This window comes from Notechis scutatus, chromosome 1 (assembly GCF_049901735.1).
Source record: "Notechis scutatus isolate UNSWTSFEM ecotype Mainland chromosome 1, rNotScu1.2, whole genome shotgun sequence".
NCBI lineage: Eukaryota > Metazoa > Chordata > Lepidosauria > Squamata > Elapidae > Notechis > Notechis scutatus.
This window is the reverse complement of record NC_142009.1, coordinates 77,489,517-77,633,695: the sequence shown is the minus strand read 5'-3', so window position 1 is coordinate 77,633,695 and position 144,179 is coordinate 77,489,517. Positions and strand designations below refer to the sequence as shown.

At 37.6% G+C, this 144,179-nt stretch overlaps 1 protein-coding gene and 1 long non-coding RNA gene across 40 annotated transcripts; one reads left to right on the top strand and one right to left on the bottom strand.

The window, feature by feature from the left end:
* Nucleotides 1-33,532: 33,532 nt before the first annotated feature.
* On the bottom strand, nucleotides 33,533-38,187 carry LOC148132870 (uncharacterized). The gene is made up of 3 exons (XR_015750174.1): nucleotides 38,051-38,187; nucleotides 34,988-35,133; nucleotides 33,533-34,813 (listed from the first exon to the last, which is right to left on the bottom strand). It is a non-coding gene; the product is annotated as an uncharacterized LOC148132870 (long non-coding RNA).
* On the top strand, nucleotides 37,828-137,104 carry AFDN (afadin, adherens junction formation factor). Of its 39 annotated transcripts, none has more exons than XM_087968566.1 (35): nucleotides 37,828-38,250; nucleotides 52,563-52,758; nucleotides 66,369-66,481; nucleotides 72,539-72,696; nucleotides 73,954-74,114; nucleotides 74,459-74,616; nucleotides 75,515-75,626; nucleotides 76,087-76,254; nucleotides 81,981-82,025; nucleotides 91,350-91,444; nucleotides 93,106-93,365; nucleotides 94,977-95,046; nucleotides 95,478-95,590; nucleotides 97,073-97,128; nucleotides 97,915-98,120; nucleotides 100,743-100,763; nucleotides 101,479-101,624; nucleotides 102,482-102,576; nucleotides 103,585-103,850; nucleotides 108,622-108,765; nucleotides 110,216-110,414; nucleotides 111,195-111,298; nucleotides 111,567-111,653; nucleotides 117,933-117,998; nucleotides 118,129-118,202; nucleotides 120,865-120,983; nucleotides 122,028-122,222; nucleotides 122,766-122,857; nucleotides 122,954-123,142; nucleotides 124,423-125,439; nucleotides 126,744-126,779; nucleotides 128,644-128,778; nucleotides 130,433-130,946; nucleotides 134,233-134,314; nucleotides 134,939-137,104. In XM_087968566.1, the coding sequence occupies exons 1-35, from the start codon at nucleotides 38,131-38,133 to the stop codon at nucleotides 135,081-135,083; spliced, it is 5,757 nt and encodes a 1,918-aa protein (XP_087824692.1). In that variant the 5' UTR covers nucleotides 37,828-38,130; the 3' UTR covers nucleotides 135,084-137,104. The 39 variants fall into 39 exon arrangements, with proteins under 39 accessions (XP_087824692.1, XP_087824807.1, XP_087824950.1 ...); XM_087968550.1 differs by having other exon boundaries at nucleotides 37,846-38,250; nucleotides 72,536-72,696; XM_087968535.1 differs by having other exon boundaries at nucleotides 37,846-38,250; nucleotides 72,536-72,696; nucleotides 73,951-74,114.
* The last annotated feature ends 7,075 nt before the right edge of the window (nucleotides 137,105-144,179 follow it).

The following is a 144,179-nucleotide window of genomic DNA, read 5'->3' as shown; positions in this document are numbered from 1 at the left end:
TAAAATGGGGGCAAAACTCATTTAACAACTGTCTTGCTTAGTAACAAAAATGTTGGGCTCAATTATGGTCATAAGTCAAGAACCACCTGAATATCATTTTCCAGGAGGCTCACAGTCCTAAAGTATTATTAGAAATATTTCTCAGTATTATTTGGGCAAGGACTTTAATTAAAGAAAATCTTCCCAAAGTAAATTTCAGGTAAAATTCAGACCCCTTTCCCAATGTTTGTAACAATGTATGTATACAGATAGAAGAAGATTGACAACACGTAAATTCCTGTAATAGATAATTCATTTGAAAGTTAAAACTAAAAATATCTCAAAATGTTTTCTTCCCCCCCCTCCCCCATTAACTATTGGAAAGAATAGCAAATAATTAATGTAGAATTTGGTCCCCAGGAAATGCAGTAATTTGGAAGAGGATACTGAAGCTTTATTGATTTCTGAAATAGTGTAAGACTAAAAACAACCAATAACCCACAGATAACTTTCCGATGGATAAAAAAAAAAGGGTGGAATAGCCTTTAACAAAAATATTAGGGAGTGTTGTGGTTTGTAACATATCTCAAGGTATTGGCATAAGGGGGAATATGTACTGAACAAATAAAGTATGAATTCCAAATATTGAGAGTCCTTTTGTTTGCATAATAACTGCTAAAATATCCTTAGAAAGTTATCAAGAAATTCCAGAAAAACACCTCTACTGGCATTGTACTGAAAGGCTTCACTCAGTCTTCAGTAGCTTGAAAAGAGTCAGACAAGATCAAGGGTTAGCAAGGAGACATGGATTAGTACAAAAGTTTCCACAACCCTGTTAGGTAATGTAATGGAAATGTTGTGAAGTCCTTAAATCTGCAGAAAATCTCAGAGAGAGAAAACTACAGATTTCAGACAAGCAAGTGAAATGAAGGCATTTTTATGTGAAGTGATCTGATCTCCTGGGATATGATTGCTGAATCTTGAAAGAATATTTCTCTCTGTGTTTGTGTATTACACACACACACATACATACACAAACATTGTTTTTGTGGCTGAAAAGATTGCTGACCTGTGAACTAGAATAAGAATATGCATAACAAAATATAAATTTTCTGCTTGCTAGGGTTATTCTTGTTCTCAATCTGCAAAGCACAGGTGTTACACACAATTTTTATCTTCTTTACAAATGATTAAAACATCAGGGCAGTCAGTGCTAGAGCTCGATATTGCTTGCTAGATTTCTTTATAAGCATCAAAATAGAATTTGGATGCTACTCCTTTTTCTGCATTTTGGAAGCCTGAAACCCCTGTGCATTGGCCATTAACAATGCCTGGATTTGCTGTCATTATCTTGAGATATCCTTCTTTTGTGTCAGTGAGAGATGTGCCTGTGCATTGTGAGATAGTTAGCTTACCATCATGAGTCACAACCTGTTGTCAAACAACTATTCACATTTGGCAGGCAGTGCCTGAATTCTGATTAGTAGCTCTGTATACAGAGAGATATAAAAGGAGAACAGGTTCAACTTGATTTTTGTACAACTCTCACTCTCTAAAACACAATTTGATATTTCCCCCCAGGAATATAATGTGCATTTGAATAAATGGATTGGTACTACAGGATCTTTTCCCATAACTATTTAGTTAGTTTCACACCTTGAAAGAATTTGGATTGCAGATTCACTTTCATGTTACCGCATGTATCCCATATCTTCACACTCCCTAATCGATCAGACTTTGGTGTACATGGATCCTACTGAATGTGCTTAAAACAGCAGTCATGGAAGTGATTTAAATGGTTTTTTTTTAATTTTATGGACTTAAGATATACAGGAAATTGAAGCATGGAGACCTTGGTGCTCTCTGAATTTGTTTGTTTGCTTGCAGACAGTTTTATTTTTACCCAACTAGGTATAGGGTTGCTGAATCCGATTTGTCAACAAATAACAATTCAGGTCAGTAACACACCACTATCCCAACCATCCTTCAGTCCCTCAAAAGTTATAGACCGTCTTCAAACTGCACCCCCAAAAGTGTTCAGAATAACAAACAATGATCACTGCCTCTCCCAAACTGCAGGACTTACACACACAAAAAACACCCTATGCCTATTCCATTTAAAAGACAAATAAAATTCCTCATGTTCCTCTTTCACTTTGTGTTCATTTGTCCCATTATATGCAAAAAGTCCTACTCGTTCTTATGAACGGGACCTGAAAAGCCACCGACCCCTTGAAAAAATATCTGAAGCCCAGAAGCTGGGAGGCAAAATGGAGAAATGGTTCATCCAGAACGTCCACAAAGCAGCATTAAAGAAAGAAGTGGGACTGGCTTTACAACAGTTTTAAATATAGTGCAGTTGGCTCAGAAATAAGTTTGTTCAGCTCTTAAGCAAAGTCAAAGATGCATGTTAGAAACAACAACAACTGTGTGTTCTGCCTGGTGCAGTGTCTTTATGTGTACTGCAGTGCTGTTGTGGTTCACCGGCATCCGGTGCAGCCGGCAGAGGTATCGGACAGTGAGGACGAAAGGGAACCAGTCAGGGAGTCTGGAGAAAACTTGGATGAGGGCCCTGGGTCTGATTCAGGGATGGGGCCAGGACCATCTGGGAGTGGGGTGCTGCCTTCAGAGCCTTTGGAGTCTGGCAGCAGCGAAGCAGAGGACCCAAGGGAGCCTGTTCCCAATGTACATGTGCACAGAGCTGCTAGAAGGTGAGAGCAGCTGAAGTAGAAGGGGTGACTCAGGAGTAAGGCTGGGAGGTGATTGCTTCTCCCATAAGGAATAAAAGCCAGACCTCAATGAGGAAAAGCTTTGCAGAAAGCAAAGCAGTTCAGTAATCTCCGAAGCTCTGTACTCTGGTTGGTTTTTTTTTCTGGGTTTTTGGGTTGGTTTATGTTAGCCTGAATTGGACTTCTGTTTCTTGGCAGCATTCTACAGCACTGAAAAGCATGTTCTTATCTGGAGGAACTATGTATAATGAGTTTTGGCTGGGAATGCAAGTAATTCCCAGGTCGCATTAAAAAAGGTTTTATTTTTAAATTCAGTTTGTGTTTTATTAAGTTGGATGAAGCCTGGCTCAGAACAAATGCCATTATATTTGGCTTATTCTAAAATATCCTCAGTATATAGATTTTCCTATGAAGTTAAACAACCATTTTCACTCAAGGTGGAGCATCTGCATACACATTCATACTTTTCTTTTAAGGTTATAATTATTTGCTCGTTACCAATACCTGCTTTGAGCAAGAAACACAAACTTTGCTCCAGGACATCACTGATTGGACAACTTTAGACTCTAGTTGTGGATGCCATTTAAGCATTTATGTTGTATCCCTGAACATAGTGTAGGACTAGAATTAAAGGCCTGGCCATAAAGCAGGTTGAACAGTCCAAGCACCATCCTAATATCTGTATTTGATGTACTGTACCATATGCATAACTCTCTGTGGAAATATATGAGAAGACAAACATTAAATGTGTTTCTATGTACTTTAAAAAAAAATAGAGCATTCATAATTGGCAAATGGTACTTCGATTCCATTTGCAATGTATTTTTCAGGATTTTTCTAGTGAATCACTTTCTAGTGAATGGCTAAGCCAGACTAAGATCCAGGAGATGAATAAGTACAGCTCTTGTTCAGAGGACCATGTACACAGACCACAGCTAAGCAGAAAACTGCGTGTTTAGATTGATTGTCATATCAATCAACCTTGAGCCTATTTTCATTAAGATCCATTCATAATCAGGAAAGCAAAGCTACCACAGCAGCTGTCTTTGGTGAAAGCACCATCAGCCTCATTTATATGTGAGAAGCTTTGCTGGGGGAAGTTTTATAATACGTAAATGAAAGTTGCACTGAGCTACTGACACTTTTTGTTTTCCTGTGCTCATTTTTAAAAATCATGTATTATAATTATTTTTATTTAGAGTTTTATGCACAGTGTAAGCTTCTTTCATAATTTTCAGGCCAAATGTGTGACTCCCCCTGACATTGCTGAAAAAGAGTTCTTATTCCAGAAAAGTATTTGGAAAATACTGATGTTGAGAACTGATGTTGTTTAAACTCTTCTCCATTCGTATTTTATTTATTTATTTATTTATTTATTTATTTATTTATTTTGTCAATCGCTTACAAGATAATAGGAATAAGTATAAATATGAGTAAGTATACAGGAAATAGGTACGAATAAATGGGGACAATAGGACAGGGACAGTAGGCACAATTGTGCACTTATACACACCCCTTACAGACCTCTTAAGAATGGGGTGAGGTCAATAGTAGATAATTTATAAGGTTAAAAGAGTGGGGGTTTGAGGATGTAACAGCAGGGGTGGGATGCTACCGGTTCTACCCGGTTCTATAGAGTTGATAGCTCTGAAGAGCAGCAGACACCAAATTGTTTCTGTTTGCTGCTGTCCTTTACTTCCTGCTTTTTCAACCTCAACCGCTTTGCATGGCACAGCTGAGGTTGAGAAAGCAGGGAAAAAGAGGCTTTTCGAACGTTGTGCACCTGCGCTCAGCACTTTTCAGCTGTCCGGATGGCACAGCCTAAGGTTATTTTACATGCGCGCACATGCACATGCAAAATGTAATCACCGAACTGGCAGTAACTCCGGTTGAATCCCACCCCTGTGTAACAACAGAATCAGATTCCAGGCATTGATCACTCTGTTGCTGAAGTTATACTTTCTGCAATCAAGTTTGGAGCGGTTTACATTGAGTTTGTATCTGTTTTATGCTCTTGGATTGTTGCGGTTGAAGCTGAAGTTGTCCTTGACTGGTAAGACATTGTAGCAGACAATTTTGCATACTACGCTTAAGTCCAACTGCAGGCAGCGTAGTTCAAGGTTGTCTAAGCCCCAAATCTCAAGCCTGGTGATATAGGGTATTCTGTTGCGAGCAGAGGAGTGTAGTACTCTTCTCGTGAAATACTTCTGGATTCGCCCAATTGTATTAATGTCTGATATACAGTGCGGATTCCAGGCTGATGAGCTGTATTGGTCTAGCAAAGGTTTTGTATGCCCTAGTTAGCAATTCAATATTACCGGAGGAGAAGCTTCATAAGATTAGATTTACAACTCTTAAAGCCTTTTTGGCAATGCTGTTACAGTGAGCTCTGGCATTTAGGTCGCTTGATAAGAGTACTCCAAGGTCCTTGACAGAGTGAAGGTTGTCAACAAGGTCATATCTGCCTACCTTGTATTTGTTGTACTATTTTTTTTTTTACCAATGTGTAGGACAGAGCATTTGTTGGTCGAGATTTGGAGTTGCGAATTGTTTGACCATTCAGACACATAATTAAGGTCGAAAACTCTTTGAAAATGACACTGTGTTTTTATTGTCATCCTCCCTATGTCTTAGGCCATGGTCTCAAGTTATTTGGACAATAGAAGGCAGAAGCATTAGGTATGCTTGCTGTCTTGAGGTGTGTGTGTGTGTGTGTGTGTGTGTGTGTGTGTGTGTGTATCTTAAGTTTTTGCGGGTACTTACATGTATGGTATTCAGCTTTCTTCAGGTATTTTCCCACGTCATTATAGTTGTGCTTTTAAAGTTGTAGCAACGTTTCGGCAGAATCTCATCTGCCATCATCAGGCTTCTGTATTGTGTTCGTCTGTGAGTCAGACTTTCACAGCCATTTCAGTTTTAAATTTGGGGCTAGCCTACTGCTGTGCCAGAATGGTTTTTTCTTCATCCTGATTGGTTGGGAGTCTTGGTCGGTGTTTATTGGTCTTGGAGTTTGCTGTGTTGTACTTGATTGGTGTTTCTAATATCTTCTGTCTGTTTTGTGGCTTTTTTTGTCTTGATTGGCTGGCAATGTTCCTGTATTGGAGGCTTTTAGTGCAGCTTGGCTCTGAGTAAATGGACGGCTATCATTTATTAGGAAGCTAGGTTTCATCTGACACATGCCAAGAACACAGACCCAGACCCCAAACTCAAAGCCAGATTAAAACCCAGAATGATACATCACGGCCACCCGCTCAGGATATCACATCAGAAAACTCAGGAAATTACACCACAAGAACTCAAGAAGTTGCAACACAGCAAATGACCCAGGATATCACAGCACAAGATCAAGGATACCACAGCAATAAATCTCACAAGGTCATCACACAACCCATTACCCAAGCCGTTATAACACAGGAGGCTAATGGAAAAGAGATCAAAACACAAACAACCCAGGAGATTACAACACAGGACCCAGGATACCACAACAAAAGAATTTGCAAGCCCATCACCCAACCCATTACCCAAGCCATTAAAACACGAGAGGCTAATGGAAAAAAGATCACTACAAAACAAACGACCCAGGAGATTACAGCACAAGATGCAGGATATCTCCACAGCAAAACTCACAAGGCCATCACACAGCCCATTATACCAACATCAACTCCATCAACCAATCAAGAGGCAGCAGCGCAGCCAACCAGCCCAGCACATCAGCCCCCACCACCAGTATTTATAGAGAGACGGCAGCTCCGACCACACACTGCTTGCACTGGCACGAAGCCAAAAGCACCGGCCTGAGGATGGCGAGTGAGACCTCACCGAAACGTCGCCAAGATACTCTTAATCTTACATGGGAAAAGACCCGAACATACCTAGACCTACATACCTGTACCTGTGAAAATCTACGAATATATATATATGTATGTGTGTGTGTGTAGCTTTAGGTTCTTGGGAAAGATTCAATAGGTGGACAAAAATTCCAAATCCAGTCTAAATATCTGGCTGATTGTGTGAATGTCAAATGTGGTCTGAATATCTGGCTGGCTGTGTGATGAACCACTAATAACTGTTATTGGAAAGACAAAAAAATGTCTTGATTGTAGACATTGCAATATCTGGAGACAGCAGAATAGGGTATCTATTTCTGTTATAGGAGTGCTCAATACTGTCGTTATGAGGAGAAGCATGCTATATCCTATTTCTAAGTTGTCTGACAAGGAATTATGAAACTTAAGAGAACAAAATTTCAAGGATTCAGAGTATTGTAGAAACTGCTAAATTGTTCAATGTTCAGAACAGTAGAGAAAAAAAGAATGAATGTTTAGAAAAGCTACTAAACGACATGAATCCCCTCCCACCTGCCAAATACCACTGGGCCTTTTAGATTGCTTGTAAAGTTTGGAAACAATCATCGTTGTTTTTTGATTAACAAAACTACAAGTAGAAATAACCAACTTCAAGATTTCAGACATTTATGTGCATTTGTAACCGCTGTATTATTCTTTGAATGTGCTTCCTCATACATTTACAATATTTATCTTCATTAACATTTCTTATTTTATATTTTTCTGAATTTATTGGTATATGAGCTATAACCAATATTTTAAAATATATAATAGTATATTCAGAATGAATTAGACTTACTTATTAGAAACCAGCTATAACTCAAATTCAGTAGCTATTGCTATACTCATAAGCAGCTATGGAAGAGTCATTGGGAAAGAACCGCTATACTAATTTATGTATTAGAATTAAATTAAATTACATTACCTTCCATTCAGAGACTAATTTTTTAGAAGCCATGGAAAGGACATGACATACTGTAGCTGCATGTTCATTATGAACTTGTTTTTCTTTCAGAAAGACACTACAGAGAAAAACACTTGGTCAATCAGGAAACTTTGCAAACTAGTGAACATGAAATGCTAATGTTCAATAAATTAAAAATGAAGAGCTAAGCCGCAATCAGGATATGGAGCATGTAAACTCCACTGTATAAAAGGAATAAATAAATCACAAAGTGTCCAGCAATCCCTTGAATTGTGCTCATTTAACACTTAGGCCTTATATCTCATACTGTGTTTGTCCTCTAAAATTTTACATCATAATAAAATTTGCCACTGGCTTCTTTTTCTGCCAAAGCACTAACATGGCTTCTAATCTCAGTTGTATCTGAGTGAAATTTTAAGCATGCCTGAAAATTATTGTCACCATTTCTTGGAGTTAATCATGATTGAACTTAAAGAAATATATTTATTGCACTGAGTTTAAACACACCTATTTTTATTAAATTATAGCCAGGATGGGTAATCTGTGGGCACAAGACTACAAGGGCCACTTTTTTTGGTCCTTGAAATATTTACTGATGGTACGGTTTTCTGCCATTTTGAGATGGAAATGTATTAAAACAGTAATGTAGGTCTTACTATAAACCTAACACAAGAAGAGAGGGAGGGTGAAGAAGGAGAAGAGGAAGGATCCCCAAAGCCTTGAATATGCCCTCCCCTCCCAGTGTAGGATATGGTCCCAACCACTCAGTTTTCCATAAAAGCATTAATAGCAATAGCATTTAGACTTATAATTGGTGACAGGAAGGGCATCTGACCATTAAAACACTCTGCTAGATCCATTCAGTTGTCCAGACTCCACTCTGCAAGGGCTTATGGGGTCATTAAAAGATGAAGAAGAAGAAGAAGAAGAAGAAGAAGAAGAAGAAGAAGAAGAAGAAGAAGAAGAAGAAGAAGAAGAAGAAGAAGAAGAAGAAGAAGAAGAAGAAGAAGAAGAAGAAGAAGAAGAAGAAGAAGAAGAAGAAGAAGAAGAGCATTTAGATGTATATATCACTTCATAGTGCTTATTATAGTATAACTGAGGACTCTCTAAGTGGTTTGCAGAGTCAGCACATTGCTCCCAACAATCTGGGTCCTCATTTTACCCACCTGGGAAGGATGGAAGGCTGAGTTAGCCTTGAGCCTGGTGAGATTTGAACTGCCAAATTGCAGGCAGCTGGCATCCAGCAGAAGTAGCCTGTAGTATTGCATTCTAACCACTGCGCCACCATGGCTTCGGTTAAATACAAATCTTGGCTATAATAAACCATAGTTTAAACACTAGCCTTAGTGTTTAAAGAGGAATGTAGTCATGCAAGCACCAATATTGCTGCTAGAGGCCTTTATTCAGTGAGTAACACATGCTTCCCATAGGGTTCTTGAACCCTAAACAACCAAGGAGAGAGTAGGCTAAAGTAGAGACTGAATTCTAGTCCTACCTTAGGCATGAAAGCTGGCTGGATAACCCTGGAGCAGTCACTCTCTTTCAGCCTATCTCACCTCTCAGGTTTGTTGTTGTAGGGAAAATTGGAAGAGTTGAGGCTGATAGATCTCAAATCACCGAGGTCATTTTATAGTATTATATTTTAACACTGTAATATAGTAGTGTGAATTCAAGATACTTTCTTTAAAAATGTTCTTTCGTCATACAGGGAGTCCTCAACCTACAACCTCAGTGAAGCCCTAAATTTCCACCGTTAAGTAAGATAGTTGTAAAGTGAGTTGTGCCCCCATTTCACAACCTTTTGCCAAAGTTGTTAAGCAAATTGCTGCAGTCGTTAAGTGAATCTGCAGTCTTTAAGTGAATCTGGCTCCCCCACATTGACTTCGCTTGTCAGAAGCCAAATGGGCAGGTTACAATTGGAGATCAGATGGCCCCAGGATACTGCAACTGTCATAAATACAGGCCAGTTGTCATGCAACAGTGGTAAGTGTGAAAGCAGGACAAAAGTCACTTTTTTCAGTGTTGTTGTAATGGTTACTAAGCAAATGGTTGCAATTTGAGGGCTACCTGTAATTACCTGTGATTAACTAAAAGGGTCAGTTTTCAGTTTCAGTTTCTAAAATGTAACTCTATGACGACTGGAGACATGTTCTAGAAAGCATTCATCCAAATGAATAACATTGACTAACATTCCTCTTATATCTACACTTCCCTTTCAGATGGCAATTTGGGAATAGGAGGCTCCCATTTCCAACAATCTAATTGTTTGCTGGATTCTCATGTTTGAATTTAGTTCAGGCATTCTTTCTGTCACTTAAGGGATCCATGAATAAGTGGCGGTAAGTGTTCTGGATGAAATACACCTTGCAAATTATGCTTCAAGCGCTGTCGTGCTGACAGCTATGCTATTGTTGAAGGTTTCCGGGATTTGCAACAAAAACAAACTGTGGTGTAAGCAGGAGTCACTGCATTCCAATCCCCTACTTTGAAGAGTCATATCACATGAAAATACACAGTGTTTGGGGATCAGTGTTGTAGCTCTCAGATATACAAAGCTGTATATTGGCTAGTACATGAGCAACTCATATAGAAGAGAAAAGAACAGTACATCTTAGAGCAGGAGTGTCCAACCTTGGCAACTTTAAGACCTGTAGATTTCAACTCCCAAAATTCAATTCAATTCCATTCAATCCCCAACTTGGCTGGCTGGGGAATTCTGGGAGCTGAAGTCCACAGGTCTTAAAGTTGCCATGGTTGGACACCCCTATTTTAGAAGTTTAGTAGACAGAGAACAGGATCGGGACTGTAAAATCTCTTGATGCCTTCCAATGCAAGAACATCTTTTCCAATATACAAGGTCCACAGTCTTGACAGCACTTTTTTTTAAAGTAATTGTGAATCTGCAAGGCTCAGAAAAAAAAAATCAGACAGAGGGTTTACAATGATCAACCTACATGACATTTGCAGGGAAAATCATTTTTTTCACTCTGAAGTCTATTGTTTTGACAGAAAGGGAGGCAGTCATGGAGGTGTCTAAGTCATGTTATTTTAGAGAAATATTGTTTGGGCAGCTTGATGACCAGGACAGTGAAAACAAACACCTTTTATTTGAATTTACTGCATGTCCTTCCCAGAGATGAACATATCCAGGAAAGGCTAACCATAAAGAGTTAAGAACTTTGTTAATGTTTGCAGAAGAGGGTGTAATTCCCACTATATTTTAACAATATAGTAAAATCCTGAGTAAACCTTCATATAAACAAACAAAAATATATTTCCTTTAGATATTGATCATCCAATATCTAATGTATCATTCTTCAACTGCTTCCTTGACTAAGTAATGAGTTCTCAACTCTTGATGACTTTTTGCTGTAATGATAAGTTGAGTCCATTTCTCATTTGTCCTTTGGACAAAGACAGTCTTTATTACGCTGGTGGATGATTTCTTCAAAGGAATAGGGAAGCTGAATGCAACCTGTTACATCGCCAAGCCCTTGGTGAGTTTTATTTCACTTTCTGGCATGCCCTTCTCCTCTTGCAGAAATGCATGTAATCTACATCCTAATATACAAAGTCCCCAACTTCCTTCCTGTCCATGAGCGGCTGCAGGGTGATGCAAATAGGAGCAAATGACAACATATGCCTGATGATGTAATCACACAACTACTGCAATGCATGAATTTTCATCAGAAGTTCTGACGCAAGTATGTCATTGCAGAATTTGTGTGATGGATATCAAAGCAGACATGCCATCATTTGGCATCATCATGGATGTGGATGTTGCTGTTTCTGCCCTATTTGTCATGTGGATTTCCTCATCCCTCCCTAATCCCTCTCTATTAAGTGGCATAAAGACAACAGGAAATATTCCTGACTTATCCATGGGAAATTCCAAATAGAATAAATCACAAACAACACTGGGGCATGTTGCAGGTGTCATAAAAAATGTTCACAGGTGCAAGTTATATTCCTGCTCTAGACAGTCCAATGAAGACCTCAGCCTAAATTTGAATTTTACTAAGTACACTATAAATTGACTCAGTGACCTAGGCAAATCAGTAGTTACTCTTACACATACCCTAGAAACAAAATCTGTTCTCAGTATGAATCAAAGCACAGTCCTGCACCCAATCCAGACTTTAGAAAGTACTTCAGCAGAATATACCACACTTTCAAAACTGTTTTCTCAAGTACACGCTTCAAGTACATGTCTTTTTTAAAAAAGTATATACTCCAAACCTATAAATTATAAAGCATTCCCTTGTTCCTGCCCCCCAAAGCCTCAGTCTCATTTAGACAATGAGTTTACCAATGATTCATTGACTTGTTTCAAATAACTATTGTGAGATAAATACGATAAGGGGACACGGTCACTGTACTCTGAACTTTAAGGACAAAATGCTTTTTCAAAACACACACACACACACACACACACACACACACACACACACACACTGAGTCATTGAACTCTAAATTTGATTTCATAAACGGGGCCAAACAATAAAACAAGCCTGCATCTGAGGAACACTGCCTTTCCACTTTGAAAGCTTCCCTTTTCTCTGGCACAGGAAATCACAGGAGCTGTTTGTAAGCACTGCTTGAAAAGTTTCAAAGGTGTGTCCACATCTCTCTCTATATGGCCTGAACTATTTTACATGAGTTACACAGGAGAGGATTGTTAACCTCCTCGGTGCTCACTTTGGGGGTTGGGTGTGGATGTAAGCTTTTGTAGTTTTCTGATCCCAGAAGATTGCCAAATGTTTTGAATTGGCTTCTAAGAGTTTCCCTGGGCTGCTTCAGATAAGAGGGAACATTTCACATAGCAAGTGATCCATCTGAACTAGGGAAGCCATGTCATCCTTCTCTCTGCTTGTGCCTGCATAACTCTTGTATGGCTTAGTAGGGAATGTTAAAAATAACATAGCAGCCTCTAGATCACCTCTTGAAAGTACAAAGAAAGCCAGACAGAGTTTCTCGGTCACAATTCCAGGATTTGCAATTTTAGGAGATCTGAAGGGTATCCAGTTTAACAGATTAACAGAGTTGGAAGGGACCTTGTAGGTCATCTAGTCCAACCCCTGCCCAAGCAGGAGATACTACATCATTTCTGACAGATGGCAGTCCAGTCTTCTTGAAAGCCTCCAATGATGAAGCTCCCACAACTTCTGAAAGCAAGCTGTTCCATTGGTTGATTGTTCTCACTGATAGAAAATTCCTCCTTATTTCTAGGTTGAGTCTCTCTTTGACCAGTTTTAATCCATTATTCCTTGTCTGGGCTTTGGGTGCTTTGGAAAAGTGGTTGACCTCTTCCTGTCTGTGACAGCCTCTCAAATATTGGAAGACTACTATCATGTCTCCCCTGGTCCTTCTCTTCACTAGACTAACCATGCCCAGTTCCTGTAACCGTTCTTCATATGTTTTAGCCTCCAATCCCTAATCATCTTGGTTGCTCTTCTCTGCATTCTTTCTAGAGTCTCAACATCTTTTTTATAGTGTGGTGACCAAAACTGGATGCAGTACTCTAGGTGTAGTCTTACAAAGACTTCATAGAGGTTGAAGAAGGCAACCTTGGAAATACAGATCCAGAGGGATTACATAAATTCTAAGGTTTTTTTTTTACTTCCCTCCAGGAGTTCATGTGGCCTACATTCATGTGATAGTTTCTTCCTCACATTTTCTTCATAACATCTCTGTGAAGTAGGGTAGACTGGGAAAGATTGGCTCAAACTCACCCACAACCGAGGGTCAGTTTGAACCTAGATCTCCCCAGCCTTATCCAACGCCTTCATCATTACACTCCGCTGCTCTCTGAACAGAATTCAGTGCATGCCAGCTTTCCCACAGCAACACATTGCATTTTATTTCATAGGCATTGATTTTAATAAATAAATAAATAAATAAATATACAGAATATTTGTTCAGTTGAACTTCATACAGAGCTCTTCAGGTGACAGACCTTTGGACTTAGTCAAGAGAGAAAGATGATAAAAGGCCCTTGATGAAAACGTTACACTTGGCTTTTCTGTAATGTATCTTTCACAGTCATGAAGTCTGAAAGCTCTAGCCATACTGAGATAAAAATGAGACACTGACAGATTAAAAAACAGTCAGGCTTGCTCTCTGCTTAACACAGTTCTGACAACAGAAGCAAAAAGAAGGAAATAATAATACGTTAGTAACTTCTTCATATTTTTCTCCTGTTTGCTTTGACAAGTCATTTTGCTAGTGCAGGTTTATACATTTAAGAAATAAGTTTTTGTGTGGAAATTAGTGGTGCAATTTTCTTTTCCAGGACTGAAACCAATATGTTTGGCTGTTGCAGATAATGCAGGGCTGACAAAATGAATTCTCACTAAAGGCAGTTGCTCATCCCTGCTTTTTTCCTAATGACCAACAGGCTTAACTGATGCTGAATGCTTTTATGATCTCCACAAACATTATCCCGAGACATCCACATAAATAAAAGGGTGATATTTAGCCAATGGCACACCTTCTCATTCAGAATAATTAGAAATCATTTCAAGGTTTGAAAGAGATGCTGAGCTAGCTTCTCAACTTTTTATGTTTGGTGCAAGATGCTAGCTATGTATTTCTAGAATATTACATGATGAGAAAGCTTGATAAAAGAATAATGAGCTGCTCCATCTCCACCCAAACAAGAATGCCAAACATTTTTTTTTCTTCTTGCTATGGTCTGTTCAACCAATTTTATTATTACTTGCTACTGTTTACTTCCGTAGCTTAAGAAAGGAACCTGTTTGTGGATTGTTTTTAAAAGACATGAACCAAGTACAAATGTAGAATTAATAACATTTGAACAAGAGGAACGTTTGATATTTTCTATGATAAGGAGTATCAGTTCTCTGCTCTGTATATTGCATAAGATGGGTGAGCAGCATGTGGAATTAGAATTATACTGCAATTCTCAGCAGACCTAAGCAACCTGGTCAATAATGGCTGGCAGGATGTAGTCCACCAACATATCTCTTGCCCATTTCTGCACATATAATAGTGTTCATGAATGCTAATGTTTTCATATCACTCTTCATTCTAAGATGGCCCAGAGGAACTCATTAAAATAAATGAAACCATTTAGCAAAACTAAAATGCATTAATTAACATGGAAACTAATTTGAAGTTTGATCATATGAAAATTGTTGCTGGGTGAATGCATAGATAAACAAAGCCTCTGTTAATTTTTTTTGTCTGAAACTAGCTAATATGCGTATATGTGTTTATATAAGAGGTAGTCTATCTTTGCCTAAAAGTTAATTCCATAATTGAGGTACACATTCAATGGCACTGTTTGAATCCACCTACTGCTCAGACCATTATGATTGAAGGATAATATCATTGAGGGATACAGAGTTTTAAGTAATTGGGTTTCAAGCAACTTAAGGTTGGAATATCAGCTCTGAAGTTTATAGACTTCAATTAGTGCCACCCATATTCTCATTTAACACAGTCTAAAGCAGGGGTCTCCAATCTTAACAACTTTAAGACTTGTGGACTTCAACTCCCAGAGTTCCTCAGTTTTGCTGGCTAAGGAATTCTGGGAGTTGAAGTCCACAAGTCTTAAAGTAGCCAAGGTTGGAGACCCCTGGTGTAAAGGATTCATCATAAGGATTGGATTCTTAGTGTAACCCAGGCAGAGGGCATCAATAGCTTTCCAGATAGTGTTCCTGACTTCAGTTATTCCTCATCTTTGGCTGGGTGGCTGTGGCTTCTGGAAGTAGAAACTCAGACTTGGCTAGAGGACAATGAATTTCCCGTTCCCAAAGCAACCAAGATCTCGGAAACAGTGGAGTGAGAGGAAACCACAACTGCTTTAAGACCTGATTAGCTCAATTTAAATAACACTAAGAATTTGCTGGCTTGAATCCTAAATATAAGCAAATACAAATATTAGTTTTATGGTTATATAACCTTTCTGCCATAGCAAGTTTCTGTTTACTTTATGGCTGAGCAAAACATTAACTTTTTGTAATACAAGGACATGGTGGATCAATGTAGAATCAGCTGTTTTTTTCCCCCTTTGTCCTATCAGGTCAATGTAAACTGAGATGTGCTCTATATAGCACCCAGTATACAGTACAGCCTGATAATTGCATTACCCAAACACTAAAGCAGTGATTCTCAACCATGACAACTTTAAGATGAGTGGACTTCAGTTCCCAGAATTCCCCCGTCTTCACATTTTAAAATTGCAAGATTGAGAAACACTGCTTTAAAGTCTATATCAGGGGTGTCCAACTCATATTGTCATGGTGACGTCATGTGACGTATTGGGACTTTTTCCCCCTTTGCTAAACCAAGCATGGGCATGGCCAGCGCATGATGCATCGACTTGCAGGGCGCGAGTTTAACAGCCCTGGTCTATATAGTTTGCATTCATCTCTGGCCTGTTAAAGAAACTACGAGTATTATATTACATTTAATTTGGCTGTAATAAACCCAAGCCACTATAGATTAATGTTGTATGTGGGATGTAAAGCCATGAATTTAAGGGTGTATATGAGAATAGTTTTAATTTCACAAGCTACCACATAATGTGCTTGTTTTTAAAATGTAGGTGTAATAGATGTAGGTATAGTAGTTATGGCATGAAAATCTGGGCCACAATATCATAGGTACTGGGAGGTAAGTGAGAGGAATATTTTATTCAGAGTATTTGAATATTTTATTCAGGAATATTTTATTCAGTGCTCCATATGGACATGTAGCAACCTCAGCGAACACTACAACATCACTATTGCTCTGTGTAGCACCTGGCACATGCATGAATAATCAATATAATAACCAACCAGATCAGAGGGGGCGTGCTTTTGTGTGCTGCCTGCATACTGCAGATGGGGCTTTGCTTGTTTGTATGGCCCAGTTTCTGGCATGCTGCGGCCCAGTGCTGTTCCACGGATCAGGAGGGTTGGGGACCCCTGTATTAAGCTGTAGCTTTCTAACAAGGATACATCAGCATTTAAGAATACAGTGCTGCCCTTAATACTTTAGGGATTTGCTGCAGCAAACACTAGTGGGATGTTTATTATACTGTAGGTATACTTCCTACAGATATATTCTGTATGAAATTGATTATCAGATGAATATGGAAGAGCAAGGTGTGTTTCTATTTGAAAAGAACACAGAGACAGCTGATCAAGTAAGAAAAAAAAAAAGGAAAATCCATTTGATTATGTGAATGCTGATGAATACTTCAAGTTGTGGTATTTCTCATCTACTGCAAAACTAAACTTTTATACACAGCTGAGAGATTCTTTCTTGGGCTATGAATTTCTCAAATAAACTTGATGAAATAATTTTTCCATAATTCCATAACTCATGACTGAAGAGAAAGATTGTGCTTATGTTTAATGATGCTCAATAAAACAGAAGCAACAATTAAGAATAATAGAGAAGGCTTTCTTCCAGAAACAATAAATACAATGTAGATAAACAGTAGACTTTAGAATCAGTGTGTGCACTGGGATGCTTTAAAAGCAGAAGAAAGGTGGCAAGACTAAGGGTTAGATTTGGGAGTATTTCATGAATACCTTATGTCTTGTCTGCCAATGATAAATGAATAGTTTCATACCATTCCTGTCATATCATTACAGCCCGAGAAAATAGAAACAATGAGATGACAAGTTGATTTGCAAGTTAAACCTTTTGCTGTTCTAATGTGAATGTGCTCCTGGGTTAATTATAGGAAACTGATAAACTTGGTCTCGTCCTCTGTGCCAAGATGTTGCAACAGTTTTATGAATAAAGCTAATTTGGCCCAAATGAGCTAGGTGCAGAAATAAAAACCAGATACCAATATCAGGAGGCTAATTTGCTTTGGGGAAGAGGAGTGAGTCAGCCTTGGCTCCTGGTAACTGTCTGGACAGGTTCCTGCAGTTTTCTTGGCAAGATTTTCAGAAGTGGTTTGCCATTGCCTCCTTCCTAGGACTGAGATAGTTTGAGACTCAAGGTCATCCCGATGGCTTCATGCCTAAAATGGGAACTCAAGTTTCCTGTTTTCTAGCCTGGTGCCTTAACCACTTCACCAAACAGGAGGTTATATATCAATGTAATCTCTCAGGGGAAATCAGATTGTCAGCCATACAGTACTCCCTCTTCTATGGAATCCCTGCTCAATGGCCGTTCAATTCACCCCTTCATTTAAAATGGCTTTACAGATCTGTTTGTTTGTTTGTTTGTTTTCAAGAAGCTTATATCTGATAAGATTTTATTGGAAATATTGCTGGAAAATAATTTCAGTCATGTGAATTGTAGGAAGTTAGCACCCATCCCTCTCCCAGAAAAATGAAATATCCTAGGAAATATTAAAAAGGGCAGAAGATTTCCCCTAAAAGGGAAGTAGAAACTCAGAGAGACAGAAGCTCACCCCACACCTTTGTTAATGGGAGGGCCATTAAGACCTGGGCCAGAGTATTCTATATAACAAAGGCCTCTACCCATCTCACCACCTGACCTGGGAAGATTGCATCAGCCAGCACTCAGGTCTTCACCTGAGACACCTGCCCCTGGGAGTCTGACAGCCAATGGGATACATTTCTTACACAGGAACAGGAAACATTAAGGTGGGTCCCAACAGAGGGTATATAACTAAGGGTCTCTCAGCATCTTGGCCCTTCTTTTCCTTCACCAACATCTTGAAGTATGTAATCATCCTTTTCACTTTGGAGCTCCAAGCCATGTGATCCTGTCCACCATTAAACCATCTTTCCAAACAGCCTCTATGTTTCCAGTGTTTTTCCCCACTTGGAACTGAACCCAGAAGGATAATTTAATTAAAAAAGACATTCAAAGACCCATAAGGCAATTTTACACTAAATGAAGATATTTTACCTTTAAAGCTGCAGAAGCAGCCAATACAAAAACCAATGTAATATCACCCAAAATGGCCATTCTTTTATGGTATCATGTTATTAGAATGAACTTGGAAAAATATATCATAATCTGAAGAAGTAATAAAATGGCACCAAGAAAAATGCAGTTTGGAAATGTTTGATTCTGTACTTATCTTATAAAATATAGGAAAGTTCCCTCTAAATTAAGGAGGAGGAGGTTGTTTAGATTATAATGTATGTTACTGAACAATATCTTGAAACTATGTTGTGGTTTTAATGACTGTGTTTATCTGACACTTTAAAACAATCCGGTTCAAAACAGAAATAATCTCATATTTATTCATTTCAGACTGTGAATGTAAGGACAATTTGGGAGAAGCATTTACTGAAATCAAGTTGCTTCTCAGTTTGTTTGCTTAAGACATTTTTCTTTATGAGGACTATGCCTGTGCAAGAGTGTGGGTATATACATCTATATACACACAGAACCCATAATTTTGCTGCCTTACTGTCAGGAGTGGCCACACAGGTTAAACAGCTTCTTTTTAACCAATGCAGAATCCTACAAAACTTGTTTAAGCAGAAAAGATTAAATATATAGGCATCAAGGGAAGATCTCTCCTTCAGTCACATATTTTGAAGAAATTGTAGTGATAAAGAGTCTAATGTAGATCTCTCAGTTATCTGGAAAAATTTCATCAACAAGTTTTTTTAAAAAATACTCCTTTGTTATATTTTAATAATGTGGCTGTTTATTAATAACACTTAAAATTCTTGAGTCTATGTTCATCAACATAGACATGAAATACGTACCAAAATAGAATCAAAGCTGATATCAATGCATTTTAGTTCATCCCTGGGAAAATGAAAAAGCCGATATTGACAATATTATCACCTGAGACCACTGTACTCAGTAAATTCTAATTTTCAAAACTGTTTGCAAAATTGTATTGATGTTTTATGGGTAAACCAAATAGTCCCATCTAGTCCCCAACAGCTTTGCTGTTCTCTCTTTTCAGCACATTACATATATTAGAGGCAGGGCAGGATCAGCAACTGGAACAACAGATTTCATTCTTTATTTATTTTATTATTTGTTAAATTTATTTGCCACCTATCTCGCCATGGGCCTACTCTAGGTGGCTGAACAATGAGAAAAATGAAAAGAGTGTAAATAGGAGTAAAATAATAGAACAATAATATAAACAATGATGAAGGAACACAATGAGAATAATACATCAATAGGATAACCAAAAAAGTGGGTGAATGGAGAGCAGAGAGCAAAGGGTGTGTGAGGAGGGAGATGGAGTGTGCAATTCATGCTGGAATTGTTTTCTACAACCGAGGAGGCAACAATGGTAAAAGGAACAAACGTGGAATTTATCAATTCGAAAAGAAATACATGGTATCTGGATTGTTATGAGACAAAATAAAGTAGTGCATGAAGCCAAACAAAACAAAACAAAACACCCAAGCTGAGGACATATGAGGATAGTTATGGCCTCAACACAAGGGAAAAGACACCACTAAATATTGCACAGCATAAAACAGTATATCCGTGTCCCAAATTCACATAATAAAAAGCTCGCACCTTCAGTGAAATGATTATACGAAATTCCAGGGAAGCAGTTTTGTTCCTCTGTTAGAACAAAAACAAGAGGTCTTCTGGTGGTACCTTAGAGCAGCAGGCCCCAACCTTTTGGGTGATAGGATTGGTTTCGTGGAGGGCGGTTTTTCCGCAGACAGGAGCGGCACACGTTGCCTGGATACAATGTATGCATAGATGGGGCTTCGCTAGCTTGCGCAGCCTGGTTTCTGGAGGGTTGTGGACCAGTGCGGGTCTACGGCCCAGGAGTTGGGAGCCCCCGCATTAGACATTATTACATTAATTTAAGCATAAATATTTATTTATTGCATTGGATCAAATGAAATGCAGCCCTTTTCAAATCTTGGCAAAACAAAATGGTTATCCTTTATTGTCATAAGCTTTCCTGTTTCAGTAATGAACAAAAATGTTCCCATTAATTTTTCAGATACAGAGAAAGTACAACCCTGAGCTTATAAGGACTCTAATATTTTTCAATATTTGGTATTTGTTATATTAATCTGTTTTCCATTGAAAATATTGCAGTATTGTTAGAACAATAGCAGAGTTATCTTTGGTCATACAAGTATCACCAATTTAAATTTCTTTAAAAGTTCTTTAGCATACCACTGTCAGAAAGGGACATTTCGACACAGCCAATTCGCCATGGGAAAACTCACCACGGGACAATTCGCCACAGCCAATTCGCCATGGGAAAACTCACCACGGGACAATTCGACACAGCCAATTCGCCATGGGAAAACTCACCACGGGACAATTCGCCACAGCCAATTCGCCATGGGAAAACTCACCACGGGACATTTCGACACAGCCAATTCGCCATGGGAAAACTCACCACGGGACAATTCGCCACAGCCAATTCGCCAAGGGAAAACTCACCGCGGGTCAATTCAACAATTTTATTTCATCATTTAAATATAGTTTAAAAATTATTTTAATTTTTGTTATTCACCTTTCATTTTGTCTCTCCTTTTGCAACTTTTCTTAAATGATTCTATTTCACAATTTCTTCATATTAAGTAACTTTTGCCCCTCACCACATTGTCCCACAACGTTGGCCATGGCGAGTTGGTTGTGGCGTGTTGTCCTAGAAATGACTTGTCATGAGAAATGTATTGGGCCAATGGAACAGTTTCCTTATCATATACAGGTAGTCCTTGATTTAGGGCCATAATTGAGCTCAGAATTATGGTCGTAAATCTTGCCAGTTATTAAGTGGCTCACTACATGACTGCAGTCAGTTTTGCAACCTTTTCTGCAGTCGTCATTAAGCAAATGCCATGGTGAGTAAGCAAACACTACAGTCGTTAAAAAACCCCATTGTACACAATGGGCATTTTTGTCCCGGAAACTGGGAGTAAGAACATTATAAATCACAGTCAAAGAGCCATAAAGGTGAGAGAGTTACCAAGCTCCCAAAATGCCATCACATGACTGGGGGAGGGGGGCAGCCATCAAAACTTCAAAACCAAGTTGTAAGTGGCTCTCGGGAGCTACGCTGTAACTCAAGTTCTGCCTGTTTTGCTGTAAAAGCATCATGCATTACACAGAGGAAAACAAGAGCTTACTCTCAATAACATTATTAAGTTGTACTTCTCATGCAAACCACAAATGAGCAAAGTTTCTAAATGACATTATTAAATATATAAACTGTTTCATACTGCTGGAAGTATGTAATCTTTTGAAGGGGTGGGATAGACAGTGGAGTCAAAGAGGAAAGGACTTAATGAATAAATAGTTTGTCTGGATCCAAACAGAATGGAGAAGGCAAGGCAAGGTCTAGTAAAGGCCTCTCCAGCATAGCTTTTACTTAAGTGAGACAATGCCTTTGGATTCATAGACGGTCATAATAAACTCTCCACAAATTACACCACCATTTTAAGAATAAAATGTTTAAACCATCCCTTTGACTTGTGCCTACACTAATAACAGAGTTTTACATTTGGTACCTTCTGAAGAGTGCATATAATCAAAACAATAGGCAGGTTTTCACTGGATGTATAAACAGCTGTTTAGAGCCAAATCTTGAGTATTACAGAAAGCCTGCAAGATAATGGTTGGTTATGTAAACCCAGCTAGACCATGCAAATCGAGCAATGGAAAACTAAGAGGGAGCACACCCTATTTATCATGTCCTGTCACCATCACTTGCCTATCTAAAATCTGTTTAAGTGTACTACCTTTCCTTCAGGTTTTGTTTCACTCATCTGTTCTAAATAATACTCATGCCAATGTTTTAATCAGAATATACAGTAGGTACATGATTTCAGAGAAGATTGGGGGCATTGATAAACAATGGAAAAATACTGAAAGAAATGGACTACACAATAGGAAATGAATGGGGTTCTTAGGCATTCAGCAGTGAGAAAAATATAATTCATCAAACAAATGTATCCATGAACCGAAATACATCCCCAAAGAATCCAAAAAGGTTGTTTTCACTCGTGCCTCAAACTGAAAAGTATCAAGGAAGTTGTTAAGCAATTCACAAGCCACAATAGTCGATCTAATGTATTATAGGTTAATGCAAGGTTAATTACAAGAGGCATCTATTACAGCAATTATGAACACTTTGGTCAAATATCAACGTGAGGGTGCGGGTGGGGAAGCACAATTAACTCAAATATGCCCTTTTCTTACTCTATGATGAAATAGGTATGTTAACATTTTAAGAGGTAACCATAGCCTATATCAGGGGTGTCAAGGCCAAGGGCTGGATCTGGCCCATGGGTTGCTTAGATCTGGCCTGCGAGGCCACCCTGGAAACGGCAAAGGCCCACGGTGCCTCTGCCAGCAAAAACGCAGCCTTCCTGAGCTCTGTTTTGCTGGCAGAGGGTTGCAGGAGGCTATCCCAGCTGAAAACGGAGCTTGGGAGCCTGTTTTCTCTGGCAGAGTGCTTGGGCCACAGGCGCCCCCGACACGAGTGATGCCAATCTGGCCACGCCCGCCCCAGTCAAACCCATCTCTGATACGGCCCTCAATGAAATCGAGTTTGACACTCCTGGCCTATATGATCCCAATGATCTAATTTGATCCGATCATGGGGAAAAAACATAATTATCACTTATGGTAATAATTAATAAAACATTCTGTAGTTATATTTTAGATGTATATAAGGCTGTCCAGGTCAACAATACTTCTGGGCAACAAACAAATAAAAACAAATACATAAAAGAAATATCAAGGGAAAGAAATACAGTACTTAAAATGGGCCAGGTATTTCATTCCCTGATTTATCTCAGAACTTGGGGGTAGGGGGGGAGGAATCAAGGATTGTTTAAAGCAGCAGATGCAACCTTTGCGGCTTGGTGGCTCAGCTGGTGGGGGGAAGAGGGAAACCAGGTTACATGAGTGGTGAGCTGGCACACATGTGCAAGCTGTGGGACAGTACACATACGCACGCAGCTCGACTTGTGCAAGGGGGGGACCCCTGATTTAAAGTATGCAGTGTTAGGGCTATTTAGACCCCAAAGGGGATGATATTTGTATTAATTTTAATTCCTATTTTTTTCTAACAGCTGTTTAACTCATTAATTTTTATAATATTTATAACTAGCCCCGGTATAAATGGACTGTATGTAAGGCCCAATGAAGTAAAACAAAACCATTCAAAACATATAGAAATCATAGAAATCAGCAGTAAAACCTGGTACATTGAAAACAATCATTTAAAATCATTTGACTTTAGTGCCAAATTACTGCTTGATGAACTGTGTTGCTTTAGCTTATTTGTAAAGTCTTTGTAGAGGATGGTGCACATTCATATCATCAACATGAACTCAAATATTTGTCCATGAATCTCTTAACATTTCCAGCCTTGGATTTTGGAAAACTGGCCGTAGCCCTAAGACTGACTTGGATAGAGTTTCTTACCTTTTGCAGGGGCTTTTGTGCATTATCTTTGGCTTGGCTTTCAACAAAGATAAGGGTGTAGTTGCATACTACTAAATTACAGCTTAACAAGCGACCTTCTGGCCTAATAGGCATGTTGTGTGAACTCATAAAAATTGGCTCATTCAGTTAATCATGAGTAAGCATGTTGTACAATCAAAGCTTATATCTCTGCAAGCTATTGCTGCACCAGAAATGGGACACTGTTAACTAGACTTGGGGCAGGTCCCTACAAAGGCTTCCTAATGTCTTCCTAGCATCATATAGCATGAACAGCACAGGAAGTCCTTGTTTAGCGACTGGCTTGTTTAACAACCATTTGCTATTATGTTGCTGATGGGAAAAAATAACTTTGTGGACAATCCTCACCTTTATTACTTTTACAGGTCTTTAAACTGACGGAAAGCTGAAGTAAGGTCATAAAACACAGTAGCAGTTTCAATTAGTGACAATTTCACTTAGTGACCAACAAGGACTACCTGTACTACAATGTTAATTTTGCTTATATTCATTAATAGGTCAGCTGTTATACCAATCAAATGATTTCCTTTTTAAAGGTTTTACCCTATAATACCAGCTAAGTATAAAATGCATTCTTTTCTATATACGGTGGGAATTTCTGATCTGTCACAATATTTGGAGAAATTGAAGAAATAGAAATGGAAATGGAGAAATGGAAAACTACCTGGTTTGTGGTTTCATCTTTGCATGTCAATAGAGCCAATGGCGGTGAGCAAAAATAGAAAAATGTTTTCGATTTCTGTGGTTGTAGTTTATTTTCAGAGGGAATATTTAACTTTCTCCACAAATACTACAATTGACCTGCAGGTTGGAATAGAATATTTGGCATCCTGTTTAATACATATAAATCATACAAATGCATTGGTGCACATTGAAAACAACCATTCCTTTTAATAAACTTAGTGGAGGACAAGATGTTGGCAAGTTCACCAGCCATTTATCAGAAAGCATAGAGACACACAAAAATGTCTGGGAGCTATAGCACACTATAAACTAACCATATTGGCTCTGTTTGCACAATAAAAGTTATATCTGCATGGCGCATTAAATCTATTATTTCCTTGACCTAACCTGATTTATGCATTCCCATTTTTTCTGCATTTGTAGGACACATCGACACTTTACAGAGTCCTCGACTTGCTACCAGAACTGAGCCCAGAAGTTCTGTTGTTAAGTGAAATATTTGTTAAGTGAACTTTGCCCCATTTTATGACTTTTCTTGCCGCAGTTGTTAAGTGAATTGCTGCAGTTGATAAGTTAGTAACCTGGTTGTTAAGTGAACCTGGCTTCCCCATTGACTTTGCTTGTCAGAAGGTTGCAAAAGGGGATCCCATGATCCTGGTACACAGAAAAGGTCATAAATATGAACCAGTTGCCAAGCATCCGAATGTTGATCACATGATTGTAAGAATACTGCAAAGTACACAAGTATGAAAAATGATCATAAGACACATTTTTCAGTGCTGTTTGTAACTTTGAATAGTCACTAAATGAACTGTTGTAAGTTGAGGGCTACTTGTATATGTACAGATTGATGATGATCTAATAAAATCTCATCTTGTTATCTTTAAGAAATTCAGGAGATCAATGAAGTACTGTGCCAGATAACTGGAGGAAAGACAACGGTTGCTCCAGTGGTGGTATTCAGCTGGTTGTGACCAGTTCTGGAGAAGCGGTAGCGGAAATTTTGAGTAGTTCAGAGAACTGGCAAATCCCACCTCTGACTGGAGATTTTATAGTATCCTTCCCCTGCCACGTCCACCAAGCCACACCCACAGAACCAATAATTTTTTACTACCGGTTCTGTGGGCGTGGCTTGGTGGGCGTGGCAGGGGAAGGATATTGTAAAATCACCAGCCAGAGGTGAGTTCCGGTTCTCCGAACTACTCAAAATTTCTGCTACTGGTTCTCCAGAACTGGTCAGAACCTGCTGAATACCACCTCTAGGTTGCTCCTACCTTCTAAAGGTGGGGAAAGGAGAAACCATATAGCAATACTGTAAATCTAATGTCAATACCTGGGAAGAATCTAAAGTAGATCATAAAATGGTTTGATCTGTATGAAAACAGTGCAAAGATTAATAGAAGTCTGTAGAACTTTTTTAAACAACTGTAGTCTTGCTAAGATGTTCTTTTTTTACCCATTATTTTTATCACCGGGATTGGGGTAGACTTAATATGCCTTGATTTTAGCAAAACAAGGCTCCTGTAAACCAAGCTTCATCAGGAGAGACTGAAGGAATTGGGACTGATTAATTACTGTTCAAGAAAAGAAAATGACTGAGAGGGATATGGTAGCACTAATCAAACAATTGAAAGGATGACATATTGAAGCATGCCAGAGTGCAAATGTAGAATTCTGGCTTTAAATTACAAGAAGGCAGATTCCCATTCAACGTTAAAGCCCCCACAGCATGCTCAGTTTGATAGTGAAGCCAATTATTATGGGATACAGTAAATCTCATTAAATGTTTCTTAGCAGAATATAGACCACTTTCTGTTGGGCTGGCTTTAAATTGGAATTCCCTTGAGCCAGGAGTTGGATTCATAGAGTCCCTTCTAACTCTATGATGCTGTGATTCCTTCTTTAGTACTCTTCCACTAAAATACTGGATTCTAGACTCAAATCTGAATCCTATAAATAATAGTGAAAAAGGTAAAGGCAAAGGACTCTCTGCAGATTTTATTCCGCTAGTTGTTGCTGACGGTAGGGGGAGGTGCTCATCTCCCTTTCAAGGCCATTGAACCAGCATGGTTTGAAGACATTTCCATGGTCATATGGCCAGCATGACATAATGGAGCACCGTTACCTTCCCACCTAAGTGGTACCTATTTATCAACTTGCATTTGTATGCTTTCGAACTGCCAGGTTGGCAGGAATTGGAGCAAATATGGGAACTCACCCTTTTGTGTGGAGCTCAGGTCTTGAACTGGGTTGGCGGTTTTCTGGCTGACAAACCCAGCATCTTAACCATTGAGCCATTATGCTGCTCCATAAATAATAATAATAATAATAATAATAATAATAATAATAATAATAATAATAATAATCCAATATATTTAAAATCTAATTCTTCAAACTGACACTCATTGCTAAAAAAATGAGAATAGGTAATTATTATGGTAACTTGACAGAACAGAACTACTTCAAATGATTATATCACTTTTGATGACTCCGCAATGAATACCTGAAAACCTAGTTTTTAAGACCGATATAGTTCTTAATTGGGAATATTTCTAGCCATGGTTTCTGAGCTTTAATCCATGCCCTTAATCCCAGATTTCTAGGAATTGTTTGGCCATGATTGCACAAAAATAAGTGAAAAGTACTGTTCTTGTTGCTTCACATTCTATATATATAATACCTGACACTGGCATGAAATTCAGGGAGAAGCCTGAAGCCTGCGGAGACATGGTTTGATTTAATTAAGCCCCAAATTATTTTCTTAATATAATCACACACATCCTTTCAAGAAAGGAGAGATTGTGAGAACACTATTCCTATATGGGCTATATCTCCTTGGGAAGACAAGGGGTGTTGGAGGAAAAAGTTGGCACCTCTGCATGGAGTTGGCCATGAAGACAATCCAGAAAAGTAGGGCTCATGTTACACCACTGCTGTGTTAACTGCATCGACTTTCAGTTTCTTTCTAGATATGATTCAAGGTTCTGGTTATCAGTTTTAAAGCTTGAATGGCACAGGGCAAATTATTGCAGACTGCCTCTCCCTGGGGGTATCTGCCTGTTCCATTAGGTCAGATAGGATAGGTCCTCTCCAGGTTCTTCCTGTTAAAAACTACCATTTAGTGAGAACTAGGCATCACAGATTCTCAGTATTGGTCTCTGTACTTCCCCAAGATCTAGCAGGCCCCTACCTTCCTAGCTTTCTGAAAATCTTTTGACGATCTGGCTTTTCCCACAAGTTTTGGGTAGTGTGAAATTGAAGCCAAGTAAAGTTGTTGAGAGATACATTGAGGATGTATTGCGTTTGGGAGCTCTGGAAGATTCTATGCTGATTTTTCTTTTCTTTTTATCCTGTTTTATTATCAGCTGCTCATGATTATGTTGCATACGATGGCCAGAGATATAAATGCATACGATGGCCAGAGATATAAATCTTTGGAAGGAAGGATATTGCTTTTGGACCATGTAAATTACCATGTGGGATGAAATAATATCTTGTTTTTGTTAAGACAGACTTGGATTACCAGGCCATTTATTTTAGAAGACTGCTGTATCTCATCTTCCAAAATTACCACGCCCTTTAATAACAATACATATTTCAAGCAAGCGTAGACTTTCTTTAGGCAGAAAAAAGAACCCTGGAAATTTCTTACTCCAAGAATGAAAAGATGCATTATGACTCTGTCCCCAGATATTTGTAAAGAGCACAAATAGATTTGATCAAATATTTTAATACATTCCAAACTAGGTTGTTAACAGTGAGAAGGCATTTTTATGACGTACAAAATTGTGTATCTATAAGTGGATGTTAGGAAAAATTCCACAATTTGGTACCCCCTCGAGATGTTGCATTAGAATTCCCATAATCTCCAATAAATCACTAGTGATTCCAAGTGGATAAATGCTATATCTGTTCATTAATCCAGTACAGAATGAGTCATCAGCTTTAGGCAGCGAATATTTTGGAAGTATGGAAAAGCAGCAATGTGTTAGTAATTTTATGGAATATTTATGGTCTTCAGATAAAATGAAAAAGACTGATATAATCTGAAGAAAGACCAGAAAATGTTTACTGTTGAGTAAGGGCTTTGTCTGCTTCAATCTCCAAATAATTTATCTTTTGCTGTTTATAACTTGACTGTTTAGATTTCTTTAAATGAGAGACAAAAATGATTTTTAAATTCTCACCTTGATTGTGGTGCAAAAAAAAAAAAAAAAAAGCTTGCCTCCACATATATACCAGATAGGAATGGGCTTCTAGATAATCGGTTTGGAATCTGTAGGAATACTGCTTACACATTTGTGAGGGTGGCTTTTTTTTTAGTTAATACTCAATCTGCTATTCATGGCTTATTTTTAGCGTTTACTGATTTATCTGGTATCTATTAGTCATAGTGTGCAATTTGAAAAGCATGAAAATATATACTTAACTTCTCACAAGTTGTTTAGGGCAATGATATTAATGTTACAGCTTGAGTACAATGAAGTTGTTATTTTGCTCAATAGATGTGAGTCTGGTTGTAAGTGTGATGGCGTTGATTCACAAACTCTGGAATCATTTTGCAAAGGAACATACAGATTTTCCTTTTTTTAAAATAAGGGAAATTAGTAAAATCTTGTGCCTACTCAGAAGTTAAGCCCCACTGTTTCCTATTTAGTTTACTTTACAATTAGTAAGCATAATTATAAGTAAGCGTAATTATGTAGGAAGAGTTCAAATAAATAAAAATAATTTAATTGTATTCAATTATTCTGCCCCAGTAACATTTCTGAATCAACATAATCAAAATTTGGAGTCCTACGTCAAAATTTGGAGTCCTACTTAAATAAATGTTTAAATTCCTTTCTTTTGCATGATGTTTTTGCTTTCTGTTCACCCTGCTAATGCCTAATTTTTGAACCTGGATAAGTTGCTCAGCTTCCTTTACAAAGAATCTTAAGTTTAGACATACTGTAGCTTGTTCACATATTTAAACAGGCATGCAAATATTTAAACCAGAATTCTAAGATTTCCATTGGCTCAAAGATTAGACTAGGCTTTGTGTAGTGCACTAAGTCACTCTGATCATAGGGAAGAATCAAGGCCTAAAAAAACGGTTTTAGCACTTGGGATGAGGTGGAAGTATGTACTGTCAGTAGTTACTAGGCATGAGGAGGATGAACATTACATGTCTGTAACTCTTTACAGCAGCCGCATTATGTTCCAGAAAGACATGGCTGCTATAAAGAGCTGCAGACAGGTTTATAAATCTGATGAGCTCTGGGGCACTTTAAAAACATTGAATCCAAAATGTTGCCCCATCCTAAATTTTATAAAGTAAAATTTTAATTTTTTTAAAAGACTATATAAAATTAAATTCTATTGCTGGGCTAGGCTTACTTTGTAATACAGAAGTAATTTCCCACAGCAATGCCAATCATTCAGGGACTCCCCCAGAGATCTATTTTTGTCTCTTATGATAGGAAAAGATGAAAAGAAGGGAAATCGTATTGCCAAATACAGGTAAGAAAATGTGCTAGGAACAACACCTGTATATCAGAAAAAGCTCAGAATCTGGTGAAAAAGGAGAATTTGAGGATAAAATTTATACTTTTTGAAAGAAAAGAGGCTCCAATAAAGCCAACAATATCAACATATTGACATCTATCACTATCCCTAAGACAGTGATGGCGAACCTTTTCCATGTTGCGTGTCAAAAGTGTGTTTGTTCGCACACCTGCACCCTATGCAATGCGCACAACTCCCCCTGCCCCTTGTGCATGCGACCCCCTTTGTGTGCACCACATGCCTCTGTGCATGCGCGGATGACCCCCTGCACTGCATGCCTCTGTGCATGTGCACACGAACCCCCACATGCTGCATGCCTCTGCGCATGCACGCATGTCTCCCATGCAGTAAACACCCGACAATCATCTGGCTAGTGGGGGGCGCATGCATGCGCAATGGGGCTCTTCTGGGCAACTTCTCGCATGCCCACAGAAGAGGCTCTGTGTACCACTTCTGGCATGCATGCCATAGGTTCGCCATCACAGCCTTATGATATACTTTGTGAAAGAACCACCGACCTAAGTGCACTGGCACTAAACAAATGAATTAACAATTTGTAAGCTATTTTAGGCATACTGCTAAATTTATTCCAGAAAAATCTGTTCCACAAGTAGTATGGTTAGAATATAGTATTAAAGGCCTATAATTCAGTGACCCAGACACCTAAATTTTGATGTCAGCTAAAATTCTACAACCAGGGAGTTCCGGTTTGTCAGGCTTCAGCAGCGGCAGGAATTCGCATTTGTGCGCGATCCCTGCCGCGGTCGCTGCTGGAGTGCCTCCAATCCAATTGGATCTGGAGGCTATAGTTATCCTGTAGGGATAACTGAAGACAGGGGAGATCCGGACAGGGGTCTGGGGACATCGCAATCCCCTTCCTCAGCCGGCTAAACTCCCTTTTCCAAAGGTGGTGGAGCGGTGGTCAGCAATGGCCGCCACAAAGAACCTCTCAGCCGGACAAGTTTTGTGCAGGAGGAAGTGAAGAAAGTGAAAGCTTCTGGTTGAACCGGGACGACAATCAACATCTGAATACCCTGGAACTTTGGCTTCTTAAGTGATACATTGTTCCCGAAAGGATTGCAAAGCTGCGGTTGAAAGTGAAAGCTTTTTTTTTTCTCCTCACTTTCCTTCCCTACGGAGATAGCAGATGGAAATCGGAAATACCTGCTTTGGCAGCAGAAGGTAACTAACTTTGAAAATTAAAGCCAAGGGGACATTAGATTTCTAAACACTGACAGTTAAAAACTAAAATCTTTTTGCTATAAGTGGGAAGGAAGAGAGGTAAATGATTTATACCAAGATTTCTTGAAGGAGACTGCTTGGAGCTTATAAGATCAGAGATTAAACTGCAATAAAACTTCAAAAAATTACTTTGGAACTGTGTAATTGAATTCTACCCCAGGAAGAGAAAGTATTAAAAGAAGAAAGTGCTAAATGAAACAGTTTGTGCTGATTTGGATTGCTTGATGACTTTGGAATTTTTGCAAACTATTTTTTGAAAGTTTAAAAACACTTGGATTGTTTAAAACAATAAAAATAAAACAATGGCATTATCTGTGGAAGAATTGAAAATCGAATTTAAAAAGCTAAAAGAAGAGGAACAAGAAGGCAAGGGCTCTTTTGGATCTATTTTCCACTTTTTAGAAATGGCGATTTCTACCTATTAGGAAATACAGCAATCAGAAAGTTGGGATGAAGAAGGAGAAGCCATCTTTAATGGACAAACTATTTTAGTTGATGAAGAAAAGGGAAAAGGCGGAAAGAAAATGGAGAATTCAAGATTTAAAAAAATAACCAAGAAAGGGAAAAATAAGGTGAAAAATCGATATAATGTCAGAAAGCAACAGAAAAGAGAAATACAACAGAGGGGAGACTAAAAGGGTGGAGATTGAGAGATTGGGGGGGGGGAGATTAGATTTGACAAGAAAGGAAGGGAAAAAGGAAAAAGAAGTTATAAAGGCTTAAAACAAGATGCTAAAAAGCAGGGGGGGTTTAGAGATAAAGGGTAAAATATGATTTAAAGAGATTCTGTAAAAGTACACAAGTTTGTATTGTAGTATTTGTATTTGAAATAGAGTTAGAAAACTGGAATATTATATGTGTTAATAGAATATTGTAGGGAATGTGTAAAATATCTAAGATTTAATAATACCTAATATCTATGTGTAAAATATCTAAGATTTAATAATAGAGTCTAATTAATTTGTTATGGAACATTGTTTTTTACTATATTATAAGCTTATTATGTTTTTTTCTTATTTTAAAATGTTATTTAGAATGTACTAAGCAGAATCAGAATGGAAACTATGTAGTATTTTAAGTGTTAAATTGGGGGAAAGATAGAAAGGCGTCATACTTCAACCACTGATTACAGGAAAAATTTTGTATTAAAGAGAAAAGATAAATAGACAATTGAAAAAGAACGGACAAAAGATACAAGTATAATGGTTTAAACTGAGATGAAGTAAATAATAATAGAATTAAGAGAGTGAAAAGAGGGGAGAAGACACATAGAAAGTATAGAATGTTAAATAAGATTGAAATAGCATATAAGGTGAGCATGAATTTGATTTATGTCTATACAAAAAGATGTAACCCGGGGTTAAGCCGCTTTCTAAAAAGAAGTTTTATGTTTTCATGTTACGTGTTTTGTTTGTTTATGTTTGCTTATTGAGAATTAAGATTGTTGGGTGAGAACATATGAAATTGTAAATAAGATAGATGAAAGTATAAGTTTAATGAATAAAATTGAATAGAAGTAAAGGGAAAAATAGTGAGAAATTGGAAAAAGAGTAATAAGATATGAAGTTGAATATATAAGATGCGTATTAAATTGTGTTTGTATGGAAATGGGATAATTTGGAACTATGCTGTACTTAAATAAGATGTTTCATTTGCTTTCTTAAAAGATGTTCTATGTTCTTACGTTTTATGTTTTGTTGGTTTGTGTATTGTTTTTGAAAATTAATAAAATTTGTTAAAAAATAAAATTCTACAATCAGCATTCCTTATTTGCAACATTTAGTGTGTTTGCACGATGCTGGATAATTTTCAGACTAAATAGCAAATATTTGTGGTGAACAATGTAAGTCCTAGGTAAGCTGAATTTACATTAAAAATTATTTTGGGAATGCCTAAGACTGAGGAAAAAAATTTGCATTGTGACATAAATGGCACAAAAAATGTTCCTGAGTACTGGTGCTTTTAAAAATCTACTTTTTGGACCAGTTAGTGGTCCAGAAAACAGGTCATTTTACCCACTATCAATCAACAAGGAGAAAGATGGCAGTTATTTCCTTTTAAAAAAATAATATATATTGTGTTGTACAAATCCAATACCTCTGGCTAAATATAGTATTTTAAATATGATTATACCTGGCCTATGCAAAATAATTTATTAAAAACATACTAGAAAAATTGAATAAACACACATGTAAAAATAATAACAATGACAGCTCTTTGGGTTATATTTGTTTTGGTTTTAATATTTTTAGATACATCTATTATTTGAATTGAACTTTCTAACAGAGAGCTATTCATGCCTTTTATGAGTTTTTATTGCAGTAACAAACAATTGTTCAAAGAAAATGTAACCATTTCTGTAAGGTAGAGGTTTTTTTCCTTTGTAATTCTATCCAATAGAATCCTTCATACCATATACCATTTTGTTCCAAAAAGCTGTTTACCTCCCCTGCCCCCGCAGCCACTGTCCACCAAGAAACTTGAAGGGAATGGTAGTTTTAAGGGCTTGTGATTGATCAAAATTGGGACACTTTAATTTGCAAAAGTACTTTCTATCAGATAAAACCATCAATTGATACACTTTAGAGCAGGGTTGTCAAACTCGCGGCCCGTGGGCCAGATGTGTCACGTGCTAGCCACGCCCATGCCCAGTTTAGCCAAGAGGGGAATCATGATAGATCATGTGACGCTGCTGTGACAGCATGAGTTTGAGCTCTGCCTTAGAGCTTTTCAGTATGTTGGCGCATATTCATTTTAACAATAAATATTGTTACTTCATCATTTTGAGAGGAGGCAATCTAAATACATTTTATGAAATTTTATCTTTGTTGTAGAAACCTTTCTTCAACCTTGAAATTTGTACACAGAACAAATACAGGTGTTTTTAAGATAGCATAGCTATTGTTATCATCAGGCAAAATTACTACAGGAATCTATTAGATACTGCTAATGTCTATCAGTAAAATTTCCTATTACCATTCAATTCCTATCAACGTAGAAGCAGATGACTAGGGTTAAAAGATAAAGCACAACTATGTTCTTCCTTTGACGTCCTACTATTTGAACATTCATTTAACAGAGAAATAAGAGAGACAAGCTGATGAACATATCAGTTTCTTAGACTTACTTGCAAAACTATTGCTAAAGGTTTAAAATATAATTAGAATGCCTTCATTGGTAAAGGATTTCTGACTAATCTCATCCCAAATCAAATACAATTTTAAATACTTAGTAGTATTCAGCAAACGTTTAATTTTCCTGTACAACAATTTAAAAGAGGAAATTAATTAGATTACAGGGAACTCTTACAGGATTTGAGTAAACCAATGTAGACTTTTGACTTTCAAGCAATAGTGAATAGTTGCTTTCAAGCAATAAGGATCTTTTCTTTGCTGCATTTAAAATGGTAAGGTCTTGTTTTTCTCCCCATTGTTCTGATCTTCATCATGTGCAAAGTTGTCATTTCTAGGCTTAGATTTTCCTTATTTTCCAAGGATCTGAGAGAAAATATAGTCACAGCAAGGGTAAAGATGATAAGGTGTACACCACTAGCATTTAGCTGGAACTGGTAGCTTATGCTGATAACAATGTATGTATCTAGCTATTATATGAATGTGATGCACTTGAGCTCTTTCATTCTGGCTGGGTATGTGAAAATACATAGTAAATACCTTATTGTGGCCTCTTCAAAGGCACATGACTGTATGCCAATTCTTAAGCATAGTCCTCAGGCAAAACTCTCCCCTGCCTTGACTCATGTGGAGGGTTGCAGTGGAACCAATTTATTCAGCTTTGAGTCAAAGGGAGTTTGATGTACCTGACATATGATTAAAAATACAATGAAAATACTTAAATGTGTCAAGCAACAATGCAGTCAAAACAATACTGAATACTAAGTGTTTTGATATCTCTATAATAAAATACCAACATCTTCAAATACATTTGGATGAGAAAGAAGACAGAATATTCATTGGGGAGGTATCCTTGCCACCGTTACTATTTTAACCATTTATTCAGGTCCGACTCTTAGCAAAGTTATAGGCAAGTGCTCTCCATTCTACCCTGTTAAACACAGGTTCTTTCAATTGTTGGATGTTCATCTTTGTATCAGATCTTTGCCACTACTTTGTCCAATAAAAAAAAAATCTGCCTACTTTTACACTCTAGTTTAAGAGGGGATTTATGAAAAGTCTTTTATAAATGAGGATCTAGCATTTATTTTATAGGAAACAAATGGTTTACTATTAGAAGCACAACCTTAACAGAAGACAAAAGGACAATTATCAAGAAATTGGAAATAAATTCTTTGCATCCATAAATAAATTCCTTGCAATTTATTGAGCATGTAAAAAGCTCTCAGAATAATGCTTTCCAAAACCAATGCATTACAGGCCTCCACATCCCGGAACACATAATTTTTAAGTTTATAATTGCAAGATAAATTTACAGGATAAAATGTAGAACACTGAAAAAAACATATATATTTCTCCAAGTCGCAATAACATAGAAATTCATTATTAATTGATGAATAATTGGTGCACAGATGAAACTCTTTGGAAACAAACATTCCTGGAATTTGGTCAGGTTTTTTGCTTAGAGAAATCTATTCTTAATTTCTCTATATTTGTATAACCATTTTATTAATTTGATAACAATCTAATCAAATTAATGAATGAGTTGGCATTTGTTTAACTTGACTTTGTATCAACAGACTTTAATTACTTAGTACTTACAGATATAGACCCAGAACAATGACAGAAGTGACTGGAACGCAAAATTCCAAGTCATACTTCTAAGAAAGGACCATAGTTAACTTAAACATACCACTGATTAAGTTTTAAGCAATTTAATCATTTGGACTTTCACTCTGCCCTCTTTAAACAAATGTAACTAATTAAATTGGGTACAAATGACTACAGGTTTCTCTACTCTCTCTCATTTACTGTTCAAGGTGATGATTCATTCTACAAGCCTGCCTAGAGAGAGGGCATGTATATCATCTTGCTTACATTCATGCTCATTCATTAGGTAGCTAATGGATAAGCATGTATGTAATTTCAAAAAAGTCAGTCCCTCAGCTGCTTTTTATATTGCATCTGCATCTGTGAACATAAAACTTTATTCAGGTTTTTTTTGGCCCAAGGCACCTGCTGCCTATCCATTTCCCACAGTAACATCAAATAAGCTTTCTGAAATTAATCAATATGAAGTACCTAATCAGTTTATTCTATATGTATAAGGAAATTTGGAGTATTTTCCATTTTGTAGACCAGGCTTATTTACTCAATAATGTTAAGTTGGTAATGAGGACCCAGATTGTTGGTGGCAATAGGCTGACACTGTAAATAGCTTAGAGAGGACCATAAAGTACTGTGAAGAGGAATACAAGTCTAAGTGCTATGGCTATTTTACAGAATTAGGAACTATACTTTATAATAATCTTATCTCAAAGTTGCAAAAAAAATTCATGTAGAATTTCCTGTATTTTCTCTGAAATTCTTTCTGCTGTTTTAGGGACAACAGGCTCGATTAAGAGAAAAAAATAAACTCAATGACCGCCAGAACTTGCCCGACCTATCTTGAGTTCAATGGAATTAAATCCTGGGACATTAAAAGCACGTATTCGGCAACAGACTTCACTAAATTCAACCGGATTAACCGGACAGGTGTAGTGAGGATCGTTGCCAAGAAAATTCATTCCACGGTCTATTCCAAACCAGACTTTTCTTGTGGGGAAAAAAATGGAAATAGGATATAGAGACTTGCCCAACTCTGAACAAGGCTCCAGCACAATTAAAAAAGACTACTTTAAACTCATGTCCAGCACAGTCCGGTTCTTCACATTTTGCCTTTTTTATTCTTCAGCGACTCACGGCAGGTTGCTTGCAAGCAGCCCTCCCGGGTCTTTATCGAACTTGGGCGACTGAAACAAAAATAAACCCGAACCTAACTCCCAAGCGCTTCTTATCCGCAACCTCGTCCTCCATGCAGACCCAGCCCCTTTTCAGTCGCCACCCTTCATTGTTCCTTGCAGCCTTGCCCGGCTACCGCGCGGCTCTCCCTCGTCCACGCGGATTCAAACTCAACGCCCTCAAGTGCTAGTAATTCCTCCTCTTACACAGAGACACACGCACGCACACACACACAAACCCAGACGCTGAGGGAGGGAGGAAGGTTGGAGCGATAGGCGTTCAGCAGCTTTCCCAGCGCGCCCTCGCCCGCTCTTGACCTGACATCGGCGCGCGGATGCTTTCCTGGAGGTGCGCGCGCAAAGGAGGAGGAGGGGGAGGGAGGAGGTGAGCGGCGTTTGTGACGCGCTCGTGATAGAACGGCGGAGCGGCCGCGCGCACGAAACGGTGTCTGCGAGCGTCTCTCTGTCTCTCTCTCTGTGTGAGAAAAGGCGGGGAGGAAGGAAAGGAGACAACCGGGGCGGGGAGTGAGGCGGCGGCGTTGTTCCGTGAGGCGAAGGAGAGACGCTGCCGAACAGGAAGCGCTGCCACCAAAACCTCAGAGCCTCTCGGTGCCCTGCACTTGAAGCGAAGAGGGCAAAGTCTGGGCTGCGTGAAGGAGGAGGATTTGCTCGCCGAGGGGCGGCACCAGAAGGATTGGTTGCCCTGCTTGCCTTTTCCTTCTTCGCCGCCGCCTCCCCCCCTCCCACCACCAACAACCCGCTTTATTTTTATTTTATTTTATATTTTGTGAGGGGGTGGGGAAAAAAACCCCAACATATTCACCGGGAACTCCGTTGCCGGGCCGTCCCGGGCCCTCCCGTCGTGTCGGTGGCTGCGAGAAACGCGGAGGACGGCCGAGAAGGATGTCGGGCGGTGGTGGTGGTGGAGGTAGCCGCGAGGAGGAACGGCGCAAGCTGGCCGATATCATCAACCACTGGAACGCGAACCGGCTGGACCTGTTTGAGATCAGTCCCCCCACTGAGGTGAGAGAGAGAGAGAGACGGAGAAATACGAGAAAGGTTGTTTTTCCCTGACGGCCTCTCCCCCTCCCCGCTCCGCTCTTTTCCGCCTCAGGAGGTGGAGAGGTAAACCGCTGTTGTTGCTAGTCGCTTCCCCCGCCTCCCCTCCCCTCTTCAACAACCACACATGCCCCAACTCTCTCTCTCCCCCCCCATCTTCCCGTCCTGCGGACGCCTCCATCCTCGCCGAGGGGAAACTCCGCCCCTTCCCGAGGTGAGAGACCCGGCGTCTTCCCGGGAAAGAGATCCCCTTTTCCTTCGCGTACATTGATTGTGCCGGCGGGTTGGGGTGCAGGAGGGATGGAGTTGGGGTGGTGGTGGTGGTGGAGTGGAGAGAGAGAGAGTATCTGGATTTTGCTGGCGTTACCTTTTTTGATTAGAAAGTGACCGGCCTCTACGAGGGCCTCGGTAGTTCTCGGCAGGGAATAAATCTACTTGTACCTGACCCCAGGTTTTTAATGCTTGCAAAATTGCCAGCCGTCGTCATTTCCACCCGGCGAGGAAAAGATTTCGGTTTGTAAACAGAAGGACGCCGTGCCTTGGCTTTACCACTTCCCCCACCGACCCCCGTGGTCGTGATTCTCCAGGCACCCGCCCCCTTCCCCCCAATTCCCCATGTGTCCCGTCCCCCCCACCTTCCTTCGCTTTGGAGGCATTGCCGTTCCTGTTACAGGCCTTGTCCAGCCACTGCAATCCCCGGATCAGCCTTGTGTTTCCTTTCAGTGGTTTCCCCAACTACTTCCTGACTCCCTTCCCTTGCACTTTTTCCCCAATACAGGTAGTCCTCGACTTACGATCACAATTTCTGTTGCTAAGTGAGACATTTGTTAAGGGACTTTTGCCCCGTTTTACGACTTTTCTTGCCACAGTTGTTAAGTGAATCGCTGCAGTTAAGTTAGTAACACGGCTGTTAAGTGAATCTGGCTTCCCCATTGACTTTGCTTGTCAGAAGGTTGCAAAAGGGGATCACATGACCCCAGGACATTGCAACAGTCATAAATATGAGTCAGTTGCCAAGCACCTGAATTTTAATCATGTGACCAAGGATACGCTGCAATGGTTGTAAGTGTGAAAAACTACCACATAAGTCACTTTTCAGTGCTACTGTAACTTTGAAAGGTCACTAAACATAATGTTGTAATTTGAAGACTATTTCCTGGCTGAGCCCCAATATTACCACCCTTGCAAAGCCCTGCGTTCTAATTTCCATAGAAGTACAATTTAAGAAAGTGCACATAATAGGGCTGTTATTCCTTTTTAGAAATCTCAGGATCAGTAGAAAGTATATCAGGATCTTTTAGACACTTAAAAGACAGTTTCATATTGTACATTTATTTTTAAAATAAATTTTGATAACCAATTGATTTCTGTACTGATTATTTGTGTGTAGAGATAAACACTGAAAACATTTAATGTGTTCAAAATATTATCCCTAATATATAGACTAATTTGTTTAAATATACTGTATTTTTGAAGTTAATTTTAAGTGGTTCTTTCAAAATATTGAAAAAATGTTTTATTGGAAAACTGCATGGATAAATTTTTATTAAATTTCTGTTTAAATTGAAAAACTTTAAAAATAATTTTAAAGCCACAGTTAAATGCTGGTGCTGTTATATATTTAACTAGTTGTGAGTGTGTACAAGTCTGATATGAGAAATGATGTAGTCAATAATTTTGAAAGCTGTTTTTTCCTTGGGCAAAACAGGACTATGATGCCTGCTTATTGGGTAGAGATTTGTCACGTGCCTGTTCCAAAGATAACAAATGAAATTTGCATTTGAGTGTGATTGGTCCTAAATTGTTAATGAAAGCTTTCTGATTAATATCTAATATGTTAGATTTCCTTTTTTAATAAATAGGTCAGCTTCAAAAAAGCAAATGTTCTTGTATATCAGTCTATGTGATCTATTTAGTTAGTATTTAAATTATATTTATTTCTCCAAAGTTTTTTAAGTAAGGATATAGACAGCTGAAACTGGTTGTTTTGGAGGAAAATACTTGTTAGTTTATTTTAAATACAGATTAGTTATGTGTGCATTGTTTATTTTTTCCTCACTTATATGACGCTTAGAGCTTTCAGTTTACAAACAGAAAACTGTGTTTTAGATTAGCAATTCAAATTTTATTGTAATAATGCCTGCTCAAAATGTATTTTTCAAGTTAACAAATTTGGCACAGGTACATAAATTGTCATTGAGGAAATACCACAGGGAAGAGTGCATTCTTTGGATAACTTAAGTTCTTATTAAAAACAACATTTAATGATGCACTTCAGTAAACAAAATAATTCTTTATGTTTCTTGGTTACCTTTTCCCTGAAACTCCAATATTTGTGCAATTTGAGTTTGTTTTGCTTTTGTAGAGCAGAACAATGCTTTTAATTCTCCAGTATAGTCACCTTGTACATTTGTATTGCCAAGTGCTTACCTGATGCATCGGATATATTAGATTACGTCTGTACACTGGCCACCATTCTTTAGACTGTAGTGGTCTTTGCATGCTTGTATTTTAAAAAGAATTCACTTAGCAACATATAACCATTTGAACATTTTATCTAATGGAATTTGCTTAAACTTAAGCCATGCTGAACTTGTTTTCTTTAACATGAAAGTGGAGAAACACCTGTATTGTCATGGTAACCAAGTTATTTCCTATTCTCTGTCTTACACAGACTTCATGACTTCATTTCTGTTTGTACCTCATTTAATTATGCATGTATAAATTATGTTCCTCGGCCATATTTTTTATTTATTATAAGTGCATTTAAACAATATGCACTTATTGACAATAATATCTTGAACAACACACACACACACACACACACACACACAAAAAGTCCTAAGTACTGTACATATTTCAATACCTTTTCCATCTCCAGATGTCTACTTAAACAGGCAAGGATTAGTAACTTTTATGAATATTAAGAGCAAGAATGAGGATCTTATTTTAATCCTTGACTTACAACTACAATTAAGCCAAAATTTATCTTACTAAATGAGACAATTGTTAAGTGAATTTTACCCTATTTTGTGACCTTTCTTTCCACAGTTGTTAATGGAATCACTTCAGTTGTTAACATTGTAACAACTTCAGTGAATCTGGCTCCCCCATTGACTTTGCTTGTCAGGATGTCGTAAAATGTGATCACCTGACCCTAGGACACTGCAACCATCATAAATATGAGTCAGTTGTCAAGCATCTGAAATTTGATCACCTGACCACTAGGGTGCTGCAACGGTTGTGTGAAAAACGGGCATAAGTCACTTTTTTCATTGCTATTGTAACTGAACGGTCACTAAAGGAATGGTTGTAATTCGAAGACTACCTGAAGTCTCATAGGAGAGACTCCCTGGCAAAGAATGTATGCTTCTGAATCCCTTGCAATATGCCACACCTAATAAGAGCTCTAAAGCACAGGTTCTCTATGGCATATCTTGCTTTTACCTAATCTTTCTCTTCCCCCAGCAGTTCTGTCCTATCTATTACAATTCACTTGACCTTCATCCTCCAGCATTTTTATTTATTACAGACAGTGAATGTACATTTTGAAAAACATAATACAGTGTAGGCAATGTGTGGCATTCTGAATGTTGCTGAACTGCAACTTCCAGCATTTTAGTTATACTTGTTGGATTGGTCACCGTTGTAGATCAACAATATGTGGGGTGCTATTTACTGTTACCTACTCCCAGTGTTGTACTATTAGTGACATAGCACAGTGCTTTCTTAACTAACAAAATATGCAAGCTACTTTCAAAAGGGCTTCGCAATTAAATACTGAATGGTGCTGAATTATTCATTTTACAAAAATCAAAAGTCAAGCTTTTATATTTCACATAGAGATTTTCAAGTATTCCAAATTTTGTTCTTTGTATAGATGTTTTTCTTCGTAGATTTTCTTCTATAAATTCTTATTATGTTCTAGAAAGCATAATTATATATTATAATTATAGAAGTTGAAATTAAAACTTACAAAGAATTTATTAGGATGTTCATTGATAAATTGAATTTATATTTTTACAAGAAAGATAATTGACTCAGAACAAGGCTAATGATTTTTTTAAAACAAGTGAAAGGAAAGTATAACTTCCTATATATTATTGAAATACAACTTTTACCTCATATTAGACATGCTGGATAAGAGTAGTAGTTGAATAATATTTGGATGGCCTTATATTTTCTACTCCTGAAACAACTTCTCTATATGTAAAACTAGAACAAAAGAACTAATCTCAATATTCTTAAGAATAAATATACCTGTTTGAAAAAGAAAAAGGCAGATAGGCAGAAATCTTAATAAATATACTCCATTGTTTCCTGTACTTTTAAAAATGTTTAGATTTTCATCCTCTAGCTCAGGAGTGTCAAACTGGATTTCTTTGAGGACCAGATCAGCACTGTAGTTCTCCTCTAGGACTGGCCAGCCAGGTGGGGGGTGGAGGATGGGACCAATGCCTCCTGTAGCACTCTGCCGGCCAAAATGGTGCACCAAAATTGGGGGATGTGCATGGATGGCAGAAAATGGGGCGCATGGGAGCTGCACGCGGTCCTCTGTGCCCCATTTTTGCTAGCAGAGGCACCATGGGACAGTCCTTTGCTATTTCTGGCCCGTCCCCATGGGCCGGATCCAGCCCACAGGCCTTGAGTTTGACACCCCTGCTCTAGCTATATGTTTTTATAAGCTGGATGGCAGATAGCATTCAGTATGGACTACCACTCTTCCTGCTTAGCAATTTCAAGCAACAGATTTATCATACTTTCTTTTTCAGATTGTTTTACATTCACAAGATTGTAAGGCACAAGATAACAGGAAAGCAGAACTCTGTATTTAATGTTTATTCTTACCAGTGCTACTGGTCAGGGCCCATATCAAATATCGTACCCAGTATTCCAGTAGGAACAATTTTAGAGAAAATGGTTAAAAGAGTGAAGACCAAAAACTGAGAAGAAAGGCAATAAACATAATATTTTAGTCTTGAGAAAACTTACAGAAAACTAAACAACATTGCACTTTTAAAGAAGTTTTTTCATATAGAAGAACACTATCATTCATCTATTATCCAAAATATATATATATATTTATATATATTGTTTTAAGTTACAAGAAGGATGAAGAGTAAAAGATCCATTTAATGTTAGGGAAAAAGCTTACAGGGGGAAAAAAAACCACAGTAGTGTTTTTGCCAGATTTGAGATCCATTCTTCCAGCGCATGGAAAGATTACTTCTCCCTGTATGGAGTGGGGAAGAAATTCCTTGGCATGCTGGGGGAATGGAACTCTAATCCTTTGTCCCCTCTGCTTGCAACTTTCCCTTTCGACTTCCCCATTGACGTTCTGGGGAAACTGGCACAGAAGATGGTGATCACATGATCACAGGGCACTAGACAGCCCATTATAAATGCAAACAGGTTGCTAAGTGCTGGAAATGTGGCCATATGAGTGTGTGTGTGTGTGTGTGTGTGTGTAAAGGAGAACTGGCACAATGTTTTATGATGCCCAGAAGTGCTTTATGGGCTGTAAAGCACCCACTCCAAGGCAGTCATGACTATGAATTGTGAAAAGACAGGTCATAAGTTGAAGGCTACATACAGTATATACCCTATCCCAATATTTTCATTTTTGTAAGCATGGTTTTTTTTATTTGTTGACATAATGATTATAATTACATTTGTATATGCCTTCTCATTCCTTCCATTGTAATGGTCTTTTTAAACTAAATTTTAACCAAAAGAAAAAGACTATTTAACTTTTTTGCACTTCATGCCATAATAATAATTCTTAGCATAAACTTGCTATATGTTCTTCAGTAAAAATCTCTGAGACTCAAAGAACTAGAAGCCCAATGATATTCCATTTTACTATATTTTTAACTGTGCTTTTCTTTTTGTGTTTCATATATAAAGTTCTAGTTCACTTAATATTGAGGCTCACAGTCCGTAACTATAATTGAAACCTATTTCCTTTTACTGTTTGACCTATCAATGGGGAACTAGTTTTCAGTCCTGTTTCCTTCTCATGAGCCATCTATTGCTGCTGCATGCAGAAAGGTAGAACACTGACATATCAGCTAATTGATGTTTGAGTGTGACTTGGGCAGAAAGCATGTTTTGATCTGTGAATGTCAAGAGGCTGCAGAGAATCATATGGTAGACCTTTGCTATCTACTCTTTGATAATTATTGTTCTAAATAGACATGTAGACTATGCTAGCAGAAGGAGTTGGAATTGCTCGTCTTCCCTCATGCAGAGCTGTAGCTAATTTGGGATTTTTTTATGCCAGCAGCAGAATTTCATACATAGTTCACTTTCAGTTGTTTGTTTGTTTGTTTATTTGTATCCTGCCTTTTAAAATTATTTTTACAAATAACTCAAACAAATATCCAACACACCTTCCTCCTCCTATTTTCTTCACAACCCTGTGAGGTGAGCTGGGCTGAAAGAGAGTGACTGACTCAAGATCACACAGCTGGTTTTCATGACTAAGGTAGGACTTGAACTTATAGTCTCCCACTTTCTAGCCTAGTGCCTTAACCATTAGACCAAACTGACTAACCCAAGGTCACCCAATTGGCTTTCATGGCCAGTCTTCATTTCCCCAAACAGCCTAAGGGTAGAAGATCAAAATAAAATTTGAGTTCTCTTTCAGAAAGTTTTCAGCAAGAGAGGGCTTGCTGTTAAACAGGTTAGCCTGTCAAATTAAGCAGCATTTCAGCATTAGATAACCCTCATAGCTGACAAACATTTTCTGTGATTTCGGTAGTCAAGGACAGGAATTCCATATCCATTTATATACTGCATTCTAATGGCTGTGTGGTGGCACAGCGGTTAGAATGCAGTATTGCAGTCAAACTCTGCCTAGTAAGAGCAATTCGATCCTGATAGGCTCAAGGTTGATTCATCCTTCCATCCTTCCAGGGTCAGTAAAATGAGGGCTCAGATTTTGGGGGGCAATATATGCTGAATGTTGTAAATGGCTCAGAGAGTGATGTAAAGGTGGTATATAAGTCTTAAGTGCTATTGCTGTTGCTAAGTAGCATTACTACTATAACAGGCATTCAGCAGTAGCACGAGGGATGTGTTGGCAGCTAGATATATATTGGAAAAAGATACTTTCAGCCTGCCATTGTGGGTTGGATAGAAAGCCAACATCCTTTTCAGTTTTCATCAGGCAACAACAAAACAGAGAAAAAGTACCATAAGCAAGGGCAATACGATTGACCGAAAATAGAAGGAACTATAATTGTGTTTCTTAAACTCAAACTTTATGTCCAAGTGAAGCTTTTGATGAGAAATGTATTTGATTGGCGTTTTAGGACTGGGATGTTGCCTCATTAAGGACAGGAGGGCTGTAGACTGATGCACATAGTTGTAGGGATAAAGATTCCTTAAAGACTATATGATTAATTAAATAATCTGTAGATCTTAATATATACAGGAATAAATTGTAAATGATCTTGTATTAATACGTTGTCAGTCAAGGACATGTTGTGGCAGCATTTGTAATAATTGTAGGGGCACGTCTGACACTGCCATTTTCTTACTGATATTACTTGCAATTTATGTAAAAGAACATATTTGAAATGTAATTGTGGACTGATCCAGACTGACAGTCTAAAGATTTAATTGGTAATTTATGACTCACATTATATACAAGAGTTGACTGAAAGAAGTGATATGTAAAATAGAAAGGGCAGATATGTGGCATTGTTTTGTTCTGAGTGTTCAGTGTGAAAACTTTGAACTGTCTAAATTCATTGCCAAGAAATCTCATTAAGATATTTATGGGAGTTTGCAAAAAGAGGAAAGCAAGGGAATTCTAAAGATGGTAAATATATTGACAGGGCTTCTGAAATATTATTTTTAAATTTTATTTAATTGAACATAGTAATATTCTTTGCCATGTCAAGTTTTAGTTGATTGCAATTTACAAAAAGACAGATATCAGTTTATTGCATGAGGAAATTGACCATATATACAGTATTAAATGAATAAGCAAAATAAATGATGTAGCCTTTTTGAATTGAAATATGTAAACATCATTTTATGAAAGTTGAATATTATTGTTTCCACTAGAACTAGTATAAACATGAATTCAGTTTTCTTGCCAAAATATAGCAATAGCAACAGCACTTAGACTTATATACTGCTTTACAGTACTTTACAGCCCTCTCTAAGTGGTTTACAAAGTCAGCATATTGCCCCCAACAATCTGGGTTGTCATTTTACCGACCTTGAAAGGATGGAAGGCTGAGTCAACCTTGAGCCTAGTGTGAGTTGAACTGCCAATTGCAGGCAGCCAACAGTCAGCAGCCTGCACTACTGCAATCTAATCACTGCACCACAGCTCTTGTAATACATATACAATGTATTATGGAAAAATATTACAGCAGTGGATAGAATTAGAGGTCAAAATGTGTAAGGATCACATGTGAGATTGGATGGGATTCATATCTGGCTTTATACAGGTATGCAAAATTTAAAAAATACTCTCCACTGCAGTGGTGGGATTCAAATATTGTCACCACTGGTTTGGTGGGCGTGACTTGATGGGCACGTTTTGCACGCATGCACACATTTTGCGTGCGTGTGCCAAACACGTACTTTACGCAGGCGCAGAGGCATTTGCGCAGGTGCAGAGGCATTCTAACTCACCTCCTGCAAGCCTGCACTCTCCCGGTAGCTTCAGAACTGCTGCGGAACACTGCTGTGCAGCGCAAAGCAGCTGCGCTTCAAATTCAGAGGATAAAGATGAGTATGGGAGCCTGGGCAAGAGGGTGGGCCTAACAGCAGAGAGGTGGAGAGAACCAGTTCGGTCTCCGCTGCTCATCGCCGCTACTGGCTTGGCAGAACCGGGCCGAACCAGTAGAATACCACCATTGCTCCATTGCCCTCCAACTCAGAATGTTTTATCACCGTAGTTAATACGCTGTGTGTATTCTGAAGCTTTATCGATTAAATATGTCAGTAAACATTATTTGTATCATAACAAATAATTACTGTATCTGAACGTTTTGTGTGATAGTTCCTCAAATGATAAGTAATTGTGAAGTTAGATCTACTAAAAAGAATCACAGTTAGTTGTACAACTGGAATTTTGAGGACATATTGTGAGTATTCTTTAAAAAATATGTATTATTTGATGGACAATGTAGGACTTTTGTGGTGGACAAAGTCTAGCTTCCAACTTTACCACAGTGTATACAGAGTGCTTATTACATTTCTTCTTTTTTCTTTCCCCCCTAGTCGGGTAGGTGCACTACATTGGAATAGTATTGGTGGGCGTATTTAAGCCCATGAACACAAAATTGTTTATTTCTTACTTAATTCTATTGAAATCAGTTGGCATACATTTCATATGAAATAGTGAGTGTTATTTATATGGCTAGAATTCATATTATTTAAAGCTATTAAGTACCATAGACAACCTATCTTCACTGGATTTTGCTGATAAAGATTGACTGATGCAGCATTTGATTTGATTTTCCTTACCTAAGAGATAAGTTTTGAGAAGAGGGATTATGTTTTATTTAGAGATGGTGATAAACTATTAAATTTGTTTTTACCTACTGGGATGAAAAAAAGAAGTTACCATACCTCTGCTTTCTTTTCTTTCTTTTCCTGTTTCACCTCCCAATTCCCCTTTTGTATTTTATATTTACATTTTGTGTAGTTTGTATTGACTTATGTTATTTACATGAATTATTCTTAATAAAATTATTTGGAAAAAAAGTTTCATAGAAACCTTTGGAATAAATACATCTTTATTCAACAGCAGTGTTTTTTTTCCTGTTAGAAATGTCCTATCAAATTGTTCTTCAGGATTGCCATTTCATTAGTAGTTCTTCAGTGTGCAATAAGAATTATACAACTATTACTACCTAGAGTCATTGGTAAAATAATCCTTTAACAAATAATCTCTTTTAATATTTCTGCATCTGATTTGCTTCTATCAATGGAATTGATAAGTTAGTGTAATGGGTTTTATACATAGTATTTAAATGAAACCAGTGGAAAACTGGGATCAACTTTTCAAATTCTAATCATAACATTTATATCCTGATCTTTATTTTTGGAAAAAAACTTACATTGGGATTACATTCATTTAAACCCCAGTTTCCCTTTAATTACGATAAGGGTTAAAATTTCTAAAAACATAAATATCTTGAAATTATGTGATGTGGAACACCAGCATCAAATGAAAATGGTGTCAGCTGTAACTCAATCGGAGAGCATTCTCTTACCTGGTCATGTGTACCAAGAATGTCCTTTCTCATGTCACCATACAGAAATTTGGTGGGAGGTACATGAAAAATAGGGCAGTAGGGTCCTAAACAGGACCTTATAGCAATGTAGATTTCCTACAGCTAGTCTCTAAATACCAGCAGATCATGACCCTGTTCTGTTATATAAAAAGTACATTCTCTCCATACTTGTGTAGAGCTTCCAATTTGAAGGCAAACGGTGTATTATCAGCAGTTCTTTAGGCCAAGTGAGATCCCCCCCTCCAAACCTGGAAAAAGATGCACCTGATATTTAAGGAACTAAATATGAGGGGTGTGCTCATATTATCAGCAGTTCTTTAGGCCAAGTGAGATCCCCCCCCCCAAACCTGGAAAAAGATGCACCTGATATTTAAGGAACTAAATATGAGGGGTGTGCTCCATGAGCTTCAGAGACCTCTCTCCTCTTTGAATGCAAAGCATTGTACAGCCTTCCTTCCCTAATTACTTTCCTAATTATTGAATGAAACTCAGCCATTCACAATGCCTCTAATTTACTGAGTTTCAGTTTAGTTATTGTTCTTCATTTAGCTCACCTTCATTTCCCTAGGCTGATCCTGATGACTTAGATGATGCATAGAAATTACCAAAAAAGAGATGCTTTATTAATGCATTGTGCGCATTTATCTACTGTATATATTAAATATATCTATTATATATATATTAACACTCTCTTTCCTGTAACATTTATTTAACTAGGTAAAACAGTGCAACTTGGACAAAACCCTTTGAACCAAGGAACCTCAAATGGTCTAATCTACAAAATGTGTCCAAAATCTGGGACACATGACTAGCTGGAATTGAAATTTGCAAATTTTATAAAATATTTTATGACATAAATATTTTTTAAAAATACTTGCAGATTATTGTAAATGTATTTTACAAAATTATAATGAGAGAAATTTGTTCAATGAAGAATATATGCATTAACTTCTTTTAACTGTGCTTACAGTGTATCTGCTAGAATCACCCGAGAAGTGGCTTTGTAGAATTAAAACAGCTTTTTTTTTAAAAGCAGAAAAGCTATTTCCATATATATATACTATAAAATTACAGTTTTAGTAAGCTCTGTTATTCAGAAAACTGTAAAATTAGTTTTGAAGGTAAATATCCCAAACTTGAAATGTTACAATTTAGCAAAACAAAATAATAGGGAAAACTTTGTATTTCTCTAAAATGGTAGTTCATATAATAGTTTTACTGATGTCATTTCACTGATAGGAATGACATGGAATTATTAGCATTGTTAACTTCATATTGTCTTTGAATTATTATTATTATTATTATTTTAGTTTTTAAGTGTATCTGAAAACCTAATTTTACTTTTGCTGCATTTCAGTGTTTTTATTCTTCATGTAAGCTTTGAGTGCTAAGGAATCCATGCTAAGTACATTCACCCAGATACTAATCCTAGCTAAACAAAACAAGCTTGCTCTCCTCCATCTTCATAATTACCTGTGAATTAGGGGAAGGGGGGTTGTCTTATATTGGCTGAGGAGATACTAGTATTAAAAACACATAATAGAAGGAAGTGAAAATGGCTGCAAACCATTGAAAATTAACTTTTTTAGGGGAGTTGATGGCTAGTGGATTTTAAGCATCTCCTAATACCTAAATAGAACTTTTGTCACTTTTTATTTTATTGTTTCCCCTTTCTCTTCCCTTCCCAGTATAGCTAACCCATAGGAAATATGTTTCTGTGTACTTATTATATCTTTGGAGTGATTTTTGATAAATATTTGCATACATAACGTACATAGAAATAGGCCATGTGATTGTCTTTTTGGAGGGGTTGAGTGGAAATCTTGCTTGATTTGGGAGCAGGATGGAGTGGGCAATTCTGGATTAGGGTTAGGGATTGTTTAATTCAAGAATCTTTGTTACTGAATCTAAATATTTGAGGGGTACCCATTTTTATCTTTGAATGCTGTTGCTTGCTTTTCAGCAAGAAGTTCGGGCTGTCATTGCTGAGGTGGGTTTTTCTTTCTTTCTAGGTACATGCTCATTAATAAATTGGATTGTACTTGACAACAGGTCCATTTTACTTTTGAGCAAATTATTAATCCCAAACATTAGGAAAAGAAAGTATCAATGTAATGTACCTTCGTGAGCATCTCAATTTGATAGTGCTACTAGAAAGTATCAAGTTTCTTCTGCATTTTTTTCTAAGTTCTCTGTTTCAAGCTACAGCAGTCACAGTGTTGCTTGTTGAGGGCTTGTTTGAATTAACCAGTAACCTTTCTGTCTGTCTAATTGTTATAGTGTTTTTATTATAAAAGGACTGCTAACACTTTTGCTTTTTCCATATAGAACATCTTCAAAGCTCTATGAGCATTTCATTTGGTGAACAAAATGTTTTAAAACTTCTATTTGTTGTTGCTTTGTTTAGTAAAGCTATTGATAATGTTCCTAAAAGTATGCAACTGCAGTTTATGTTACATTTGTTGAAGCATTTTTATGTTGCATTTGTTGCTGTAGTTAATACTTCTCAAATTTAGAATCTGCTGGGAGAAGTAGAGAATGAAATTATTTATGTACACATCAAATTGCAGTCAATAGATGTATTATGTTACATTGTTAGCCTAAATATTGCATTGGGTTAAAATACTCTGATATAATTGATTGGGTAGATGTCATGAAGTTATTATCTTAAGGCTATTACAGTGCTCCTGGTTCCAATCCTGAGATTCCACATAATTGCTTTAAAAACTGACTGCCCCTCATAGTAAAAATCAATTTGGTTACATTAATATGGAAAAGTGAAATAATTATTTGATGAACATTATTTACATACTTGAATATTTGGTTAAGATTATTGATTAAAATAGTTTAATCTAGTAAGGGCTTGAGATTTGTTCATGGTTGTTATACCACTTAATTGCTTAGGTAAAATTAAATTATCAAAGTCTCTTAGTTATAGCATGTTATTACAACAAAAAGTCTATTTGGTTCACATATATGAATTACGTTTTGTCAGAATTTAAAGTGGCAATCAGTTTGACTGCTTAAATTAAGCAATTATAAAAATTGAAAACAATTTATAAGGCTGTTAAAATAGTAATGCTGTGATTTTCCTAAAATTAATACAATTTAAGTATTAATTTTGAGAAATCTGAATTATATATGCTTAATTTTGCAGAATAACATAGAGAATAGAAATTCTGGCACATTGAGCCTGGAGCAAAGCTTCCAACTTTTCTAATTTTCCATAAGTTCAACAGGAACAACGGTGTTATTCACAGTCCAATTTTTCTTCATGAGGGTTAGGAACAAGGGATTTGGGAAACAGCCAGGGCTACCAGGTTGTTCACTTTTTCATACCCAAATAAGTTTACCAGGTTTCCACCAACTCCCATTCTGTCAAGTGATTGTTCACTTGTGGCTTATGGGAGTCATGTATCTTTTAGGATGATTAATTAACTTGACCAAATGCACCAACTTTCTGTGATCAGCACTAATTAAAACATTGATCTCACTGGAAATGAAATAACAAAGACATTTCTTGTAAAAATATACAAGGCTAAAAACAATAATAGCTTATTGTTCTGGTTTTTTGATGTTTAGAGTTCTCAAATTTAACTTTTCAACTTTTATTTTGACCAAGGATTTGTTTTTTTTATAGTACCACTACAATTGGAAAGCATTAAGAAATGTGGTAAAATGTATGCGTCTGGAGATGATCTCTAGACACTGTCAAAGTAGTAATTTTTGCCAGTATTATATAATTTATATGTCCACTGGTTCTTCAAAGATCTAAATATACTTTACATGAAAAACACTAAAATTTAAAACAGGATAGTCTCCAAGAAGTTTTAGTTTATTCTCTCCCTGTTATACTGTGAAAGTTTTCCAGTTTAATATTCTTGTACATATAGTACAAATAGAATAACCCCTGTATTAATATACTTTTTCTTCTTAGTGTAATGCAGTTAATCACATTTAAGCTTATTTTAATCAAAATGAATCAAATTGACTCTGTTTATTTCATTGCAGGATCTGGAATTCCATGGAGTTATGAGATTTTATTTTCAAGACAAAGCAGCTGGAAATTTTGCAACAAAGTGTATTCGTGTGTCTAGCACTGCCACAACTCAGGATGTGATAGAAACACTTGCAGAAAAATTCCGGCCAGATATGCGAATGTTATCATCCCCAAAATATTCACTTTATGAGGTGCACGTCAGTGGAGGTTAGTGTATTCTATTTGGGCTCTTAAAAAAAGAAATAACAGCAGGAGTGAAAAAAAGGCTTCATAAAGTACCCTGTTTAACTCAATTTCAGCAGTTAACATTTAAGAAAAAGAAATTGCTAGCTGGCAGTGATATACTAAAATTTAAGAATGCCAAAATATGTTACCAGTAAAAACGTGTACAGTCAGAACATTCCAATACCTTAGTAAGTTTGTGGGCTCAAAAAGAATCTCAGCATATCTCATTGATGTAAATCTTACATTAAGTTTTGAAGGATCGGAAGCTTGTTCAGAGTTGGGCCATTTTAGGAAACATGCCTGGAATATTGGGATTGTGGCTATGAATACTTTTTTTCCCTAAAGGAGCAATTGCAATTCATGAGCGTACAATAATAGCGTAATGATCATCTGAATCAGAGGTGGTATTCAGCAGGTTCTGACCAGTTCTGGAGAACCGGTAGCGGAAATTTTGAGTAATTCGGAGAACCAGCAAATACCACCTCTGACTGGAGATTTTACAGTATCTTTCCCCTGCCATGCCCACCAAGGCACTCCCACAGAACCAGTAGTAAAAAATTTTGAATCCCATCACTGATCTGAATGATTATGCTATAATAGTCATGTATAGAGAGTCAGTCTAGTATAATAGCTAAGGTGCTGGCTTAGAAATCAGGAGTCTGAACTTCAGGCTTTTTTTTACATTTGAGATGACTTTGGGCCAGTCCCTTGCCCCTCACCTCACAGCTTTGCTCTTGTGGGGAAAATAAGAGGAAGGAATAGTATACTCCTTGAATTGTACACTGCTCAAAAAAATAAAGGGAACACAAAAATAAGACATCCTAGATCTGAATGAATGAAATATTCTTATTAAATACTTTGTTCATTACATAGTTGAATGTGCTGACAACAAAATCACTCAAAAATTATCAATGGAAATCAAATTTAGCAACCCATGGAGGTCTGGATTTGGAGTTACACTCAAAATTAAAGTGGAGAAAAACACTACAGGCTGATCCAACTTTGATGTAATGTCCTTAAAACAAGTCAAAATGAGGCTCAGTAGTGTGTGTGGCCTCACCGTGCCTATATGACCTCCCTACAATGCCTGGGCATGCTCCTGATGAGGTGGAGGATGGTCTCCTGAGGGATCTCCCCCCGACACCCACCTCCTGGACAGTCTGTGGTGCGATGTGGCATTGGTGGATGGAGCGAGACATGATGTCCCAGATGTGCTCAATTGGATTCAGGTCTGGGGAACGGGCGGGCCAGTCCATAGCATCAATGCCTTCGTCTTGCAAGAACTGCTGACACACTCCAGCCACATGAGGTCTAGCATTGTGTTGCATTAGGAGGAACCCAGGGCCAACTGCACCAGCATATGGTCTCACAAGGGGTCTGAGGATCTCATCTCGGTACCTAATGGCAGTCAGGCTACCTCTGGCGAGCACATGGAGGGGTGTGCCGCCCCCTCCCCCCCCCCCCCCCCCCCCCCCCCCCCCCCCCCCCCCCCCCCCCCCCCCCCCCCCCCCCCCCCCCCCCCCAAAAAAGAAATGCCACCCCACACCATTACTGACCCACTGCCAAACTGGTCATGCTGGAGGATGTTGCAGGCAGCAGAACGTTCTCTATGGCATCTCCAGACTCTGTCACGGCTGTCGCATGTGCTCAGTGTGAACCTGCTTTCATCTGTGAAGAGCACAGGCGCCAGTGGCAAATTTGCCAATCTTGGTGTTCTCTGGCAAATGCCAAATGTCCTGCATGGTGTTGGGCTGTAAGCACATCCCCCACCTGTGGACGTCGGGCCCTCATACCACCCTCATGGAGTCTGTTTCTGATCGTTTGAGCAGCCACATGCACATTTGTGGCCCACTGGAAGTCATTTTGCAGGGCTCTGGCAGTGCTCCTCCTGTCCCTCCTTGCACAAAGGCAGAGGTAGTGTCCTGATCAGTGGTCCCCAACCTTTTTTGTACCAGGGACTTTTTTGTACCAGGGACCAGCACAAACACTTTTTCAAGGACCGGGGGAGAATCCGAGTTTGGTGGTTTGCTTGCAGACGTTTCATTACCTGACTAGGTAACATCTGGTGTTGTTACCTAGTCGGGTAATAAAACATCTGCCAGCAAACCACCAAGTTCAGGGAGCGCCTCGGCCCTGCCTCCCTCAGCCCCATCCCTCAGGTGTCTCCCTCCCTCCCTCCCTCAGGTGTCTGCCTCATTCTTCTCTCAGTCGCTCTCTCGCTGCTCCACCAGCCCAGGAAGAAACTGCTTCAAAGAAGCCGGGGGTGGCTTTCCCTTTCGCCGCAGCTCCTCCGAGCGCCCGTTTACCCCCACCCGCCCGCCGCGGCATTCAATCCACAGTGCTCCGTTCTGCCTGCCTGCCTGCCTTCTTCGTTTCGGAGAAGCTTCGGCTGATAAAAAGAGGCGAATAGTTATTATTCTCAGCCGAAGCTGCTCCGAAACGAAGAAGGCAGGCAGGCAGGCAGAACGGAGCACTGTGGATTGAATCGCTGCGGCGGGCGGTGGGGTAAACGGGCGCTCGGAGGAGCTGCGGCACAGGAAAAGCCACCCCCTCGGCTTCTTTGAAGCAGTTTCTTCCTGGGCTGGTGGAGCAGCGAGAGAGCGACTGAGAGAGGAACGAGGCGGAGGAAACCGAAGCTGCTGAGCCAGAGAGCAGGACAGGCTTCAGTTGCTTCCTCCCTCCCCTTCTTTCATTTGTGTCCTTGATCCCCGATCCCAGCAGGATTCACCGAAGGCGAAGAAAGCCGCCATTTTTTAAAAAAACATTTCTTTGTGGCCCGGTACAGAGTGCTCCACGGCCTGGTACCGGTCCGCGGCCCGGTACCGGTCCGCGGCCCGGTGGTTGAGGATCCCTGGTCCTAATGCTGGGTTGTTGCCCTCCTACAGCCTCCTCCACATCTCCTGATGTACTGGCCTGTCTCCTGGTAGCGCCTCCATGCTCTGGACACTACGCTGACAGACACAGCAAACCTTCTTGCCACAACTCGCATTGATGTGCCATCCTGGATGAGCTGCACTACCTGAGCCACTTGTGTGGGTTGTAGACTCCGTCTCATGCAACCACTAGAGTGAAAGCACTGCCAGCATTCAAAAGTGACCAAACCATCAGCCAGAAAGCATAGGAACTGAGAAGTGGTCTGTGGTCACCACCTGCAGAACCACTCCTTTATTAGGGAAGTCTTGCTAACTGCCTATGCTTTCCACCTGTTGTCTATTCCATTTGCACAACAGCATGTGAAATTGATTGTCAATCAGTGTTGCTACCTAAGTGGACATTTTGATTTCACAGAAGTGTGAATGACTTAGAGTTCCATTGTGTTGTTTAAGTGTTCCCTTTATTTTTTTGAGCAGTGTATATAAAAAGGTGGGATGGTATTTAAACATTATCGCCTTCTGAAGTCATTTATGCTAAAGAAACAGTGAAAATGGCCTGGAATTTTCAGCTGGCACAGATATGATAACCTTCCTCCTAACAGGAATAAAAAGGCTCATATGCAGTAAGTTTTCTTACAACTACAATTTATTTTGAGAAACTATTCAGAATACCAATATTTTTATAAAACACCGTCTAATCCAAGGTTAGCAGAGTTAGAGATAGTGTTCCAGAATGAGCCATTTTATTTTATACCATTTGAAATGGAGCCTTCTTAAAGGTACTTTTCCTCAGGTAGGTGAAATTTGTTTATAAAAAAATAAAAGTGGACTTTCAGATTGACGACTTAATCATTGTAGGAAGATCATAATTGAAAAAAGTGATTGGTGATAGAATTTTGTTATTATTATTTTGGATTCTCAAGGACAATCTTTAAGGTTTCAAAAAGATAAAAAATATTAGTATGACTTACTAAAATTCATGAGCTAAAAACAGAATGTTTAATCCTCATTGTTTTACCACTTTATTGTGGGGAAAAATCTTTGCTCTTCTGTTCTGCAAGTTGCTTAATTTATGTCTTTCACTTTTGATACTATCTGCATTGGGGATTTTTTTTAAAAGTGATATTTTTATTCCTCTGAGATCAAGAATATTAGTGCAGTTTAATTAGCTTAAATAAGAGATAACTTGAGATAACTGTATAGTTCTTGTGATATATATGATTTAGTTTCATTATCTAATTTTGAGGAAGACAGTGATAAAATGAATGCTTCCAAGATTCCAGTTGGAAACAATAGATTGCAATTTATGGCACTTGGTTAAAGCTCGTTGTGGAGAGTTGCGTGATATAGACTTTTATATAAGGTTTCATTTTTTTTAGTTTCAAAAAGAAAGAGCAAGAATATTTATTAAATTAAGAGAAGAAATGGTTTTCTATGCATTTGGTGAGAAAGATGTTTTGGCAAAAGAATATATACAGATACTTATGAAGTGGCCCTGCTCCATATGTCCCCAATTGTGAGACCCTACTTATTAAGTTGGGCTCTAGGAATCACTTGGGACTGTTGCTATTGTACCAAACACTCTGCTTCTTGGCAACCTCCCTATCTAAGCTGTTTGACTCCCCCAAAATTAGATTGGGCGTTGGTAGAAGTTACTCTGAATGCCCTTTCTATCTATGCTGCGAGAGAGCCCAGGATGGGTTGACTCCTTCCTATGATGTCATTTAGCTGAGTCTGTACTAAGATATAAAAGCCACCCCCCGGGAGAGACCCCAGCTTTGGCGAAGATACTTGACAGACTGAAAGGTGTCTCTGAAAGCACAAATGAATACAGAAATATGACTTACCCTCTCCGGATGAATCAAGGAAGGGGCTGGGCTCTCTCACAGCATAGATAGAAAGGGCGTTCAGGGTAACTTCTACCAACGCCCATTCTCCTCCATGCTGCATCGAGAGCCCAGGATGGGACATACCAAAGCTTGCATGTCCACGAGTGGGTCCTTGTCCGGCTCATCACACCGACTGTTGAACCACTCGTTGAAGCACCCGTCTGCCGAAGGCTGCAGTTGCCGAGGCAAAGACATCCAGACAGTAGTATCTGATGAAAGGAGATGGGAGATGTCCACGTGGCCACACGACAGATCTCCAAGGGTGCTTGGGTCGCCCAGGCAGCCGAAGTGGCCGCGTTTCTGGTAGAGTGCACCGTCAGACCTCGAGGAACTGGAAGGGCCGCAGCTTTGTAGCCCTGCTCAATGCAAGATCTGACGCACCTGCTAATAGTAGGAGAAGAGGCCTTGTGCCCCAAGTGAGAAGGGAAAAGGAAACAAAATGGCTTCAGACTTCCTGAAGGAGGAAGTGCACTTAATGTATATTCTAAGAGCCCTACCTATGTCTAGCAAGTGCCACTGCTGCTCTAAGTCATGGTGCTGGAGGGGGCAGAAACCAGGCAACATAATGTCCTGGGATCTGTGAAACAGGTGTTAACCCTTGGAATAAATGAGGGGTCCAGACTGAGGACAACCCTATCATCGTGAAAGGAACAAAGGTCCTGTCTGATGGAAAGAGCAGCGAGCTCGGATACCCGCCTGGCTGAAGTGAGGGAAACGGGGAACACTACCTTCAGAGTCAGGAAACGGAGAGACAATGTTCTAAGGGGTTCAAAAGGGGGCTTTGTAAGGGCATAAAGGACCACATGAAGATCCCAGGAAGGATACCTGTGAACCACCGGAGGGTGCAGGTTGGAAGCCCCTTTCGAAAATCTCCTGACTGAAGGGTGATGGGATAAGGAAGGAAGCGAACCCTATGAAAGAACCGAGGACAGGGCCTCAACCTGCCTGCGTAAGGTGTTGGGGGCCAAACCTTTCTCCAGATCATGCTGAAGGAATCTAAGAACCTCTGCCAACTGGGCTAAAGCGGGAGAGAGAGAGACCCTCCCTAAGGCACCATCAGGAAGGGCCTTCCAGGTGGCATCATAGATGTGCCTTGTGGGAGGTTTGCAAGATGCCAGGATAGTGATGATGACCCTTTCAGGAAGATCAGCCACCTCTAGCCATTTCCGTTCAAGTACCACATGGTCAGCTTGAGCCACTGGGACTCCGGATGGAGCAAAATCCCCTGATGAAGGGAGATTAGATGGGCTGGGATCCTCCAAGGAGAAGCCACTGGCAGGTTGACCAGGTCCGCAAACCAGGGCGTCCTTGGCCAATAGGGTGCCAGGAGGAGGAGCTCCACTGTTCCCCCAACTTCTTCCGAATTACTGCCGGAATGATGGGAGTGAAGGAAAGGCATAGAGGAGACTTTTGGGCCATCTGCACCGAAGGGCGTTGGTCCCCTCCGCTCCCTGGCAAGGAAACCTGGTGAAGAATCTGGTGACCTGGGCAATTTGAGGAGTGGAGAAGATCCACCTCCGGTGTTCCGAATCTGAGGGAAAGGTCCCTGAATAGAGAAGGAGGAATAGACCATTCTGCCTGGTCAACTAGGCTGCTGAGCCAGTCGGCCTGGGAGTTGTTGATCCCAGAGAGGTGGTCCGCCGAGATCAACAACAGGTGTTGCTCTGCCCATAACCCCAACCGTAGAGCCTCTCCCATGAGGGCTCTGTACCTCATCCCCCCCCGCTGGCTGACATGAGCCATGGCGGCCATGTTGTCCATAAGGACTAGAACATGAGAGCCGGTCACTGAATGCCTGAAATGCTTGAGAGCTAGAAAAATGGCTCTGAGCTCTAGCCAATTTATGGGAAGGGCCTGCTCTGACCTGGACCAAGGCCCTGAGCTATCTGGCCCTGCATATGGGAACCCCAATCCAGGAGGCTGGCATCGGTGGTTATCACTAGCCTGTCTGGGACCCTGAAAAGGAGTCCCTTCCAGATTAACGGGGAACACCACGAATTGAGAGATCTCCGGATTTGTGGCGGGAGCGGGGTCTTGATGGATGAGTGGCTTGTTCCTGCTCGTTGGTAGGGAAGCAGGAACCATTAGAGTGGACAGGAGTGGAAAAATCTGTGGCTCTGGAGATATGACAGGGTAATTTGCAGATCCCGATGGGCTGCATGAATGAAGGAGGACAGAATCAAAATGTTGTCCAAGTAGCATTGGATCCTCACTGGAACAGGAAGCAGAGATGCCATCAATGCTGCCAGAACCTTTGTGAAGACCCTTGAAGCCGATGAGAGCTGAAGGGAAGTGCTCGATACTGGTAATGGGTATTCTGATAACAGAAATGGAAAAACTGGCGATGATGAGGCCAAATGGGGATATGGAGGTAAGCCTCCATGAGATCAGTGGAAGAGAGGAGATCGTCCTCCCGAATGCTCTGTAAAATAGAATGCAGAGTCTGCATTTTAAATAGCCTGTATTTTACAAATTGGTTGAGAAATTTTAGATCCAGGATGGTTCGCTATCTCCCCTGAGGCTTTGGGAATGATGAAAGGTGAGAATAAAGCCCACGTCCCCATTGAGAGGGGGGAACAGGTTTGAATAGCTCGGATTTTAAGAAGGAGTTGAATGGCCTGATTCATGAGGTCTTGCCTTGAAATGTCCCGAGAGACAGGACAGATCAAATTTTTTTGGGGGGGGGGTGCATTAGGAAGTCAGAAGGCTAGGCGACCTCTGATGGATGGGGAGAATGAGGGATTATTTAGAGCGATGGCAGGAATGACCCCTATCCTCCCGAAAGGGCTGTTTACCAGTATAAGGAGCTGGGCGATAGTCGGCTCTCTTTCCAGAGGAAGAGAGAATTTTATGTTTATTTCTGGTTTCGATGAGATAAGATTCCAGAGCATCGCCAAAAAGCTTATCGCCCGTGAATGGAACTGAAACCAGCTTCCATTTACGGCGTGACTCCGCCTGCCAATTTCTGAGCCATAACAGTCTTCTTGCTGCTACTGAAGATGCCATGGCCCTAGATGCAAATTTGGCGGAATTGAGAGTGGCATCTGCAGTGAATTCCGCCGCTGCGATAATCTTATTAAGGCCTTGGTGAGAACAAAGGTCAGATGTAGGCAATCTAATCTGGAGTTGGTGCAGCCACCATATGGATGCCCATGTGAGAGTGCCAGAAAATGGGAACGAGGCCAGAACCGGAATGTCAACAGAAGGCACTGCCAGGGAATTGTCCAGGGCTGCGCTGACGTTGTAGAAACGCTTATCCAGAGAAGATGGGCAAGGACCTGCCGAAGGGGAAACGCACTGTTCCTTGACCATGTCCAGGAACAAAGTGGGAGAAGGCAAAACCCCTGCATGCACTACAGGCTTGGAGAAGAATGAGTCTCCCTGGCTAGAGGGAATTCCTTGTGGCCCGGGAGCCACTTCCTCTGGCGACAGCTTGGCAGTGACCAAGGCCATGCTGAGTAATGGCCTGAAGAGAGAAGAATTGAAGACCAATGCAGAGGAAGTCTGCTCTGGGCGAGAGTCCTCTTCCTCTGAAAGATTTTGGTCAAAGGTCTCGCCCTCTTCACGTTCTGAACGAGAGGAGTAACTGTGTTCAGATGGTGAAGCCCTTTCCTCCTCATCAACCTCGTCCCATTCTAGTAGAGAAGAATGGACCCTGAGGTCCTGGGGCCTGTGTAAATCAGGGTGATGAGGCAACTTATAGATTGAGAAGGGAGAAGGGCCTGAACCCTTTCCAGAGGTTGAAGGATTTGCTTGAAGCCTTCAGCCAATCCCTGCCTAATGGCCAAAGAGACAACATCTTGGATATACCCTGGTCTATGCTCAAAGGTAGGGGCAGAAGGCCAAAGGTCCGCTGCTGAGGGAGTGAAGGTGGCTTCAGGCCTAGACTGAGAAGAGGTTCAAGGCCTGGAGGGAGGGGGAGGAGCATAGGGCCCAGAAGCCTGTTGGAAATAAGGCCCAGATCTGCTTAGATCCTGAGGATCATTGTACTGCAAAAGCCTCAGGAGACCAGGATGGAGGATGGAAAGGCTCATAGATAACTTCTCCTCCCCTGGGAGGGCTTGGCTGGGGCCCACGAGTATCACCTGAAACCTGCTGTAGTTGCCCTCCCTTCTCTTGAATAGTTCTGTTGAACTGCCTCTCTAGGGCTGCATGTCTGCGCTTTTCTGCCCTCAACTCAGCCTGAGTTGCCTTCTTAGGGGCTAGAGCCTTAGCTCTGATTTTAGCAGCCACCTCCCTCTGGACTGATTGGGTGCATTGCCTACAAGTTTTTCTCTTATTGGCTTAAGAGACTGTTCCACTGGGGGTGGGGGGGAAACTCTGCCTGACCCTTATCTTGCTCCATTTGAAGAATAAAGGCTCTTACGATGGAAAGAAGCTGTTTGTAAATTTTTTGTATTAAGCCCCTTAGGGTATAAATTGGCCTCCAGGCTTACAAAATGGCTGCTCACCTCGTGGTGGAAGGCTTCAATCCAAGATGGCCACTGACTTTGGGAAACAGGCTCCGAGATGGAAGAATCTCTCCTTAGGCTATAAAGAGCCCCGAGTGAAGTCAGCAAAGGAAAGGGCAGCCTCTGGCCACACGATCAGCTGGCTGATGCTGGTATCAGTTTGCCGATTGCTTTTTACGACCGCTCAAACCGCAGGCGGGGCGGTCTACAGACGCTGCCCAACTTGCCTGAACAGCACTCTGGCAACGCTGCTCCCAATGCTGCAGGAGAGAGAGAGCCCTGCTCTCCTGAAAGAGCAGCTGCCCAGATCCTGGGAGCTGCTGAAGCGAGGAAAAACGGTACTGAAGATCGCTGGTGAGTGCTATCTACAGAACCTCAGCTGGCTGAAGCTGTTATCGGTTTGCCGATCGCTTTTTACAACTGCTCATACCGCAGGCATGGGGGAGGTCTACAGACGCTGCCCAACTTGCCTGAACAGCGCTCTGGCAACGCTGCTCCCAACCTTGCAGGAGAGAGAGAGAGAGCCCTGCTCTCCTGGAAGAGCAGCTGCCCAGATCCTGGGGGCTGCTTGAAACGAGGAAAAATGGCACTGATGATCGCTGGTGAGTGTTATCTAACAGAAGCTTTCAGAGACACAGCTACTGACTGAAAGGAGCTGAGTCAAAAGCTGGGGTCTCTTCTGGGGGCTGGATTTTATATCTTAGTACAGACTCAGCTAAATGACATCATAGGAAGGAGTCAACCCATCCTGGGCTCTCGATGCAGCATGGAGGAGAATAACACAGTCCTTTTTGATATTCCAAAAAGCCCTGAAGTCTTGACTACATTGTCAGACCTGGGATAACCAAAGACTTGTTCAGATGGCTCCATTGTTGAGATGGCCATTTTTATCCTCCCTCTCTTGTGATTTATATATTTCACTGTTATGACATGTATTATTAAGGATGCTTATATTGTATATTTTGTTTTTATTTTATTTTATTTACCTGATTGTTGTTTGCTGCCCAGAGTCACCTCCAAGTGGGATGGGCAGCTATACAAGTTTAATATTTAAATAAGTGTAATGATTTAATTCCTATAGGCACCCCTTTTGACTTGTAGATAGAAATGCTCTGGGTCCACTTTTCTATATACGAGAAAAAGTCTGGTTCCTTAGACAGAGAGGGAACAATTGCCTCTTTGCTTATGTAAAAGGACTCTGAGAATAAAAAAATACCTTTATTCGTATATGCGTGATAAAATAAAACTGGTGGATCTTATGTAATAGTTGGCTGATAAATAGATGAAATGCTAAAGCTCAGTTGTACTACATTCTTATATGAATACTGTTTGTCAATTTGTGAGCAGGAAGAAATAAAACATTAAAATAGAATAATCAGCTTTGTGGTAAACAAAAAGGAAAGGCGTATTTGAGCATAATAATATGTTGGCCTCTATTATCATATGAAAACAGAAACTTTCTACAGACTTTTCAGAAAGATGCATTAACATTTGGTACTGAAAGTAGTTAGACCTTAAGCCAGACTCTATGTGTTTCTTTTAAAAATGTCTTTCTCTCCCCCCTTTTCTTCAGGTGTAACAATGTGCAGACAATGTTCCGTGTAGATATTTGTCTGCTTTAAAAAATCAGCATTTTAACCAATTTAGTCTTCAAATTTTTCATTTAGCCGTGTTTTCCTTATTCTTTCCACATCTTTTTGCTCTATCTCACCATATTCATTCATTCATTCATTCATTTTTAAACCTGTTTTATTGCTCTGCCCTGTTTGTTTTCATTTCTCTCTCCTAATGTTAGAACTAAATATCAAGAAATTTATGAAGATAAAAGACTGACAATACATGTAAAATAATTATAGCAAAGCACTTTACTTTTTCATTATATTGTGGAGACAGATTAGCTAATTCATAAGTAAAAAGAGAGCATTTTCTTCCTGCTCCCAGTCACTAGAAGAAACCTAGGTTTGATGACTCTGAAGCTGTGCTGAGTGCAACTAATAGGACAGTCTGGAGAATCCTCTTTAAAAGCAGTTCCAGTGTGCATAAACTTTTTCCACTTTACCTGCTTTAGTCATCACAGAAACTCAGAGGCTACACCTATAATTAGGAATGCAGGTGTTACTTTTCCATGTCATCAAATAATGCAGAGAATATAACTGGTTTCCAAAACAATATGTCAAAGATTCAAATACCTAATGATGGACTAAATGCAATATTAAGTGAGCAGATGTGCATGTACATATGAGAATTTTCTCTTGCTGTTCTGCTGCATACTGTCTGGAAGATTAACATTTGGGAAACGGGCCACATCTTCTGCAGCTAGACTTTTAAAGAAGACCAGAAGTTAGTAGCCTCATCTCCAACATTTGGAAGACAAATATTGTAAAATGTATTTCTTCTATAATAAAACAGCCAAATTGGACTCCTGTTAGCATGTTGTTTTTTCATATTTTATTATAGAGATGCTCTTGCTGCAACAGAAGGTTTATTCTTGATATAGGGAAGCTTTTCATTAATCTTACGTGATTTTCATAGTTTTCTTACTATTTGATCTCCATACATATTTTTGTAGCATAATAAAATGATACAAGACATTTCCAAATGATATTTTTAAATAATCTATATAATGAGTTTCTAATTTAATCACTTACTGACATAAATTTAGCAGTGTTTCTGAAGTAGAATATGGTATTTCTACAGAGGCAAAAAAAAACCAAGTTTCACTATTTTTTGTCTCTTGGTTTAATAGAAAAAGTTCAGGTTGGTGTGCATCCAGGTAACAGCAACTAAGAAGAAATACTTGTTTTACTGGTCTATTTAGCTGAGTGATTTGTTTATGCTTTAAAGAGATTACAGTGACTTATAGTGATCTGATAACCTGTATTTGACACTGGTTGACTAATTTTGAGTCATTGTGTCATTGGTAACTTTTATTGACCATATAGATTTTCTCTATCATGACCTGTCCTTAACCTGATCTACAGTATCCATTGCTATTGTACCTGAGTCTATCCACCTTGTTCATGGCTGTTCTCTTCTTCTCTTTCCCAGTATTAGAGAGAGCTTTTGGTAGAGAGCTATGTCTTTGCATAATGTGTCAGAAGTAAGATAATTTGGGTCTGGTCATTTGTACTTTAAGTAAAACTCTGGATTGAGCAGTTTGAAGATTCATTTGTTCATTTCCTTAGTCATTCATTATATTTTCAGGGGTCTTCTCCAACACCAAAATCAATATTCTATCTTGTTTCTTCAAAGTCCAACTTTCATTGCCTTAAAGTATCACAGGGAAAAGTGCTTGCACTATTCTGATCATTGTAGGTATAGAAACATCATGGCATGAGTATCTTTTCATGGGTGATTTTAAATACACTGCTAATCTGTGGTGTATTTCTTGACTTCATGTTTTTTATTGCTGATCCTAAAAGGCAGAAGCTATCTATCATTTCAGTATCTTCATTAGCATTTCTAAGGTTGATGGTTGTACTTGATGTTATTCATTTGTTGTCTTATACTTGATTTTAGTGCATTTTATATGAAAATGATTCTGGTCATTTAATTCATGATTGGTTTAGGAACATGTCTTTTGAATATTAATCAATAGACGTACTGCAGTAGTTACTTGAATAATTAGTAAATTGAAGTTTACATAGTTGTAAGGTAGGTTTAAAGCAAGCATTGTTTTATATCCCATTAGCTTAATAAATTTTTAGAAACTTAAGATGACTTATATTAATTCTTAATTTTAAATCTTGTCCTTATTAAATCTGATCTGTTCATAATTATATATTATTTGGTTGATTACTTTTTAATAGATGAATGACTAAAAACAAAATGATTCCCTTGACAGTATTAACTTATGTTGTCAAAGAGGAAGATTTTTTCTTAAGGTTCTGGTGAAAAAAAGACTAGTAAGTTAAAAAGGAGTGATTCCCCTCCCCATTTATTGAAGAAACTTTAAATTGTATATGTACATGTTTATATAGTTAAACATTTCATTACATGTTTGGTATTTGGACAACTATAACCTACTTTTGAAGCCTATGGACAGACTTTAAATGTTCAAAGCAACATTTTTAAAAAAATAAAATCCTTTTTATATTGTATACTCCCAGAATTGTCATCCAAAAATTCTGCTGCCTGGACATTTTGGAAATTGTAGTTCTAACACACCTGATAAGTGTCAGGTGAGAAATGGTTGGTTCAAATTTCAATTACTGGCAGTTTATTCATTTTGATAAACTGAAAGACTTGATAGTCTTCCATTATGGTACAAGAGAAGTCTGTTAACTAAATGTGTTTGCTGTATCATTTCTTGGCTGCTATGTTAATTGTCAACATTCTGCAGTGTTTGATCTTGTCTTTTTTCTCTTATTTTGAAGAAGAAAGAAGATTGGATATAGATGAGAAGCCTCTAGTTGTACAATTAAATTGGAACAAAGATGATCGTGAAGGAAGATTTGTGCTTAAGAATGAAAACGATGCACTTCCTCCAAAGGTAAAAAGAAGCAATATTCTGTATATGTATACATATTTGAGCTGTGTTGGTGTGTATATCTGAGTTCTCCAGCATGCCGATTGGAGAATCCACACACACATGGGTTGATCCTGCCTTTCTGCCCAGAGTCATCAATCTTCAATCTGTCAGACCCAGGAAGCCCCAGTCACAACTCAGTCTTGGCCCGATAGAGACATGGTAAAGGTTGGCTCCATGTTTTGTAAAAGCAGCTATTTCTAAAGTGTGGATTCCCCAAAAGGTTTGAAAAGAATAGAACACAGGCAGCAAAAGGATTTCTAACAGCCTGTTCTTCTTGCCCTATTATCGCACGGCTTCCCTGAACTACCAATAACGGCCCAAACCAGCCTGGCATAAAGGGGGTAGCTCTACAACTAATTCCCACCCTTGGGAAGGTGCGCCCTAGAGCCCAGCCGCCACCAAAAGCAACACACAGAATGCATGTCTTGGCTCACCCGGGTACCTCCGGAGCAGCCGTTTGCGATCACAGTGCCCCACAGATGATTGTCAGGGCCAGCAGGTGCCGTTTTGACTGTGACCACGTGGCGTATGTACAGGCTACCCCAGGGATCTGGTCTTGCTGCCACTGCTAACAGCCAGGGGAGGAAGACCTAGGCTGAAGACTGCCTGAAGATTAACAGGGGCTTAGGAAGATTGAGCAGTTAGCCTCTCCTCCCAGGGCAGTCTCAAGGCTCAAGCTTATACAATGGCTGATCACTCAGCAGATAGCGTGGAGCCCAAATTTTCTAAAAAATCTTCTAAACAGAGTTCCAGAAAGGCTAGATCTGCAAGCAAGGATGCAGCAGACAAAATAAGGGTAAAAGCCATTTATTTAAGGAAACCTACCAGAGCAGAAGAAAGGGATGCAAGTAGAAGGCAAGAAGCCCTTGAAAAGCAGTTTTCCAGAGCTGAGAAGCAAGCTGAACAGGAGAGGTATTCCCCCTCCCCTCAGCCAAGGCTGGCTTTTCCCATCCTCAACAGCCAGTAATGCAAGACTTGACTGCAATTCAAAGAGCATGGTCACCAGAGGGTGATAGAGAGCAGGCTTATCTCCCTTTAGCAGAGGAAATTCAAACAAACATTTCCCTTTGCTTGCATGGCCCCTAATCCTGCAGAATCACAGATTAGCAATAGACCCAGGGTTCCAGAGGCCACATGTATTCCCACTGTGGCGGTGCTCCGCTCAGCAGACAGACTTGGACCAGAGTCGTCTGAGGAAATTAAGGCCCTTATATCTCAGGCATTTCACACTCCTCTACCCTGCAGAGGTGGAGCCACCCCCCCTTCCTTGGGGTCTGAGCCTCCATTGCAGACCATGCAATACCAAATACTTATGGAGGCACTTAGGCACCAGAGGGCAGAATCATCAGCCCACTCAATTAGGAGTAGGGCATCAGTGATGGAGGAGGAAGACCAAAGGGAGCAGGGATTTTCAGAGGATGAAGATTTATTTCTGACCCACCCGCCTTCACTGGGCTATTCAGCCCAGCACTCTTTATATCTCTACTCCAGAAGGCTAGGACCACGGCCCAGATAGGTACAGAGCCTTGCTCTCAAGCAGAGCCATCTGACAACCAGGGCCCTAATAGCAAGGTGCTTTCTGAACCCAGGTCATACCCTGCCCCAAGCTGTTCCTTGACGTCCAGAGACTACCTTTATTAGGCTTATAGTACACTCTTTGAGGGGCACAATGGCTCAGTGGTTAAAGATGTTGAGCTTGACAGCCCAGTTTCAAGACGTGAGCATGGGGTGAGCTCCGATCCTTGCCTCAGCTCCTGCCTACCCAGCAGTTCGAAAGCATGCAAATGAAAGTAGATAAATAGGTGTAACTTTGGTGGGAAGAACTTTGGTGTTCTGTGTGCCTTGGGCTGGCTCCCTGGACTAAAAAAACAGATATAAGCATTGGCCCCTAGAGTTGGACCTGACAAGACAGGGGAAATCTTTTCCTTATACCCCTTTGGTAATTTAACTTCTACAGAAACTTCACTCAAATAATTCTGGTTTGAAATAAATTATAGGCAGGAATGGGATTCTACCAGTTTGGACCGGTTCTATAGAACCAGTTGTTATGAGTCTGCACAGTTCGGAGAACCGGTAAATCACGCCCCTGGCTGGCCCTGGCCCTTCCTGCCTGCCCACTTGCCACTCTGCCCAGTTATTCCTCATCTCGCCGCCATTGCTAACCTGCCTTCACCCGCCATTGCTGCCTGCTTTCCACCGCAGCCCTGATCTCCTTGGGTGAGTAAGCGTACAAGCAAGCCCCGGTTGAGTCGACTCCTGGGCCAGCCTAGGCCGCTGCACTGTCCCTCACCCCATCCCCGGGGTTGCCTGGCTTGCTTTGCCATGAACTAGCTAGGTAGCTGCCTCCCCGCTGCAAGGCCATGGCCGTGCTGGCCGGGAGCGAAGGGAACATTGTATTTCTCCCCTGGCCATGAAGAAGCTGCGGGGCCATGGCAGTACTGGCCGGGAGAGTAGGGAACGTTCTCTTTCTCCCCCTGGTGCTGCTGGATCTGACTGGGAGAACGCCCCGGTGTGCTCTGCTGCTGCTTCCTCCAAAGCAAGGAAATTGCCCACTACCGGCGCGTTTCCAGGATGCACAGCCACCTCTCCCCCCCCCCCCCCCCTGTGAGTGTGTGCGTGCAGTGGAAGTGTTCCTTCAGGCAACCCTTCTCCGCCTCCCCCTCTTGCGATTGGTGTCTGTGGTGGGGCCGGGAGGGTGGACACGTGCGGGGAGACGCTCCTTAAGAGCAGGTAAGAGAAGCAGTCCAGAGCTGATACAAGCTTCTCCGTTTTTCTTTCCAGCTGGGAGAGCGAGAGCGCTTCTCTCCCGGCAAAGCAAGAAGCCTGAAAACTCCCCTCTCATCAAAAGAGAAGCAGCTCGTTTGAATCCTGCTTCTCTCTGCCGCCCGGGAGCCCATTCAATGAGAGGAGGACTTTCAGGCTTCTTGCTTTGTTGGGAGAGAGGCGCTCTCACTCTCCCAGCTGGAAAGAAAAATGGAGAAGGTTGTATTGGCTCTGGACTGCTTCTCTTTCCTGTTATTGCTGGGAAAGCACCACTGCAGCTGCTTCCACGAGGCCCCCAGAGCCAGGGTCGCTGCCTCTGCCACCCGTGGAGGTGTTTTGCGAGGTCCAGGGGGCGGGTGAGCAAAGCGCGGCTGCAGCCGCCGCCATGTGTGGAGGTAGTTTTCCTTTTTCCGCCGCCCAGTGCTGACTTGAGATTGCCAGATCATTCAGTTCGTCCCAGGTGTGTGTGTGGGGGTGTGGGGGTGTGGGTGTGAGTGTGTGAGAGGTGTGTGTATGTGTGTGTGTGAGAGAGAGAGAGACGGAGCAAGAAAAAAAAGAAAGCAAGAAAGAAAGGAAGGGAGAGAAAGAAAGAAAGCAAGAAAGAAGGAGAGAGAAAGAAAAGAAAGAGAGTGAGAAAGAAAGAGGGGGAAAGAGGGGGAGAGAGAGAAAGTAAGAGAGAAGGAAGAGACAAGAAAAGAAAGAAAAGAGAAAGAAAAAGGGAGAGAGAGGAAGAGAAAAGAAGAAAAGGGATAGACAAAGGGTGATGGAAGGAAGGGACAGAAAGAAAGAGAACAAGAAAGAAAGGAAAGAAAGAAAAAGAAAGAAAGAAAGAAAGAAAGAAAGAAAGAAAGAAAGAGAAGAAAGGAAGAAAGAGAGGGAGAGAGGAGAACATGAATGAGATGTATGGATGGATAGATAAATACATGGAAGGAGAAAGGGAGGGAGAGAAAAAAAAGGAGGGGAAGGAAGGACACAAACCCTGGCTTCAGAAGATTATTTGAAGCAGCACAGCAATCTAGGGCTGGCCTACAGGGGTCTCGGTGGTCATCTAGTCCAACCCCCTCCTCCAGCAGGAGATCCTTACAGAATCAAAGAATATCAGGGTTGAAAGTGTGTGTGTGTGTGTGTGCGCGCGTGCATGCATGACTGTCAAAGCTCCATAAACAGGTCAAGTAGCTCTGTGGCAAGGTCAGTCATAAATTAGAACACTTGCTAAGCAACCGGCCATTAAGTGAGGACCACTTGTATTTGGTTTGCCAGTCACCTGGCCATGCCCACCCAGTCACATGATCACCAAGCCACACCCACAAATTAAGCCACGCCCACAGAACCAGTTGTTACAAAATTTGAATCCCACCCCTGATTATAGGTCAAGAATAATGAAATTGGTTTGTTGAAATAATCAGAACTTCATTTAAAAATAATCTTTGATTGGAAGATGACACTGAAGCTGAATTCTGTCAAAGTAAAAATAGTCACTCTCTAGACCAAGGGTGGGCAAACTACGGCCCGCGGGCCACATCCGCCCGTTGGTCTGTCCAATGCGGCCCGCCCCTGAAAAAAATCGCTGCCATTGGTCTGTCCAATCCGCCTGCCCCTGAAAAAAACCGCTGGGCGTGGCTTATTGCCCTGTGCCGCGTGGCCCCCAAAGCTGCAAAACAGTGCGGAGCGATCTAGGGAGTAGGAAAGAAAAGAAATTTGCAAAGGCCTCGGCTGGGAGTTCGAAATCACCTTCGAGTGCGACCTCTTCGAAGGTGAGTCCCCGCCGATCCCCTTTTTTTCCGGGCTTCAGGCTTAAACTTTGCAAAGGCAAAGCTTGTAGGCTGGAGCGTCTTCCCGCCAAGGAGCGGGAAGGGTTCCACCAGGCGGGCGGGCGGGCTGCTTGGAGCCACCTAAAGCTAGGCCGCTGCTGGTGGAGCCTTGCCCTGCCTTGGTGCCCCATTTCCCGGCTCGGCGGTCCTGCTCGGGCGGCACTTTAAAAGCCTGCTTCCAGCACCCGAGCAACTTCCCAGCAACTTTCAGCTTCGTTTTAACTCGCGGGCGCCGCGCCTGGCCCCGAGCCGCACGGGCGGAGGGAAGCCCGGCGGGCAGGCGGGCTGCTTGGAGGATGCGACCGGCGGCGCTCCAGGCTTCCCCTCCGCCGTGCGGCTTGGGGCGAGGAGCCAGCGCCCGCGAGTTAAAACGATGCCGAAGTTGCTGGGAAGTTGCTCGGTTTTCCGGGCTTCAGGGCTTTGCAAAGGCAAAGTTTGCAGGCTGGAGCGTCTTCCCGCCGAGGAGCGGAAGGGTTCCGCCCGGTGGGCGGGCGTGCTGCTTGGAGCGTGCTGCCGTGCGGCTCGGGCGGCGCGCCCGCGAGTTAAACGAAGCCGAAAGTTGCTGGGAAGTTGCTTGATTTCCGGGGCTTCCAGGCTTTAAACTTTGCTCGGGCGGCACTTTAAAAGCCTGCTCCCAGCACCCGAGCAACTTCCCAGCAACTTTCAGCTTCCTTTAACTCGCGGGCGCTCGTGCCTGGCCCCGAGCCGCGCGGCAGAGGAAGCCCGGCGGGCGGGCGGGCTGCTTGGAGGAGGCAACCGGTGGTGCTCCGGCAGCAGCAACAGGCAGTTTCGCCGGGCTCCGCTCAGGTGTCCGGCTGGGGCTGTCAGGAGTTGCTACCGCCGGCGCAGCTCCGTGCGGCTGCAGTCCTGCGTTGCCTTGGGAAGGAAAAGGCAAAACCAGGAGCCGCTGAGCCTGAGCCTCCAGTGCCGCTGCTCCCATTGCAAAGCACCGTCGCGGCTCTTCCTTTTTGCCTTTCCTTCCCGAGGCAACACGGTACTGGAGCTGCGCGAGCCGCGCCGGCGGTAGCAACTCCTGACTCAGGGGCTTCCGAGGGAGGGGAAGGAGGAGAAGAGGGGGAAGGGTGGGGGCGATTCCCAAAAATCTTGTGCTGATCCGGCCCGTCTGTCAAATTTTAAAAGTCAATGCGGCCCCCGAGCCAAAAAGTTTGCCCACCCCTGCTCTAGGCAGTGTAAAAGTTGTCATTTTGAAGGCACACAGAACTGTATCCACATAGGAGTAAACTTTGGTTCAGCATTGTGAATAAATTGTAACCATTCTGTGTTAATCATCTTGGTCAAATGTTGAGATAATTCTTGCTGATTATTTGCCAAATGTATAATTTTACAATTATTATCACCATTGGTATTTACAATTGAATGGTGTTGCTTTGAAAAATAAATACAAATGAATCAAAATACTAATAAAATTGACATGTTTCAGAAGGCTCAGAGCAATGGCCCTGAAAAACAAGAAAAAGAAGGAGTGATCCAAAACTTTAAGCGGACCCTATCAAAGAAAGAAAAAAAAGAAAAAAAGAGGCGAGAAAAAGAAGCACAGCAACAAACTTTAGACAATCATGGGCCATTTCATGGAGATGATACGTGAGTCTCAAATCACAAAATTACAAGAATTATTAAAAGAGGTCTTTTTAAAATTACTTTACTGTTTGGTTCTTACCACATAACTTTATTTGTAAAAAACAATGTATGTGCAGAACAGCACTTCCATTCATAAATATACGTGCCAAATATACTTGACAAGAATCCAAATTTTGATCACATGATCATGGGGATGCTGCAACAGTTGTAAATGTGAAGAACAGTTGTAAATGTGAAGAATAATTCACTTTTTTCAGTGCTGTTGTTACTTCAAATGGTCACTAAACAAATGGTTGTTAGTTGAGGACTACCCATACTTTTTATACTTTTAATAGTAACCAGAAATTAAGAATTATTAGTGCCCTTTTTTGTAATAAGTTTTCAAATATGTGCTCTTCATATGCAAAAAGCCATGCATGTTTGCTCATCCCTCAATTGTCAGATGGTGCTCCATTCAAAATCCAAGAAAGACACTCTTAGACTCCATTGTTATAGAGAAAAGAAACTTTTACTGGAAATCAAGTGGTAGCATCAAAAGAATTCTAGATCTGAGAATTTACGCGTGGAAAACACATATACAAAGTTATGGCAACATTCCCACCCACAATAGTTCAAACGGTCCGTCCAATCGAAGATGTGTATAATGTCAGGTGGTGATGCAGGCATCTGGGTGTTGACCGTGGCCTAGTTTGATAAAGAGCTGCAGTTGTGCAGTAAGCAAGCAAATAAGCATAAACAATAAAATTTTCCCCAAGTTATACAGTTCATTCTCTAAAGCCTTCAGCACACTTCCCACCCCACAAAGCCCAAATGATTTACCCTCCCCCCATTACTATGGCAGCCAAAAAGATAACAAAAGAAAGGAGTCTTGAAGGCTAACATTTATTCTTGGAATTACTTTAAGCAAACTTTTTGGGGAAAATGTAAAGAAAGCTTCCTCATCACTTAGTGACCATTTTATACCACTAGGATCCTAGAACTATTTGTCACCTAAAAATTATGAGAATGTTCAAAAAACTGGTTGATGAGATGATAAGCTGGGTTGGGTTTCAGATAAATGGTTTTGTCCATTAATGACTACAATAAATTAACTGTTTATCTGGTCAAGTACCTTTAAGTAACAGAGGTACATACCTCTGTTGGCTTCACATTAATATGTATAAAACTTATGTATAGAAAGTATACGTTTTATATTTTTAAAAAAGGAAAAGTACTATAAGCTTGCATATTCTGAATAATTCTTGAAATTTCTTTCGGCAGTGAAAACTCTCGTCTTGCAGCAGAAGTCTACAAAGATATGCCTGAGACCAGTTTCACTCGAACAATATCCAACCCAGAAGTGGTAATGAAACGGCGGAGACAACAGAAGCTAGAAAAAAGAATGCAAGAATTTCGGAGTTCTGATGGCAGGCCAGATTCAGGTGGAAGTTTAGATTAAAACCAAGGAATTTATTTGATGTTTGAAGGTTGGATGTTTAGCAAGAGTGTACAAAACTAGACATTTTCCTTGACAAGTAAATCTTTCTTCAATCAGAGTACAATATTCCTAAAAGGCTATCTTTTGAAAATACTCTTAGAAAATTAGAGGTTTATAATTACATTTGTTATAATTGTTATTGAAAGCATGGTGTTTTTCAGAAAAAGTAATTGTATTTTGAGAAAGATCTTTCATTTTGAAATTATTATTGGGAATTCCATGAAATTTATGAAAGAAATCAAATCATATATTGGTACGTATAACTTGAATTAATAATTTATTTTTTAGGTGGAACACTAAGAATTTATGCAGATAGTTTGAAACCAAATATACCATACAAGACAATCCTACTATCTACTACAGATACTGCAGATTTTGCAGTTATTGAGGCCCTGGAGAAGTACAGCCTAGAAAAGGAAAACCCCAAGGAATATTGTATTGCTCGTGTGAGTAAATTAATGAAAAAATAATGTCAAACTAATTAACTTTCCTGAACATTTGTTGTCTTTCAATGCTATCTCATTTGATTTTTATATCTGCTATTTTACATTATTATTGACAAGAGAACACTTATTTCTTAGCCAGTACCAGTGTTAACACAGTAAATGTTTTGTCTCTCTGATTTCATTTGGCTATTAGTAGTCAAGTAGTAATTTAAAATAAGAGTTATTCTGGACTGGTTAAATTAGTGAAATGATTTGTTTTTTCTTGCTTTAATTTATGACTCTCAGAGCAGCTTTAGTAAAGCAATACAATGGAATAAACATAAAAATAAATAAGCTCTTTTCAAGATAATTATTTTGAAATAACCTTTAAACTTTTTGCTGGATCCATCTTCGATTTGTGTTATAGAGGAAATAGCTCTATAGACATTAAGGAGTTGTACAAACACATTTATAGCTAACAAAAAAGTAATTCCTTTGCTTTCTCCATCTTTGTACCTCTTTCACCCTCTCACAATCTTCCTCCGATGACCCCAAATCTATGAATTTTGCTTTAAGCATAAGATATATAGGTAGGAAGAAGGACCTTACTATTCTGTTTTACTCAGTAAAAAGATGCAGAGTGCCCTGACCCAGTATTACTAGAAAGAGCTAGTCCTCAAGTCTCTACTGATAGGAGAGGCAAAGCTAAAAGAACCAAAGACACAGTGTTCATACTTCAGTCATATTATAACTGTTCTACCTTTTTTACTTTGTAATACTGAAACTCAGAAGTAAAAGCTCTGCTTAAAACGTTGTCCTTGAGTTAAACTGAAGTATAAGCAGGGTGTAGATTGAAGCATGTTATTATTACAAATAATATGGAAATTTTCTATCTTACTTATACCCGGCTTTTCTTTAGGTCATGCTTCCTCCTGGTGCTCAACATTCTGATGATAGTGCTGCTAAAGAATCTATCCTTGATGATGATGAGTGTCCACTTCAAATATTTAGGGAATGGCCAAGTGATAAAGGTAACTTTAGTTTTTTAAAGTATGTAACACAACTTAGTGACTATTTTGACACACTACCATTGGTGAGTTGTAAACAAATCCAGAGAGGGTCTGAGATTTTTGCCCAGACTTTTGAATAAATAACAAAAGACTTTCTTGAAGCACCTGAATCTGAATTGAGATGTTGTAAGTTCCTCAGTGGCTGAACTATCAAACAGTCCAAAGTGTTTGTATGGCCTAAAAAAAAGTAGGACTTATATAGTGAAGTTTGTGTAGGCCCATTGCCTAGCACTAAATAAACATTGGTAGTACATCTGAATGGAAGTGGATTTTGTAATGAAGCTGCATGTGATAGAGAATTTTAATTTTGTAACTTTGTAATAGGACAATAAGATTGCCATTGACCATTTAGTGTAATTAATTTATGCTTCTATATTTTTAGGTCACATTCAAATGATCTATTTGTGCTTCTGTATTTTAGGAATATTAGTCTTTCAGTTAAAAAGACGCCCACTTGATTATGTCCCAAAGAAGCTGAAGAAGCAAGTTGATGTAAAACTATTAAAAGGAAAGGAAAGAATTGATAGGTCTGGTTATGGCTCTTCTCTTCCACCTGAGAAACTACCTTACCTGGTTGAACTAAGTCCAGGTAAGAATTATGTTATTAAAATGTTATTTGTGTTTGGAGTGATTGGCTTTCAGAATTACTCTTGACAATTTTTGAGACTTCCAGTCTGGAATATATGTACGCAATTTGCACACCTTTATAGAAAAGAAGAGAAATAGAGGATATTCTTTGTGTTTTTCTGGGTTATCCAGAAAAAGCCATTGGAGCTTTTTTGCATGTTAAATATTTTAGATAAACTATATCTACACAGAACCAGAATAGGAGTTGTTATACATATTCGGTGTATAATCTTTGTGTTTCTGAAGTGTAGCAATAGTAAAATAATTTCCTTAAAGTCTAACTACGTTAGCATAAATCTGGGGTCTGTCTTAAAATAATCAAAGGAGTGTTACACAAGGAAAAGGTCACTACCTTAAGGACCATAACATTAAAGTCTTTTCATATATTGATAGAAATGTTCTTGATTAGTTGAGAATGTAGAGTACCACACGATATGCCTTTAAAGATAAATGTATTAAATAAAAAACTCCTTTGAAAGAGAACCACTTCACTTTGACTATAGCTGACAGAGAAGAACATATCAGGAATGGTATAATGTAGGAAATCCATTCCACTGGAGCTGCCCAAATATTGCTTTGCTTTCCTTTCTGCCTCCTTGCCTTGCAAAGTGAGTTCTCCCTCCCTCCTTCTATCTCTTCCCCTGACAAAGATATTTTTCTTACTTGCTCACCATCTTTTTCATGCCTTGCCTGGAAAAAGAGACCATTGAAGTGGAAGAGCATCTACTGCCTCCTTCCCTTTCTCTCAGACAGCCTTTGCCTCCAGCAGGCCTTCCCTGGCTAAACTTTATTTTCCTGCTGCTGCTTTGTGGAGGATTTGTCTCCTCAGAAGGAACGCCTGCCACACAGCATGAGATTAGGGGAGGGTCGTCTAGAGGGCAGGGTGCAAGAGGCCTCAAGGTGCTAATTGCTTGATCTAGACAACGAAACTGCTGTTGCCGGGAGATCCACTGAGTTGGACTAAAGTGCAGTGCAGCTAGGCTGCAGTTCTTTCTGGAGGGCATCCCATGATCCAGTGAGTCCATGCCTTGCTAGGCAGCATCTTTAGTGCTTACAAAATGAGTTTGTGGGCCAAAAACGATTTGGAGGACAGAAGGCATGACTCACAGAACTACATGCGTGCATTTACAGTTTTATGCTCTAGCTCAGGGGTCCCCAACCACTGGGCCGCGGACCGGTACCGGTCCGTGGATCACTTTGTACCGGGCCGCAAATAAAAAAAAATAAAAAAAAATGGCGGCTTTCTTCGCCTTCGGTGAATGCTGCTGGGATCAGGGATCAAGGACACAAATGAAAGAAGGGGAGGGAGGAAGCAACCAAAGCCTGTCCTGCTCTCTGGCTCAGCGGCTTCGGTTTCCTCCCGCCTCGTTCCTCTCTCAGTCGCTCTCTCGCTCCTCCACCAGCCCAGGAAGAAACTGCTTCAAAGAAGCCGGCAGGGTGGCTTTTCCTGTCGGCGTAGCTCCTCCGAAGCGCCCGTTCACCCCCACCCCGCCGCCCTCGGTTCAATCCAGTGCTCCGTTCTGCCTGCCTGCCTGCCTTCGTTTCTGGTTGTTTGGGAGCAGCTTCGGCTGAGAATAATAACTATTCGCCTCTTTTTATCAGCCGAAGCTGCTCCCAAACAACCAGAAAAGGCAGGCAGGCAGGCAGGCAGAACGGAGCACTGGATTGAACCGCGCGGCGGCGGGGTGGGGGTGAACGGGCGCTCGGAGGAGCTGCGGCGACAGGAAAAGCCACGCTGCCGGCTTCTTTGAAGCAGTTTCTTCCTGGGCTGGTGGAGGAGCGAGAGAGCGACTGAGAGAGGAACGAGGCAGACACCTGAGGGAGGGAGGGAGACACCTGAGGGATGGGGCTGAGGAAGGCAAGGCCGAGAGCCGTGGCCGCTGCCACCCAGCGCTCAGTTTTGAAGGCGCTCCTCAGCCCGGCGCAGTTGAAACCCTCCGTTTTAAATGTCCCAATAGAGAGAGAATATCTGTCACTCAGGGTTGCAATGAGGAGGCATTGGCACTCCCTGAACTTGGTGGTTTGCTGGCAGACGTTTTATTACCCGACTAGGTAACAACATTAGATGTTACCTAGTCAGGTAATGAAACGTCTGCAAGCAAACCATCAAACTCGGACTCCCGGTCCTTGAAAAAGTGTTTCTGCTTGAAACTGGTTCCTGGTACAAAAAGGTTGGGGACCACTGCTCTAGCTGTCTAGTCAAACATTTTGTGCCTAATCTAAATACTGGGATACTTTCAAAGATTATCATCAGAAGAAAAATAGCTATTTCTAAGATACTATAAGTGGTTGTACAAGAATTCATATAGTGGGAATAAGTAGTGAAATATGTAAAGTGAAAGTACTTTCTCTTTTGTAAAAGTAACCAGTTTCATACCCTCCCCCCATTATTTTATGTTTATGTTTCACATGGACCATTGTAGAATAGAATATTGCTTTCAGATGCAGTCAACCATCTTTATATTTTATTGTTTGATAAGGTGCTTCTTGAAATATCAAATTATTTCCGGTAAAACACTAGAGCCGCATGCCATTTCTATACTTCTAAATTCCTGGTTTTATAGTGTGTTGATTGATAATTAATTGTATTCACTTATTTTTGTATAATCACTTATAAGATCATAGCTTCTAATTAAAGTGGAACAAGTATGGCGTCTTGGTTTGTTGAAATACTTGGTTTGTTGAAATATGATTCTGAAGAACGACTCTTCTATGAATGTCCATCAGGCATATTTGATATGGTTACAGCAGAAGTGTGGCAGGACCTATTAAAAATAAAGATAATAATTTTGAGATAAGGGCAGGGGACCAAAAAAGGAAAGTACGTGAGAGATTCTATATGAGTGATGTGGTCTTTGGAACCTAAATTTTAATAACAAAAGTATAGAATGATTCTTTTATAAAGCATTAAATATATTGTATAATGGTGCATAGTTTTAAGTATTATTGATGCTATAGCAATAGCATTTAGATTTCTATACCACTTCACTGTACTTTACAGCCTCTTTAAGTGGTTTACAGAGTCAGCATATTGTTCCCAACAATCTGGCTCCTCATTTTATCCACCTCGGAAGGAAATCTTGAGCTGGTGAGACCCAAACTGCCAAACTGCTGGCAGCTGACGGTCAGCAGAAGTAGCCTGCAATACTGCATTCAGGAGTCCCCAACCTGGTCCACAAACCAGTACCAGTCCACAGCTTGTTGGGAACCAGGCTGCGCAAGCAGCGGGCAATCGCATGAAGTTTCATTTGCACATGCATGGGAGCTAAGTTGCGTGTGTGAAACCATCACTTTCCCCAGCCACCGCTGCCAGTCCATGGACCAAGAAAGATTGGGGACCACTGTGCTATATATAGCATGTGGAAATGATCAATATTACTTAAAAAACTTGTGACATCATGAATGGTAATAGACTTTGATGTTTTTCAACAGTAAATTCACTTTGGCAATTGGTTAGCTACAGATTTGACCAGTCACAAATGTACTGTATAACAGGGATTCCCAACCCCCGATCCGTTGGACCAGCACCAGTCCGTGGCATGTCAGAAACCAAGCTGCGCAAACAAGCAAAGCCCCATCCGTGGGATGCAGGCAGTACATGAAACCACACCCCCTCTGGTCCATGGAAAAACCTCTCTCCATGAAACCAGTCCCTGGTGCCCAAAAGGCACTATATAGTATCTTCTTTGCTTAAGGAAGTATCTTTTTAATGTTTCTGATTAGGAAATGTGGACAAATGGAAAAAGAAAAGTAATCATTTGATTTTTTAGGTTTGCTTGAAGATTTCCCTAAAACTGAAGTTAACTGAACATGTAGTGTATCTGCTAAATTGCTGAGATCACATAATTGGAACTTTGTTTTTTTCAGAACTGAGTTTACAACTGCATTGCTTTCTGGTCTGTTCCAAAATACTATCTAAACTGTTTGTCTGTCCCTTTAAGTCCCTATATGTCTTGTGGACCAAATACTTGAAGAGGTCTCTCCCAATGTCCTTGCAAAATGAAATTGAAAGTGACAAAGGGATGTACTGTTTTGATGATGCCATCCTGCAAATTAGAATATTTTCCTCATATGTTGTTTTCTTACGTTCATCAAGATTTGTTCTAATCACTGGATGATGTTTTAACTTTCCTTTAGCCCTATTTTTATTTTTGCTTTGGTATTTGTTACCATTTATCACTGTCACTGTCTTCCTATTTTATTACTATTATGTTTGTAAGTTCTGAAATGTTATTTTTTTAAATTGAAAAGAGGAAGAAAAATAGTTTTCAGTCTTTTAGTAGGAGCAATTATGTATTTAATTTGATAGCTTTCATTATGGATTGAATTATACTATAGATTAAAAATGTTTAGTTAATAAACTTTCTTTTACATAATGTGTGACTAAATAATAGTTTTTAATAGTCTAAGTATACTTATTCTAAGATTTTTAGAATCTTGGAGTAGGATTCTAAGAAAATATAGAATAGAAAAATATAGTGTTAGATACCAGTTCTAATTCTACTGCAACTTTTCTGTCCCTTAAGAGTTATGTAGGGCAGTTAATTTATTGAAAAGGAGTTTTATTCAAGCAGATTTATATTTTTATAGAAAAAGTTATATTAAAAATAACTTATTTAAAATATTTGTCTAATTCATTTTAATGACTCATTGCACAATCAGCCGGATGTTCAGATTAGATTTGGCATTTTTATTCTCCTAGCGAGCATTATTGATTTTATTTATTTTAAGATAATTATTAATATAATTAATCGTTTGAGTTTTCCCTCTATAATTGAGGTCTTGGGAATTGAGGACATTATGTCAGCAAAGCTACTTTTAAATTTTCAATATTTGTAATGCATGGAATTATTTGCGAACTGGAATAAAGGAAATGGGATATGAATTTTATGTTGCAATTAGTATGCTAGCTGTTAGTTGCTATGTTCCATGCCCTATTTATTTATTGCATTTATACATTACCTTTCTCCTGGCAGCTTAAAATATGGTAGATGCAGATATTTCCTCATTTCATTCTCACAGAAATAAATGATTTAGGCTGTCATGAGACTAGGCCAAAATAGCTCAGTAAGTTCCATTGTTCATATTTTTGTCAGTATACTGCCGAAAACAAAATAAATGTATACTTCCGTCAAATAAGATAGAACATGTGCATGTTTTCTCTGCATAGGACATACTTTTCAATATAATGTACATCACATATGACAACATTCTAATATTTTGTTATATCTATATCTGCAAAAAATAAATCTTTGGTGGATATATAGTTACAGGACTCTCTGCTTAAATGTATATTATATTATCCTGGTATAATTGTAAAAAATAAAGACAGAACAGTGAGTATAATAAAACAGAACTATAACAAATTATTTTCTTGTCTGTGTACAATCAATTATGACCTTTTCATTTCATATGGTGATTTTTCTGTGCTTTCTTCTAGCAGTTTGTTGCCAACTACTTAATCATATTAATCCATCCACAACACCTATGTCTATATATTCTGTGCAGTTTTTAAAGTTGAAAGTATTAAACACACTGCATCCTTTTAAATTGAGTAAGTGTTGGTAGCCTACAGTTTCATTCTTTCCTATCTTTTCTTTTCGCTGCCCTCCTCCGCATGTTCTGCATGGCATCTCTCCTGCTGATGCTGCCTTCACCTGGGTCCTGTGCATGTGTTTCTAATCCCAGGGAGAAGGAATCACTTTGCCTACTACAACTATCCCAATTACGAAGGTAATTCTATAATTTAATACTGCTGTTTCTCACTAATCACTAAAATTATGTTAGCAAAAAGAGCTTCTGTCCATTTTGATAACAAAGCTTTCATTTTCCTTCTTTTATTGCTAAATAGTATAATAAAATTGTTCTCTTTCTCATATACACCTAAACATGGTCAGGATATATGACTTTTGAAAGATTATGGTTTTCCTATTTGTCATTGACAATTTCAATACATTGGAGACTTGGGTTATTACCTTTCTTAAAAAATAATAAACAGTGTGTCCACAGTCAATGATCTCAGACTTTTGTATCATAAATTTCACCATAATGAATTCCTTACAAATATAGGAAAAAGGCACATATTTTGGGAAGAAGATTTCTGTTTGTGTATATATGTCTTTGTGTACATGCACACACACATGCACATACATTCATACTTCCCTCCACACACCCCTTTTTCATATATGTTTTTATTATTATAATTAAAATAAAAGTGAGAGCTGATCGGGTCTGAAGCAGGAGTTGATACTGTGGGAGCAGTCTTTATCTGAGCTCAAACAAAAAAAAATATGTCTAAGTAATGAGAGCTGACTAGTGCAAAACATATTTTTTATTTTTATTTTTGGTTCCTAATCCCAAACTGTAAGTTTGTTCTCAGACTTGTAACAAACTGTGCTGAGCTGTTCAGTTTTATATGTGTATAACATGCATTCCAAGAATGGAACATTCCAGAGAACAACTGAAGAATAGCAGTTTCCCGGAAGTTAGATTACCACAACCTGGAGGGAAACTGGAATGTTTTTGTGTTTCCTAGGCTTGCACTCTGTTTCATTTGCATTAGCATTCTTAACAGAGGATTTGGCTGATTTGCCTTCCTAGTTTTCTCTTTCTCCCCTATGGCTCTTTGCTGATTTATAGAGGCAGTTTGCATCCCAGGTCAACTTTGTCTGCTTACTACCTTGACATACAATGTCCTTACTATAATCTGTATCTAATTGTCTTGTCAATCTGCTTGTTTACTTGGAGCTCACATAATGATATTTAGTACTACCATAGGATTTAGTCTTTGACTTTGCTAGCATAACATTGATGAGAGAACCAGTCAGAATAGTACTAAGTTTGGCTGCTTTGTGATTATATTCCAACTTCTGGGAGAATTTGCTGTCATAGTAATAAACTGAGAAGAACCAGCTTATATTGGATCTACAGAAGATAGATTGGCTTTATCATTGGCCAGTGTTAATTAAAAGTATTTAGTTTGGGCTCAATAACTTGAATCCATATATTATTCATTTCTATTATAATTACAGTTAAAAATTAAGGATGGCTTTGACAACCCCACATGAAACCACTGATGGGACAAAAATTCAAAAACTTTAGAATGCTATAACCATAAAAGATAATATGAGTGAGAAAAAATTATTTTATTCATGCTTTTTATGCTAGGGCTACAACACAGGTGTTAAACTTGCAGCATCATGTTGCCATCACATGATGTATCGTGATGTTTTTCCCCTTCACTGAGCTGGAGTTGCCGTGGTCTGCATGTGACACATCCAACCTGCGGTCCACCAGTTTGACACCTCTGGGCTATAAGAAGTTGAACTAGGGTTGCAGTTCATGCTGACTCTTATTTATTCCCTAATTTGCAAAAAAGCTAGGCTGATAGTAAAATTTGTCTTGATTGTATGGTAACAATATTTCTTGTAATCATTTGCCTTTTAAAAAAATCATTTGCCTTTTAAAAAAATAATAATTCCAAAATTATCCATCATATATATAAAAAAAATCTAAATATTTTCTTGTAGAGTTTCGTTAAGTGCTTTGAATCATTTTGACTACATCTAAAGTGATGAAACTTGTTTGTGTTTCAAACTTGTCTTTATGGTGATGGTGCAGGTAAACTAATCAGTCAGCTTAAGATTCATTTAAATGGTCAATTATTCTTGAAGGTCTCAGTGAGGAAAAACGTTAATAAAAGAACACGCTGATGAGTTATTGCTTATTCATAAAGGTACAGAGGTCTGTGAAACCAGAATTTAGGTGGCTTAGTATGTTTAGGAAGGTTGATGATAATGGCTATGGAAAAAGTGGAAACTCTTCTGGTGCTACTGGAACTGTTGGCAACTTTTAAGAACTTTGGTTACAATAGTAGTGGAAGCTGAAGCAACCAGTGCTGCCAAAATGGCTGGTGAAGAGGAGCCCTGCAAGAAGCAGGATCCCAGAGATGTCAAAATCAGTCTAGCAGCTGGAGAAGATATGAAGTAGCTATACCCACTTAGCAGCCACAGTTGTGATACTGCTGATCAGCTGTTGAACAGTTACATTTGCTTACTTGAAAGTACTGCCAATCAGCTGCTTGGTCCTATGCTGCAAAATGGTGGAAGACTGGTGTCGAGTGCTTATGCAGCAGTGAATATTTGCCTAATGGCATGGATGATACCTACTGTTACGTGCTTGGTGGTGCTCCGGGTAATTTGCTTCCTCCTGTGTTTGCAAAGAGGTGGGGGGATGAGGACACAGAAAGCTACTCCTTAAAGAAATATTGCCCAATTCTTAGCAGATGGTCTCTTGAGTATGAAATCCATAGTGCATTGCAGAGAATAATAAAAATAAATAAAGAAACCATTAGAGAGCATTTCACCAAGGCAGCCGTCGGCGGTGCCATCTTAGAGAGAAAATCTTAGATTCATGACTTTTCTTTCAAGGATAAGTGGCCATCTTGGCTCAGAGGCTTTTGCAGGAATTTTTGCAAAAATTATGCCCATTTCTAGTTCAAGAGCCCATACTTAAGTCATCCATGCTTTCATCAATTCCCATATGGATTAATGCAATTTGCTCTATATGGGATTGACTTTGAAAACTATTTGAAAGCCACAGCAGGGGGCCAAATCCTTCGTTTGCCCCTGTAACACTATTTGTTGTGACTGCAATGGTTGTAAGTGGGTTTCTGAGAGTGATTGAAAGTTCTAGTTATCATTAAAGCCTGCAGTGCATTTGGGCCTGGTTATTTGCAGTCTTGATAATCTCTAATTCTTACTGACTACCCAGAAAAATTGATTCAGTTGATATACTGTGGGACCCATTGGGGTGCCAAACTCACGTCATCGTCTTGTTAACGTGATGTATTGGGACTTTTTTCCCCTTTGCTAAACTGGGCAGTCAGCAGTCAGTTTCTATCTACTACCCTAAGGCATTTCCTCTTATTATTAAAGAGAAAGGCCGGCCTTTTTGTATCATGTTCTCTTTTTTCTATTAGCACTCAGAGGAGAGACTGCCTTAATAAGCAGCCATCTGATCTGTGGGGTTACAGAATTCTTTCAACTCTCTACCTTTAATGGTACTTTAGAAAAGGAACAAATACAGGGTCAATTTTAATTGCCATGTCAGCTTTGTGAAGGCATTTGTCTTTATTTCTGTTTAATATGTAGTACAAGAAGCAGTTCAGAAAGAACCAGTGTGACAAGCAAAAATGGATCCTCTAATTCATTGACAATGGGGATTGCTTTCAATTGTTGGAGATTATTGAAAGTAATGATAGACACATGATCGTGGGGGAGTGAATGGACGGTTTAAAAATAAGGGATATGTCTTACTCCTAATTCCAACATCTGTCTCCCTTCCTGCAGAATTAAAAATAATCTCTATACATTGGTATGGAAAAATGCAGATCTTTCTTGTTTCAGATTTTCACTTTGATGGTTCTGCTTGGGGGAATGTATCAGCGGGTAGCTTATTTATAGCCCAGCCTGGTCCTTGCTGATGCAACAGATAGTTGGGGTTGGTTATGGCAATTTTGAATTTGATAGCAACTCCCAAATTTAATTTTTCAGAACTATTCTCCTAAAAACATTTTGGATTCTGCAGGAATGGAAGTTGACTAAACAATTTACCAAAACTCAGCATCTTCTAAGATTCTCTCCTGATGTTCTCATTGTAGGGGAAAAGCTCAACAAATTAGTTTAAAGCAGCAGATACACTATATCTGCTGCTTTTGCATAATGCTCTTGTAGGACTATATATGCAATATATTCAATAATTGTTTAGTTATAAACAGCGTTGAGACAAAGTAAATGAAAGTTTCGGTTTTATAATCACAATTTCACAACACATTGTTTTTATTTCTATTTTATTTGGTTTGTCAATTGCTTACAAGATAATAGGTATAAGTAAAAACATAGTTATGAATACATGGATACATATAAGAAAAATAAAAGAAACAATAGGATAGGGACAGTAGGCAAACTGGTGCGCTTATGCACGCCCCCTACAGACCTCTTAGGAAAGGGGTGAGGTCAATAGTAGGAAGTCCAAGGTTAAAGTTTTTGGGGTTTGGGGAAGAAACCACAGAGTCAGGTAGAGTATTCCAGACATTGACCACTCTGTTGCTGAAGTCGTATTTCCTGCAATCAAGTTTGGTGCAATTAACCTTGAGTTTGTATCTATTGTTTGCTCTTGTATTGTTATGGTTGAAGCTGAAGTATTCTTTGACAGGTAGGACATTGCAAAGTATGATTTTATACACTATACTTAGATTGGACTGAAGGCAGCATAGTTCTAGGTTTTCTAGGTTTAGAATTTCAAGTCTGGTGGCATAAGATATTCTGCAACTAGTAGAGGAGTGGAGAACTCTTCTTGTGAAATATTTCTGGACTTTCTCAACTGTGTTAATATTAGATACATAATGTGGGTTCCAGACTGATGAGCTGTATTCAAGTATTGGTCTAGCAAATGTTTTGTATGCTCTAGTTAGTAGTGTGATATTACCAGAGAAAAAGCTACGTAAGATTAGGTTAACAACTCTTAATGCCTTTTTGACTATGTAGTTACAGTGGGCTCTAGCACTTAGATCATTAGAGATGAGTACTCCAAGGTCCTTGACAGAGTTTGGATCATCAACAAGGTCTTGACTATTCACCCTATATTTTATTTTCTGATATATATATTTTTTGCCAATATGTAATTACGACAGAGCATTTGTTTGTTGAGATTTGAAGTTGCCATTTGTTTGAACATTCTGATACATAGTCGAGGTCTTTTTGAAGGGTATCAGTATTGTCGGTGGTGCTGAATAGCTTTACATCGTCAGCGAAGATGCAGTTGCTCTTGATATGATCACAGAGGTCATTTATGTAGAGTATGAAAAGAGTTGGTCCTAGAACACTGCCTTGGAGGACACCACTGTTGACTGTTACAGAATTTGATAGGATGTTCCCAATTTTGACCATTTGTTTTCTGTTTGACAGCAGTGCTTCTATCCAGTTATGAAGGTGTCCAGAGATACCATAGAATTTTAGTTTTAGGAGTAGTTTGTCATGTACCACTGAATCAAAGGCTTTACAGAAGTCTATGTAGATTGCATCTATTGCTTTGCCCTGATCGAGTTGTATAGTTCATATGTTTTTGCAGTGTAAGAGTTGCAGATTGCAGGATAGTTTTTTTCTGAAACCAAATTGTTTGTTGGAGAGTAGGTTGTTTGTCTCTAAGTGGAGGATAATGGATTGGTTAATAATTGATTCCATGACTTTACAGGTGACGCAGCAATAAGAGATTGGTCTATAATTTTCAACTAGGCTGGGCTCTCCCTTTTTGAAGATGGGGACGACCGTGGCTTGTGACCATAGTTTTGGCAAGGAGCTGGTCCTGAAAGACTTTTCAAAAATTATGCTTAGAGGTTCAGCTATGGCAGTGGATAGCTTTTTTAAGAAGTAGGCACATATTCTGTCCGGTCCAATAGATAGAGATGGTTTTAGATTGCATAGTGCTTTTTCAACATTGTCTTCTGTAAAATCGATATGTATTAGATCATTGTAGTTGTCTATGGTTCGACTAGGAAATACTGGGCATGATCCATTGCTGTTTACAATACTGAGCCAAAGAATGTGTTAAAGAGGTTGGCTTTAATGGTGTCATCATTGCAGTAATATTCATTGCAATAATGTTTTTTCTTCATAAATTCTTTGGGTATCTCAGGGTAGAGATTCTGTTAATTCCTAATGGCTCCTGAGACAAGTCAACCAAATAATGTAATGCTTAATATTTCTCTTGTATGTGGAGCATTTCACAAGGATCCATTTGCTAATCAGCATTATTCTGAATGTAGTCAGAGGAAACCTGGAGCCTAAAAGAAATACAGAATGCAGTTTATTCTAGAAATGTGATTTCAAATAAAGGTTTAAAAGGTTATTAAACTGCCATCTCTTGGATAGTGCTACATTAACTCTTACGATCTTAAAGCTATTATTAAAAAGGCAAGCTGTAGAAATCAAGCAACATTATCTGGAAGGACGTTCAGCATAGTTCTGGGGAAAATACAGTATTCTGGAGTTCCTTTCCTGGATCAATGAATGTTATACATCTCTATTTAGCTAATCTTAAGTATAAATTACTGATTTGGGAAATAATTTATATTAGAATACCTGGACCATTTAAAAACCATTTAAAGATTTCAATAACAGTTCTGTCTCTGCTGTATGTCTGTCATCTATCCCATCACATTGGTTTTAGATTTTTATGACATTAAATACACTGCTCAAAAAAATAAAGGGAACACTTAAACAACACAATGGAACTCCAAGTCAATCACACTTCTGTGAAATCAAACTGTCCACTTAGGTAGCAACACTGATTGACAATCAATTTCACATGCTGTTGTGCAAATGGAATAGACAACAGGTGGAAAGCATAGGCAGTTAGCAAGACTTCCCTAATAAAGGAGTGGTTCTGCAGGTGGTGACCACAGACTGCTTCTCAGTTCCTATGCTTTCTGGCTGATGGTTTGGTCTCTTTTGAATGCTGGCGGTGCTTTCACTCTAGTGGTCGCATGAGACGGAGTCTACAACCCACACAAGTGGCTCAGGTAGTGCAGCTCATCCAGGATGGCACATCAATGCGAGTTGTGGCAAGAAGGTTTGCTGTGTCTGTCAGCGTAGTGTCCAGAGCATGGAGGCGCTACCAGGAGACAGGCCAGTACATCAGGAGACGTAGAGGAGGCTGTAGGAGGGCAACAACCCAGCATTAGGACCACTACCTCCACCTTTGAGCAAGGAGGGACAGGAGGAGCACTGCCAGAGCCCTGCAAAATGACCTCCAGCGGGCCACAAATGTGCATGTGGCTGCTCAAATGATCAGAAACAGACTCCATGAGGGTGGTATGAGGGCCCGACGCTCACAGGTGGGGGATGTGCTTACAGCCCAACACAGTACAGGAATGTTGGCATTTGCCAGAGAACACCAAGATTGGCAAATTCGCCACTGGCGCCCTGTGCTCTTCACAGATGAAAGCAGCTTCACACTGAGCACATGTGACAGACGTGACAAGGTCTGGAGACGCTGTGGATAGCATTCTGCTGCCTGCAACATCCTCCAGCATGATCAGTTTGGCAGTGGGTCAGTAATGACATGGGGTGGCATTTCTTTAGGGGCTGTACAGCCCTCCACGTGCTTGCCAGAGGTAGACTGACTGCCTTTAGGTACCGAGATAAGATCTTCAGACCCCTTGTGAGACCATATGCTGGTGCGGTTGGCCCTGGGTTCCTCCTAATGCAAGACAATGCTAGACCTCATGTGGCTGGAGTGTGTCAGCAGTTCCTGCAAGAGGAAGGCATTGATGCTATGGACTGGCCCGCCCGTTCCCCAGACCTGAATCCAATTGAGCACATCTGGGACATCATGTCTTGCTCCATCCACCAACGCCACCTTGCACCACAGACTGTCCAGGAGCTGCGGGATGCTTTAGTCCAGGTATGGGAGGAGATCCCTCAGGAGACCATCCTCCACCTCATCAGGAGCATGCCCAGGCATTGTAGGGAGGTCATACAGGCACGTGGAGGCCACACACACTACTGAGCCTCATTTTGACTTGTTTTAAGGACATTCCATCAAAGTTGGATCAGCCTGTAGTGTTTTTTTTCCACTTTAATTTTGAGTGTAACTCCAAATCCAGACCTCCATGGGGTTGCTAAATTTGATTTCCATTGATAATTTTTGTGTGATTTTGTTGTCAGCACATTCAACTATGTAATGAACAAAGTATTTAATAAGAATATTTCATTCATTCAGATCTAGGATGTCTTATTTTTGTGTTCCCTTTATTTTTTTGAGCAGTGTCTATTCCCATGACCCATTTGTTATGTTAGCAATTATCAGAAATATCAATGTATAAAGCTCCCCCTCCACCCCTGTACTTGCACTGTCTTTGATCTTCCCAGTGCTTTCCCTCCCCCCCCTCCCTGTTTGGTGGCTTCGGCTTCTTTCTCCCTCAGTAACATTTTTGCTTTGCACATCTGTGTTTCAGTCATAATCCAGAACAAAATATCCCTGTTTCAGTCCATACTTGGCCCAACATTTCAGTTGGATCATGAGTTATTTTTTGCATGCAACAATTTGTGCATAAAGTGGTTTGTACACCCCTTCTCAACAGTATATTAATAGCTCCTGAAAGTCAATTGAATCCATAATATTCACCTACAGAAAAACAGGCATAGAGAGGCATTAACCTGGTTAGAGGCACTTCTGCTTAGTATTCAGTTACTTTTAACAGAATTGGGCCTAATTAATATGGCTGGTGCAGAATTAGTTTTCCAATTGATATCAGGGTGATTGAAGTCCCCGTTAATGTTGTAGTGTGTTTCCTACATATATATGTTGGTTGGTTGGTTACAAGATTTCTTAGATAATTTAAGAAGTATTCTATTTAATCTTTTAGTATTACACAAATGAAAATATGTAGAATAGAACGAATTAACATAAAAGGCAACCTTTTCCTTCTGCAGAGGGAGAAAATGAGAGCTAGCAGAAGGAAGGGATGATCCTCTAGAGCAGTCTTTTGGCGGCACAGAGAATAATTGATTTTTAAACATAGTTAAAATTAGTTTTGAAGTGGCATTTGACACAATATGGGGAGTTTTGACCTATGCCCAGAATTAAGATCATTCATTGTGCTGGTCATTAAGTATATCACCATGTGACTGTACCTGTTTTTACAACCTTTTTTGAGGCAATTATCAAGCGAATCCATGGGCATTTTTTGCCTGAAATCAGAAGTAGACACCGGTTTCCAGCAACAAATGTTATAAATTGTTATAAATTGTGTGGGGCATTGCAAATGACTGTAATTGCTGAGTGCCCAAAATGCAATCATGTGATTCAGTGGGGGTGGGGTGGGGGGGTGGAGCATCAGAACTTTGAAGCTGTGTCATAAGCAGTCCTGGAAGAGACCACGGTAATAGTCATTAAGCTATGGGTCTATTAAGTCAAGGACTACTGTACATGATTATGTCTTAAAAAATTAGTGTCTTTTGCTTAGTTTCATGATAAAATTATCTGTTGCTACAGATGGTTCTGACTCCAGAGATAAACCGAAGCTCTATCGTTTGCAACTAAGTGTGACAGAAGTTGGTACAGAAAAATTTGATGACAACTCCATTCAGGTGAGCAATAGTATTTTGGGACAAATAGTTACATAACAGTTGTGTTCAAGTTTCAGAGTATTAAAGAATTATGTCTGTAAGCCACATTTAGTGTATATGAACAAAAATGTAATTGGTTGCAAATTACAGTTGTGAGGCTAAAATATCTTTGTGACATGTGTAAAAGAAAATTTCCAAGTGAGGCTGGGCATAGAATGTGAACTCTTTAACATTGCAATGCACAGGTCTATTGGAACATCTGAAGAAGATGTAATATTTTGAGTGATGTTGGAGAAAGGCAATTACATGCCAGATTCTTAAATTAATAACATGAAATTGAGCAGTATTTTAAAATGATTCTTTGAAACCATTGTCAAATCCTTCTTGTAGCCATACACTACACTGATTTGAGCATATAGCTTTAGTAAAAGTAGGTACCTGAATGTTAAAAGTTATAAACAACTGTGTATTCAGTAGATGGGAAAAGAGACAATCTTTGAGTCTGTTCAAGGCTAATATAGGTGTGTGTTCTATCATTTTGAAATGAGTCATAAGGATCTTGGCTTTATGTTTTAACTTTCCTTGTATGAGAAGTTTTGATCACTCATCGGCTCAAGGTTGACTCAGCCTTCCAAGGTTGGTAAAATGAGGACCCAGATTGTTGGGGGCAATATGCTGATTCTGTAAACCACTTAGAGAAGGCTGTAAAGCAGTATATAAGTCTATTGCTATTTGTAAAAAGCCCACCAAATAGTGATCTGCAAAAATGTGGATTTGCAAATTAGCAAATCCACAAATGTCTCTTCATCCATATTGTTGCTATGCTGGCACTTGTGATATATTTTAAATTGTATTCAGAAGTATTGGATTCCTAATGTGCCAAATGGATTTTGAGAGGATAAAGGTCCTCACAAGCCTAAAGCACTGTCTTGTATTAATTAATCATGACTTAGATTAAATTTGAATAAATGCAAAATATAATTTGCTTCTGTTTCATCAATGATTTCTAAAATACTTTTGTGTCATTTTGTTCTGTGTTCATAGATTTTGTCAATTATGGTTTCTGTCTTCATTAAACATTTTACTATAATTACTTCCAAAAATAATTCACAACCACAGAAATATTAAAGGATATATTTAGGCAGGAATTATTGAGTGAGAAAATTGTCAGTTCAACACATCTTAGTATAAATAAATAAAAGCATAAAATTGGTTGGAAACATACTGTGGAACAGATCTCATTTCAAGTTTGCAATCACTTCTTAGTAATAAATGTTCTTAGTTTGCTTCAACAAGATAAAACATAGTAAAAAATTAAATGATTATTTGGTTTTTTTAAAAATGAATTTTATTGCTACATTTTAGTAGTTAAAGGTGCAAATTGTGATATATTGAAATAGCCTAAATATTAATAAATGGTAACTTTCTACAATAAGAGCATTATTACTAGAAATGAATTGATTACCAATTAATTAATTATTGATCCCATTACAGTCTACCAACTCTGTTCTGCTTATATAATGTTAGGTTGATGATTGCTTATATGCCATCAATTTGCAACCAATTTGTGGTTTAATAAGAAAAAATGGATATCTCTTTGAGTTATATAGATGATTGCACATTTATTATTATATATTTTTTAAAAATCCTGATTTTTTTGCTTTGATTATTTGTATCGTCAGTTATTTGGTCCAGGAATTCAATCACACCACTGTGACCTTACTAACATGGATGGAGTTGTTACAGTGACTCCCAGAAGCATTGATGCTGAAACTTACGTAGAAGGTCAACGGATCTCTGAGACCACTATGCTGCAAAGTGGTATGAAAGTTCAGTTTGGGACCTCTCATGTATTTAAATTTGTGGACCCCATTCAAGATCATATTCCTAAAGGACGTCTAGATGCAAGCCACATGGTCAAAAGTTCACGTCTCAAATCTGGGTAAATCCACAGTTTTTAAGAAGTAATCTCAAATTTAGAAAATTATTTAAGATGGTGAGGATGTATCGTGTTTTTATGAAATGTGCCAACTGATAATGATGTTAATTTGCTCACCAGTAATTGTTCTCCATTGTATGAAATCTTCTGCAATTCACATGTCTTCATAATTAGATTAAATGTTAGGATTTTAATAATACTGTACATTAGCAGAAATCAATTTATACATTTATATTTTACCCTTCTTATGGACTATTTAGGCAACTAATGGCAACTAAAAACATTATAAATGATGCTACTGAAAGTTACAAAGAAGAGTTATAGAAGAGGGAAATTGTAGTAATTAAAATTGAATTTATTTTGATACTGAAGCTAATACCATCATAAAGAGGGTCTTAAGTAACTGATGGCAAAAGGTCATCTGAATGGTAGGAAGTCACCTACTTTCCAATGTAGGGAGTTGTACAATATGAGCATAATCCTTAAAAAGTCTGTTTTCATCAACATAAGACCTACCCTGTTTATCATCTTTTGAGACTGATTGGCATTTTGCCTATGTCTAGTATTTCCGAAGTTCATCCTTGTCTAAGAAGGATACTTTTTTTGCTGTAAAGTTCAGTCATTCAATTAGAATTGTTCTCCTTTTGTTTAGATTCCAATATAGATCTTATTCTAGGATGACAAAAGCTGTTTCAATCTTGTATTGGATCTAAAGTCTACTGGGTCTGCTAATTTATTTTTAGAAAAAATACTAACATAAACAAAAAGTATCAGTACCCTGTAATATGATGAAATAAGCAAATATACATACATTTAATGTATTTAAATACATTAACTGCAATTCTTGCAGGATCTTGTTACATTATAAAAATACGTAGTGTCATGCAGTATTAAAATTCAATTTATATCAATAGAAAAGAATCGCCTATTGACAATTGCTAATTAAGTATTTGAGATCTTTAAAATAACATGGTATTTCTGTCTTGAAATCAATAAATAATAATTGTTAGCAAATCCACTGAAAGTATGACTGTTAATTTTTGTTCCATCCATTTAAAAAAAATCTGAAATAAATTCAGAGGAAAAGTATTTCATGGTATTTTACATTGTCTGAAATCAGATTTCAGAATGAGAGATGCTGAAATACTATAGTAGTTAAAACATTTCTCCACTGTATCCAAGATTGATAGAATAACTGATAAATGAAATGTCTAGGCTTGGAAAAAATAAAAGGTTGCCTACATTTAGGTAGGTAGGAAGGAAGATAGATTTTGAATCATATTGAGCACTTTGAAGGTTTCCACTTCAAATGTGAATCTATTATTTTGAGCTAGGGTCAGCTCTGTTTGATCCAAAGATACTTTCAAAATGCCCAGGACATTTCACAAACTTAAAATGTAAAATTACATGCTCAAAATAGTTTAAACTGAAATGTGCACACCCCTTCTTAACACTTTCAGATACTTTATACTTTTATGTGAATCAAATACACAGTGAATTTGCTAACAATGATAATTACTGAACAATTATGTAAGAATTGCTTTTATTATCTGTGCTTAATGTTTGCTGAATGTTCCTAATCATGTAGTTCTTGAATGTATATTGCCTTCTCAGAGGTGTACAAGAAACTACTTTTGATTTGGAAGGAGACATCCAAAGTGTAACAGGATTATCTACAAGCAAGGTAACAGATTATTAGTCTGAATAGCATGACTATTATCAGACTTAACAGTTGGTACTTTAAATATATTAAAGAACACAGGAACATCTCAGTATAACCATTCAGTTTTCTGTTTAGTGCTTTGAATGATTCGATGATTTATTTTTAAAGTTCAGGCAGTCCTTTTCACATTGATTTGTCAAATAATATTTTCATGGAATTTATGCAAAATATTGAGAGGAGATTTGTTGGAATGCCACATGGGAATGAACAGGGAATCTTCAGATGAAACATTTGCTTATTTGGTTTTAGAAAGACAGTTTTCAGAAAGCATGTTCACTATTACTAGATTTAATAAGATAAATATTTAAGAAACTTGTGATGATTCGTAATTTTATATGAAAGTACATTTAAATCCACTAAAACAACTTTTGGATATATGTTGTATGGAGCAGAGCAGCAATAGATTGGACTGTGACAGAATGTCAACTTCTAGCACAGCTGAACGAAGCATGGTGAAACCAATGATCAGAATAGAACAGCAAGATTATCACAAGCAGGATGGCAGGTACCAAAAATACTTTTTAAAATTTTGTGACTAAAATTTAAAGAGCATTATTTTTAAATTAAAAAAAAACACAATAGGCGGGTTTGAGAAGAAAGTTGAATGTATTTTTATGGAGAAAACTAATACTTTGAAAGGTCTTTCCAAATAATAGGTTATATCTTTTATTAAGATACTAGTGTTTTTTTTTTAAATTTTACAGCCATTGCCAGCCATAGTATGCCACAAATTCTGTAAAGTACCTTTTTTTACTTGTTACAATTTGTTCATACTTATCTAATATCCTGCCTATAGAGTTTCTTTCTGGACAATTCCCAACTCTTCTTGCATTTGAGGCCATGTGGTGAAAGGGGAGCAAACTACTTGTGTTCAGTTCTTCATGGTGGAACCATTGTCTTGGGGTGGTCAAGGTTTTTTTACTTCTTTGGATCACAACTAATTTGAAATCCCAAAGAGCTTTTTAAAGGCAACTGGACTTTCTTGTTTTTTCCTTGAAATGTTTCACATCTCATCCAAGAAGCTTCTTCAGTTACTATGGCTTTCTGAACTGAAGAAGCTTCTTGGATGAGAAGTGAAATGTTTTCAGGGGGGAAAACAAGAAAGTCCAAATGTCTTTTGAAAAGTACCATTGAGACAACCATGATGATTGATAATCTCCATAAAAAACTACATTTGTTTTGTCACATGCTTGAAGCAACCTTATTTTTTGGGGGGGGAGGGGGGGGAGCTTTCTTTTAAGCCATGCTAAATCTAGTATTATGTGAGAAATTAATTAAAGCTGGCAAACACTATTCAGCATTTAATATTTCTGTAAGTACTGTAATCTATTCACCTGCAGATTGTATTTCTGAAATAAATTAAAAATAGACATCATAATCATATAATACCAGTATTTACTATTTTCAATGGCTCATAACTTATTATTCAGCCAAATTAAAAGTGCTGACTTAATCTCCAAACCTTCATATTTTGAGATTCTTTCTCTTGTTTTCTACTTATACTACCTGAGTCTTTACTTCTGGGTACTGAGGCATACTGAAATCTATCAGATGACTACTCTTGAATAAGCTATCTGATCAACAACCCTCCCTTATGTAACACTTTTATAATATAGTTTATAAATAAACCTCTTGTTCACTTTTGTTTTCCCTGGTTATAAGTTTAAGTAACGTGATCTAATTACAGTAGATGGCGAACTGTCTTGAACAAGAAATTGTGTGCTTCAAATGCATTAATAGTGCAGACCTTCAATTCAAGTAGGCTTGCTGTCTTTTCAGCAAATGTAACCTCAGTGAATCTAATAGTAAGAGCAGGAAAGTAACGCGATATAATTCCTGTGTGCCAGTGTTTTTGTATTTCATATGTATACATAAAAATGTACACAACCATAAAACAAAAACCTTTGGAAAAATCTTTATCTCTTGAAAGTGAAATTAATTTGTTCTCTTTGAACTGGATTTCTGAAGATCTGCTTTCTGCCTCTAGACTTCAGGATGGTCCAGAATTGATACTACCTGCAAGTGTTGAATTCAGAGAAAACTGTAAGTATGTATTTTTATTTACAAAAATAATGAAGAGTAACAATGATTTTTATTACAAAATGTTTTATTTTGATAATATTGAATATAAAAATTGACTGTCTGCAATAATGATATAAAAATAATCAGTGTTTAAGTTCATGTCTGCAAGCAACTTTCTGATTCCATATGATGTGGAATATAAAATCCAATTTAAAAATACTAGTTTTGTCCTGAATTTGGTCAGAGCCCTTAGTTATTCGGATCTGCTTTAGTTAACAAGAATGAACTTTCTAATTTAAGATAGGCCTACTCTGTTAAATATTTTAGAAAGCAGCAGCCCAAGAAAGACGAAATGGATTAATCTGCAGCCATTTTGCCAATGTTGCTAGCAGTGATCATGGCATCAAATACTTTACGCTAAATGCATGGTTTTGATTATGTCATTAAGACAAGAATAACTCCACATCCATGTATAAAATTAATCAGAAATGTTACTAAATTAATTGCCATGTTTTAGGTTAATGGTGGGAAAATTCATTTAAATTAGTGGTATGGACATTATTTAGAGTTCTCTGATACAGATTTATTAAATTCCTTTTTGCATTTTGCTTTACTTGCCTGTTATTGCCCTTTACTATTTAATTTTCAGTAATTTAATCTTGTAAAAATATTTTGGTGTTAACATTTGAGTTATGAAAGTGATCCCAATAATTTAATTTGGGGTTTTTTTTGAAATGGTGTCTTACTATTGCTTCTTAGATTTTTCAATTCAGAGTTAGTTTATCCCTTTTTTGTTTTGTTCTTCAGCTGAGGATGCTTTTTTGTCTGCCATCATCAATTACACCAATAGCTCAACAGTGCATTTTAAGCTATCGCCTACTTACGTTCTGTACATGACATGTCGGTATGTATTATCAAGCCAGTACAGACCCGACATCAGTCCTGCTGAAAGAACTCATAAAGTCATTGCAATAGTCAACAAGATGGTGAAAATGATGGAAGGAGTTATACAAGTGAGTTTCGGTCTGAGAACCTACTAATGTTTTTACATGCACAAAAAAGACTGCTTTTGCAGGATTGTTTTTACCAAGTTGCATTTATATTAGAGATCATAAGCACAGTTTGTTTTGGATATAATAATGCCATTTGTAATTGTGTATGAAATAATTCTTGTTGCGACCAAACTGCAGTCAGACATTTGCAATGAACCTACAAAAAATATGGAAAATGTTTTTTAAAAACAGTGATATTTCTTGATATGGAATGGTGAACAGGATGTACAAACGATCTGTTATAGATCGTTTAGTGTTAATATTCATATGTTTTATTGATACATAAATCTATTTCAAATTATCTTCAAATTTTATTTGACTTATCAATATTGGTTCAGTTTTGTGGAATATGATGGTAATCATGTTACTATCCTGTCATTCTGTCTTTTTAATGAAAGTTGCTGTGAATAAAAAAAAACTGTTTCCACATGTTTCGGCTGATGGCTGTGGGTGGGTAATTCCCAAAAATTGTGGGCTGGTGGGTCAGTTCCTCCAGAAAAACTGCATAGAAAGTTGGTAAGAAGATGAAAAGATGTGGGTGGCAGTGGTAGGGAGGAGATGAATTGTGAACTGTGTTCTTCAGCAAGATTTCAGTCATGGGAAGATTACTTCTGTTTATGGAATGAACACTCTGGATCCAAACTGTTATCCATCTATGCAGGGACAATAAATTATTATTGATAATAATTATAATTAAATATAGCAAGCTTTTAAATATAAAGTGGTGCCATAACTTGAGCATCACTCTATTTTTTATATTCTGTGTCCAAATAATTCCATTTATATGAACAACATATTCCTAGTTATGCAGCCAATTTATTAAGTGTTTCAATTTTCATTTTCTTTTAAATTGTCTTGTTTCTGTCTTCACATGTCTCCTGTTACTTTAATGATGCTGCAGATCTGAAGTATGATTCTGCAAGGACCAATGTGCAAAAACTGTTTAATAGAAGCCAGTAGAACACTTCTCAAAGCAGGCTGCCATCTTATTTAGCAGGCTTAGCTGCACCGCCTCATACTCTATGAGACAGGCATTGTGTATATATGTGTGACTTTGAGTGAGTCTTTGACTTATGGTGATTGTCTGAACTAGTTCCTGTTAGTCTTTCATGCAGATTTAAAAAATAGGTAACATTTTTGCATAATAATGACCTATAATTATTGCTTCAATAATTTTATTAAGAATTGTATTATATGTATAAAACTGATACAAGAAACTAATATAAAAAGTAAGAAAAAGAATCTCCCTTGTCTATCCCCAGTAATTATATTCAAATTAGTACATTTCTATTTTCTCTTGAAAAATTTAGATTGCATGAATACCACAGGAAAACAACTTTGTTACCTCAGGGGCTATAGCACTAAAGATCTTTTATAAAAAAAAAAACCTGTAGTGGTCAAAATTGAAAAAAACCAATCATGAATATCACTAATATTCTATTAAACAAAAGATATATTAAACAAAAGAGCTTTACTGTGAAGCATAACCACTCGTAAAAGAAAGCTACACATGGGGCCTATTCAGTTTGGCTATTTAATTGGCAGCACTTTTCATTAACCAAAAGACTAATACTTTATTTTATGATTGGCTTGGTATTTAATTTTGTTTTTTTTAATTGTATCTGCAATGATGGTTTATGGGGGATATGAGTACAACAATCTTGCCCTTTCCCCTCGTTTGTTGCTGAGCAAAAATATTGTTCCTTTTGTGCTTTCCATTCTCTTCTCTTTCCTTGCCTGATTGAGACTTCTTTTGCCTAGGACGGAAATGTTGTTTGATGTTTAAGTTCTTACCCAGCAGACACTGTTGTAGGGTGGATCAACCTATCCTCCTTAGCAACCTCTTTCCCTTTCTTGTACAATTTCAGTTTCATTCAGTTTCGTTTGTATTGCTTGGTAGGAGATTCTTTCAAATAGCAACAATGGCCCACTTGGCCAAGGAAGTCTGTCAAGGTGAGCTGCTAAGCCATTGCTCCTCCTTTTCCTGCAGCACTTCCCATGGCTTACCCTGAATATCTGTGTGGTCTTAAGTCTCTGATCTTGCTGTGAAGCATTGTTTCAGTGGTTTGGAAGTATTATTTGGAGGCATAGAAAATGATAGTGAGAAACAGTAAGTGAGACGATAGAGAAGTAATATAAGAGTGGCTTAGGAAATCCTGGATCCTAAGTATAAAGTTTTGAATGAATGCATTATTTTGTTTGGTAGAGGTTTTATTTTTATTTCTCTAACAATACTGTTACTAACTGTTATGGCTAGTGTGGTGAAGAATTGCCAAGATAGAAGACTTTACTGGCTTCCATGGACAGATTTAGACATTATTCCATGTAGGATTATACTATTGGTATTAATGCATATATACATAGATTGGCTGGAGGAAAAACTTGGACTTCCTCTAAAAAGTTCTCGTGTGTGTATATATATATCTCTTTTAATTTCTCAGTTATATCATGTTCCCCCAGTGAAATGTTTTAATGTGACTGAGCATAAGTCTTGTGCTTTCATATTTTAGTGTTTCATTTCCAAAATGTCATGATTGTTCACAAGTTTCTTTCTTCTGTTTGATTTCCTTCGTTTTTCTCCAGGAGGTAGACCAGGTTGATCAGGTAGGATATATTGCTGGGAACTGATCCTAGCTATGTTGGCTTAGCTCAGTTTCTCATGCTGCTTCCATGTAAAATACAGTATTTCTACAGCTGGATTGAACATAACACTCATTCAGCAACTGGAACATGCAGTACTAAAATCCTTTTTTGACTGCGCAGCCTATCAGCATTTCATAATTTCTGCTTAACGCACTTCAGTACAGAGATGTAATGACAAAAGTTCTTTCCCTTCCTTTTTTGTTTATTTTGTCTGTGGTTCTGTTCTTTGGATCTCATCTGAGGTTGCCTGGCCTAGCCTTTGTGGTCGGGAAAGGGTGAGATAGATCAGTACTTGATACTGCTTAGTGTCAAAGCCAGTGACTAGGCAGTATCTGGGTGACAGTGTGTATTAAAGAATGTGTGCTCACACACATACAGATTACCAGATAATGCATACATCTAAGCTTTCAACATTTCATGACAACATGCTAAATCCATTTCATTAACAGCATTTGGAAAATTTAATATTTTGTCATTCAACTTGCAATTTAAAGCAGTTGTAACATGCACTATGTATTATTTGCAGTTTCATATAAATTCTTTGCAAATATCTGGTAACTGAGATATGTTTGGTTATTAGTTGGTACTGGTCTATCTAACAGAGCCTTTGACAATGAAAGTTGAAATACAGGATGAATTTATGTTGATGTTTACAGCCCTTTTTCAATATTTGCAGAAACAGAAGAATATTGCTGGCGCACTTGCTTTTTGGATGGCAAATGCATCTGAGTTGCTAAACTTTATTAAGCAGGATCGAGACTTAAGCCGAATCACATTAGATGCTCAAGATGTTTTGGCACACCTAGTTCAGATGGCATTTAAGTAAGAAAAACTAATTTATGCTTGTGGGTCCGTTTTAATTTTTCTTAATGAGAAATTGTTTATTCTGATAAACAAATTCTAAATCTGTTTGGAAACAAAATAATATGTTTCTAAAAGTGTAACTGTTCTGATGTGTATTCTTTCTAATTTTTAAAATAATTTTGTTACATATACCAGCATAGTTACTATATTCTGAAAAATTATAAATTATTGTATGATTATAAAAGAAACATTCAGTTTGGAGCTCTAAGGAGTATTCAGGAATATTGGATTAGCATAGTATTTTAAAATTAAGGTAGCTCCCCCTCCCTAAAGACAACCTGAAATTTAAGATACCTTCCCATCCCCCCAAAAGAAAAATCAGGTAAAAAATGTTAAATATATGAAATTCCTTTACACTGTCCACCTTTCCTAACTTGTTAAGTAGGGAAATCAATCAGTAATTCCTCCCACAAAAATAATAGTGCCATAAAATAATTAATTTGAGATACTTGTTAATTTTTTATAAATTTGTGCTGGTCCAAATTTTAATATTTTAATTCAATTTTAGTGCCAGAATATTTCTATTTCTTGGAAATAATGTAACAGATGTTTCACAACTTGTGATATGTGTATGTGTGTGTGTAGGCTGTGTGCACATGCGCACACACACACACACAATGTATGTATGCTACTATAATACTTGTTTGAAAATAAGCACCACAGAACAATGGGACTTATTTTTGAGGTGATACATATAGGGAACATCTGGGAGATGTAGATTTTTCTGTGTTTGTAATGAAATTATTTTTCATAGCACTACAAGCTTGAACTTATTTGTCTACTATTCACCAGTTTCACACAATTTACTTTTTCAGATACTTAGTCCACTGTCTTCAGTCAGAGCTTAATAACTACATGCCTGCATTCCTTGATGATCCAGAAGAGAATAATCCTCAAAGACCTAAAATAGGTTAGAATATTTTATGTTATATTAATTATAACGTATGTTATCTTAACAAGACTGTGATAGCATAACGAGAATGTTAGGAAACCCTGCTGAGTATATTCATGCACAATAAGAAATATTTTATTTACCTATAAATAAAGACATTTATTTATTTAGGGAACTTGGCCACCTACTGAAAACCAGGTCATCCATTACATTATTGTTTGTGTGATATTAGAATGTACTTGTTAATGTAAGTACACAAACTTACCTGTGGAGATGTAAATAAATATTATAATTATGCTCTAAGAGGGTCTTACAGTAAACTCATATATAACTTCATTGTGGAGAAAAGATACTTTACATAAACTTCAATGGTTTATATTATTTTACTGAAAGTGGAATAGTGGAATACTGAAATACTGTAGAGTAGGATTTAGATGGTAGCATTACTAAAAAAAATGTGCAAAGTTTAGAAGAAACTCAGTTAAACTTTGACGTGATGAGTAGTTTTGGAATACCCAATAATAAAACTATATTGAGAAGGAATGAATAACTATAAATCACCAGTGGATTCCTTAATTAACTTGTTTATGGCTTAAATAGGGAAACATGTGACCTTTAATTTATTATAGATTGTAGATGCAAATAAGAAAAAGACTGCTGCTCCCATGTTTATATACTGTTTATGTTACAACTAAGGTAACAGATTTGGCGACTTGCTAATTATACAATAGTAATAGCCAACTGCTTGTTTTTGTTTCTGAGAGTCAGAGTCAGAGAAAGCAGTAAAGGATTAAAATAATAAAAGCTTATTTTTATCCATATCAATATATTTATATTATATATTATATTAATATTAAAAATTTATAATATAATGTGATATATTGTAAAGTAATGTAAGATGTTCAGTGTTATCTTTCTGTAATAAAGATTTCCATTTAGACTTTAGCTTTTGATATTAACATAGTTGCATAGTTCCATTTAGAATTTATTGCTGAATAATTGTCATGTGCAACTTTTTTCTTGTAGATGATGTCTTGCATACATTAACTGGAGCCATGTCCCTGTTGCGACGATGTAGAGTGAATGCAGCCCTGACAATACAGCTCTTCTCCCAGCTATTTCATTTTATCAACATGTGGCTTTTTAACAGATTGGTTACTGATCCAGATTCAGGACTGTGTTCACATTACTGGGGAGCCATTATTCGTCAACAGTTGGGTCATATAGAAGCCTGGGCAGAAAAACAGGGTTTGGAGCTGGCTGCTGATTGTCATCTCAGTCGGATAGTACAAGTAGGTATTTGAGTATATTAGAAAAAAATAAATTCACAGTCTTTTGAGACACATTCATCAAATTGTATAAGACTGTCTTTAATAAATAGCTTTAGGAAATTAGGAAATCCCCATATTTTTTGTTCAGTTCTGCCATATTATTGACCCAGTTTCTTTCTGTACCATAAACTCTGGTGTTTTTGTTGAAAATTCTTAATTGGATGGAAATGTTTACGCAATATTTAATTGTGGATCTAATTCTTATGAGTAGATTTCAGAATGTGCTATTTAATGTTCAGTCTGTATAGTATATGGGATTCCATAGTGTTTGATTTGTGCCTGATGCTTGCCTTTGTATATTTTTTTTAATAAAAATTTTATTTGGGTTTTCACAAAACATAATACAAGTACAATTTCTTTTTTTGAGAATAGCATGGTCCCGGGTTATCACTTCTCCATACGGACACAAATTCAATTTCATATTCATCTTTGTGTTCTATTCCATGTCTTATTACTATTTTAACATTTTCTCAATAATTTTTCCCTTCCCTTAGTTTTCTCAATCTTACTTTTAATTATCTCATTCCTTTCTAAATTCACTTATATATATCTTTTTCTAAGTTTTGATATCTTTGTAGTCATTATATTTATACTTTTGTCTGTGCTGTTTCAATTCCATATTTTCTTTTCTCATTAAACAAAATTTTTCCCTGTAGTTACTAATTGAAGTATAACACCTTTGTATCTTTTAATTTTTATCCATTCAACTCTTATTTAAGCTTCAATTTATACTTTAAGATTATAACATTCAATGTAACACATAACTTCCAATCGAATTCTGCTTGGTACATTCTTAAAATACACACTATATACTTAAAAAAAATTATATATATGTAACTAAAGCACCCATTCCATTCCAATTCAATTCTATCATTAATATTCATTAAAATCTTAACATCTTTAACATTTATTTTCAATTAAATATCATACTTCCTTGTGAACAGTTATAAACTTTCCATAATTATTTTTTTCCATATTTCTCTTCACTTAAATTTTTATAACACATTTATAATAATTAAAATGTTCCCCTCCTTTCTTAATTTCATTCTCTTATTCCCTTTATTTCATTTATTTATTAAACATTCCATTACATTACAATGAGTATTTTATCTATCATTTTAATCACACTTGTTTCTTATTTTCAAAGTTCATTTCTATTTCTAATATAACAATACTATCTTATGTACCCTTGCAGAATCCCCCTTTCAATTAAGTTTTCACCCATTATCTCTGTGTCTTCTAAATAGGCTTATACTAAATAGGCTTAATCCTTGTACGTTTTCCCTGTTTCTCTATGTCCTGTTTCTGTCCTTGATAATTTCTTTTCCTTTCCCTCTTCCCCCTCTTCTTCTCCCTTCCCTTTTTGACCCCTTGTCTCTCTAATTCTGATTCTCTCTTCTGTAATCCTCTCTTCTGTTTCTTCCTGATGTAATTACTTTTCAAACTATTCTTTTTTGGGGTTGTTTTTTCAGATCTTAAATTTTTCACTCTCTTTCCCCCCTTTCCTTTCTTTTCCCCACATAGAAATACTTGGTCATTGAAGATGGCTTCTTCTTTGTCCCGCCCTTCTTGTTCTACATGCATTTCTTGTTGTTTCTCATAGTTCAGGATCTCAATTTCTAAAAATTGAAATACGAAGCCAAAAGAACCTCTTCCTTCTTGTGCATCTTCTTTCTGTTTTTTAAGTTCCATTCTCAATTCTTCCAAGAGTGATACCATTTTAAAAACTTTTAAACAACCACCCGATTAATTTTAGTCCTTTAGATCCAATAGCCAAAAATCCAAAAATCACCAAGTAATCCAAATAATCCAAAGCTGTTTCTTCTTGCTTCTTTTTTCTACTTTCTCTTCCTGGGGTTCTCTTGTTACAAAGTTTCAGTTAAAATGTTTCTTTTAGGAATCTTGTTAAAGTTTCACTGTTAATTCCTTTCACTTCCAGGTGGTCTCCTCCATTTTTCCAGATCTCACCCTTTTGTTTTTTCCCTTCTTTTAAAAGTTTCTGAGAATCCAGAAATCTTTATCATCCCTTTGACATTTTATTTTCAGTTTAAATACCTGTTAATGTCAAAGTGGATTTTTGCCAGTTTCTTGCTTAAATCTCTTAGTTGTCAATTTAGGGAAGAAAAGAAAAAAACCCAAATCCTTTCCCTTCCCTCTCTCATTCACCGCTTCAAGTCTTCTTTGGGAACAGTGCTGTTCTTTATAGTTCAAATTCCAGGATTCAACCCGGTCAACCAAAACTTTATCTTCTTATCTTCCTCCTGCACATTCTTTTCCGGTCGAGTTCTCCTTTGAGGTGGCCATTTCTGACCACCGCTGCAACCGCCTTCGGGAAGGGGAGTAATGGCCAGCTGGGGAGGAGAGATGCGACTCTCCTTCACCCTGCTGGCAGTCTCCCCCCTCTTCACCACCTCTACGGGGTGGCTTAGCTCTGAAACCAGCCGGCTCGGGGCGCTCCAGCGGTGAGCACAGATCGAAACTGCGCACGATCGCAGATTTCGGTCTGTCGCCGAAGAAGCTCAACCGGAAGTCCTTCATTTGCCTTTGTGTATTCAGAACTGTTGGGACAGTTTGTCTAAGTATGGCTGGTTTTTCTGTGCAGTTTTAAAGGGGTGGTCTGAAAAGTTGAAAAATCTAGTAAATTTCATAATGTTACTGATTTTTGGTTCTTCTAGACTAGACAGTTTTAGGCCTTGGATTGTACTTCATATTCTGTTCTGTACTGTATTTCGATTTCATTGTGCAAAAGCTCTGCTGATTCTAAATTGATGTATGCTTTTGGTAATTGGTTGGATAAGTCTATATAGCATACTTTGTGACATCAACATTTTGTACTATTTCAAATTATTTTGTAATATTATTTTATAATATTTAATATGTTATAAGGATTCATGGCTTGGGGAGGGGGTTGGACTAGAAAACCTCCAAGGTACCTTCCAGCCCTGTGATCCTATGATTCTATTTTTACTATGCAAACAGCATGAAATGATTTCTGACAAAGCCCCTTCTTTCTTTCTGCAACTGTCATTTTTAAGTTATGGATGGAAGTTTCTGGAGGCATTGTTTTTCTTCTTTTTCCTCCCAAGTGGAGCTGTCTTGATATTTTTCTGTTAGTGCAGAAATTTGCATCAGAGCTTTTCTGCATGGCTAGTGTTTTTGAACAATATAACTAAATCCTACTGGCTTTTAATACATGCACAGTGCAGAGATAAAATAGTTTCCTGGCTTGTATTTTAGTGTCACAGGATGGCAGCTATCTGATACATTACTGACACAGAGGTAGAAGCCATTATAACCTAGGCAGGAAAATTTCCTTTGTTTCTTGTCAGTCAGAACTCAAAGAAACACACATCCTTGGTTGTTGCTAAACTGAATCTTTTCAAACTCACTTCATGTTTTGGTGAAGAATGTGGGAACTTTTGATAAAGGAAAATAAAGAGATCTTGCTATTTAGCAAAGGGAAATCATGCAGCACAATTTTCAATGTGAATACAGTATTAGTGCACAGACACTTTGAAAATCGTTTCCTGTTGGGTCTGTCTTCTGGCAACCAGAAAGGATATGGTAATCTCAAGTTCTATTTATTGTTCCATATATATTTAATAAATGATAAGATGGGATGCTGTGCAGCCAAGTGCCAGCTTCAAACATACTTAATTTTAAAAATGTCTTTTGACCTCTCATGGCCCTCATAAATTAGGAGATCTATCTCTTTTGGATGTTCTATTTTATTGACTATTTATTTAAATAGTCATTTGATGTTTTATTTATTTATTTATTTATTTATTTGATTTGCCAATTGTTTACAAGATAATAAGTATAAGTGTATACATAGTTGTGAATACATGAAATGGGTACATATAAGAAAAATAAAAGAATAAGAGAAACAATAGGACAGGGACGGTAGGCACGTTGGTGCGCTTTATGCACGCCCCCTACAGACCTCTTAGGAAAGGGTGAGGTCAATAGTAGACAGTCTAAGGTTAAAGTTTTTGGGGTTTGGGGGAAGAAACTACAAAGTCGGGTAAGAGTATTCCAGACATTGACCACTCTATTGCTGAAGTCGTATTTCCTGCAATCAAGTTTGGTGCGGTTAACTTTGAGTTTGTATCTATTGTGTGCTCTTGTGTTGTTATGGTTGAAGCTGAAGTATTCATTGACAGGTAGGACATTGCAATGTATGATTTTATATGCCATGCTTAAGTCAGACCGAAGACAGCGTAATTCAAGGTTTTCTAGTTCTAGAATTTCAAGTCTGGTGGCATAAGGTATTCTACAACGAGTAGAGGAGTGGAGAACTCTTCTTGTGAAATATTTCTGGACTTTCTCAATTGTGCTAATATCAGATACGTAATGTATATGATGTTTATTACATTCATATTTACAATCATATTTTGTGAACCACTCTTATTAACTACCTTTTGGATGAAAAGAGAATTTTTTAAAATCATAAACGTGAACTATATGCAAAGTTGGAGTTACTTGGCTTATAAAAATTTCCTTAAAACAATTTTCAGTATAAATTTGCCTGTCAAATTTCCATAGAAATGTGGTGAAACACTTTTAATTTAGCTTGGAATGAATATATACTATACGTCTTGCAGTTCATTCCTAAACAAACACAAATGATGGGGAACAAACAAAACTCAAGCATTTTTGATGATTAGGTTTGTGATGTGTAATGTTAAACCAATCCAAAGTGGATCTACTTATAATCATCTTTTTTTTCTAGGCAACTACATTACTTACTATGGATAAGTATTCTCCTGAAGACATTCCTAATATTAATAGTACCTGTTTTAAACTCAATTCTTTACAACTGCATGCATTGCTACAAAACTATCACTGTGCCCCAGATGAGCCATTTATCCCACCAGTAAGTTAATCTTATTTTTAAATTTGGGGTGGGTGGGTGATTGAAGGGCATTAAATAAAATACAGTGGAAATTATATGGCAGTGAATGCAAACTTTTTTACTTAAGGAAGCTAATACTAATATTGAAAACATAGTTTTTAGTTAGTGAGGGTTTTTTATTGTGTGCATGATACTTTTCTTTACAAAGAATATATAGGTAGGTCTCACCTACTGCAATTGGGGTTGGCAATTCTGTCATTACGTGGTACAGATGTTAAATGAAATCTGAGATGTTACCAACTTAAGACATCAATGCCAGCTGCTTATTAGGCCAATCACCATGGGTCATTAAGTACACTGCCATCTGATCACAAGTTATGACTTCCTGCCAGGTTCCCCACTGACTTTGCTTATTGGGAACCAGCTGTGAAGGTCACAAATGGTAATTGTGTGACTGAAGGATGGTGCAAACATTGTAAATGTGGATTGCTTGCCAATTGTCCAAATAGCAATCATGTGACCTCAGGGATGCTGCAGTGGCCACAACATTAAGGGCAAGTCATAAGTTTGCCTTTTTACATCGTTGCTTTGAACAGGCACTGAACAGGTGGTCAGTAAGTGAAGACTAACCGTAAAAAAAATTAAAAGCTTGTCTCTGAATTATGTATTCACTATGGTACATTTTACATAGTACATTTTACTATGGTACATTTTACAAGGTCAGAAACCTTTTAAATATGTACAAAATTAGAGCTATTTGAGGAGATGTTCCAGAGCAACTGTTACATCCAATCTGAATATATATTCTGTGCTAAGTAAAGAGTTCTCCATAGTCATGTTGTTATTCTAGTTCTGCTAGCTTTTGTTGATTAGATGGCTATTCTCTGTTCAGAAGATCTTATGGTTCTAAAATTTGGAACTTTATTTCTTATTTAATGATCCAATGCTTATTTTTTCAGCTTGTATTTTCTGACACTGATATCCTCACTTAACAACCATTTGTTCAGCTGTTGTTTGAAGTTGCAATGGCATCAAACAAATAGAGAGTTATGACCAGTCCTCAAAGTTAAAGCCATCGCCATGCCCCTGTGATCAAGGATTAAAATGTAGAGGCTGCCAGGAGATGTGTGGGGTCCTCACCGGACAACAGTGTGCAGCCAGGACTTCTGCAATTACCATCACTAAGTTATACAGTCACCTCAATAGCAATGAAAATTCTGAACCCAAGGATCATTAAACAAAGGCTATCTGTATTTAGTCTATCCGTTTCCTTGAACAATCACTAGAACAGTGATTATAGCCTAAATATTTTCTTCCTGATATTTAACATTCCTGAAATATATCTTACCAAATGAATTACTCTTGGTCTCTGAATCAATTAATAACATGACTAACTCCAGAAAGCAAAAATGTAGAATTCCCTTGCCTTGATTTCCATGTATAATGCTGTGTATTTTTCTCTTTCCACCAGGAATTAATAGAAAATGTGGTAGCTGTTGCAGAAAATACTGCTGATGAACTAGCTCGTAGTGATGGTAGAGAAGTACAGTTAGAAGAGGACCCTGATCTTCAGCTTCCTTTTCTTCTCCCAGAAGATGGTTACTCCTGTGATGTTGTCCGAAACATTCCAAATGGATTACAGGAATTTTTAGATCCACTCTGCCAAAGAGGTTAGCTTTTTTTAAAGCTTGCATTTATGTAGAAATTACATGTCAGCCCTCCCAGGTAAACCAGACAGGAAACATGACTAGATGAGAGCTAAATCTACTTTGTTTAAAGGCTACAGAACCTTGAAAGTCTGAAGGTACAAACTTTCCACCACCACTTTTAACAGTCTGGTCAATTAGGGTAGGTTCTTCCTAAGTTTCATTCCCTGACAATTAAGCAATTGCAGGCTCCTTCCCTTCTTGACTGAATGTTTCCTAGCAGCATCTCTTTCTCTCATCCCCAGCAATCATCCACACATTCCATTATCCAATTTGTTTTAGTGCAGTGATATTTTTATGTCATCCTGAGATCCATCTTTACACAGTTTTAGTTTCTTGTGCTGGTTAATGGCTACAATAAAGTAATTTATTTATACTTTTAGTGCCTGTTTTGTCCAGTACTTTTATTACTCTGTTGTACATTACCCAAAATCTATGGTTTGGTATAGGTTATAATAAATGCATTTACCAAATGGATGCCCAATATTTTTTTTAGTAATGAATCCTTTATGGCAGGGGTGTCAAACTTGTGGCTCACGGGCCAGATGCATCATGTGCTGGCCACGCTCACCCCTGGTTTAGCAAAGGGGAAAAAAGTTCCGATACGTGATTTGATGTCAACATGATGACGTGAGTTTGATACCTCTGCTTTATGGAATAAGTTTTTGGAGGTTTATCTAGTGTTCTAATTAACTTACTTGAGCATAAATAAAAGTCTTGTTATCCATTAACTTTTTAATTTAGCTTTTTGCAGGTTAACACCTCATCCACGCTCACCAGGAACTTGGACAATATATTTTGAAGGTGCAGATTATGAGAGCCACCTGTTACAAGACAATGCAGATTTGGCAAGTATTCATATTACAAGAGAGACAACAGAAATATATATGTTAAACTATGCAATGAAATATGAGATTTGTACTAATGTGCATCATAATGAAATATTTAAAAATTAGAATGTAGGATTTCCCAACTTTTTCTTACAGTGGAAAAAAAAAGCAGTGCTAGAATAATTAAGACAGCAGGATAACGTCAATGTTAAAAAAAAATCAAAAGTATTTCTCAGGAAGTGCTCTAGCCAGTTCTCAATATTTTGTCTTTATTTTGTTTCATCAGGCTCAGCCACTGAGGAAAGAACCTGAAATAATTACTGTAACACTAAAGAAACAAAATGGGATGGGACTAAGCATAGTTGCTGCTAAGGTACTAAATGATTTTTTTTTAAAAAAAAGTTTTCACTAATGCTGGTATTAGAATAACTATTTTATTTTTTGGGCAGCTGCTTTTCATTACAGATGAGACCCAGGAGGGGTGTCTCTATCTTAATAAAGAGGCTGGCTGGTATGGGAGCATGTGGTGATGCCCATCATGATATTTCTTGCTTTCTAAAGATAAAAGGCAATGCAATCTCACTAGACTTTTCTGTTAGATGTAACTGAAATCTGTTAATATGAGAGAAACAGGGAGTTTCCCATATGGAAAAAATAACAAGTGCCATATATTGTATGGCATAACTTTTTTCCACATGAGAAGAGCCTTTCTTAATTCTGAGACACTCGCAGACCAGCTTGTTCTTTACCTCACAGATGACTAAAGGTAGAATACCAAAAGCTGAAAATCACTTAAAGATGCAGAATGGCTGCTCAGGTGAATGGGCACAAACTTAAGCTTCCCAAGCTTCCATGTGTCTAAGCTCAATACAACAGGATTGTTTGGACACTTGGTTAAGATCAGCAGTTTTTTCTCTCAAACGAATATCTGTTTTGTCTTTCTTGTTTCCACTGCCCCTAGCAAGTGGAAACAAGAAAGTGGAATTAGAGACAGTTTTTGTTGATGTTGCACCTGGAAGTTGAAACCCTCGTCAATTTAGATAAAACATGAATTGATGATTATAGATTAGAAACTCATCCTCCCTCAAATAAAATAAAATCAGGAAGAAAACAACAAACTAGTTCCATATTGTTGTCAAGAAACCAAATGGATGTGTTCATCAGATTGTATTCAATTTACTAAAGGCTTTACTTTTAATGTATCTCATTGGCTATACATCTACATTGTCCTAGCAAGAAAGGTGTGCTTGTTGATTTTCAAGTTTGTAGCAACCTGAGTGTAATAAAGTAAATTCTTGACTCAACAGTTTTCACCCAGCAGATGGTGCACTGCTCCAGTATTGAAAAATACTAAATTCATGTAACTAAAAATAAAGCACCCCCAATTCAATGTGCTGTTTGAAACTTCATTTTTTAGATATATTCTGTAAATGTATTTTTATTTATGGGTATTTTTATTTATTTATATCCCAAGTTTTATGTATACAATGTTTAGCTCCCAGAGAAAAGATGGGATATAAATCTAATCAGAAAATAAATAAATAGCAAATGAACAAATAAAATTTCTTGTTATTGATTTTTAAGTTCACATGGATCAACTTGGTCTGATATTTATTTTTCTTAAACAGTATGTAAATAATTTCTAAATGTTATTTTGGCAGTGATATTGCTTTTGTGCACCACTTAAATGAATTTGCTATTTTTTTGTCTCAAAATCTATTGATTCACTGAACATTTGGCATTAAGGTACAAATAGAATATATTGTAAGGTTATCTCTGACTTCTAAGGGTGTTTGGTTTTGAAGAGTTCCTAGTGTAATTTATTAACAAATGAACAATTTTACTAGCCTTTTTGAAGCAAGACAAAAATTAGCTTGTGGAATGAGACAATGGAACAAGCTATAAGCTTGATACGTTATTCTGTTCTAGGCTCCCTAAAATTTCTATTAATCTGATTAATTGATTAATTTTTGTTTATTTATCAAGAAGCAGGTTTTGGGAAAGAATCAACAGGGAGTCAGGACTGTTTTTCTCTTGTAGCCAAGATTCCTTTAGTAGAGAATTAAAGCTTAGTTAAAGTAACCTTAGTAGATGAGAAGTACATTTTTCTTTTATAATTTTAATAGGTTTAATGTATAATCATCTTAAGTATTTTAAATGGCTCTTAAATGTTCTGTAATAAAGAGTTGATAAATATAAACTTTCTGCTAAAGAGATGGTACTTTTAGGTACTATTATCTAAAATTAAAGAAGAAAAAAATGGCAAAGGGATGTCATTGGTCTTCATATATTCTGTAATGGCATTTTAGCAGTTGAGAAGTATCTGGCAATTTGAAATTTTTGATTTAGTGCCTTGTCGTCGACTAACCAAATGCAAATATTTGGCTGCTTTTTAAAACAAATTTCTGAACTAATCAATTTTTTAATAAATTCAATCACTACATCACTTTTATGTTTGGAATAGTGAGATTCTACTGACACTGCTAAAGAAGACTATATTTCTAATTCATAATATTCCTGATATAATAACTACAATACCCAATCACTTTTTAGTTAATGGGGATTAACCAAATCTGTCATTAATGGTGAATGACAAAGATGTGGTATTGGATCAAGTGCCTAACAGGCCAGCTATGTTTCTGTTAGCATATTGTTTACAATATTGGCAATCTATATGAGCATAGCCATTCTGAGCTGAAGGGCAATAGTTATAATTCCAGTCTGTTCTGAGTGATTTCCTCAGAATTGTTCACTGTTGCTGTGATGATTTCTAGTGGCAAACTAGTTGGTGACACTTAGATGGTTGTGTACCCATAATAGTACCAAGAAGCACACTTTGGGTGGCAGAAATTGGATTATTTGGGGTTCAAGGATAATAATGCTCTGAGGGTGAGGCAAAATTTAGTAGTATTATGTCTAAAATGTGTTTTGATGTTAAATGCTGCTTAACTTCCAACCACACTATGGTTACATTTTATGAAATCCAGATGAGTTGGAAGCAGTGTGTGCATGCAGTTTACTTTAGAAATATATTACTTGGGGGAGGAGGGAGGGAGGGGAGGAGCTAGCATTTTGATTTCTTCAAATCTGAGAGCCAGCACTTTACTTCCTGTTTAATTTGGATTTTCTATATCTTGTACAATCGAGTGATTGATTTTTTTCTAGGCAGTATCTTTTTTTAATAAAGCTTTTAAATGAAAATCAGAGTAGCAAAGCTGTGTATGATTTGGACTATTATATCGATTGTAGCTAGTGTTGATAGATGTTATGCAGCATCAATTCCTGGCCAAATTATCCTGCTGGGTGTTTTGGAAAATCTAGCAGACTGAAAGTTGTGGTTAAAATCTAAGAAACAAGTGAGGAGTTATATTTTCTGGAGTTATAATGTGGTTTTCAGTCGTTGGAAGAACAGAATCCTTGGTAAGTCTCTACAGAGAAGGTTTCCTTGTAAACTTATAGTTTTAATATTCTTCCTAATCTTCTATTTAATCTAAAATTGTTAGCCAAATGAATTTTTAGAGCACTCTTTTTATAACATTACTATCTATTTGAAGCTATGGCATTACAAAAGCAAATGAATTTGTACATGAAGCTTGTTCCTATTATCTGATATGAAATGAAAAGTACAGTGGCAGGATTTAATTTCTGTAACTTGTAAGTAACCATTATTATATTAAGTTTGAAAGATCAGATCTAATTTAAGCACTTTTCATGTTACTTGATAAAATGGAAGTGCATTTAAATCCTGGATATACAAAAATTGAATAATTTGACATTAATAAATAAAAGAACAGACTGCAATGTTCCCATTTCATAAATTTTCATGTGAGTAAAATAAATGTTGGCATCATTTTGATTCTGATGTTAGAAATCATGACATTATTTGATTCTGATGTTAGAAAGCAAAAGTATTTTAAAATGTCTTAACAGGTTATTTAATAGATTGACAACCAATTTTATCTGATCACATTTGCTATTCTTTGTTTTCAGTTGCTTTTACATAGAAAGGGTGAAGAAAAAAAGAAAAAAATCAGTTTAAAATGATTGAAATTGTAGAGAAAAGCGGGGTGGGTAGGGAGGAATTAAATGGGAAACTTGAAAATTATTTTATATTTAATAATCTTTAAAAGCCAAACAAAAAGGCTTAACCTTATCTGTGCTGTGTGTGTGTGTGTGTGTGTGTGTGTGTGTGTGTGTGTGTGTAGATGTCTATCTGTCTCCTGTGTATTTTTATGTATGGAACAGTATAACTAGGAAACAGCATAATGTTAGGCATGCTTATTTGTAGGCATGTGTATATATACCCACAATAATTGTGTTTAATATTCACAGCTGAAGCCCTATTTTTATTCCAATTCATAAAAAAGATACAATTGCACTTGACTTCTAAACCTTCCCTCTTTTTAAAGTGCTTGATCCCATTTAATTTTCTTTAAAGTAAGATTTGTCTTACTTTTCCTTTCAATTTGTCTCACTTAAAATTTTCAGTTACTATTACATTCTGTTTAGTAGCCTCTCTCAAATAACATATAGAAGCTGGAAATAAGAGTATTTAATTACTTTTTTTATCTCGGAGATAAGTGACAATTGTACACACACTTGGGGGAAGCAGATAAATTCATTAGATAGAAATAAGACTTTCCTCAAAATTTGTAACATAACCACTCACCAGAGGGAGGAGGCAGGTCATTTTCACTGGAATTGCTTCCTCTGTACTCCCTTTCATCATCTAAAAACTACCTATACTGTACAGATTATTAGGAAGAAATAGGAAATTAATAAAATAATATCTAATAGAAGAATCTTTACCATTTATAAGGAGCTATTATGAATAAATTTGATTGTGTTTTGGGATATATCAGGACTTTATAAATGTAGTGGAATTATATTTTTTTCTAGTTTAGTTCTGGAGGGAGTAATTTTTAAAAACCTTTACAACTGGTTTCTTTGTAGCTTGAATTGCTGAGTGTTCATGAAAATATTTTTTTCATTGCAATATTAAAACATTCCTCTGGCTATTAGCTTACTAGCTACTTGGAATTCATCTCCAATGTTACACATGAGATTTCTAATTATGAGTATTAACCTTGTTCTACTCTGCCCACTCCACTGCAACTGAGTTAATTAACGTTTACCACGCAGTATTTCCAATGAAAGGGATAAGGCTGTTAAGCTTGTGCAATATTGTACTTTGGATTTGATGACAAAAATCATTTTGTAGGATGTAGAGGTGCTCATATCAGCAACTCTTTAAAGTACTGTGAGCTTTACCAGGATTGTTGTGATGCACTACTCTTCAAATACAAAATGTTCCCTATTTCCAATAAAGTACTGCAGAGATAATTCTTCATTGATCTTCAAAGAATGCTGCAGGGAACTCTTTTCTCCTTATATGCTTATTAAATACTGAGTTTTGTGTAATTCTGCAGGATCATCTTTTTATTGTACTCACCTGAAATGTCAAAATGTTTAAGGAAAGCAGAATCTTATTCTGATTGAACATTATTTTAAATGAAATGTGAATCTACAAAGCATGATGGGAGTTGATATATTCCAGTGGTAACAGCTATTAGAAAACCTTTAACGAATAGATTAATCTTGTGGCTTCTGAGTAACTTCTCTGTGAAAATGGTCAACCCATTCATCATCAGAGTTGGTTCAGGTGATTTACTTGCTCCCTTTCTTCTCCACCATTGCACAGGTGTCTTTCCCAAAGCTGTATACTCTGTGGAAAAAGACAATCATCACAGACAACATATACCATTTTTAGACTAAATGCATTCAGAGTTTTTTTTTAACTTAGAAACATTGTTAGAAACATGTACATAGGTTGTCTAAGCTCCTCAGACTGTCAGGAATTAAATGTTTGCATTGGCCTCTACTGGAGGAAGGAGCAACTCTATTGCAAATGCTACTATTTGCACCTCAGCTTCTGTAAAGGAAATTTCTCATACTTGATGTCCATAACCAAAAGAATAAAAAATACAGTACAGTTAGTTGCCAAAGGTCTGACTTAAGTGCAGGTAGTCCTGTTGGCTATGGACAACGTTGGCTCCCTCAGCTAAGAAATTGAGATGAACACTGCCTACTAGAGTTGGATATGACTGGACAGGGGAAATCATTACGTTTAGGAATAATTTACCTTCAAATTTAATAGACTGACTTCCAGATATGCAATTTCTTTCATTCCAATCTGAAATACAAAAACAGCAATAGTGGCTATCCTTGTTAGAATAAAATGCTTTCTACATATGGTACTTGAGATGGCTTTATTACTGACATTGAGATGATGCATAAGATGATGGTAAATTCTATAGAAGTGTGTAAAATATTGCTGGAAGGAATATACCTCTCCAGACATTGCTAGCTTGATTTCTCACCATCAGTCATTGTTAAGCAATGCTACTTATTTTACTTTGTTGCTAAAAATGTGTTGTCTTCTGTAGTGTGTTATAGTAAATGCATTATATTCTATAATACATTTATAGTTAAATATATTTCCTAAGATTGCTTCAAAAAATTACACTGTGATCCATTCGATGGATATTTGTAAATAAGAGAATCTAAATCAGTTAGACCACTCTTATAAAATGTCTTTATGATTATAGCCTTAGCATTTATTTATTTTTTAAATTGCTTCATATCTTTTTAGGGTGCTGGTCAAGATAAACTTGGCATCTATGTCAAATCTGTGGTAAAAGGTGGTGCTGCAGATGTGGTTAGTATTATTTGTAATTATTGTAAAAAAAATTGTTTAGTGTTTTAATTTCAAATATTTCTAAACTGCATGAAATCTGTTTTCATGTCGTGAAATAATGGAACTCTTACTTTGTCAAATATGTAACCAGGATGGTCGATTGGCTGCAGGGGATCAGTTGCTTAGTGTGGATGGGCGCAGTTTGGTTGGACTTTCTCAAGAAAGGTATATCATACTCTCTGGAAATTGTAAACATAGTAGCAGAGATTTGTACATGATGTAAAACAGGTGTGACTTGTTTGTTTTCTGTATTTTTTCTTCTTACCTAGTTTATGTTTCTCCATCATAGCTCAATATATTATTACTCATACCACAAGGGCTGAAATGAATCATTTTCACGCAGAACATTTTTAGTATAGATATATATGGTAGGGCCTAGAATAACTTGCCGCAGCCATTTCGTTGTGCCCATCTTGCGGCGGCCAACTCACCAAGGGACAACTCACCATAGCTAACTCCATGTGGGATAACTCAATGTTATAAATGTTATCCATCACTGTTTCTTTGACATTATTTCTTTGTCATTATTCTGACAATAATGTCAAAGAAACAGTGGAGGATAACATTTATGGTATTGAGTTATCTCACATGGAATTGCCTGCAGTGAGTTATTCTGCGGCAACTTGGCTGCAGCGAGTTGGCCACAGTGAGATGGCCGTGGGGAAATGGCTGCAGTGAATTGTCCCATTCCATCCATATATGATTGTGCTTAAAACGTGAACCCTTTTGATTTTTCAAATTATACTTCCTCATTTATTATGGAAAATGGTCCAAAGCTACCCTACAAATTTCTGTCTAACAGAAGTATGTGGGCAGCAACTTATTGTTTCCAGTGTCTTTTAATCACCTTAACCACTACATTAAGATTTCAATAGAATTTACTGGTACAATTCAAAATTTATATTCCATCAATGATGGCAAGCCATTTCTGTCCAGAGGTAGCAAAGCAGGCTTAAACTGCTTTCATACTGCCACTGTGTGATTCTGGCAGTTACTCCAATTAAATCATGAGCCTTGAGCCACTCTCCCAAAATTTCACTGTCACCCTTGATCCTGTTTCCCCACCCCCCCACCCCTCTGGGTATATCATCCAACAAAAAACGTCCATAGCCAAGAGTCATCAGTCATGCTCTCCAATTAGATTTTTTTGAGGCAGAAGCTTCAGCCATCTAATCAGTCTTTGAAGAAAATATGAACAGAATGTACTTTCGATTTCACAGTGTTGCCTGCTCTTTGAAACCCCCCCACCCTCTTTCTGTTGTCAACTATAAAACATGTACACAAAATGTTTTATGAGTTGACACTATGTTTTACACATGGAGTAAAAATTCGTATGATGGAATACAATGTTTATCTTTAGCCAAACATAATGCTTTTTATTTAAGCCAAAAAGTTCTATTTTAGTCTCATCCATCCATAGAACATACTTCCAATAGGTTGGCTTTTCCACAGGGTCTTTCACAAACTGTAGGCAAGTATCAGTGTTCTTTTTTGAGAATAGTGGCACCCTTGCAACACTTCCATGCATGCTATTGTTATTCAGTGTTCTCCTGATAGTGACTCCTAGGATTTGAGTGGGAACTCAAGGTCATAGGTCATATTTATGAAAATATAATTAAACAACAAAAGGGTTCACAAACTTTTAAGCACCATTGTAGCTTGCAGTATTTCTGGAAGTTATAAAATGAATAAGATATAACATTACTGAGTAATATACTTGAGCATTGTATTGCAGATTGTAGTATCACTATTAGAATTTTAAGGACAATTAAACAAATTGTAACTTATTGGATCATTGTTTCATTTTCTTACCTAATAAAGAGAACAGAATGACAACGTGAGCAAAAATACAGTGGGAATGGGAGCAACTTCTGACTTCCTGTTGACTTCCCCGTTGATATTCCTTGTGGGAAGCTGGCAATGAGCATCAGAAATTGCCCTTTCCCTTCCCTTCCCTTCCCTCCCCTTCCCTTCCCTTATGAAGCAGCATTTAGCTCTGTTCAAAACAGATACAAACATTTCAGTAGTATATAAATAAGTTCTTTTTTCTGGGTTATGAAAAAGATATGGCATAATCCACTTGTTTTTACTATGATACTCCTTATAGAACCCAAAGGGCCTCACTAGAACTAAAACATAGTGCCAAAAAATCAGTTCTTGTTCCTAATGTGCAAATACCATTGTTTATAAATGAGTCTTAGGCACATAATTATGGCAAATAAAAAATTAATATTTGATTTCAGGTGGTTTGTACTCAAATATTAGAAAATTTTATTTAGATATGGAATGGAACAAGGCTTTTCTGTTTCTGTTTCAAACTTGTTTCAGGCAGAATTTTTGGGACCAAAGGGAAGAGCACAGAAAAGTGCCAAAGGCATCAGTAACTATAGCTGAAGGCAGACAGGAAAGAGAGAGAGAGACAGGAAAGAGAGGGAAGATCAAGAGATGCACAGGCTAGTGAAATATTCTAAGCAACAGAAGTGAGAGAAAGTATGCTTTGTACTTCCTTGCTAAAATTATTCCAGGGTCCTTGGAAGTTTTGCTTTGGCCAAAACCCAAAGCGACAAGAACATTCTGATTTTTTTTCCTGCTAAACTTAGCCAGATAGAAATTATTTGCTAAAATGACAAAATTATTTACTAGGATTTAATGTGTTTCTTATGTTTCTTTTCTATTTTATAAATGGTTCTATGGGATTCCTTTAAATAGTTTATTTATATCTATTGTGTACATTTTTCTACTGACTAAATGCTTCGAATTTGCTCTACAATAATTTGTTATTACTGGTTCTTGCAAACTCACCATTTTATTTCCAAATCTTACTCAGAGCCGCAGAACTGATGACAAGAACAGGATCAGTAGTCACACTAGAAGTGGCAAAACAAGGAGCAATTTACCATGGTTTAGCAACACTGTTAAATCAACCATCTCCAATGATGCAAAGAGGTAAACAACTAAAATACATTTGTCCACAGATAAAATCTACATTAAAAATTAATATAAAAATAAGGCATATTCAAGTACCTAGCATGTGATCTGATATGCTAATTGTTCTCTCCCTCAAGAAGGTTAAATGACCTTCTAGACCTAGTTAAGTTCTGCTCTAAGCAATGATATGGAATTGGCTTGCCACCTCCTTTTTCTAAGATGTTTTTTCAACGTTCCAGATTAGCGTACTACTGGAGAATTTTCCAGTGGTCTCCATTTGGTACAAACAAAAATCCTGGAAAGCTTTTTCAGGATTAACCTGCTACTATCTGCTTTTGAACATCCATGAGAGGACTTGCAAGTATTACTTTCCAAGCACCTTATTGTTTACTCTTAAAATCTTACAGAATTCAATGGGATGCTTAGAATTAATTCAATGGGATGTTTAGCATTCCATGTAGGATTGCCCTCTTAATTGAGTGGGATTTATATCCTCAGAATAATAACAACACTCTTTTCTCAATTTGTTGTTCTTAAAAGGGGATTATAATGACTTGATGAAAAAGTAGAGATTTGTGGTGTAAAGCAATTTGAATGTTAAGAGGTTTTATATAAAGATGTCTGTTTTTTCTAATGATCTTATTTGGTATAAAATTAGTCTGAAGTCCATTTGTGTAGTCTACTACTGTTGGTGAATTTTAGCTGTTCTTGAAACTCTCAATGATGTTTTCTAACTATAGAACATGGTTATAGTTTTAGTAAGAAACTAGGAATTATAACCTGGAGCATTGTGTAGGTAGTATAGACTGAAGAAAGTATAGAGCATTCCATTTGAGTTCTATAGGACTAGGAAATCCAAGCAAATTTGTAGCTAATTTTTTTTTATCTGCCTGACTCTACTTACATGAATTTTGCTTTTTGAAACTGTACATATGAAAAAGGTTAAAGAAGAATTTAGAAATGGGGTCTCTTCTAGCTTCATTGCAGACCAGACAAATTATTATGTCTCTGTGTCTGTCCCTCTCTGTCTCTCCCTCCCTCTCATACACATTCATTGTTCAGTTTCAGATCGTCGTGGCTCAGGTAAACCCCGTCCAAAGAGTGAAGGTTTTGAGCTATATAACAATTCTGCTCAGAATGGATCACCTGAAAGCCCTCAGATGCCTTGGACAGAATATAATGAACCAAAGAAATTACCAGGGGATGATAGACTGCTGAAAAATCGAGCTGATCACCGATCTAGTCCCAATGTAGCAAGTAAGCAAGCATCAGCTTACAACTGTTTTTGTGAATTAAGACCTGAAATAAGTCTAAACATTGGAATTTATATAACTATCATATAAATTAAATTATTAAAAATGAAATGTATTTTTGTATTAATTATTTAAATAATCTATATGGCTGCGCCACTCAAACAATGACCGTGGATGCTGCATTCGGTATTCCCAGTATGTTAGACTCGGGAACAAATTTAGATGAATAATTACATTCATAACCACCACCACCCCCAAACACACACACACACACACACACACACACACACACACACACACACACACACACACACACACACACACACAGGAAATCAAAGCCAAAGGGAAATATCCAAATTTTATTTCGCTTCTGAAGATTGACAGGGTTAGGGCCAGCCACATCTTATGGGGGAGACTGTTCCGAAGGGTTGGCACCACGGTGGAAAACATCGCTAAAGAAGAGCTAATAAGTCCTGTGGGCCTTGCTTTCCTTGTTTGAATGTTGATTTTACATTTGTTAACATTTAAATCTCTTTGCTCTCAATAGATCAGCCTCCAAGTCCTGGGACCAAAAAGGTTTATACTGGAGGAACTACAAATAAGATAACTTCAGTGTCTACTGGAAATCTTTGCACAGAGGTTAGAAGTACTGAAAAAAACTTTACCTGTGAATATTTATAAAAATGCTTGATATTATTTTTGACATCTATAAATGATATTTCTATATTTACACAGGAACAGGTACTACCAGCTAGACCTGAAGCATATCCAATTCCAACACAAACTTATACCAGAGAGTATTTCACATTTCCAGCCTCCAGGTCTCAAGATCGAATGGGTCCCATTCAGAATCAATGGGCAAGTTATGAAGAAAAGCCCCAAATTCCTGCTGAAAGTAATCACTATATCAATAGTGCAAATCAGGTTAGAAATAATTTGCTTCATCATATTAGTAGTTTGGAGATTGTAGATAGAATAAGAATTATAACTAGGACTGGTCTAGTATTACATTGTTTTAAAAATACCTTCATATTTTATCCAATTTTACTGTCTCTAAAATATAGTATTTGGCCAATTTCTAGACTAGAATCCTACACTCATTTATATTGTATTTGAAATCTGCTGCTTGTTTGTGTTGTTCTTAAAAAGCTGTCAATTTATATTTAGAATTGATGGTTGAAATACAGAAGTCTGATATTTTGTTAAATCACATTTAGAGCTTTTGAGAAAAAAAATGACTGTATAAGAATAAGTTAATTTTTAACAAGTGTAGAATGCCTGGTTTGTCTTTGTTTTTTTTCTAAATGTCCAAGACATTACTAATCTGTCAATGAATTTTAATATGTGCATTGTATTCATTGCTTTTGGACTAATAGAGCATAAGAAATACATTCATTGAAAACAAAGCATTTTTAGGTCATAATGAAGGTCTTTGAAAGAGAAGTACAGAAATGTTGCTTTTGTTCATAGCTGCCAGCTCTTCTGCCTGGTCTGTTTTGTACTTAAAATAACTTGTAGAAGTACATAGCAAAGTTTGTAAAGCTTATAAACAGATTAGAAATTTTCAGGTATGTGGTACATTATTATTATATTTCTATATAGCAGTTGTATTTTGTATTTAATACTGCAGATCTTTGCAGTTAGCAACACAGTATATTTTGACACTGTAGCATTTAATAAGGAATTTATACTGCATTTAAATAATTTTCAGCATTGCAGAAACTAAAAAAATGAATAGGAGATTAACAATAAGTGGGATGAACAAATAGTTCCTTTTTCTTTGCAATATATTTGTGTGTGTGTGTGTGTGTAATTTTAATAAAAGTTGCCAAAGCAATGGGGGGAATGACAGGTTAGTTATTCATGTAAGCTCTTAGACCTAAATATTTCTTGGGAGCACAAGCTGTAAAAGTGATAATAGTTTGGCATTATTCTGAGGAAAAGCCTGGATTCTGCTGATATTGGACATAGTCCAAGATATTTTCAAAATCTTGTCTCAAGTCGTTTTAGAGTTTAACTTGATTGGAATGAAAAGCTACATGTAGAGCTTCAAACTTGTAATGTCACTTGTTACAATGCTGATTTTAAGAACAAGTGAATAAGCATTTCATAATCATCGTACAAAGGTAATAAACTGCCATTTAGTTCTTGCTGTATGGCCTATTAATATATGGAAACTAATGTTATATTCTTTTTTTTTTAAGCGTGTAACACGTTCTCAAGAGGAACTGCGGGATAACAACATTTATCAGGCAGAAAGGAATCAATTAGAAGTTGCCATGCAAAAAGATATGGAATATATTGATAGAAAATCAGATAGTGATCCATGGATGAATTCTTCTGTGGATTCTAGCACATCAAGCCAGGAGCATCTAAACAGTTCCTCTAAATGTATCCCCTCTGGATCTTCTTTGACCAAAAGTGGACCTGGCCGTTGGAAAACACCTATAATTACTCAACCAATGTTGCTAGCAGTTTCTCAGTCCACAAGGACAGACTTACCTCCCCCTCCCCCACCAATGCACTATGCAGCTGACTTTGATGGACTGCAAATGGATTTACCTCTCCCACCACCACCTCCACCTGCAAATCAGTTGGGGTCCCAGTCGTCTCAGGTTGCTGCTGCTGCAGAGCGCAAAAAGAGAGAAGAACATCAGAGATGGTATGAAAAGGAAAAAGCACGCTTGGAGGAAGAACGAGATAGAAAACGTCGAGAGCAGGAAAGAAAACTGGGGCAAATGCGTGCTCAGCCACTAATGCCAGCTCAGTCATTGCTTCCTCCTCTTCAGCAGGTGAAACCAGAGAAGCCTTCAACACTGCAAAGGTCTCATGAGACGGTCATTAGAGAATTGCAGCCCCAACAACAACCCCGAACAATTGAAAGAAGAGATCTCCAATATATCACCATAAGTAAAGAAGAACTGTCCTCTAGTGATAGTCTGTCTCCTGATCCCTGGAAAAGAGATGCTAAGGAGAAGCTGGAGAAGCAGCAGCAGATGCATATTGTGGATATGCTCAGTAAAGAGATTCAAGAACTTCAAAATAAGCCAGATCGAACAGGTGAAGAAAATGACCGCCTACGCAAGCTCATGCTGGAATGGCAGTTCCAAAAACGACTTCAAGAGTCAAAGCAAAAAGATGAGGATGAAGATGAGGAAGAAGATGATGACATTGATACTATGCTGATTATGCAACGACTAGAAGCTGAGAGAAGAGTGAGGGTAAAATGAGAGAATGAATTTCATGGGCTAAAATTCCCACATATTGCTAGCATAAATATAGATTAGTTATCACTATAGGATAAAGGAGGACTGGACTCTCATAATGTCCCTGTCTTTCATTGCATATAATGAAGTTGATTATTCTGATTTGTCGATTAAGTGGTGTTGCAAGCTATTACCCAGAAATTGCTAGGGGGAGGTAACCGTCTTTTGAGTTCCTTTTTTTTCAAAAACAAAATCCCTATCCTTATTTTTTTTATAATTTAAATTTGTACGATACAAATGTAATATTCCAGAACATTAGTGTAGCTTTTTAAATCTTTGACCACTAAAAGCTGTTTTAAATTTGTTTCATCTGTTAGTACATAGCATAATAGGAATTGGAATTTTCATTCCAAAGAGTAATAATTTTGTCTTTATCAGGAAAAATAGCTCTTTAGTAAATCTGCTTTCAAGAATACAGCTTCAAAAACAATCCCATACTTTGAAAAAAAAACCAAATTGTAGAATCTGTATTAGGGGCTATATAAATAACATTGATAAATGATCAAATTATAACAGAAACTTGATTTCAGCAACTTGGGTGTTATTTTTTTACAGCAATTGCTTTCTACTTTATGCTTCTTTTCCTGTTTTTAAAAGCTTTACTCTCCATTGCTGCTTTTAACACATTTTCTTGCTAAATGCATAGCGTTGTTTTTATTTATTTTTAATTTGGTTAACTTTTCTATACTGAAAATTAGGTAGATAAAATGAATGTAACCAACTATACATGGAATTGTTGCTAATTCTGATGTTGCCATTCAGCTTTCTAACCTAACTATAGATAAAAATCTACATACTATACAATTTTAAAACATTTCTTCTTCATTATTGAGCAGCTTGACATTACTATTATCAAATTTGCACCATATGCGTTGTTAAACTTTTTCTAAATAGTGCAAAATATATCTTGTATTTGTTGTGCAGAGTTTTAGAGCTCGCATTAGATCTGCTACTTATTAATGATAAATTTAAAGTAATATAACCAGTTGGCCATTTTCCCACAATACTCTGTTCTCTTGATATCGTGTAAATCTTTAAGAACAAATAAATGAATTAACAGAGTATACAGAAAATATTTTTTAAAAATCTCCTTTCCTGATTTATTTTGAGAGATTTGCTAACATAATATTAGACTGTCACACTGACATTTATTTTTATTCAGCTGTAGTAACAAAGAAAATGATTTTGGCATAGTGCAATCTAAATTTATCCTTATTTTCACTGTGCATCTTTCTTTTTCCTTCTCTTATTACCTGCAGCAGACTGCTTTGCCAGCAATCTCTGTTCTAGATTTGGTATGTTCTTATTTCTTTCTCTTTAATGCCTTTCCTTAATACTTTTTTTCTTTTTCTTTTTAATTATTGATAATCCAATGTGCATTGGATATTTGTTTATCTTTAGAGTGCTTCAGGGCAAGGAATAATACATTAAATTAGTGGTAAGCAAAAGATACTTACCTAATGCTTGAGGAATGCTCCTAATTTTTTCTTCTACTTTTCTTTTAAAGTTGTATTCTGTTTGCATATTTTACTTGTGAACTACTATAGTTAACCATATATTAACAATTTAACATATATCAGTAGATTGAAAACATTTTGTACAGGTGGGTTTCCATTGTTCATTTCCACATGCTTTAAAAAAAAAAACTTCCCTACATCATATATTTTAATGTATTTTAGCATTCCAATATATTATTTGTCTTCTTATTCAAGCTTTTGATAATTTGGTATTTACAGTTAGTTTTAATGATTTAGTTTTTGGAATAAACCTTTAGGATTAAACCTTTGAACTTAGATGATTTAAAATATTTTTACAAAAAATATTTCACACTTGTTGTTACCTACACTGATGGAAGAGCAGAACTGTATGTTACACTAAAAGCATCAAAATATATGAATAGTTTTATAATTTCATGATATGTTTTAGCTATTTTATTAACTGAAATCAAAATAAGATGTATTGTACTGATCAGTTTTATTAATCTATTATGACAGAGGTTTTAAATGAATCAGATCTGAGTAAATCACTCGGTGCAATATTCAGTTTCTCTTTCTTAAAACTAATTTTGAGTATTAAACTGAAAACCATAGATACTACAATTCAACAATGTAAAGAGTTTTTGGTATGTAATTCATACTTACTGAACTCAATATATTTCAAAGTGCAATTGATCATGACACAAGAAACCTATCAAATGGAATTATAATTAAAGATTTTACCTCCTTCCGTTTTATAAAAAATACTAATTTAGATTTTTCCCCCTTTAAAATAACACCACTTGGTGCAATGCTTGGAATTACAATATAATTTTAGCTGTTTTAAAAAGTGTGGGACAGAGTCCAGTAGTTCTCCTTTATTCTTTTGTCACACTTCTTCTCACAGGTGTTTAAAGGAGATGATAGTCATTTTTTGAGGAACACTTTTCTGAAAATGTTTGATTTCTACAAGATGTTTAATAATTTGAAATAGCTAGAGATCCTTATTTAATGTGATTAAATATTTGCACTTTAAAGCATGGATTTTCATTACTTTTCCAATTTTACAGAGATTCCAAATGCTCTTTTGCAGTAAAAAAACATTACTATATGAAAAAAGAAATCATAGACAGCTTAAATAACTGATATGTTGGGTTTACTGTCAAGATCAGAGGAATGTTATCTAGTGGGAAAAGAATAGAAGCTCATTGACCATAGTTAGTGCATCTTCCCAGAAGAACTGGTAAAACATAAGAGTTTGAACTATAAAAACAATGTCTCAGAACAGAAATACCTACAAAATCTATAGCATGGGTGTCCAATATTTTAGCTTGCCTGGGCTGCATTGAATGAAGAGGAACTATCTTGGCTGCATATAAAATATATAGTTAATAAGTTTAAAATTTACAATCTTGTAGGGCCTCATTACTAGCTATTCAGGTCCTCATGCAGGCCATGGGCCACAGGTTGTACATTCCTGATGAATATCATTTCTTCAGGAGAAAATTTCCTTTATAAGTTTTTTTCCCAAAATACAAAGAAAATTCCCAAGAGGAAATAATTATTAATTAGCTTCTTTTTTTAAAAAAAGGTTCTTTTGAACAGTAATGGGGATTTTCTTCATGAGATATTATTTCTGTCTTCGAAAGGATCTGAGGTAAAACACAAGATAAATCTTCATTAGTTACAGGATGAAGAGCGCAGACGGCAGCAGCAATTGGAGGAAATGCGCAAACGGGAAGCAGAAGATAGGGCCAGGCAAGAAGAAGAGCGCCGTCGCCAAGAGGAGGAGCGGACAAAGCGAGAGGCTGAGCAAAAGGTTTCACTTAATCTTCTATAATGTTGCATTCTTCACTTAAATTGGTTTGACCCACTGATATTACTAAGTTTCAACAAAGCTAGGAATAGAATTGTCAACAGTGGGTTTTATGGCTCTTAACATGTACGGTATTGAATTCTGTACACTACTTAAAATAAAAAGCAAGCTGACCCTGTTTGTAGATTTGCAATTTAAGGAAAAGAAAAATATATTTCATTATTCTTCAAGAGTCTTTGAGAAGCAGGCAGTATATAAACTAGTAAATGAAATCCAAATAAAATAAAAAGATATAGGAAGCTGAAAGTACAAGAAAAATGTAAGGACCTCAGATATTAAGTATAATGAAAAAAAAAATCAAAATGAAATCCCCTCCAGGAAGTAAGTCTAAAGGGGTAAAATTATTTTTAAAGCAATAAGAATAAAATTAGAAGTTTTGAAATCCTATTTTTAAAAAAGGTAGAAAGAAAAATCTGTCAGATTTAATTCAGAAGAATTAAATGAAGAACTTAATTCAGAAGAAACCATATCCAGTTAGACAATGACACTAAGTGGGTTTAAATAAGTGGGATTCATTAAACAAAAAGGGGAATGGATAGACAGTGGTCTGATCATGAGATGTTTTGGTTGTTAGGAAAAATTTTAAACATGAAGGAATCCCAAGTAAAATATTAGCATATAATATTAATTGTAGTTCATCTTCCCACCACCACCATTTTAATTTTTCATGTCCCTTCCACTTAAGACATATATGATACTGTGTTATACCATTTTAATGATTGAAATCTCATCCATTTTTTCCAAATGATAAATATTTGAATAAATATTGGAAGCTTAATATTAATGAATGAAACTATGGTTAGGCAGCATACTGAACTTCACTATCCTTCAGACTCCCTGCCAGTATTCTTTTAACTTAAAAGAAAAGTGAGGAAGTGACATTGATTGAAAATAAAAAAAGGAGTTACTTGTGTTTTGTATAGAAGTAGACCACTGGCTACCAAGAAAGGCAAAGGTAAGCAGGGCTGGGAAGTGGGTTTTTTTTTTTTTCCTTAGAGGTAGTGATGGAAAGCAACTTCATCATTCTGTTAAATAGACATCTTATGCCTTGTCATGGACACCATAGCTTTGTTTTTTTCAGAGTGGTCACTATCTTAAATATGTTTTATGGCTTAAAAAAATACTTAGCCCTCTTTTAAGGAAAACAATGGTATAAGTCAAGCCAAGGTTTAGGAATTAGTCTATAGGAGTGTTCCTTCAGTGGTGTATGTCTTTGTATAAACTCCTATATCCCATTTAAGGAAAGCAAAACATCAACAACAAAAAGACTGTCATTATCTCTGCTCTGCATGTTTAGTAAAATTACTTGTAAAGCTGACCTAAGACTCACTATGTTCTTCCTCCTTGCAACACTTTCTGCATTGCATTTATAATATCCCTCCTGCACTCAAAATCTGTTTCATAGGATTTCCTGCCTCTCAAGAGGCAGTTGGAGAGGGTGAATTTCACCCAAAGTTCAGTATTTAAAGCAGAAAGTGTGACTTTCTTCCTTGATAAAAGAAACAGTTATCCAAACCTTTTCTAATGTGAACATTTCCATGCATGCATTTGGTATTTGACATTTGCTGACATCCTTTTATTCCCTTTGGCTCAACAGAGGCGACAGGAAGAAGAATATTATAATCGCTTGGAAGCAGAGAGGCGCCGCCAGCATGATGAAGCAGAACGGCGATTGCTGGAGCCCGATGAGCCTGGTCTGTACAGACCTCCGCTTCCACGGGAATATGAATTCCCCTCCCCACCCCTTTCATCTAATGCTCCTCCTCCCCCACCTCAACGAAACACTTCTTACCTCAAAACTCAGGTCCTCTCTCCTGATACGATTTATACTGCCAAGTTTGTTGCATACAATGATGAGGAGGAGGAGGACTCCTGTCTAGCAACAGGTCAGAATAAGTACACCAGTACAAGAAAGTCTTGCGGTGACCTTCCTCCTGTCCCCCCTAAGCCACAGCAGCCCTCCCGCCAGCCACGCCCAGTCTCAGATGGTTTCTGTCTGTCCAACTCATGCCAGCCCTCCGTTGTCAATGCCAACAGTACTGCTAACAAAATGAGCCAACCCCCTCCCCCATTACACAAGCCAAGTTTCATCAATCCCAGCAACACAAAAGGTAGACGGAATATTTTAATGTACAATCTCTCTGAAAACTCTACAAATTTCCCACTAAAGTACTCTACTGAACAAAATCACTCTCGTGATTCTTTCTTACTTGATCACAATCTTGGGCGTGGTGATCCAACTCTCAATCTGATTTGTTGCTATAAATTTTATTTTAAACCTGTGGTCTTTCCATTTCTTTATCAAATTCTATAATTCTAACTTTCATATATTGAAAGCAAATGATTCTCAAAATTCCACTAAAAGTACTGTTGGGTTTGGCTTTGATCTACACCTCTTTCATTCACCATTTTTATTACTGTTATTCATTGGTCCATGGTGCTTTCACATTTCTGAGGTACATGTTTCTTGCGATAATATTTATTCGCTGTGGGAAGCAGTGGGCTTTTTGCTTATTACTTGCCATGTAAACAGTGTGCAAAAGGCTTTGAAAGTATATAAACCAACAGTTACATTTGAAGTGAAATGGGTGTATGTTTTAGAAAAAGCAAACAAAGCAGATAGATATAGTATACTTTTTATGAGGGTTCTACTATACATTGCTCAATATTGAAGTAAGGTTCTCTCCATTATGTTATTTTGCTTTATCCTATTTACATTCCTCACTTTCTTCTTTCCCCTTCATTATAAAATATGTAACTGAATAATACTGGCCATAAGTAGGTCCACTGGAACTCTGATGTCAAAGAATTACAAAGCTTTAGGTTGTAGCTGGTTTATGCTTTGACAAGATACAAGTAAAAGTCATATATTTGGAAGAAGGTAGAGCATTAGTAAGGTAGTCAAGGAATCATGGAAAAAGCCTGTAATCTAAAGTGGGTCATACCAGACTATTGTTCTTTTAGTAAAAGCAGATAATAATGCTATTGTTATTATAGTTAAGATAAGAAACTTCAGAATTATCATTCACTTCCTAAATGTAATGTTTCCCCAGACAGCCATAAGAGAACCCTGCCTATAGATAAATTTTGCCAATCATTACTTCATATTTTGGAAATGCTATATAATATATTTATAAAACAGTATAATGTGATAAACATCACTGTTAAATAAACCCATAACTGAATGACTGCACCCAGAAGTGCTTATTAATTGCTCCACTTCAGCTTGGAAATATTTGTATGGCACTGTCTTGAGCCCTGTCATGATCAACACTTTCAATAGTGACTTGGATGAGGTTGCTGAGGAGACTCTTTAGAAAATTTGATGATGACACAAAGCGATGAGAAGCAGCTAATGCTTTAGATATAAGTGAGAACATTAAAAAAGGTCTAGAAAGAATTGAGCATTTTGCTGAAATGAGTAAATGGAATTTAACAGAAATTTTAAAAACTCCAATTTAAGTAGGAAAAATGCAAGGTATATTTGTATAAGCAGTCAGTTAGTGGAACAGGCTATTACATGAAGACCTTCGCCAGAGGTCTTCAACTAGAAAGTAAATAGTTATCTGTCACATCTTGCATTTGGCAGAGGGTTGTACTAGATTATTCCCAAAGTCCCTAACAGTTATGATTCTGTGCTTCTGTACCTAATAATTTTTATTAAGATATATAAACAAGCTAAGAGTTGTTACTCAAAAATACCATATAATTTAATGTATCATCTGACCTCCGTATACGGTCTATAACATCCCTTTAATTATTTTAATATTTTTAAGTTTATAAATAGGTCACATATTCCATTTGAATTTTCAATCTTCTGTGAAGGATGTCTGCTTAAAGTAAAAAGCTCTTTGCACATAATACAAAATCGCTATGCAGCTTCTCTCTTCATCTCATTAACACTCATGTTGCTATCCTTAAACGAATGTATGGCAAACCGTGCTTCTGCAAAATTAAGCTCCTTCCATTAGATTGTTGGGATTACTTTAGAAGACTGGCACTCCTCAATCTGGGAATAAAATGTGAGCAACTATAACTAATACTAATGTGGATGAGCTTCTATGTTTAAATAAACTTTTCAACATAAAAAAGATAATATCCACAGAGCCTCGGTGGTGCAGTGGTTAGAGTGCAGTACTGCAGGCTACCTCTGCTGACAGCCGTCTGTCTGCAATTTGGCAAATCAAATCTCACCAGGCTCAAGGTTGACTCAGCCTTCCATCCTTCCGAGGTGGGTAAAATGAGGACCCAAAATTGTTGGGAGCAATATGCTGACTTTGTAAACTGCTTAGAGAGGGCTGTAAAGCACTATAAAGCAGTATATTAAGTGCTATTGCTATTCTGACAATAAGCTCAAAATTGGGCATGAAGCAAAGTTAATTTCTAACCACCATATTAATATTCTGAGTAGATTCCTGGTGTTTCCCTAGAAGTTTACCTCATTAAATTCAATTTCACACTTAATTCACTTAATTCATAATCTCACTAAATTCAGTTGGGATTTCTTAGAAATACCCATGCATTAAGTTCTCTTTAACTAATTGTTGGGCACCAGTCTGATATTAAATACAGCTTTATACTACTGAAATCTATAAAACATTTAAGTTCAATAACTGAATAAAGACTACTACTGGAAGGAGTGTGTGATATGTCTTTTGTGAACAAGGCTTACAAGAAAAACACATGCAGTATTTAAAAACTAAAAAGTGAGAATCTATGAAATGTGGGGAATGGGTTGATATTTCAAATGCAAATGATGTGTTTAATCTTGTGGCCTTTGGGGAAGATTTATTGGTAGTGTAAAGGGTTTGCTGTTTTTGCAATTGTGTTTGTTCATACTAGAGCAAAGTATAAAGGTGCAGTGCTGCAAAATGTATACAAAATAGACATTTTAAAAACAGAATTTCTAAATAGGCATTATAGAGTTATAGATTCATTGTGGACTCTGCAGTTGAAAGAATATATTGGAAAGTTGTCATAAGGCTATATTCTCAAATTCTGCACATTCTTAATATCTTATAATATGTTTTCATCTAGTCTTATAAACAGAAAGGCTAAAGCTTATTTTACAATTATTCATGCAGAGGGTCTAGTACAACCCTCTGCTTAAATTTCATTTAAATCACTGGAATTTTGGCAATTTGTATATGCAAGAATTGCCAAGTTTGGATATTTATTTCATTTATATTTGATTTCATTTATATTGTCCATGATGAAAAGTTGTCATGATAGAAATATTTGCCATTATTTTCAGTTTTCAATCATTTTTCCCTTTCTTATAAGGGAGCTGAAAGTGATAGGAGACTAGACCTAAAAGTATAGAGTCAGATCCATTTAAAGCACTGCACCTTTTGAGAAAAAAAATAGTTATTGTTATTTTACTTTCCTTTTACAAAGGCTCAAACTACACTGGATCTACTGGAGCACTTGCAGGTTCACAGGAACCTTATTCAGACTCAAGAGAGAAGAAATTGAAAAGGTAAAATGGAAATAAGTTTGCTTTTAAATGCTGCTTTATTGGTGTGAGATATTAACATATACTCCTGGTTGATGTTTAGGTAATTAAAGGTTTTTAAGGATCTAAAATATTTTTGAACATAGTAATGCATCCAATAAAAATGTTTAGGCCTGGGTAAAGTGTTGGACTAGGACATCAACTTTTAATTCATTTTTTAACTTTAGAAGCTTTCTGGGTAACTTTGGGTAAGTCATTCTATCTCAGTCCAGCCTAAATCATAAAAAGAAGTGATGAGAGGAAAATAGGTCTTGTACTGTGCAAGAAGCTAAATGTCATATATAAGTCAGTATATGTAATCTTGACATTATGTAGTTCATATGTAGAAATCCAGAAGTAGGGCATTGGAGTCATCTCAAATGTTAACCCACCTTATATACAATACACTACAAATGCTCTAATAGTATGAATAATGTAATGATGAAAAATTGTTATTTAATTATATGTCAATTTTTAATGTTTAGTAATTAATCTAGCTGATTTTTTTAAAGGATGTGAATGTTGTAGACCAAGCCTAATTAGAAAAACAGAATAGCTGCGTTTATAATGTATTTTTATAACATTGAATATTTTTTATATTTCCTGCAGTCAGGATACAGATATACCTGGTGCACCAGAGAACTTGACTTTCCGGGAGCGACAAAGACTCTTTTCCCAGGGTCAAGATGTGTCTAACAAAGTAAAGGCATCTAGGAAATTAACAGAATTGGAAAATGAATTAAATACAAAGTAGGATAACTGTCACCTTATCAAATAATCAGAAAATCTCTATGGAACTAGAGTTGGGGCAGTTCAAGGAGGAGCATCTCATATCAAATGAGATATTTTTTCCGTCTGGACTATTTCTTTCTAAACTATATGTTGCAATAGCAAGAAAATCAATTATTTGCCAAGTGCTTGTGGTTTATACAATTGAGGCACTGTAAAATATATTTTAATTAAATAAATCAAGTGTCATGTCCTTTTCCACATCATTGTCCTTTAGCTGCTTTTGGAACTGTCTGGAATTGTTGCTTCCTAGTCTTTTACAAAACATGTAAACATCTGTTAAGCAGAAAGAGTGGCTGTAGCTTGAACTGCCTAACTACCACGGCTTGTTGCACTGTAGATCTGATACAAGTGTAAGGTAATATAAAATTTTAAGAGATCTTGGGAGCTAGTCTTTCAGATTAGTATCATAATAGTGAACACTAGTATTAGGAGTCCAATTTCTATAAACCTTTGCTATAAACACACTTGATTATTAGAAGTAAAAGGGCTCCATTATCATGTCCATACTAAGCCACATAGATCATTCTATGTACATCTAGATTTTGGACATTAAATACTTGACTTGTTTTGATGGCAGTCCAGCAATGTAACAAGATATGCATCCTATTTTTCCCACTGTCTTCTCTCTTACACTGAAGTATTAATCACTTCTAAAACTTGAGTTTTGAAGCATTGATAAGAGTTTTAAAATAAGTAATATTGGACACTGGGTCTGGTGGTGCGTGTGCGTGTATGCGTATGTATTGTTTTAAAGCTATTCTGAAATTTCACACTTTAGCAATATGGAATAAACTTCAAGTGGTAGCTCCATTGTAGCCAAGATAAAACCAAAGTGAAATATTCACAAATAGACTAAAGATGTCAATTATCAGTAGCAGGCAATTAAGCACTACACGCAGGGGAAATGTGGTTATTTGTGGCTGCAAAAGGAAAGAAAAATTGCCTTTCAGTAAGAATTTCCTTTGAGGGAACCTGGCAATATTCTGATGGCATGGTCATCAAACATTCGTATAGAAAAGTGCTGGTCAAGGTACCTCTAGTTTGCTATTGTTCTTTTTGTTTATATTGTAGAAGATGTTGGCAGTTCAAGCTATTTTACACACTATGTTGCAGGATTATTTAATTTTTAAATAGTTGAAATCTGTTTCACCCACTGATCTTTCAGCTACATGTATAGCTGATGTTAAGAATAAAGACCTCATCTTAGTTTGTTTTTGCATTGTGTGATGCTTAAAACAATATATTGTGATTCTAAACAAATTTTCTATTTGATAAAAGTCCTTAATTGGGTTTTAGATGATTTTTCTGTATAATATGTTCTCTTATAAATATATATTTAGGGAATTATGCACACTTCCAAATGCAGAGGGTAGACTTTACTGCCTTAGAAATCACTTTTAATAAGAGTTGTATGATAAAAAAAATAAATGCAAGTTAATGATAAAATTGGAGTGTAAATATTTTTTTTACATAGTTCAGGTTTCTTATTTGAAAGTGTTCTTTTAATGTTCACCTGTTAAATATGAAGTAGGAGATTAAATTGGTTGAAAGTGTTAATGAAGGATCGCATGCTTGTTATGTCTGTTATTCAGGGAAAAAGGAGGTGTCCCCCAATTTATCTTAAGAACACTAGATATTCTGTGGCTGGAATACTATTGCTGCTAGAATTTAAGAAAAGAAATATTACTTACTGTGGAGTGGATTTGAACACTATTCGGCAGGGGCAGGCAACTTTACAACCCGTGGATTTCAACTCCCAGAATTCCTGAGCCAGGAATTCTGGGAGTTGAAGTCTACAGGTCATAAAGCTGCCATAGTTGTCCACCCCTGCTTATTGGGCATTCAAGCCATGTGAATATGAATAAAAATGCTTTTCATAAGTTGGTGCATTATGGAGAAAACAACATAAGAACTGCTGTGGTTTCCCATTTCTACTGTATTTCACTTGCAACCTATTTTTAATAAACTTTGTATTGTATTTAACTTTGCACTGTATAATGTCTGATCAGGAGTATTTGTTCATATTATCCAGACATATTTTCTGTTGCAATATTAACACTTGCTAGGAATTATAATCTGGGAGAATTAAACCCGTTTAATTCAAGCTATTGATTATTATATGAAAAATTAAAATGACATCTATTTTTATAGCTAAAGGTTTTATGAAATATTTGATTTCCAATGCATACAGTCTCTATTAGAAGTTCAGAGTTTCTTTACCCAGATCTTCTTCCATCTAGACAAAAAATATGGCCAAGTATAAAAGAAGTAAATCACAATAAAGTCTTATTAAAGTTAAATTACAACTAACAATTAATTTAAAGACCTGTAAGGCAATCCAAAGAATGTACTTCACATGTAGTATTCTATATAATGTACTGAACGTGAATAACTAACGAAGTTTTAGTAGTTCAAATATAGCTGTTTCACAACATTTAATAGTTACTGGCAATAAATTAAAATTAAAAACAAAAAACCCAATACTTACATTTAACAATCAGCAATATAATATATGAGTGCATATTTTAAATCATGCTTAATTTCTGAGAAGGTGGAAAAAAGCTGCTTCACTTTCCAGAATTTTTGTCTGAATGCTTCTGAAGGATAGCTCTCCTTACAGTAATTAATATCTGACACATAAGTTACTACTCTTATCAAACTGAATTTTATAAGCTGGCATTCATGCACAGTGCATTTCTTCAGCATAGGAAAATAGTCTTCATATCTGCTCCTGCTTCTTAAATGGGATTTTCAGTTGTCATGCTTCTGACTGTAATCACTTGTGGTACGACAGAAAATTAAGATAAAATAATGTAAAAAAGAACAGCTGGAAGAGGAAAAGAAATGGAGTTGAACATACTTCATTTAGTACACTTAGTTTAATGCAAGTAAAGAATATCAACTTTTCTTAATTTCTTAAATCAGTAAACCCTGCTATTGTAGATACATATCTTCCTATATATTGTAAAATGTTCGTAATTTTATGCTTATTTTAAAAAGTTCAGAACTTTAACCATTCTGTTTCTAGCTTCAAATATAATGTTTCTTTGAGAGTTACATTTCTGATAGTGATTACTTGCTTCTTTACCACAACCAATATTTTATATACACAATACAAAGCTGCACTCCTTACTAAAGTCGTTACAAACAGCAGGTGCCAAATAATGTCTTCTCATTAAATTTCCCTACTAGATAAATTTTGTGGTTTATATATGCATGTTTGACCAATCTGTGTTCACAGTCATGGAGAAAAACCAACTTGTACTGTAACCTTAAAGTTGTTTGACCTTTTAGTGATTTGCTTATAGGAAACAACAAATCACATATTTTTACTGCTATAAAGTCCTTTGTGATATTACAGAAATTATGCAGAGGTATTTCCCAAGTCAACCCTCTGAGAAAGTGATCCAGTTTTTTGTAACAAAATGCTTGAAATAATCAGCTTCTTCAGGCATGTGAAAGTCTTCTAAGAGCAGCTCTGGCCCTCAAAAAAACTTGCCAAGCAATTTTTAATGCACCAAAGTAGAAAATTATTAAATATATAGAACTACAGTGTGAGTGAGTGTATGTAGGTGTGCGTATGAGTTAAATATGGAGGTTGTTTTGGCCTCATCTGTTTGAGGAAGTTTATCCTCAAAAGTACAACCCTTAATGCAAAAACATTTGGGCATCCCACCTGTAGATGTCATTTGTTTATTCATGTCAGAAGCCTCACAATTAAAAAAGGCATACTATATGACATAAAATTTAAAATAACTTCCACCTGTAGAGTATTAATACCTTTCATTGCAATGTAATGGGGTTGGCTGCTGGGGGTTCGCAGGGGCTCGAGAGTCCTAGCTAAGACACTGCGGGGCTCAGAGAGCCCCCAATAACCTCAGAAAGACAAGCAGCAAGGGAAAGCTCTTAATAGGCTTAATTGAACTTCTGGGCGTTCAGCCAAGAGCATTTCACACCTTATAAAAGTGTTACAAGCTAGATAAACAATCCTCAGCGCTTGTGAGGGAGAGCCATTGAGAAAATCAAGTAACATAGCCATTAGCCTCCGAGGGGATTAATTTCCAAATAATAAGAATCACGTAACTCACCAGAAACTCCACTAACACTTCAAGACTCTCACAGTCACTGCTATTAAGCCTGGTTTCACCCTGTCTTTTTTTTAAGTATTAAATGCACAAAACAATAAACAACTTTTTGGTATATATCTTTTTTTAGGTAATTAGGGCAAAGAAGCAACGTTGAGTTGGCCACACCTACCCAGTCACATGACCACCCAGCTACGCCCACCCAGCCAGTCATTAGGGCAGAGAGCCCTTTGCTAAAAAATTTGAAGCCCACCCCTCATTGTAATGGCTATTTCCCATTGCTGTAGAAAATTTTGGAATTTAACAGCACTTATACACATAGATTCATATCACAAGGACATGAATTATTCAAATCTAACCAAATGCCAAGAGCCTGTCACCATTATTGTGAGTCCTATCTTAATAAGTTTGCAACATGAACAATCTATTTGATCTCTTTCTTCATTGACAAGAGCAGGTCCCTGAGCTACAACCCAAACCATTATGCCCTTAAGTATACAGAGGGAGACCCTGTGTTTCATAGTAAGAATTTCCAATCTTTTTCAGCTAGTGGGCATCTTTAGAATTTTAAGAGGGTTCAGGGATATTAGGAAACTTAGAGAAGCAAATATAAATTATCACTTCTATACAGATAATTTCAATGAGTTAGCATCTCTTTAATATTAAAAACTTCAATACTATCAAGAATGCATTCTTGCTTCGTACCGTAAGGTTGAGTTTGATAAAGTACCTACTTATCCTGCAAATCAGAAATACAGCACTGGCTGTTGAATGTGTTCATTGTGTTGCAACTTTCCACCACTATGTATCAGTTTCTTGTGCACCTCCCTCACACTTGTGGCTTCCAGAATCTCGAGAGGGGCCACTATGAAAATTTGGGGGGAATTGCCAAGATGGAGAAATGAGATGGCTCCAATCAAGACAAGATCTATAGCGGACTTAGAAATAGATCTTAAAACTGCCTTTAACTTCCTATTCACTTATAATTTTGCTCTCTTGTGCCAGCTTGAAGGGGAGGTTAAACTCAAAACCAAGTATTTTTTTTTTACCTTGTTCTCCTAGTGCTGGGAAAATGGATGGGCAGAGTTGATTCTTAGATTTCAAATAATTGTTTTCCTCCGGAGGAGAGAGTGTGTATGCGTGTGTGTGTGGGGGGGGAGTATAAGCTTAGAGCTGCAGATTTCTTCCAGGAGAGTAGTTGACCCATTGTGAATAAAAACAAGCGCTGCCATGTCCTGCTGCAGATAATAAAGAATGTGGGAATGCTGGAGTTCCCCCCCACCTTTTTTTTTTACCAAGCTCTGCTTGCAACATCAGTGGGACTCCTCTGTTTCCGATAGCTGGAGAAAGATACATATCGGATATTAATACAGTTGAGAAAGTCCAGAAATATTTCACAAGAAGAGTTCTCCACTCTTCTACTCCTAGTACAAACTACCATATGCCACCAGACTTGAAATTTTAGACCTAGACAACTTAGAACTACGCCGCTTTCGGTCCGATCTAAGTGTAGTACATAAAATTATCTACTGCAATGTCCTACCTGCCAATGAATACTTCAGCTTCAGTCATAACAATACAAGAGCACACAATAAATACAAACTCAAGGTAAACCACACCAAACTTGATTGCAGGAAATACGACTTCAGCAACAGAGTGCTCAATGTCTGGAATACTCTACCTGACTGGCTTCTTCCCCAAACCCCAAAAACTTTAACCTTAGACTGTCTACTATTGACCTCACCCCTTTCCTAAGAGGTCTGTAGGGGGCGTGCATAAGCATACCAATCGTGCCTACCGTCCCTGTCCTATTGTTTCTTTTTTATTCGTATCCATTTCATGTATTCATAACCATGTTATACCTGTTGTCTAATGCTTGCTTGACAAATAAATAAAAAGAAATTTAAAAAAAGAAAAGAAAAACGGCCAGGGAATATTAGGGTATTATTAGCTATTTTTGGGAATATTAGCTATTTTCTAAAGCGCCTGTGCGCCAGACAAGGAATAATGGATGGAAACTGAACAAGGAGAGATTTAACCTGGAAATAAGGAGAAACTTTCTGACAGTGAGAACAATTAACCAATGGAACACCTTGCCCTCGGAAGTTGTGGGAGCGCCATCACTGGAGACCTTCAAGAAGAGATTGGACTGCCATTTGTCAGAAATGATGGGTCTCCCACTTGGGCAGGGGGTTGGACTAGATGACCTATAAGCTCCCTTCCAACTCTGATTATCTGGGTACATCAGACCTGTTTATTTTATATCTCTCTCCTGTTTTCTCACAGTATTCAGCAACTTCTCCTTTAAGCACGAGGGAAACAAGCCTCATATGAAAAATGTTCCTTATCTACTTGAAAGCGAACCTTGCATCCTCTCTCGGGCATTTGGAGGAGTTCCTTCAAGGCTGGTGGTGCTCCCACCGAGTCTTCCAAGCAAAAAGCTTCCCGAATCACTAGCGCTCCCCCCCAAAAAAAGGCACGCGCGGGGCTTTGCAAAGCGATCGCTTCCGAAGTTCCGCGCGTGCCGGCGCGCTGCTCTGCAGAAAGCCGGACGGGTAGCTATAGCAACCTTCCCCCCAAGCTTACTCTTGGCTTGTGATTGGATGGGTCAAACGGCTTTCCTTTGAAAGTGGAAGAAAGGATCCCGAGAAGTGCTCCCTCGGCTTTTGATAATCTGGGATGGGCCGGCTCCAAACGACGAAGCCCGGCAGCGGAGTTAGCCCCAGTTTTGTGTCGGAGCAACAGATTCGGCAGCTGCAACGGAAACTGCGAGTGAGTGTTGAGATGGTGTAAATCGGTGTCACCATTGGCAGCAAATCTACCCATCTAGGACTCAGGGGTCTCCAGCCTTGGCAACTTTAGGACTTTGTGGACTCCAAGTCCACAAAGTCCTAAAGTTGCCAAGGTTGGAGACCCCTGATCTGAGGTAGTGGCTAAGAATCTACACCAACTTGATGGTAACATCATCCATCCATCAATGGTTAGGTGTCGAAGCAGATCGACTCTAAGCCATGAGAGGAGGAAGTGGGACTTAACGTGCCTTTAGATATTTGGGGTCAGGAGTTAAAGCTAAGAAAGCTGCGATCTGATGATCTCATCTCAGTTTTCAGACTCCCTCCACTGGTATCCTTTAGTTGCATTACTTTACACTGAATTATTAATATCTCTTCGCATAATATTTCTTCTTTTCACTTTTATAGGTTGTTTTTTTTAAAAAAAAGATTAAATGATTTAGTATTTATTAACTACCAGCTTTTATCTTTGTTGCACATTGCCCGTAGTCATCAAGAGATGACAGTTATATAAATTTGATAAATAAATAAACCCTTATCATTCAAAGCCGTCATGGGCGCTGTAGACTCAAAAAAATTTAAAAGGCACTGAACTCACAAATGGATGGTGGATGATGTTACTAGTCTACTGGAGTGGCAAACACCAGATCTCTACTTGAGAACTTCAGATTCACAATGACACGCCTAAGACAAATGGGACTCCAAAGGCAGGCGGGTGGGTGGGACAAATTTTAAATAAGTATTTAAAAGATCTAGTGGGAGATAAACACAATAACAGAATACATGTAAACACATCACATCACGTCATGATGGGAGTCAGGTTCTTTAAGATATGAAAGACTGATTGATACTGAAGGATAATAATAATAATAAGCTACTTTGGCTTGTTCCCTCACTCATTGTTTAAGTTCAATCCCCTCTGAACTGTGTTTTGTTAGGCAAAAGAAGAAAGAATAATTGTGCTGGAAACAGAAAATGCCTTTCTGCACCTCAAGCTTGCAAAGGTAACGACATTTTCATTCCTTCAACCTATTATTTTGTACATATTTGTTTCTAGACTTTCCAATTTAAACCCTGAGCTGAAGTCCCAAACAGCCTGCCCATTTTTAAGGTTTCTTTTCTTCACTCAGAGTGGCAATAGTTAACAAAAAGAATTTTTTTAAAAAAATCTACAAAAATCCCTGATTTTGGTTATGGGCTTACCTGAAAACTATCAAAACTGATTGTGGTTTGTGCTGTGATCTAACAGGTGGTACCTTGGTCAGCAAAGCACTGAATAGAGAGAGATTAACATCCATTTTGCTGTGGCAGTTGGAATGCACATCTTTATCTGTGCAGGTGATTACTGCATGTTTCAGTAATCCTCTGAAAATGCAGTTAAGCATAAGCAGATTTGGAAAACATCTGTCAACCTTTCTTCCCCGGCTGAAGCATTAATAATTGTACTTAATGGCTGGTCCAGTTCTTGATTTAAAAAAATCAGCCAGGATAGGTATGGATGTGGATAAAATTAAACTAAAAAAACCAGACAAAAGAGTTAGTTTACCCTAATATTCATTGTCTGATTTGAAAAGTCTCAAATCCAGATTATTGATAATAATCCAGATTATTGATCTGGATAATCATTGTTGTGCTAGACAACCACTTCATTATTCTCACTAATTAAATATTTATATCTAATAAATTTAGGGAAAGTTTCATCACGAGAAAACGGAGAAATTTAGTTCAGTGCTACTGACGTTAAACTAGATACATGGTCTGAATCTGAATTGGACCAAGGATCCCATCTGATTCAGAATCCCGTTTCCAAAGAAATCCACCAGGACTTAGCCCTCCTCTATTATTTGTTCCAAAATAACATGTTCAGAATTCTACTGCCTCTATGACTGGTGTACATGCAATGTGCATATGATCTGCCAGAGATTTTATAGGACAATGGATAGCTGGAATAATGTAATTATTATTACTTGATTTATTTTCTATACCTGTCTATCTCAGCCAAGTGACTCTAGAAACGAAGTGTGTTTGTGAATGCTGATAATATAGCAAGCTTACAGGCTGATCTGCTCCCAAGTGATTAAAAGTGCTCTGGCTCATTTTCCAGCTGTCCTTAGTTAGCTAATTCTGTAGATTATAGCAGAGCAAAATGAGAGGTTGCTTACATCTGGAATTGGAGATATA

What these genes read in the sequence shown, in the direction of transcription:
- AFDN (XM_087968521.1), top strand. Translation starts at nt 38,131, where the DNA reads ATGTCGGGCGGTGGTGGTGGTGGAGGTAGCCGCGAGGAGGAACGGCGC. An exon ending in CCATTTCATGGAGATGATAC is followed by an intron (nt 72,697 to 73,950) that starts GTGAGTCTCAAA and finishes AATTTCTTTCGG; the next exon opens with CAGTGAAAACTCTCGTCTTG. An exon ending in TGATGGCAGGCCAGATTCAG is followed by an intron (nt 74,115 to 74,458) that starts GTGGAAGTTTAG and finishes TTTATTTTTTAG; the next exon opens with GTGGAACACTAAGAATTTAT.